This window comes from Lepus europaeus, chromosome 7 (assembly GCF_033115175.1).
Source record: "Lepus europaeus isolate LE1 chromosome 7, mLepTim1.pri, whole genome shotgun sequence".
Classification (NCBI taxonomy): Eukaryota; Metazoa; Chordata; class Mammalia; order Lagomorpha; family Leporidae; genus Lepus; species Lepus europaeus.
The window spans coordinates 25,807,625-25,951,803 of NC_084833.1; the positions used below are offsets into that span (position 1 = coordinate 25,807,625).

Consider the following 144,179-nt stretch of genomic DNA (forward strand, 5'->3'; position numbering starts at 1 on the left):
ACAGGGTCTGTATTAGCAAGAAACTAGAAACAGTGGCAAGAGCCACTTTTACAGTGTGGGACATGGGTAGCTTATTTGGACTCTTAACTGGTGAACTACATTCTTGTTCCTAAAGAGCCATATCCAGTCACTGATTCTACCAATAGTAGAAATTAGAAACAACATTTCATTCAAAAAATTTAGTTTCATTTTTACAGCTGAGACACCACAAATTTCACTTCCAGTAGACTTATCATAATTCAAGATGAACTAACATCTAATTGGAACACACCATCTGTTAAGTAGTGAGGAAATGCTTTGTGACACATCTATCAATGCCTTTGTCAGATTTTGGATGAGGAAAAACCACTAGTGCAATTCTAAATTCTCTTCTGTGGTTAACATCCAGTATAATTCACAGCAACACTGTCAGATGTCTCGTAGGTTTTAGCTCTGTTTCCTGCTTCCTTGAAGGCCAAATTCCCTTCATCTTACAGAGAAAAAAGATTCTCTCCACAAAATATGAAACACGACTGGTGTGGGAACGGTACAACCATTTTAAGAAATGTAATTGAACTGTGAAAAGGGAATTTTATATGGTTAACCCAAAAGGAATGCCATTTTGTGAGCTTGGAACGAGGCAAGGATCTAGTTCTGCTTCCAAGCTCCCTCAGATAGGAAAGACCTTTAATAGGACAACCCTTCTTCTGTCTTCCTGTTCGGATGAATGAAGGGCTTAAAATATTTATACTCAAGGATGTGCCTCTAAAAACCTAGCTTTAAAGAAATTAAAGTCTACTTTTCTAAATCTGGGAATAAAGATGCTATTCACATTCATTGTGTCTATCCCATAAGCTAGAGGTTGCTGCATGCATTTTGATTAGTACTTCTATACAAAATACCTTTTTCATATAAATATCAGTACAGGACTTCATAAAACACTAGTTTTCTTGGAAATTTGCAGATATATTTAATGTTAATATAGCCTTTGCTTTCTTGTGGTATCCTCATTTAAATTGATAAAAATAATTGAATGAATTTTAGTATTCAAGAGAGGTTTATTCACTAAGTAAATATGAAAGAAAGTTATCCTATAAATAAATATCAATTGCAATTGCCTGAATGTTTGCATACTTCCCAGATTCATATGTTGGAAACCTATCCCCCAGGTGATGGTACTAGGAAACGGAGGTTCTTGTAAAGTGTTGCAAGCCCTCATGATGGAGATTAGTGCCCTTGTAAAGAAACCACAGAGAGCACCTTACTCATTCCACACATGAGAACCCAGTGAGAAGCCGTGATCTATGAGGTACAAGCCCTCACCAAAAACCTATTTGTGCCTTGATTTTATTTCCAGTCTCCAGAACTATGAGAAGTAAATTTCTGTTTGTAATTTCTACCCGATTTGGGGGATGAAGAATTCAACTCTAGGAGGTATATATCAAGACTGCAAACTGTTATGTGGATATGCAAAGGAAGGGCATAAATTAATGGGCATTAAAAGATTAGGTTTCAGGAAGGGAAGGACTTTCTAGCAGACTATTTAAAAGAGGAAGTTCTGGGGCCAGCGCTGTGGCATAGCAGGTACAAGCCACGGCCTGCAGTGCCAGCATCCCATATGGGCTATGGTTTGAGTCCCAGCTGCTCCACTTCTGATCCAGCTCTCTAAAATGGACTGGGAAAGAAGTAGAAGATGACCCAAGTCCTTGGGCTGCTGCACCTGCATGGGAGACCCAGAAGAAGCTCCTGGCTCCTGGCTTCGGATTGGCACAACTCTGGCCATTGCAGCCAACTGGGGAGTGAATCAGAGGATGGAAGACCTCTCTCTCTCTCTCTCTCTCTCTCTCTCTCTCTCTCTCCCCATCTGCCTCTCCTTCTCTCTCTTTGTAACTCTTTCAGGTAAATAAATGAATAAAAAAAAAAAAGAGAGAGAGAGAGAGAGAGAGAGAGAGAAAGAAGTTCGTTCCAGAGCAAATTGTCCAGAGCATATTTTTCAGGTCATCGTTACCTATGTTAGTTTCCTTTCTCCATTTCCAACAGCTTCTAAAATTTGGAGAGTATCTATATGGTTACAAGAATACCGGCTACTTCTTCCATGTGAAAAACAAGTGATCAAGATTAAGCCAATCAATGCAAAATGATCTAAACTTCTCTGAGCAGAATGAGTCAGGATATTTTCTGAGATGGGTGGGCAATGTGCTCTCCTCCTTGATTAATATATACAGCAATTGGGAATAGGAAGCTAGTGCAATCACTCTTGCTGCTAGAGAGAGGGGGAAGTAATATGAAGAGGACACAGGCATGAAAAAAATACAAAAACAGAAACAAAAAGAATAACATGGAAAAGAAGCCGTGTTCCTGATGCCATGGGGCATCTCTGTCAGAGAATACCTGAAATAACACATGTGTTTGGAGTTAGTGACTATATGAATAAGTAAATTTCCAATGTATATTTAGTGAGTTTGAGTTAAATTTCATGGTCACTTAGATCCAAAAGCAAACTGATCAAACCTAACATGCCTTGTAGAAACATAAGATAGAACACACACAAACATATATATATATATATATATATATATATATATATATATATATATATTTAACATTGGCATCATAATAGGCTGTTGTATTGGAAGCAATTTGCAACATTTATAGTTTGGATTTCTAAAGTTTGGGAAGACTTCCTTGAAAATAAAAAAAAAGCACAGTTTTTATATAATATCATTAATTTGGTTGGAATTTTAATCATTGCCATGAAAAGAATTGCATTGAACTTTTCATTATCTCAGCTTTTGAGTTTGTTCTTTTGATACCTGTGAAAATTATTCATCATATCTTGCATGGAGAGATAACTGAAAATGAGTGCTTGGAAAGCCTGCTTCTAGAGAATGTCACTAAGAGGACAGACCTTTGAGCTCAAAGCAGGAGTCCTTGGGCAAGTAACTTCTAATGACCTTGCAGCTCCTGAGATTTGTGATTCTATGACTTCTGCACTTGCAACATAAGTCTCAGGAACGGTGTATTTTTACAGGTTTCATATACAATAACTTATTTTCATTCCTATTTCTCTTTCTATGGGGTTGGATTGCAGCATACAAATAGATTAAATAAAGTTATAAATTACAAGGATCATATTCTTCTCTACAGTGACACCTTAAGTTTCACTGACCATTTCATATGTTTTCTTTCCACTTATAAAATTTATACCATTATTCTACACTGTGCTCAGAGACAACCTCTAAGTACCAAAAATTATAATTTTTAGAGTACATAATGCAAGCAGCTTTATTTAACATTTCTTATAAATTACATAGACTTTATTGGATAAAGAACACTTGTAGAAGAATGGATTTCAGTATTGGGAAATGTTGAATCACTAAGAATAAACTGTGGAACTATACTTCAGGGCTATGTGAATTTAGTGTCTGGGTATGCGTGTGTTTTAGTAAGTGCAAGTAGAGTATTAGCAATGCATTTGAAAAAGATAACTCAAATTCTTTCATCATGCTAAACTTTTATTTATCCCTTACAAGGTAAAGCAAAAATGTTACACATCATTCTAAACAGGATTAACAAGGAGTTTAAGCATAACAATCAATTTGATAGCTGATATGATTGATGAAGGTGTAAAGATAGAATTGTATAAAAATTGTATCTTCAATTTGGAGAAGTAATAGTGCATGAGGTATGGAATACATTTGACCAATGTAAATACCTACAGAACAATTGGTATCATTATTCATCTGCTATTTGTTCACTCACACAACTTAATTATTAGTGACAGAGAAGTACGGTGGCTCCGACGATCTGACCTGCTCAGCATGCCTGGGTTATTTGCAGTCTGACTCTGTGACAACTAAAGGAGTACAGGAAGTTGATAGGGAGGAAGAAGTCCAGCTGAATAGTGAGGAAAGATTATAAATCTGGAATTGGGATTAAACTGAAAATGGAGTCAATAGAATCATTAAGGTTTTTGTTCTTTTTTTTTTTTTTTTTTTTTTTGACAGGCAGAGTGGACAGTGAGAGAGAGAGAGATAGAGAGAAAGGTCTTCCTTTGCAGTTGGTTCACTCCAATGGCCGCCGTGGCCAGCGCACTGTGGCCGGCGCACCACACTGATCCGAAGGCAGGAGCCAGGTGCTTCTCCTGGTCTCCCATGGGGTGCAGGGCCCAAGTACCTGGGCCATCCTCCACTGCACTCCCTGGCCACAGCAGAGAGCTGGCCTGGAAGAGGGGCAACCGGGAGAGTATTGGTGCCCCGACCGGGACCAGAACCTGGTGTGCCAGTGCTGCAGGCGGAGGATTAGCCTGTTGAGCCACGGCGCCGGCCTCATTAAGGTTAAGTATATCACACTAAAGAATTAGCATTTTTATGAAGTGATATGAGAGCAACTGAAGTATTCACGTCTTGAGAAAATTGTTAAATGAGACTTGTGTGGTCACAGCCAAGTTAAAACTGAGTGAGTTCTTGACTGATCAAACCGAATTCTGACACATTTTGTGATGTCTTTATGAATTAATAGCTAAGCCTAGTAAATACAATTAAAGGGTTTCTAGGTATCTTTAATACCATTCATTAAAGTTAACTCTGTGAAAGGACTGTACCTTGCCATTAAAATAATGCACAATATATGTTCTTTTCTTAAATTTCCACTTATTTTGTTACACACACTCAAAATCTCAAGTCTCCCGATGGACTGCTTATGGAGACATCAGTAGCAAACATTCATCTAATCCCTCAAATATTTAAAGTATCTAAAAGTCCCTTTTTCACTCCTGGAGAGCTGCTGCTGTTCAGCCTTGGCAGCACAGATGTTCTCCCTCTCCATGTTGTCATAATTAGAAATCCTCAGCCCTGCTGTAAGGAAGTAGAAGTGATAAGGAATCCTTTAGTCAGTAAATTGCTTTGAGGTATAAGTGTGTCTTACCTAATAGGGAATTCTGTCAATGAGGATGGCATTAAAAACAAAGAGTTACAAAAAAAAAAAAAAAGAAAATATTGTATTGATAGTTAAATAGTGAACTTTGTGGTGCTTTACATTATGGGAACAAAATTCAGATTCTCTCAAAATCTAAGAGAATTCTTATCATCATTTCTGCTTCTACATGTATTCAAAACATCATATGGGTCATTGCACAAAAGGTTTAAATGTGTCTTAAGAAACTTGACCTTACACCACTCAAATGTTTCCTTTTTTCTCTTTCTTCCTCCCTTCCTCCCTCCCTCCCTCCCTCCCTCCCTCCCTTCCCTCTCTCCCTCCCTCCTTTCTTTCTTTCTTTCTTTCTTTCTTTCTTTCTTTCTTTCTTTCTTTCTTTCTTTCTTTCTTTCTTTCTTCCTTCCTTCCTTCCTTCCTTCCTTCCTTCCTTCCTTCCTTCCTTTCTCTTTCTTTCTTCCTTTCTCTCTCTCTCTCTTTTTCTCTCTCTCTTTCCTTCTTTCTTTCATAAACAGTAATAACCAAATCTTTTGAGATGATTTAACTTAGCTCTGCTCCCCATACCCCCAGGATAAAATGTGAAGCTTAGCAAATTTTCTTCCTCAGACATTTATAAAACAAACATTAATTAACAAATAGATGATTACAGTCCTGAAATTGTCCTTCCTGGAACTTCACACCTCTGGCAGATACGAGAAATTTCTTTATGAGATGCTCTTTGACCTGCTGTTGGCTTCCAGCAGCCAGGAAACTCCCATAGCTGAACATCATGGCTATATAGAGATCAACCCTTGGGATCAATTTATGAAAGTAAACGATGGAGGATTCACTGGATCCTTACAGTATGCTTGTACAGTACTGGCTGATACCTCCAAAATATTTGAAGCCAATCTAAAATGAATAATTTTAATTGTGCCAAAGATACCCATTTGTAACAATTGTCATACCTAACAACAAGGTACCGTTTTTATGGATTCATTATCGAGCATTCATTCCATTTAGTAACAAAACATTAGATTTTAACTTATAAGTGGATGACAGAATTCCTGCGGATTACACTTTTCTTATAACATGTTAACCGACCTGTGTTTTCCCTTTACCTAAATCACACAGTTCAGTTTATGCAGTAATCCATATATTTCTAAATAAATGCAGACACATAAAAGTCTTTTCTAAATTTAAACTGACAAAGTGTGACTATTACAAAAGGCCCAAGAGAAAAGGACTTATTAGTTTCAAAATATAGAAGACTAAGAAACTTGAATTCTGGGTCTGGCGCTGTGGCACAATGGGTTAAACTGCTGCCTGCAGCACTTGTGTCCTATATGGATGCCGATCCAAATATCAGTTGCTCTACTTTGACTCCATCTCCATGCTAATGTGCCTGGGAAAGCAGCAGAAGATGGCCCAAGTGCTCGGTCCTATGTACACACTTGGGGGACAGGGATGAAACTCCTCACTCCTGGTTTTGGCCTGGCTCAGACTGGGCCATTGTGGCCATTTTGGGGATGAACTTGCAAATGGAAAACTTCTCTGCCTCTGTCTTTCCCTATCTGTAACTCTGAATTTCAAATAAAATAAATAAATATTTTAAAAAATAAGAACAAACATGAATTGTAAATTATATATCTCTAGGCTAATGATCACAGTGCAGAATTTTTAAAAGCATCAGAATTCTGAAATCAACTACTATTAACATGAGTTAAAATGACTGGAAAATTCACTAACTTCCAATCTCAGTTTCTTCATATATTAAATGGGTTCAAACTCTTACCTTGCAAGATTGCTGTGAGTATTAGGTATCAACAAGATGATATTTAACAAACTGCTAAGTTCCATAGTGCTTAATAAACAGGTTTCCCTTCCTTTTGACTAAACAATGCTGAAATAGCACCTGACATTTCAGAACACATAAAAAGTGTTGCTAAGAATGAAAAGCGCAAGAAGTGTTTCCAAGAAACTCATTAGGTGAACGTAACAGCAATACACAGCTAACATTTTGGCATATCAATTAAGGCACCACTTGGCATGCCCACATCATATTTCAGTGTTCCTGAGTCCAGCCTTTCTTTCTAATCCAGCTTGCTGCTAATGTGCACCTGGAAAGTACATGTGATTACTCAAGTATTTGGGGCTCTATGAGTCATGTGGGAGATCTGGATTCAGTATCCGGTCCTTGGCTCAGCTCTGGCTAGTGCACGCACGTGAGCAGTGAAGTAGGAGATGAGACATCTCTCCCTGTCTCTCTCTTTACTTATTTCTTTCTGGTCATGGTGTCTTCCAAATAAGTAAAATAAATATATTGTTAGAAGAAAAATAATACTTCTAAATAAAACACCACCAACTTGGAAATTCTATTTGGCTGAGTAAAAGCCATGATTTTTAAAATTTTAGGTCATCACACAAGTTAGAACAAACTCTACACAAGAACTTCATGTTTCAGTGAACTCTAATGGAAGAAGTAGTACATTTTAATCTGTTGGACTTTGACCTACATTGAATCATCCATTGTAATGTGGCTTAAATTTTGCTTGCTGAAAAGTTAATAATAATTGTATTTCATCTTGTATTTCATTTTCTTGGAATTACTTTCATAATGTAAGTCTAAGACAATTTCACTTTGGTTCCTTTTGCCCTTTCTATTTCTCAAATTATTTAAAGCAATGGAACCTGAAGAACTCTCTCACTGATTGTTAATTATTGACAGTAAAATGTTTGCACCTGCTTCTTTGAGCCGCTACATAGAAACTGTGAGTGATGATGCTGAAAATAACAGTCATTAGGTTGCGTGCATAGTTCTGAACTCTAAAGACCTTCTTTCGACTGCAACGGTAAGTGAACTAAAGCATTAGTCTTATCAAGAAATACTTTCTTCATATAAAAATTATTCTGTTTTCTTGAAGGAATCTTTAAAATCCAAGAAGGGATTTCTATTTGAAATGTATAAGGAGCCACTTAGACCTGTTCCGATTCTTTAGTAATTTACCCTTAAAATACACCTGAAATTAGAAGGTTTTGTTGGTTTTAGAAAAGTATATATTTGGGCTGGCTTTGTGGATTAAGCTGCTGTCTGCAGGGCCATATTGACATCAGTTCAAGACTCAGCTGCTCCCCTTTCAATCCAGCTCATTGCTAATGTGCCAGGGAAAGCATGGAAGATGGCCCAAGTACTTGGGCCCCTGCACCCATGTGGGAGACCTGGAAGAACCTCCTGACTCCTGGCTTCAGTCTGGCCCAGCCCTGGGAAGTGAACCAGTGGATGGGAGATTCACTCTCTCTCTCTTTTTCTGTCTCTCCTTGTCTCTCTGTAACTCCAACTTTCAAATAAATAAATAAATCCTTTTATAAAAATATATGCTTCTTTATATATAATTATTAAATAAAATTATATACTTTCTGTCCACAGATTTAAGAATCATTCTGAACTCTTAAAACTGATTTTTAATGAAAAATGTAGAAGATTAAAATGTTTATGATAGGTTAGAAAAATATGTAGATTATTTGACTTGGAGATTATTGCTAGAATTTGTTTGAGCTCAATTATATTCTGCCTTGGTTCTTCATAGTCTAAATTATAAAAAATAATAATATTCAATCGTTATTGAGATTGACTTGGTTTTAGGCATTTTTCTGAGTCATTTGCTTGGATCACCTCATTCAATCTTAATATTAGATTTAGGCAAGGATTATCATGAGTAATTGAGTTGTTGTTGCTTTTTTTTTTTTTTTTTTTACCATAGTGTATTGTTAATTGACTATGAATTGAAAATCTGCAACTTGAGCTTCTGTCCATTCTCCTTCATGGTTTTCAGTTTTTGAGGACATTGTGATTCATAATTTTGAAAACCAATTCTCCAGCCTGAGATTCTGAAAATATTACTCAAACTGTATTTCTCTCTTTAATTATATTCCATATATTGATGCGTTAATATTTTCTTCTTTTTTATTTATTTTGGATTTCTATGCTATCTCTTATTCCTTCTTCTTCCTCTTGTATTCTCTCTCTATCTGCTCCTACTGTTCTCTTCACCTTCTGTTTGTTCTCTTTTTATTGACTATATATTTTTAAAGATTAATTTTTATTTGAGAGGCAGAGTTACAGACAGAGGGAGGGGAGGCAAAGAAAGAAGTCTTTCATCTGCTGGTTCACTCCCCAAATGGTTGTTAATGGCCAGAGCTGAGCTGATCCAAAGCCAGGAGCCAGGAGCTTCTTCTGAGTCTCCCATGTGGGTAAGGGGGCCCACGCACTTGGTTCATCTTCTGCTGCTTTTCCAGGCATATTAGAAGGGAGAGGGATCAAAAGTGGGGCAGCTGGGACTCTAACCGGAGCCCATATGGGATGCTGGTGCTGCAGGTAGAGGCTTAACCTACTATGCCACAGCACTGCTCCCCCCCGCCCCATTTTTAATATATCTTTAAACTGTGTTTTTGCCCTTCATTTTTAATATGGTTTACTCTCATCTCACGTTTTTCTTAGCCATCAGCTTGTGTCTAAACCATTGCAACTTGTAAATTTTATTTGTGTTTATGCAGGCATTTCATGTCATGCTTATATTTTCTCTCTTTCTAGGAATATCTCATCTAATTCAAGGATGGAAAGTGGTAATTTTAATTAAATGATGCTTAGGTATTTTTGTCCCAGGTAAACCAAATGCAATTGTAGTGGTAGATTGAATCATTGAAAACTGACATTGACTTCTTTTTCTTTTAATTATAATGTCTATAAATAAAAATAAGGATATAATACTTGAGAGATGTAATTTCATTTTAAATATGAAAATTAAAATGAGAGAATAAAGAAAATTTTATATGTTGTTACTTTTCTGCTCATGTTTCTATTTAGTCTTGTTTGTTTCTGTTTAGTTTTTGTTTTTTTTTTCTGGTCTCAGGAGTGCCATGCTTCAAGAAATATGTTTGATTAACCTGATCACTATAGCTGGGAACACTAAGGTACACTCAAGCCCATTGGCTGGAAGGTTGGAACCCATTAATCTTGCTGTGATTCTCTGCTTCAGTATAAAATGGGAAGATTAATACCTTACCTGTTTGAAGGCCATTGGCTGTCTCATGATGGATAGTATACATGCCATCTAATTTATTCAACAATAACCTGATAAAGAGATGTTTAAAGTCTGACATAATTCAATAATGTAGCTTGCTAGATTTCTGACCCTAATAATTTAACAATACCAATGATTTGTGATTTGTTTTAACTGAAATGCTTATTAATAGATCAATATTGAGTTTGTAAGGGAAGTGTGTGTGAATCAAAGGTAGAGTTCAGCTGAGTTTCAATGGTAGAGTATTTTTACATATTATATTTCAATTTTCAGGAATGATTTTTCAACTCTTCTGGACTTACATTGCTTTATATTAATCATTTGTTCTTACATGTATTTTGTTTAATTTGCACAGTCCTTAAAAAACAACACATACAGCATATCAATGAAAACATTCTATTTCTTAGGCCCTTCTCTGAACTTGTAGAGAAGTCAAAATACCAATTATAATCCTGTAATTAACACATATTAATTTTCCTCTAAAGAAAATATGGTACTTCTATTTGCTATATAACAATTCTATAAAGGTTTGGACATTGTTGTAGTACATTTTTACTTCAATGAAGTTGAATAACAAAACTATTTGTGGTAACTTTTAATCAACATCAAAATGTTAAATAATTCTTATAATTAATGATCAGTGATTTTTCCCATATGTTTATATATATAAAAATATATATAAAAATCACTTGTCTCTAAAATCAACTCATCTAACTAAAACTACTTCTCAACTTCTCAGCAATCATATAAGATATACAGAGATAATATATAAATTCTATCCATTAACAGAGGTTGTTTTTTCCTTTTAGCTATTCACAATTCTAATATGATCTTTTGTTTATTTTTCACAAACCCTAATTGCGTCCTTAATTGTCTTGGACATGGGCCACTCATTTCACTCAGATCTTCCAGATCTTGATTATCTTCCTTGATCCCAGACTGGTATTTGTCTAAAACCTTGCTTTCTAGTGTTTCCTTATTATAGTTTGCCTGCCTTTCTGCAAGCATGTGGGGTCACCACACTATCTACTAATTTAATTACAGAAGATTACCATGGAACTGTTTTTTGATTCTTAAGCATGAGATTAAATTAATAAGCAAAGAATCATAGTAATTAAACATGCTAATCATTTCCTCCAAATTCTGGTCTTATTTATTTGTTCTATAATTCTAGAACCAAAAATATCTAATTTCCTAAAATTGGCAGAAATTAAATATAATAATCACTTTGTATAATAATAAGAAAAGCAATTGCATCACTATTAAAATTAACTTTTTGATATTTATTTATTTATTTATTTAAAAGGCAGAGTTACAGATAGGCAGAGACAGAGGGAGAGAGAGAGAAAGAGAGAGTGAGAGTGAGAGAGAGAGAGAGAGAGAGAGAGTTATCTTCCATCTTCTGGTTCACTCCCCAGATGGCCACAATGGCCGAATCTGTGCCAAATCAAAGCCAGGATCCAGTAGCTTGTTCTGGGTCTCCTATGTGGGTGTAGGAGCCCAAGGACTTGGGCCATCTTCTGCTTTCTTAGGCCATAGTAGAGAGCTGATCAGAAGTGGAGCAGCTAGGACTTGAACCTAAGCCCATATAGGATGCCGGCACTGCAGGTGGCAGCTATACCAGCCATGCTACAGTGCTGGCCCCACATGAGCATAAAATTAACTTTTGTTTCTCATGCTTTAATTCATGTTATTAACTTTATTTCATGATATTGTGTTATATTCTTCATAAGTCTTAAAAGAATGTAATTTCCTTGTGTTCTTTCTTTGCTATATATCTCTAAGTAAAGAAAATACCAGTTCTGTTCAAAGCTGCCATAACAGCTCAAGATTTTACTAAAAGACATAGCCTGTACCTTAGCCTGTACCTTATGGCACTACAGCTCATTGACAGAGCTGTAGAGTGTTGTTTTCGCCAAAAACTGGAAACAAGTGAGTACATCTATCAACCTTTCCCCATGAGCATCAGAGCCATGTGATCTTTGGCTCAAGAATGGGAATCATTTGAGTCAGGGAAGTTAAGTTAAATAACATTTTTAAAAATAGAATATTCCATAAGTTTAATAATTTGAGTATCTTATCTTCTTTTCAGATGGAAGCAGCAACACAGCTTCAGAAGGACCTCAGGCAGTTTACCATGGTAAAACAAGAATTCTTCTTTAGCTAACATCAACCAATTGCTTTTTCTGTGATGTGCTGAGTTTTTACATTATTCCTCTTTTTAAATTTAACTATAATTTAATGACAGTGATTCTTACCTTTTTACATACCAGAAATCTGAAGCTTATAAAGTTAATTAACTTATCTTAGAACGCTCAGATAATAAATAATAAAGCCAGGATGCCAACTTATGTGTTGTTGCTATTAAACCTCAAACTCTTAACTGTATTGCTATTCTATCTATCCAATAGCTCTTTACATCCATTAGTCAATATCCATCACCTCACATGAAGGTATTTGTGGATTTATGTTTTTCCTAGGTACATTGTTATGTGGATTCCTTGTAATTCACTTTGAAAGTACAGTAAATGAAGTAAAACATGAAACTAGAATCCAAGGTGGATTTGTAGGATTAGGAAGTAGATAGCTGGAAAATGTAACATTCACCCTGAACATCCTGGAAAGTTTACACAATTGAGGTGTAAATATTTTTTATATATATGTATATATATATGTATATATATAATATTGTTTTCTATAACTCAAATGAGAAACTGAAATTTTCCTTATTTTTGTTTATTTACATGACTACTTACACATATGTAGATTTGCAACTTTGCCAAATATTGTGTTGTGGTCAATCTTGTGTGTGGAACATGAAATCAAAGCCATCACTAAATGTTAATCATGTGCTTTAGTTTAGGAACATAAAACTTAACAGTCCCAAGTCAGTGACAATACATCATCTGAAATTTGGCATTCAACATTAATATATATGGAATTGGCTGATAGGAATAGTAACAGCTATTGTGGCATTCACCTTACAGCCCACTGTGATAATCTCTTGACCCCAACTGGACCGCAAGGCTTATTTGATGTATTATTCTTTAGGAAACTAAAACTTGAGGAAATAATTTAATATATTTCAAAACTTCTAAAAAAGGAAATCAACTTCCGCAAAATGCATTTTTGAGTGCCTCATTGTTACTTTTTTGCTTAACTTTTCCAATTCTATCATTAATTGATCGGCATCTAATTGGATAAAATGTACTTTATTGATGAATATATCAAAAATACTATAGATAAAGATATAGCCAATAATTCAAGCTAGGAAAATTTTCCAGTAACCCACATGGTTTATAAATGTTAAAAATGTTTTTGTCAGAGCTCAAAATTATTCTTCAAATCTCTAAAATGCTTTGAGTTATATAGCTGGTGTTAATTAAATTATTTCAAACAAGATATAATAGGATCAAGCAGGATGCTTTGATTTGCATCAGTTAATACTCTGAACTTCCTTCTCTTCAGCAGGACTCTGCTACCATATCCTGGGGAATTTTGCCTGACCCCTTCTTCTGCTCTCAATACTAAGAGTAAAACAATATGCACCTATATTGCTACCCTCTTCTTTTTCATGAATTAAATTAAACAGTTGTAAGAACTGACATCAGTTTGAAGCTTTGCTGCGTGGCCTTGGACAACTGCTCAGAATCTTCAAAACTTTATCTCATTTTCTAAAATGGGAATAATACCTTCAGGGCTGTTGTAATAGTTTTTCACACACAAAAAAACTTTTTTCAAAATAATAATCTCAACTGTGATGGAAGATTGAATTTAGATAGCACAAGGTTAGAAATATCTACAAACCCTATCTTAAGTTTGAGGTGTCAAAATTATGCTATTAAATATTCTGATATGCACTAAAGTATGCAAACCTGTTTGTATTTACTCAACATTTGCCAGAAGTTTTGATGACATAAATTGTATGCTTAATAATTATTACTAGCAACAGACACAGAATACGCTTTGGGAAATGATCTTTAAGGATTAAGAAATAGATCTGCAGCCTAGATCACTTTGCTAAATTGTAGCTAGCAACTGCATATATGCTATATACTCCCTTAGATGTCCACAAATCAAATAACGTGTTTGAAAACAAAATCCAGATCTTCTCCTTTCACCTGTGTCACATGCATTCTTAACTCAGTAAACTTCAAATCCATTCCTTACGTTAGACTAAAGACAGTGTGGGTGTTCTTGATGTTTTCTTTGTCTCCTACTCCACGTGATGCTTACAGGAAGCCCTTTGAAATTGCAAGCACACTGGCGAGTTCTCTCCAATCTACTCATCCTAGACTGGGCCAAAATCTCTCACTTATATTGTAGCAATTGTCTTTGTATTGATTTATGATCCTCTGTGCCCTTCTATGGATTTTCTCAATACACTAGTTAGAAGGTTCATTTTAAAACGAAAGTAACCTTGTGTCCCTCTCTGCTCAAAACTGTGTAATATTATTTTCACTTAGAGTAAAAGTCAAGATCTTTATAAATCCCTCTAAAAGTTTTTCAGGATCTGCCATCTTCCCTTAATTTAAAGACATCTTTTCCTATTCTTATCTTCCTTTCCTCTGTCTCTTCGAAGCACCATGCTATTTGGTGATTTTCAAACATGTTAGGCATATTTTACCTCTAGATATTTGCAGAGACGGTTCTCCCTGCCCCAAATGTTCCTCCACCAAATATCTGCATATGTTTGACTCTCACACTTCCCACAAATGAAAAATTGCCATTTGCAATGTCCTTTGGAAAATATTAGCCTCAATCTTTTCTACGGAAAAGCAAAACTCTTCAGTTACTCTTTACTAAAACAATTAAATACAATGCTCTCTGAATCCCTACAATATCTTTCCCCAACTTTGGGGTTAATTTTTCTCTTAAAGTCACACTATACCTTGTATTTATTTTTTATTCTTCTTAGATTAAATCACACTATATCTTTTATTTATTTACTATTTTTATCTGTTTCTTCTTGCTGTAAGCAACATGAGGTTCAATTTCTTATGCTCACTAATTAAGGTGTCATTTAATAAATAATGAACCATAACTATTTTAATATGATTGACAATATTGATTTTATTGTTTCCATTATACTCACAATTTTATTCCAATTGCTAATATCCCCAAAGAAAATCTAATATTTTAATGTAAGGTAGTTGTTTTTTTTTTTAATTTACAGGAGATAAATCTGAAAACCTGTGTACCTGTGTGCACATATGTTTATGTGTGAGATACACACATATACACACACATACACACAGAGAGATATTTTCTATCCCAAGGTTCACTCCTCAAATAGTTGTGACAGTTTGGGTTGGGACAAACTGAAGCAAGACATTAGGAACTCCATGCAGTGTTGAAGTGGGTTCATTCCTGAGATGAGGAGTGTGGTGGTGGCAAGAGGCGCGGAGTCACCACACAGACCCCGGGAGTCAGATGAAAGCCGGCCAGAGGGGAGCAGAACGCAAACTCATTTATTTCAGTTGGTACAACAGCTTATATAGCCAAGACAGCCAATCTGGTCAAGGGGTGGTTTATGCCCTAACCAATCACAGCCTGTTTCCAGGCAGGCTCCATTTGCCATGTGGTTTCCAAAACCATCCAATCACAACCTGTGGCCAGGCAGGCTCCGTTGCCAGGTGGGTTTCAAAGCCATTCCTGAGTAACCAACACTCGCTTGCCAGCAGCCATCTTGGCTTGGCCTTCTCATTCCACCACAATCCATGTTTCTCATGTGGATTGCAAGGACCAGAGCACTTGGGCCATTACCTTCTGCCTTCCCAGACACAATAGAGAGGGGGGATGGATAGAGAGAGAGTGAGAGAGAGAAAACAAGTACTTTGTTTTTATGGTCTGTGATAGAGAAGTCTAAAAAGAGTCTTATAGATCTAAAATCCAGGTGTCAGCAAGGACTCACACTTTTTTTAAGCTATCTTCTTCCAGACTAGAACAGTAAGCTCCCTCCCTACTCTACCATCTTCTATAATTCATAATTTATTTTCAAAGACAATTTGGGAGAAAATATTTACCATGATTATAACTAATCATAAATTAATATTCAGGCCAAATCAGAATCCCTACCAAAATAATGTCATTACTCCAAAGAGAAAAAAATCAAGTTAAAAATGCAGCCTGATATGGAGAAGGACCCAAGCATACCTGCATTTACACAGTGTTTGCTAGGTAAATTGGCTTAAACATTGGAGAGAAATGCAGCAATCTTATTACTGATATATTCACATAATCTCAATTAAGCAACATATATCACATATATTATATATACCATATATATATAGATATATATATGATATTTGTATGCTCAAACTACGAGAAAAAGGTTGATAGCCATAAAAAGGAAACCGGCTCAATAATATCAGGAACATTCTTGCAATTATACACATTATAACTAATATAATTAAATTTACACTGTACATTTCCATTTCTTGCTTGAGGTCATTAAAAACCCATTGCTGAAAAACAGTGAGTCATATTTGTTATATATATATTTATATTTATTATAATATGTTATATATATATATGTAAGACTATATATGTGAAGGATAATATACCATTAAGATATAATGAAACCATACAAACTAATTCATTCTAAGAAAATTATGAAGATTTGCAGAAAATGATATGCATCAAATTGAAGACTGTTAATCTCTGTGGGAGGTATGAGAAGAAAGTAATGAAGAAGGAGCAACACACAATGAAGCTTCCACTGTATTGAGAAAGGCATACAATTGCATATTGCCTGCAGCATTTTTCAAAATTCATAGGTGTTAGCTAGATAAAGGGAATCATGATTGGATGTAAGATAATTTTATTGGTTTATAGTGCTTTGAAGAAAAAACTCAAGGCTCTAACTGGAATGTATCATATTAAAAAATTAGAGATTTTATTATTTTAAATCTCTGGATTTAAGGAAAATAATGCATGATAATGGCTGGGTGGCCATCAAGCTGCCCTTTACAAAGTACTCTAAGAAGTTCATTATAAAAATTCTTAAAATATTTCTCTCATTCTATTGGCATTGATCCTTTATTTCTGGCATTTGGTAAGGCACTGATTTACAAGTTGCACTTATACTCTAGGGGCTAATTTTTGAGCTTCAGAACAAATTTAAAGATGTTGGAAGATTATGTAAGCTCATATGTTATATTTAAACAATCAAGAGACACTAAGGCAAAATGTCAACAGAATTTACAATACTTTGTAGGAAATTGGTTTTGTATAATAGAAAAAAATATAGCCTCAAACCCACATCCTATTAAAATGTAAATAGACAGGCATCCCAATATGTTTCTTCCAAATCTTTCCATAAAAATTGTGCTATATTTTATGCATGAGACTATAGCTAAAATTGTCTTGTTGCACATCTGCATTGTGATTACTGGAAGTTTTAGGATTTGATGCCAAAAAAGATGAAACTCATATCCAGAAATCCATATTGGGAAAAGTGAGGCTAAGCTTTTGTTCCTATAGTTGTGGACGGCTGAATCCTGGATCAGATGCAGAAAGTTAGCCTAAGCTTCAAACAACTTGGAAAATCTTTAAAAGATAGGGACCGATTATTTGTGTACTATAAGATACTATAGAGGAGGCTGGTGCCGTGGCTCACTTGGCTAATCTTCCGCCTGCTGCGCCGGCACCCCAGGTTCTAGTCCTGGTTGCTCCTCTTCCAGTATAGCTCTCTACTGTGGTCTGGGAGGGCAGCAGAGGATGGCCCAAGAACTTGGGTACCTGTACCCTCATGGGAGACCAGGAGGAATTACCTGGCTCCTGGCTTCGGATTGGTGCAGTGCCGGCCATAGCAGCCATTAGGGGAGTGAACCAACGGAAAGGAAGACCTCTCTCTCTGTCTAACTTGCCTGGCAAAAAAAAAAAAAAAAAGAAAGAAAGAAAGAAAGATACTATAAAGCAGACCACCTTACAATATTCTCAAGTGTATTTCAACCTGAAAGACAATTTATTATAATGAACTACCTGTATTGATTCATAGAAAGGTTGTGGATATCTTTATATTGTCTTTTTAAATTTGTTAACATTAATTTTTAATGTTTTTAACTGATTCAATGCAATTTGTAGATGCAGTTCTAAGAACGTAATAGTATTCATTTCCTCCCCTCCTCCCCTTCTCCCTCCTTCCCTTTCCCTGTCTCCCTCTTTTTTTCTTCTTTCTTTTCCTTTTTTTTGTTTTAGTTTTTGAGATAATATATTTTAAATTTACATTATAATAAAAAGGTTTAATGCTTCACCGAATAAGGAGTTTAACAAGTAAAAAGCATAAAGATCCTAGTGGGAATGTAAACAATGCTACAAACAATAGTTGAGTGGACACACCAATATACAGTAAATTTTAAAGTAATCACAGATCCTTTTTTATTTTTAAAGAGTTATTTATTTGAAAGGCAGAGGCAGAGTCAGAGAGAGAGAGAAATATCTTCCATCTACTGGATCACTCCCTGAATGGGCACAATGGCCAAGCCTGGGCCAGGCCAAAGCCAGGAGCCAGGACTTTCATCTGGGTCCCCACATGAGTGCAGCGGCCCAAGGACTTGGGCCATCTTCCTCTCCTTTCCCAGGAGCATTAGCAGGAAGCTGGATCAACAGTGAAGCATCTAGGACTAGACCCAGTGCTCATGTGGGATGCCAGCACTACAGGCTGCAGCTTAACCAGCTGCACTACAACGTCAGTCTCAAGTATAATATTCTTTCTTTTTTTGACAGGCAGAGTTAGACAGTGAGAGAGAGAGACAGAGAAGAGAGAAAGGTCTTCCTTCCATTGGTTCACCCAATTTTTAAAGAAATCACCACACTGTTTTCCACAGTGGCTTCAGTAATTTGCATTTTCACCAACAGTGAAGAAGTGTTCCACTTTGTTCACATTCTCACCAGAATTTGTTACTTTTTGAGACTTGGATTTTAGTCATTCTGACAGGGGTGAGGTGATATTGTGGCTTTGATGTGTATTTCCCTGATGGCTAGTGAGGTTGAGCATTTTTTCATATTTTTGTTGGTCATTTGTATTTCCTCTTTTGAGAACTGTCTATTGAAATTCTTTGTCCATTTCTCAATTGGATTAGTTTATTTTTGTTGTTGAGATTTTTAATTTGGTGATTTATTTATGATAATAATCCCTTGTCAGGTGCTTTGCTTATACTGTTTCTCATTCTATTGGCTTTCTCTTTAATCTATCAATCATATATTTTCCTACACAAAAGCTTCTAAGTTTGATGTAGTCCCATTTATTTAATTTTGCTTCTGTTGCTTATGTTTTGGGAGTCTTGTCCAAGAAGTTATCATCTACACCAATGTCTTGGAATATTTCCCCTGCATTTTCAACCAGCAACTTCATAGTCTCAGGTCGTAAATTTAAGCTTTTGATTCATCTTGAGTTGATTTTTGTATGTGGTGAGAAAAATGGTTCTAGTTTCATTATTCTACAAATGTATATTTAATTTCAACAGTACCATTTGTTGAAGAATTTATCCTTACTCCACTGTATTGTCTGATCATTTTCATCAAAATTCAGTTGCCTGTATCTATGTGGATGAATTTCTGGGCTCTTTATTCTGTTCCTGTTGATCTATGTATCAGTTGTTATGCCATTACCATTGAGTTTTAATAACTATAGCTTTGTAGTATGCTTTAAAGTCAGATATTGTGATACCTCCAGCTTGATTTTTCTTGTTCAGGATCGTTTTGGCGATTATAGGTCTTTTCTGATTCCATATGAGTTTTAGGATTACCTTTTCTAATTATATAAAAAATGTCATTGGTCAGATGTCCTAAATAGCACTCTGGCCTCAGAATCAGCCCTTAAGGCAATTGGATCTGGCTGAAGAACCTATGAGAGTATTTTAGGCATGGAAAGCCAAGACACGCTGGGGAAAAAAAAAATATGAAGAAGAAGAAGAAGACCTAAATGAAGGATCTCAGCGAGTGAGATCCCAGTGGAAAGAACGGGGCCATCAAAGTGGGAGGTGCCTTTCTCTGAAGGGAGGAGAGAACTTCCACTTTGACTATGGCCTTGTTGGAATGGGATCGAAGATGGCGAACCCTAAAGGCTTCCATAGCCTCGGCAACTCATGGCTAGAGCCTAGGGAGATTACTGACGCCATAAACAAGAGTGTTAAATTGTTAAAACAACATCAGGAGTCACTGTGTACTTACGTCCCATGTGGGATCTGCCCTTATTAGGTTGTCCAAGGTGAAGTAATGATATGGCTAGTACTGAAACAATATTCTTACACTTTGTGGTTATGTGTGGGTGCAAACTGATGAAATCTTTACTTAGTATATACTGAAGTGATCTCCGGTATATAAAGATAATTAAAAATGAAAAAAAAAAAAAAAAAAAAAAAAAAAAAAAAAAAAAAAAAAAAAAACCTTGGTTTTTTAAATTGGAAATTACGTAGAAAAATAATCAATCTTTTTTTTTTTAAATTATTTTGCAGAATCTCGGTCATTAATGTGATGTAAACTGTTATTTAATGCTATAACTACTACTCCAACGGTGTTTTTTTCACTTTGTGTTGCTATGGGAGGGCAAACTGTTGAAATCTCTCTCTCTCTCTCTCTCTCTCTCTCTATATATATATATATATATATATATATATATATATACTAAACTGATTTTCTGTGTGTGAAGAGAATTGAAAATGAATCTTGATGGGAATGGAGGGGGAGAGAGAGTGGGAAGGGGGAGGGTTGTGGTGGGGGGTTGTGGGGGGGGAGGCCTTTGTAATCCATAAGCTGTACTTTGGAAATTTATATTCACTAAATAAAAAAAAAAATTAAAAAGAAACCTAAAAAAAATGTCATTGGTATTTTGATAGGAATTTCATAAAATCTGTGGATTGCTTTAGGTAATATAGATATTTTATTTATATTGAGTCTTCTGATCCATAAGCATGGAATATCTTTCCATTTTTGGTGTCCTTAATGATTTATTTCATTAATCTTTGACAATTTTTTATATATAGATCTTTCTTTTTTTTTTTTTTTTGGTTAAATTTATTCCTAAATATTTTTTTTTTCTCCTGTCTATTGTGAAGGGCAAAGCCACCCTGAACTTGCCCAATCTTGTCTGATCTCAGAAGCTAAGCAGATTTGGGCCTGGTTACTACTTGGATGGATGATATCCTTATACTTTCTGAGAGTAAGATAATGTGTTGAGTTAGAATAGCAGCTTGAGAGTAACACAGCTTGAGTCAACCACAAGCTGCATGCATGACCAAGAGGTAAATTTCCTAACATTTGCAGATCCTTATCTAAAGTGGGAATATTATTTATAGCTACCTACCTTGATATGTTTATGCTGATCAAGTGATACAATGTATCTAGGGTGATATTGTAGACATACAATGGAGTGAAAAATGACAGTGAGTTTTCCAAGTGCCATGATTATTTCAAAATAGACCTAAAATTTAAGGAAATAAAAACCAAATAAGCTGAAGTTTAAATATTCATTGCTTATACATATTTACCAATATTGGAAAGAATGTTGTTTTGAAGTAATATTCAAGTGTGATCATATCTCCCAGCTCAGTGCAAACATCTTCCTGTATCCTCCCACTAATTCTGTAAAGAAATGGTCTTTTCTGTATTTCCAAAATGCTAACAATGGTATCTGAACTATCATCACATTTCCTCAAGTGAAGTGATCTTTCATCCACGGAACTTTGTATTTTGACTAGCAATTTAGTTAAGAAGTACACCTCTTAGGTGATCCACAGTATTCTTTCTTATAATAAACTTTGGTTTTTAGGTCATGATTTTATTATATTTCATCTTATTCTGATATGTTCTGTTCCATTCCAGTCTACTTAATTCTTTTTTCCCCATTCTATTCTACTGTGTTCTGTTCTAATTCAACATGATAACACCTAATCTATTATTTCCTATCACAGCCTATCTTACCCTATCCTATGTTATCCTGACCTCTATATTATCTTGTAACCTAGCATCCTAATCTATCCTATATTACTCAGTTTCATATTTTTAAAATGTTAAATTGACCGTATAAATTGTTATCATGTATAATAAAGCAATGATCACACTCATCACTCTCTCTAAACAAATTCCCTAATCTTCCCTTAGTTAGAATCAATATTAGATTTTTTTTTATTTTATTTTTTGACAGGCAGAGTGGACAGTGAGAGAGAGAGAGAGAGAGAGAGAGAGACAGAGAGAAAGGTCTTCTTTTGCCATTGGTTCACCCTCCAATGGCTGCTGTGGCCGGTGCACCATGCTGATCCGAAGCCAGGAGCCTGGTGCTTCTCCTGGTCTCCCATGGGGTGCAGGACCCAAGCACTTGGGCCATCCTCCACTGCACTCCCTGGCCACAGCAGAGAGCTAGCCTAGAAGAGGGGCAACCGGGACAGAATCCAGCGCCCCGACCGAGACTAGAACCCTGTGTGCCAGCGCCACAAGGTGGAGGATTAGCCAATTGAGCTGTGGCACCGGCCATAGATTTTTCTTAATCTTTCAAATGTGGTTAGCAGGATACCATCTATAGTATATACATATATATATATATATATATATATATATATATATTTTATTTTCATGGATATATCAAAGCTATTCAATTTTTTTAAAACTTTTATTTTAAATAAAAATTCCCAAAGTGCAGTTTATGGATTACAATGGCTTTTTCAACCCCATAACTTCCCTCCCACCCGCACCCCTCCCATCTCCAGCTCCCTCTCCCATTTCATTCACATCAAGATTCATTTAAATTATCTTTATATACAGAAGATCGATTTAGTATATATTAAGTAAAGATTTCATGGTTTTTATTCAATAAAATGCCTGATTGATTGGAATAGCTCTATTCTCAGGCTCACAGAATTTTGTTTGGAATACTTATCTATAAACAGGGAAGATTACCAAATCCAAATTATATAGAAACATATAGTTAAAGAAATACAGTTAATTGGAAAAACTTTGAAATATAATTAATAGTTACTTTGAAAAATATTTCAATTTTGCCAATGTTTGTGATGGTTGATTCTAAACATTAACATCTGTCAACTCTTGTTTCCCTCTTAAATCAAATTTTAAACAAATTGCTTTTTTTCATATTTCAATCATTTTTTGACAGACAGAGTTAGACAGTGTGAGAGAGACAGAAAGAAAGGTCTTCCTTCCGTTGGTTCACCCCCCAAATGGCCGCTATTGCCAGAGCAACACTGATCCGAAGCCATGAGCCAGGAGCCTCCTCCTGGTCTCCCAGGAATGCAGGGCGCAGGGACCCAAGCACTTGGGTCATCCTCCACTGCCTTCCCAGGCCACAGCAGAGCTGGACTGGAAGAGCAGCAACTGGGAATAGAACCCGGCACCCATGTGGGATGCCAGCGCCACAGGCAGAGGATTAACCGAGTGAGCCATGGTGCCGGCCCCAATCAATCAATTTTATCTGCTTGCAACAGAATAGATAACAGGTTATTACAATACTTAATTAAGGTAAAAATGTTTTATTATCTTTCTACAGAATACTTGGTTGAGAATGAGAGCAAGATGTTCACCAATTTTTTTTTTTTAAGATTCATTTATGTATTGGAAAGGCTAAGCTACAGAGAGGCAGAGAGAGAGAGAGAGAGAGAGAGAGAGAGAGAGAGAGAGAAAATGTATCTTCCATCCATCCACTGGTTCACTCTCCAAATGGCTGCAATGGCTAGAACTGGACTGATCAAATCCATGAGCCAGCAGCTTCTTCTAGGTCTCCCACACATGTTCAGGGTCCCAAGGTCTTTGGCTACCTTCTATTGCATTCCCAGGCCATAGCAGAGAGCTGGATAAGAAGTGGAATAGCCAGGACTCAAACCAGCACCCACATGTGATGTTGGAACTGCAGGTGGTAGCTTTATCCACTATGCAACAGTACCAGTCTCCAAGAATATAAACTATTTCCAGTGCCACGGCTCAATAGGCTAATCCTCCGCCTGTGGCACCAGCACACTGGGTTCTAGTCCCTGTCGGGGTGCCAGATTCTGTCCCGGTCACTCCTCTTCTTGTCCAGCTCTCTGCTGTGGCCTGGGAGTGCAGTGGAGGATGGCCCAAGTCCTTGGGCCCTGCACCCGCATGGGAGACCAGGAGAAGTACCTGGCTCCTGGTTTCGGATCTGTGTGGTGCGCCAGGTGTATTGCGCCAGCAGCAGCGGCCATTGGGGGGTGATCCAACGGAAAAGGAAGACCTTTCTCTCTGTCTTTCTGTCTCTCACTGTCCACTCTGCCTGTCAAAAAAAAAAAAAAAGAATATAAACTATTAAATCAAACTTTAAAGTAAAACATGGAATGGGTGTTAAGCCTAGTGTTTAAGAACACCAGTTATGACTATTGCACTCAATTTTGAATAACCGAGTTTGATACCAATCTCCTTCTCCTGACTCCAGTTTCTGTTATTGCCCTTGCAGAAACTGCAGTTTCTGTTATTGCCCTTACTAGGGGACAACAATTGTGGGTCAAGTGATTGTGATCCTGATACCCACATGGGAGAACTGTATTAACTTCCCAGCTCCTGGATCCTGCTCCTCACAGACCAAGCTGTTAGACATATTAGGTGAGTAAAATAGTTGATAGATACTCTCTATCATCTCTATGTATCTCTACCCCTCTAATATCTGTCTCTGTCTTTTTCTCTCATCTGTCTGTCAAATTTTTATAGAAAGCATAATTTCAATGACATTTCAAAACCAAGAAATATAGAATCAGAATAAATCCTATTGTTACATCAGCAATAGCTATTAGCTAAATCTCTTGGATGCATCTCTCATTTTCAGGTTTCCCATAGTCCAACATGTCCTGAAGAGAAACACAAGGATGGCCAGAGCTATTAGGTAAGAAATCCAAGGGACACAAATTGGAAAAGAGGAAGTCAAATTATCTTTGTCTGTAGATGACATGATTCCAAATACAGAGAAACCAAAAGACTCCACTAATAAATTATTGCAAAACTCATAAAAGAGGTTTGTAAAGTTGTAGGATATAAAATTAACATACAAAAGTCAATAGCCTTTGTATACACAAACAATGTCATGGCAGAAAAAGAACTTATAAGATAAGTACAATTCATAACAGCAGCCAAAAAATTAAATATCTTGAAATTAATTTAACTATGGAGGCAAAATATTTCTACAATTAAAATTATAAAACATTAAAGAAAGAAATGTAAGAAAATACAAAAAATGGAAAAAATCTTCCATGGTAGTGGATTGGGAGAATAACTAGCATCAAAATATCCATCCTACGCAAAGCCATGTGCAGATCCAATGTGATCCCAGTCAAAATTCCAATGACATTCTTCTCAAATTTAGCAAAAAAATTCATGTGAAAACACAAGACACCTCAAATAGTTAAGCAATCTTAAACAATAAAAACAAAGCTGGAAGAATCACAATATCAGATTTCAAGACATTCTACAGGGAAATTATACTCCAAACAGCCTGGTATCTGCATGAAAATAGACCTATCAACCAATGTATCAGAATGGAAAACCCAAAAAATTAATCCATGCATCTATAATCAACTAGTCTTTGACAAATGAACTAAAATAACTCACTGAAAAAGGATAGTCTTTTCAAGAAATGGTGTTGGGAAATTGTACATCCACATGCAGATCTATGAAACAAGACCCCCTACAATACATCCTATATGAAAATCAACATACAATGGATCAGGAATATAAATCTAAGACTTGAAACTATCAAATTACTAGAAGAAAACATTGGGGAAACACTACTAGACTGTGGTGTAAAATAAGACTTTTTTTTTTTTTTTTTTTGACAGGCAGAATGGACAGTGAGAGAGACAGAGAGAAAGGTCTTCCTTTTCGTTAGTTCACCCCGCAATGGCCGCTGCGCTGGCGCACTATGGCCGGTGCACCGTGCTGATCCAAAGCCAGGAGTCAGGTGCTTCTCCTGGTCTCCCATGTGGGTGTAGGGCCCAAGGACCTGGGCCGTCCTCCACTGCACTCCCGGGCCACAGCAGAGAGCTGGACTAGAAGAGGAGCAAACAGGACAGAATCTGGTGCCCCTTCTTGGATAAAAAACCCAGAAGCACAGGCAATAAAGGCAAAAGTAGACATATAGGATTACAGCAAGCTAAGAAGCTTCTGTATAACAAAGGAAATAATAAAGAGGCAACTGACAGACTGGGAGAATACCTTACAAATTATACATTTGATAAAGGATTAATATCAAGAATATATAAGAAGCTCAAGAAACTCAACATCGACAAAACAAGCAATACAGTTAAGAAATTGGCTAAGAATATGAACAAGAATTTTTTGAAGATGAAATACAAATTACAGAAAGACACATGAAAAGAAGCTCAGGATCACTTGTTAAAAGGAAATGAAGATCAAAACCACAATAAAATTTCAACTCATTCCAGTTAGAATAAATACCATAAAAATAAAAAATGCGAGGATGTAGGGAAAAATATATTTTAATACTTTGTTGGTCGGAATGTATACTTGTACAACAATTACGGAAAATGGTATAGATATTCCTCAGAAATATAAAAATAGATCTACCACATGACTTAGCCATTCCACTCCTGGGAAGGAACCCAAAGAAAATAAGATAATCATATGAAAGAGTTATCTGTATCCCCAAGGTTATAGAAGCTCAATCCAAAATAGCTAAGATATGGATTCAATACTGATGTCCATCAATTAATGACTGGATAAAGAATATACACGATGTAATATAGCTCATCCATTAAAATGAATGAAATTTTGTCTTTTGTAGCAGATAGATGCAACTGGAGACCATTAGGTTTATGGAAATAATCGTATTCCGAAAAGACAATTGCTATATATTTTCCTTAATTTGTGGTTGCTAGTATACAGATTACGAAAAATGTAATGTAATGAAATTGACATTTTGAGATTTATTAATGTTTAAAGCCCTTGTCTATATCCTTTAAGGAACAGTGTTTTTGTTTTTCTGTTTCCTACTTACTGCTTGTGCATGTGTGTATTTAGTGATTAAAAACGAAATTGAGCATGTTCCTAATTGTTCATTTCCTCCCTCTCTTTTTCCACTCTTAGATTTAACAGGGATCACTTTTCAGTTAAAATTTAAACACCTGAGAATAATTGTGTGTTAATTACTGAGTTCAACCAATAGTACTAGAACAACAACAACAACAACAAATACTAAAAAGGATAGAGTATTACATTGTACATCTAAAGTCAGGACAGGAGCTGATCAGTTCATTGTTGCTTATAGTGTCCATTTCACTTAACAGGTTTTCTCTTTGGCGCTCAGTTGTCACCGATCAGGGAAAACAAATGATATTTCTCTCTTTGGGACTGGCTCAATTCACTCAGCATGATGTTTTCCAGATTGCTCCATCTTGTTGCAAATGACTGGGTTTCATTGTTTCTTACTGCTGTATAGTATTCTATGGAGTACATGTCCCACAATTTCTTTATCCAGTCTACTGTTGATGGGCATTTGGGTTGGTTCCAGGTCTTAGCTATTGTGAATTGAGCTGCAATAAACATTAATGTGCAGATGGCTTTTTTATTTGCCAAATTAAATTCCTTTGGGTAAATTCCAAGGAGTGGGATGGCTGGGTTGTATGGTAGGGTTATGTTCAGGTTTCTGAGGAATCTCCAGACAGACTTCCATAGTGGCTTAACCAGTTTGCATTCCCACCAACAGTGGGTTAGTGTCCCTTTTTCCCCACATCCTCTCCAGCATCTGTTGTTGGTAGATTTCTGAATGTGAGCCATTCTCACCGGGGTGAGATGGAACCTCATTGTGGTTTTGATTTGCATTTCTCTGATTGCTAGTGATCTTGAACATTTTTTCATGTGTCTGTTGGCCATTTGGATTTCCTCTTTCGAAAAATGTCTATTGAGGTCCTTGGCCCATCTCTTAAGTGGGTTTTTAAGTTTGTTTTGTTGTTGTGAGTTTTCTTGATTTCTTTGTAGATTCTGGTTATCAATCCTTTATCTGTAGTATAGTTTGCGAATATTTTTTCCCATTCTGTTGGTTGCCTCTTCACTTTCCTGACTGTTTCTTTTGAAGTACAGAAACTTCTCAATTTGATGCAATCCCAAATGTTAATTTTGGTTTTGACTGCCTGTGCTGTTGGAGTATTTTCCAGGAAGTCTTTGCCTGTGCCTATATCTTGCAGGGTTTCTCCAATGCTCTCTAATAATTTGATGGTTTCGGGTCGTAGATTTAAGTCTTTAATCCATGTTGAGTGAATTTTTGTGTAAGGTGAAAGGTATGGGTCTTGCTTTAAGCTTCTGCACATGGAAATCCAATTTTCCCAGCACCATTTATTGAATAGACTGTCCTTATTCCAGGGATTAGATTTGGATCTTTGGTCAAATATAAGTTGGCTGTAGATGTTTGGATTGATTTCTGGTGTTTCTATTCTGTTCCATTGGTCTATCCATCTGTTTCTGTACCAGTACCATGCTGTTTTGATAACAACTGCCCTGTAGTATGTCCTGAAATCAGGTATTGTGATGCCTCCGGCTTTGTTTTTGTTGTACAGGATTGCTTTGGCTATTCGAGGTCTTCTGTGTCTCCATATGAATTTCAGCATCATTTTTTCTAGATCTGAGAAGAAGGTCTTCGGGATCTTGATGGGTATTGCATTGAATGTATAAATTGCTTTTGGGAGGATAGACATTTTGATGATATTGATTCTTCCAATCCATGAGCATGGAAGATTTCTCCATTTTTTGGTATCCTCTTCTATTTCTTTCTGTAAGGTTTTGTAGTTTTCATCATAGAGATCATTAACGTCCTTGGTTAAGTTTATTCCAAGGTATTTGATTGTTTTTGTAGCTATTGTGAATGGGATTGATTTTAGAAGTTCTTCCTCAGCCGTGGCATTGCCTGTGTATACAAAGGCTGTTGATTTTTGTGCATTGATTTTATATCCTGCTACTTTGCCAAACTCTTCGATGAGTTCCAGCAGTCTCTTAGTAGAGTTCTTTGGGTCCCCTAAATAAAGAATCATATCATCTGCAAAGAGGGATAGTTTGAGTTCGTCCTTCCCGATTTGTATCCCTTTAATTTCTTTTTCTTGCCTAATAGCTCTGGCCAAAACTTCCAGAACTATATTGAATAGCAGTGGTGAGAGTGGGCATCCCTGTCTGGTACCAGATTTCAGTGGAAATGCTTCCAACTTTTCCCCATTCAATAGGATGTTGGCCGTGGGTTTTTCATATATTGCTTTGATTGTATTAAGGAATGTTCCTTCCATACCCAGTTTGCTTAGAGTTTTCATCATGAAATGAACAAGTAGGAACATGCTCAATCGGACTGGCCGCAAATGGTGGAGTCAGAAATGTGCAGGGGATTCCAACACAATTCCATCAAGATGGCATGTACCAATGCCATCGCACTAGTCCAAGTAATCAATTTCAGCTCACAATTGATAGCTCCGATAGGTCTAAGAGTCAAAGAGATCACACAAACAAGACAAGTATCTGCTAATACTAACTGATAGAATCAAAAAGGGAGAGAAAGATCCAACATGGGAAGTGGGATACACAGCAGACTCATAGGATGGCAGATGTCCTAGACAGCACTCCGGCCTCAGAATCAGCCCTCAAGGCATTCAGATCTGGCTGAAGAGCCCATGAGAGTATAGCAGGCATGGAAAGCCAAGATATCATGGAAAAAAAAAAAAAAGACCTAAATGAATGATCTCTGTGAGTGAGATCCCAGTGGAAAGAACGGGGCCTTCAAAGAAGGAGGTACCCTTCTCCGAAGGGAGGAGAGAACCTCCACTTTGACTATGACCCTATCGGAACAATATCAAAGTCAGCGAACTCTAAAGGCTTCCATAGCCCTGGCAACTCATGACTAGAGCCCAGGGAGATTACTGACGCCATGAACAGGAGTGTCAAATTGTTAAGTCAGCAACAGGAGTCACTGTGTACTTACACCCCATGCGGGATCTGTCCCTAATGTGTCGTCTAAAGCCAAGTGATGCTAGGACTGGTACTGAAACAGTATTTTTATACTTTGCGTTTCTGTGTGGGCGCAGACTGATGAGGTCTTTGCTAATTATATACTGAAGTGATCTTCTGTATATAAAGAGAATTGGAAATGAAAAAAAAAAAAAACAAAACAACCTGGTGTTAAAATGGAAATGGCATAGAAAATTAATTATTTTGAAAAAAAAATTATGTAGGATCTCTGTCTTTAATGTGCTGTACATTGCTATTTAATGCTATAATTAGTAATCCAATGGTAGTTTTTTCACTTGATGTTGCTATATGGGCAAAATGTTGAAATCTTTACCTAGTATATACTAAACTGATCTTCTGTATACAAAGAGAAGTGAAAATGAATCTTTACATGAATGGAAGGGGAGAGGGAGCGGGAGGGGGGAGGGTTGCGGGCGGGAGGGAAGTTATGGGAGGGGGGAAGCCATTGTAACCCATAAGCTATACTTTGGAAATTTATATTCATTAAATAAAAGTTTTAAAAAAAAACGAAATTGAAAAGAAAAATAAGAAAAGAAAAAGGGAGAGTGGGAATGAGTCAGAGAGAAGGTAGGATAGGAAGTATCTTTGTGCTTTTATAACTGTATATATGAAATATATGAAATTTTCTCCCTTTCTATAAATTAAAAATTGACTGAAAAATACATTGTTTTATATGATAGAACTTGCAATGGAGAAAATAATTTGAGGGAGAATTAATATAAAAATTATTCATTGATGTTTAGTAAAAATCTAATTTCCTGATTTTATAATTAAATAATTTTATTTGATTAGCCAAGATTTTAATGTTGCCTGCTTTACTCAGATTTGAGGAGAAAAGAACAGAATGGAATTTAAAAAAAAAGAAATTAAATATATGGCAAAGAATAATTTATTAACGATATACTCTAAAATTATGTCAGCAAAGATGGACCTTTTCTTTAGTGTCTATGACTAGCACTTTAAACAGTACTCATAGCACATCTACATTTTTGATATTTGAAGCAAGGGAAAATGTATACATAACCCTAGAGATTGAAGAAATTGACTCAGTATTCAAGTTGGAGCAAAATACTGGGCATAGGTAATTCAAAATTCCAATTCCAATTTCAAAACATATCTTTCCACAAAGATGATGTTAGAAAGCAACACATAGAAATAAAATTATTTTGAGTTTATTTTCTAGGGTTTCATAATAAAATAATTAAGCAGTCTATTGAGTATAGATACCAGAATATATTTTTTAGAAATCACTTAAGTATTTTTTGTCAAAAATTTAAACTCAAAGGTCAGGACTGCTCCGATGTAATAATTTTTTTTAAATGCTTCTAGATTTTTGTCATATAATAACCAAAAAATTAATACCTTGCAGCATGAATTTTGTAACTGCTAATGTTGTTTTAGGGTTATGTGGAAATTCAGTCCTAAGAGAAGAGGGTGAAAAAAAAAAAGAAAGAAAAAACAACCTAGATTAAGCTCTTTTCTTTTCTCTGTGAATTACAATTATATGTAAAAGTTTAATGTGGATAAGATCATATTTGCTAAAAATAAGAGGTTATTTTGAATTTTATTTAGGTGCCAAACATCTGGTCAAAGCTGTGGACCATGAGAAATAATGCATAATGAAATGTGAGCTAAGGATTTATACTAATTTAGTTCTCACCAATGCCAAGGTCAGCTCTTCTGAGTATTGATGACAGACTATTAATCACACGTTGTCATCACAGGTGGCCTTGTTCTATGATGAGACTGTATTTCAGTGGACATTGATCATGACAGAAGGGCTAAAACTGAATTATATGGCAGGAAACAGTTGGCTTAATGTCTATATATAAAAAAAAAAACAAAGAAAAAATATCAAAGAAATGAATAAGCTCTTATATACTACTCAAAGAAATCTATCTTACTTCCAATTAGATCCAAAGATAATATCATTTCCTCACAAAATTTACTCTCAGTATGATAAATTTGAGTAGATTCCTGAAAAAAATATTTTTTTTTCAGAGACTACTTGTTGAGTTGCTATCTGTATTCATCTGAAATACCAAACTTGCATTCTTCTAGTCAGAAATTGATTAATGTACTCAGGAAAGAAAATTTTGTTTACTCTGGACAATGTATTCTAACAAAGAATATACTAAAGCATGAATGAATTGGTAAAAATTAGACCCTGCTGACTGTTAACAGAAGAAAATTAGAAAATGTTCCCGAGTATATATTACTTAAGCTAAATGATCTATTTTAAAAAAATAAGAAAAATGGAATATATGGAATTTTAATTGTTTTTACAAATATATTTTTATCTTTCAAGTTTCAGTTTTACAGCAAAAATAGAATAAGCTAAAATTTCATGTACATGCATCTGAATGTAAATAAATACAATTTCAAGAGACAGTCATAATAAACTTGTAATAAAATAATACAGTTTCAAAGCTAAAACTATCTTATTGTTATTTAACTCTGAAGAGGTCATCAAAAATTGTGGGTGTTCCTAGTCACTTAAAGGGATATTATGCTGTCTTACTTTCATGTTGATTGCCATTCTTAATTTTCCCAATCCTGCCTTAGCCTAACATTAACATAAGGGACATTCAAAATGTTCATTGAGAATACACATTATGGAAAACATGCACAAATTTCATTTTCTGCAGCAAAATGAACATCTTTTAATTCCATATTTACATGAACTCTTTGAAGTATCTGTATGGTTGCCTACTTTGGTGTAAATAAAGCCATCTAAGATTAGTGGTTGCATATTCAGAACCAATTTCCTGCTAGTTAACAGAGTCTAAAATTAGACTGGTACATGAGCATCATTTTTCTGTATCAGCCATCACAGATTCAATATTCCACTTTTTGTGATATATGTGTCATTCTTATTTAAAAGTCTTTCATCTAAATCAATTCAAATTATTTTATAGGAGACTATAAATATGAATATGAATATATCATTAATATCTTTCAATATATCTGTATTTTAAAGTCAGGAAGCTAGACTCTACCTACTCTATACCTCCAAGCACAAAGCATAACATTCAATATTTTATTATACCAGATAAATCAGGAAAAAGGAATTTCAGATATGACCAAAATCACATGATTAACTGATGGACTCTGAAGCTATGATACTGTCATCTTATTTTATATACTTTTCCATAAATGGTGTCTTTTGCATATTTTAAGAGTTATATAAGTGACATAAAGGGTAAATTATTCTTCACTTTCTGATGCATATATGAGAATTTACAAAATGTTGTTATTACTTTTCACTTCAACATATATTTATCTACTTAACTTCAACTTTTAGTTATTTCAATGTGGTTGCAAAATTAGCACATTTAACACATCTGGTTCTAACAATGAGCACTGTTCTATTTTCCACTTCTTGATCTGTGTGTGTTTAACCATTCTTGTATCACTGGTATCAGTTCTACTTGATCATGATGAGTGATCTTTTCCGTATTGTTGGATTCAGTTTTCTAGTATTGTGCTGATGTTTTGCATCTATGTTCATCAAGGATATTTGCTTGCAGTTTTCTTCTTTTGTTGTGTACAAATCTGGTCTGGATGCTGACCTCTTAGAATGAATAGAGACTCTAGAAGCAGACCCACACATCTACAATCAACTGATATTTAACAAAGTTTCAGGAAATATGCCTTGAAAAATGATACTCTTTTTTTTTAATAACTAGTGCTTTGTTAACTAGATATAGAGATGCGAAAGAATGGAATTAGTCCCTTCTCACCATCTACAAAACTTAACTCAAAATGGATTAAAGATGTATATGTGGTACCTAAAATTTTGAGAATATTAGGATATAGCAAAATATTTCAGGACATGGAAATGGGCAATGATTTTCTGGATAGCACCGCAATAGCACAGGTAATCAAAACAAACACCAAAATTGATTTCATCAAACTAAATAGCTTTTATACAAAAAAGGAAACAATCAGCCGAGTGAAAAAACAACCTATAGAAAGGATGAACTTATTTGCAAGATACACATCTGACAATTGGTTAATATGCAGCACATATAAAGAACTCAGTCAACTCAGTAGAAAATAAACCAAACAATCCGATTTAAAAATGGGCAACAGATCTAAACATACATTTCTAAAAGGTAGAGATTAATCAACAGGCACAGGAAAAAGTGCTCACAAAACCACAATGGGATACCACTTCACTCCAGTAAGTTTGGCTTTCTTGGAGGAAGGAGAGGATTATGTACATTTCAAAAGTGTTACATTCTGGGCTGGCGCTGTGGCTCACTTGGTTAATCCTCCACCTGCGACGCCAGCACCAGTTCTAGTCCCAGTTGCTCCTCTTCCAGTCCAGCTCTCTGCTGTGGTCCGGGGAGGCAGTGGAGGATGGCCCAGGTGCTTGGTTCCCTGCACCCTCATAGGAGACTAGGAGGAAGCACTTGGCTCCTGACTTCAGTGAGCTGGCCATAGCGATCATTTGGGGGGTGAACCAACAGAAGGAAGACCTTTCTCTAAAAAAAAAAAAAAAAAAAGTATTACATTCAAGAATTTAAAATCTGGCCATTTTTTAGAGTTGTCCAATAATACTGCTAATCCAGGTGAACTATTTAACCAGATTTAATAACTAATTGGCTAATAATAAAAATAGATTCCAAGTTAAGCATGTCACATATACATTAAAGATATCAGTACAGAAATGTATTATATATACATTTTTAAAAACAAAATGTTGATGGCACAATGGATACAGTGCTAATATAAACAGATTATTTAAGATAAATGCTTAACATAAACTGTCCATCCCTATAACAAACAAAGACTATTTAAGAGACATGAAATATCTCCTATAAAAATAATGCCATATGGTGTAGGTTACTTTATTTTGTGTATGTTAGGTGTTAGTCATATATTCCTTATTTTTCTTGTTGATTCAGTGAATATAACTTTATTGTGTTTCCACTTAATTTCATCCAAAGCTCAAGAAAATTTAACTTCTAGCTATCATTTAAAATGAGGAGAGATGAAAGCAGGAGCAGCAGCATTATGGGTACCTTCTTGGGCAATGTGTGTTTGCATGTGTCCCTCATTTGTGTTACCTGTTGCCTGAACGTGTGCTATCAGCTTACATCATGAGATAGATTTACTTACTTATTTACTTATTTATTTATTTAAAAGGCAGAGAGAAAGGGAGAGATAGAGAGCTCTTTCATGCCCTGGATCACTACCAAAAAACATAAAATCATCAGGGCCAGGCCAGTCCAGATCTAGAAACTCCATCTTGGCCTTTCATTTGAGATATAGGAATGCAAATACTTGAGCCACCATCTGCTGTCTTCCCAGGCACATTATCAGGAAGTTGGGTCAGAAGCACAGTAGCTGGGATTCACACCAACAATGCTAGGGGATGCAGACCTCCCAAAAGTTGACCCAGTCAGCTTCACCCAGTGTCTGGCAAAGAAATACAGAAAAGGGAAATCTTCCCCACTGTTGGTGGGAATGTAAATTAATACAGCCATGTGGAAAACAGCATGGAGGTTTCTTAAAAAACTAAAACAAAACAAAAGCAAAAGCAAAAACAAAAACAAAAAACTATCCTATGTTCCAGGAATCCTCTTAAATCCGTTGAAAAGACATCTGGAGTCCCCTATTTATTGGTGCAGTATTCACAATAGCCAGAAGTGGAAACTACCTAAGAGTTCATCATTTGATGAAAGCATAAAGAAAATATGCAATGAAATATTGCATAAAGAATGAAATCTTGGCATTTGCAACAACTGGAGATCATTATTATCAAATGAAATAAGCCAACCAACCACAAAAAACAAAACAAAACAAAACAAAACTATCACTTGATCTCAGTCTTACCTGGAGTCCAAAACATAGGTGATTTCATAGTGGTTAAAAATATAACTGTGGTTGGGGCCGGCACCGTGGCTCACTTGGTTAATTCTCCACCTGTGGTGCCCGGCATCCCATATGAGCACCAGGTTCTAGTCCCGGTTGCTCCTCTTCCAATCCAGCTCTCTGCTGTGGCCTGGGAGTGCAGTGGAGCATGGCCCAGGTGCTTGGGCCCCTGTACCAGCATGAGAGACCAGGAAGAAGCACCTGGCTCCTGGCTTTGGATCAGCGCAGCTCCGGCCGTTGCATCCATTTGTGGAGTGAACCAATGGAAGGAAGACCTTTCTCTCTGTCTCTCTCTCTCTCACTGTTTATAACTCTGTCAAATTATATATATATATATATATATATATATATATATATATATATATATAAAACTGTGGTTACCCCAACTGTCAGGAAGAAAGTAGAGAGGGTAGATTGGGAAAGTCTGGCTGATGGGCACCAGGTTATAGCTAGATAAAAGTTCTGTGGTTCAACGGCACGGTAGGATGAAGATAAATGATGTTAATTTACTGAATATATTCTCTATAAAAACATAGAAGATATAATTTAGAATTCTGAATGCTTTTTCTATATAAAATGCAAAAATCTTGAAGGGATGAATATATTTAAACTGACTAGAAATACACAATATATACATGTAACAAAACAACACATATTATCCCATAAATTCATGTGATTTTATGTTTGTTAATTAGTAAATTAAAAAATTAAGAATAAAAAACTAGAGGTGGAGAAAATCTCTCTAATAACTTCTTGAATTTTCTATTTAGAATTTAGGCGATAGCACCCTGTATTTCAAGCGGATGATGCATAACTATAATTGAAGTGCAGATTTAAAACTTAAAATATTTTTCAAAATTATAATTAACATGCAGATTTAGTTCCATGGCTAACTAGTTTTTGAAATCTTTATATGTGTTCCAGTAATTCTTAACTAAAACTTTCAGATTCCATTTTTATAGACTAGATGATAATCATTGTATTGTAGCCTAATCATGATATAGGAGTCTTATACTGTCTTTCAGTTTCCATATATTCTATTACTTGTTTTATTCTATATAGCATATAATAAATATATTTCAATGTTAAGCTTGCCAAACACTTACATCTAAGTTAATTCCTTGGATATCTGAGTTAAAAAAGGTGTTTTGCAAGCCATTCCTATCTACTCTATTTCTAATTTCTACTGACAAATTCAGAATTGATTTGCCAATAACATCACTGTATAACATTCAGCTGCCAAAGTTACTCTTTATTTTAGTGTACATTACAAGAGAGGGAAAGTAGGTATTAACTATATATCTAAAGAGCCAGGGGGTTGTAGTAGCTAGCTGACCTTACTCACCTGGTGCCTGAGAAATGGTGATTTTTTTGTGCTGGGATTCCTTCAAAAAAGGAGTAAATGATTCTTGCCTGGTGGAAATTTGATGAATAATTAAATGAAAATATACATATGGCAGATACCCAGATACCCAGTGATTGGTCGTGTAATATATAAGCATTTGTTTACCTCTTTTTTCTGGTTAAACCAAAACGAAAAGAATTTCATGTCAGTGGGCATATTTGAGAGTAACTGATCAAGTTTATACATGTTGAAGAGTGGTTATTTTTACTACGATATGTTACTAGGAAACTGATTTTAAAATGGCAGAAAGAATCCTTGATTGTGCCATTATATATTTGTGCATAGATTAATTTGTGTGTGTCTGTGTGTCTGTGTGTCTGTGTGTATGTGTGAGATAGGGACTATAGAATTGGATTTGTATTTACTTTAAAATCTGGCTCTGTGTAGAATAAGTAGAAACTTTGATTTATTTTTGTGATCCTATTGCTTTATTTTATGTAAAGACAAAATAATATAGGATACATAGAAGTTAATCTAAAATAATGATGATTTTTGCCAATTTGTGACATTAATAAAAACAAGGAAATGCTTTAAATGAAGTGAAATTAATAGAATGTCCATGCTAAGCAAGTGTTGGCTAAGAAAAAGATTTTCAAAAGGGAGAATTTCCATAAGAAAATTTTTTTATTAGGCAGCATAGACCCTTGCTGGAGTAAGAATTCATAGCTGGAAATTAAACCCAGGTATTCTGATATGGGATATTGGCATCTTGACCACTAATTAAAGGCCTGCCCCAATATGGTGATTATTGTTGCATAAGTTTATTTGAAAGTTGCTATGGTCTAACTGTTGGTATTCTCTAATAACTCATATTTGGAATTTAATACTGAATGTGATAGAATTAAATAGTGGGGGTCTATTGGGTAATGATTGATTCATGCGGGCTCTGACTTCATGAATAGGATCAGTGTTAAAAAAAAATTGAAGGAGACTGTGTCCTCCTTCTACCATGTGGGTTCATAGCAAAAAGACCCATCTAGGAGGCAGCAAAATAAGCCTTCACCATACAGATTTTGCTGATGTTTCATCTTGGAATTCCCATTCTCCAGAACTTTCAGTAATTAATTTTGATTATCCATTTTTTTTGACAGATAGAGTTAGATAATGGCTAAGAGAAAGACAGAGAGAAAGATCTTCCTTCCGTTGGTTCACTCCCCAAATGGCTGCTACAGCTGGAGCTACACCTGTCCAAAGCCATGAGCCAGGTGCTTCTCTCTGGTCTCCTAGCCCGTACAGGGGCCTAAGCACTTGGGCCATCCTCCACTGCCTTCTCGGGCCACAGCAGAGAGCTGGACTGGAAAAGGAGCAACCAGGACTAGCACCAGCGCCTATATGCAGGTGGAGGATTAACCTAGTGAGCCACAGCACCAGCCCCATTTTGATTATTCATTAATTACTCAGTCTGAGGTAAACTGTTCTAACAAGATAAATACACTAAAGCAATAAAACCCTAAATATGTATGCGTTTTACTCATTTTGCATTTTCTAAATCAGGAAACACCAAAATGTCCGTGCACTCATTTGCAAAGCTGTGAATGTTTTATTATGAGGAAGTATTTAAGTTTGAAAACTGTAAGGTCATTGTTATAATTCATTTCTCCTTAGTAACATCCTCTAAAATTTTTGTGCAATGTTTGTTTATGGTGGAAAAAGAGTCTCGTTCTTCAGTCACTAGAATGTATCAAATATTAAACTGCCAAGAATGACACATAAATTAAATCCTTCTTATAGACAGGAGATATTGACTTAATATGAAGCTACAGAATTCCAGTTAGGCTTGATGACAAGCAATGTCTTATGATGTCTATCACAGAGAAAATGAGAATAATGTTAGGTTATGGGCTTAGAGGTCAAGGAAAATGTATTCTACAACTTCTAATCATGAATAGTTCTAATTTTTAAACTATGTTACTTTACAACATATACTAGATATCATAGATAATATTTAGGATTGTCATAATTAAACTGCCTTGTGCAGTTTGGATACTGGATTAAAGTATTAAATGAAAACTAGTGATCAATTTTCTTTTTATCTTGAAGCTTAATGGTTCAGATTATATTAATCAGAATTTTGAATGAACAACCCACTATCATTATGGGAATATTCTTGACATTTATTCATCTATAAAAATAATACTTTTTAATCTAAGACCAAAATGCAAACTAGAATATCCCAAAATTTTCATCTACCCATTGGTACTGTACCTATTCTATTCCACTACTTCACATAAAATGAGTTGCTATGGTGACGTGTATTTTTGTTCAGTTTTTCTTGTATGAAATTTTAGAAACGAAGTTGTCCCCAGAATTATTTCCATCTTTATTTCTACCTTACACCTTATACAAAAATCCACTCAAAATGGATTAAAGTTGTAAATCTACGACCTGACACCATCAAATTATTAGAGAACATCAGAGAAATCCTACATGATATAGGCACAGGCAAAGACTTCATGGAAAATACTCCAGCAGCACAGGCAGTCAAAGTGAAAATTAACAATTGGGATTACATCATTGAGAAGTTTCTGTACTGCAAAAGAAACAGGAAAGTGAAGAGGCAACCAACAGAATGGGAAAAAATATTTGCAAACTATGCACCTGATAAAGGTTTAATAACCAGAATCTAGTAAGAGATAAAGAAACTCCACAACAACAGAACTAACAACCCACTTAAGAGATGGGCCAAGGACCTCAATAGACATTTTTCAAAAGAGGAAATCCAAATGGCCAACAGACACATGAAAAAATGTTCAAGATCACTAGCAATCAGGGAAATGCAAATCAAAACCACTGAGGTTTCACCTCACCCTGGTTAGAATGGCTCACATTCAGAAATCTATCAACAACAGATGCTGGCAAGGATGTGGGGGAAAAGGGACACTAACCCACTGTTGGTGGGAATGCAAACTGGTAAAGCCACTATGGAAGACAGTTTGGAGAGTCCTCAGAAACCTGAATATAGCCCCTACCACATGACCCAGCCATCACACTCCTTGGAATTTACCCAAATGGAATTAAATGGGAAAAAAAAGAGCTGTTTGCACCTCAATGTTTGTTGCAGCTCAATTCACAATAGCTAACACGTAAAATCAACCTAAATGCCCATCAACCGATGACTGGATAAAAAAAAAAAAATATGGGATATGCACTCTACTATACAGCAGTCAAAAACAATGAAACCTGGCCGGCGCCGCGGCTCAGTAGGCTAATCCTCTGCCTTGCGGCGCCAGCACACCGGGTTCTAGTCCCGGTCCTGTCCCGGTTGCCCCTCTTCCAGGCCAGCTCTCTGCTGTGGCCAGGGAGTGCAGTGGAGGATGGCCCAAGTTCCTGGGCCTTGCACCCTATGGGAGACCAGGAGAAGCACCTGGCTCCTGCCATTGGATCAGCGCGGTGTGCCGGCCGCAGCGCGCCTACCACGGCGACCATTGGAGGGTGAACCAACGGCAAAAAGGAAGACCTTTTTCTCTGTCTCCCTCTACTGTCCACTCTGCCTGTCAAAAACAAAACAAAACAAAACAAACAAACAAAAAAAAACAATGAAACCCGGTCATTTGCAACAAAATGGAGGAATCTGGAAAACATCATATGTTTTCCCTTATCGGTGACAACTTACTGAGCACCTAAAAGGAAACCTGTTGAAGTGAAGTGGATACCATGAGAAATAATGACTTGATCAGCGCTTGTCCTGACTGTTGAGGAATAACTTACTATATTCCTTTTAGTATTTTTTGTTCTACTTAATACCATTGGTTGAACTCTGTAATTAACACACAATTATTCTTAGGTGTTTAAATTTAACTGAAAAGTGATCCCCATTGAATATAAGAATGGGAATAAGAGAGGGAGGAGATGTACAGTTTGGGACATGCTCAATCGGACTTGCCCCAAATGGTAGAGTTAGAAACATGCCAGGGCATTCCAATTTATTTCTTAAATACTTCTTTAGTCTATCAGTTACTGGCCATGTCATTCTTACCATATATCAATGTTGGATATGGCAAAAGTATTTGAGGGATTTTAGTATGTTACATTGATCACCCAGTTTATTCCTCTATAAATATGTATTATTTTAATAAATTAATTATTGACCTCTTCCTTATCCTTATACACAAATGTATTCTAAATTCCTCATTCAATTCTGTTCCATGACAAATGTATTTTTACATTTATATGATACATTGATTGATTACATACTTTATTTTATATAACATAAATATCACATGGTAATTTTACCAAAAAAATATTCATTACTGTGAAAAATAAAAGTCATATTTAGGCACTACATAATTGGCCAGTATTTTACAGAACATCTGAGGGAAAGCGTATCTTTTAGATAAAATGCTAAATTCTGAGAACTTGAAATTTAGTTTGTAAAATTTCCGTAAAAGTTTTATTTATTTTGAAAAGTCAAAGTTACAGAGAAAAAGTGAGAGAGAGAGAGAGAGGAAGAGAAAGAGAGAGATCTTCCACTGCTGGTTCTCTCCCCAGATGTTCTCAATGGCAAGATTTAGGCCAAGCCAAACCCAGGATCAGGAGTTTTGTCTAGGTCTCAATCGTGAGTGGCAGGCAATGGCTCATATCCTTGTAACATCTTCTAATGCCTTTCTCAGGCCATTAACAAGGAGCTGGATTGGAGTGCAACTGCTGGGAAACAAACTGGTGCCATTTTGTGTATCAGTGTCACAGGTGTCAGCTTTACCTGCCATGTGACAACACAGACACTTGAAATATTTTATACAGAGAAATTTATTCAATTTAATGAGAAAATCATTACAATTTCGCCTCCTATGTTACTACAGCTTTTATTTGAACTATTGTTTTTTATAGGGAAAGTTGGGAAAATAAAAAACAAAACAAATAAAATTGGAAAATCACATGTATATGCAGGTTTCAAAGGCATCCAAAACAATGGGACCATAATCTCTGAAATGGGGCATTTACTGAGGTAATCCAACTATACCTCACTTTGCTCCTTGAAGCCCATTACATATCTTAAGTCACATATAACAAGAAGATAAAGAGCTTGGCAGAGGACTACCATGGTAGCCTGCGATATGATCCAGTAATGCTATTACTGGGCATATACCCACTGGCATGAACACAATGAATTAAACACATAGCTGCACCACAATGTTCATAGAAGCATTTTTCATTGTGGCCAAAATAAGGGACAAACCAGATGTTCATCATAAATGAATGGACAAAGAAAAATGAATGGGATATTATTCAGCTATAAAAAAGAATGAAATAGTATTATTTGTATCAAAATGATTGGAACTGGAGACCATCATGGTGAGAGAAATACATCAGATATAGAAAGACAAATAGTGCATATCACCCTTATATGTGGGAGCTAATGCATACATACATATATATATATATATATATAATTTTATTTTACATTTCATATAATTTTTTAAAATTTTATTTAGTAAATATAAATTTCCAAAGTACAGCTTTTGGTTTACAGTGGCTTTTCCCCACAATAACTTCCCTCCTACCCACAATCCTCACATCTCCCACTCTGTCTCCCATCCCATTCACATCAAGATTCATTTTCATTTATCTTTATATACAGAAGATCAATTTAGTATAGATTAAGGAAAGATTTCAACAGTTTGCACCCACACAGAAACACAAAGTTTAAAGTATTGTTTGAATACTTGTTATAGCATTGATTCACATAGTACAACACATTAAGGACAGAGATTCTACATGGGGAGTAAGGGCAAAGTGATTTCTGTTGTTGATTTAACAAATTGACACTCTTAATTATGGCATCAGTAATCACCTGAGGCTCTTGTCATGAATTGCCAAGGCTATGGAAGCCTCTTGAGTCACCAATTCTGATCTTATTTAGACAAGGTCATAGTCAAAGTGGAAGCTCTCTCCTCTCTTCAGAGAAAGGTACCTCCTTCTTTGATGTCCTGTTCTTTCCACTGGGGTCTTACTCATCAGTTCTGGGGCAGAGCCAAGATGGCAGAATAGTGAGGGCACACACCAATAGTCCGGAAAAGGATAGCTTAATGAAAGTGGAGTTACTGTAGCCTCAGGAAAAGGCTCAGGAAAAAACTGCAGAGGAAACTCTTCCAGATCTAGTGGATGTGACACGGAGGACCAACAGGGAGAGCAAGGTCACTCACTGCATAGAAGCCCAGCTGCCGAGTCTGCATGCCAGTGCTGGAAGGGGAGGTGAGACAAAAACCTCGGTAACATGAGACATTGGCAGGGAAAGGCAGAATGAGGCCTGAGGTCCCACTGGGGAAAGTTCACCAGGCTGACTGGAGGAGAGAAAAAAACGAATAAATAAGGGGAACCAGCACAGACACTAGCCTCTCTCTCCACTCACCTTACAAAGCCGAGGAAGACAAAGACCAGGTGCCATTTTATGTATGTAAAACAGCGCCCGCCATTAGCCAAGCAGAAAAACCTGACTCGTGGGGAGAAGTAACAGGAGGTTAGGATCTAGTGAAAGTGTGGAGCTAACGAACTGAGACTGTGAAAATCTGAGGGGGGGGGGGAGAACTCACCGAGTACACAAACTCGGTAACCTGGGCAACCCCGTGAGAGACTGCAGAGAAATTTGAGACCACACTGAGGGCTGCATAAACTCTTTGTATGGTCCCAGGGGTAGATCAGATGAATACCCACAGGGGCCAGATTTCATACATCAACTACCCTCAGTTCCACTCAGCTGTGCGGAATTACTTCCCAACTGAGTCAAAAAAAAAAGAGAGAGAGGGAGAGAGAGTGAGCGAGAGAACAATCTGGGTGAGTCACCTTTGGCACACCCTGAACCCTGAAGAACCAAACAGAGCTCTCTGGGCACACCCATCACAACCTCTAAGGATCCATCAAAAGCAGACAGTCCACTTAATCTAGAGTCATAGTATTATGAGAAAAAGCACCACAGTGAAGAAACCAAGGAATATCTCCAACATGCCAAACAACAAACACAGAAACTGAGGTAACAAGAACAAGGAAGACACTATGAAGACACTATGATGCCCCCAAATAAAAAAGACACCCCAATTCAAGATTATGAAGATGATGAGATAGAAGAAATGCAAGAAGTGGATCTCAAAAAATTGATAAGAACATTAAGAAGTTCTCAAAAACAAATTCTTGAACTACAGAAATCCTTAATGAAAAGATAGAAAATCTCTCTTGCGAAAATGAAATATTAAGGAGGAATCAAAATGAAATGAAGCAACTAGTAGAACATGAAACCGTGATAGTGACAAGAAATCATAATGAAATAAAGAATTCAATAGATCAAATGAAAAACACATTAGAGAACCTTAAAAACACAATGGGTGAAGCAGAAGAGAGAATATTGGACTTAGAAGACAGAGAACAGGAAAGGAAATAGTCAAACCAAAGAAAAGAAGAGGAAATTAGAAATCTAAAAAATATTGTCGAGAATCTACAGGATACTATTAAAAAACCCAACATTCAGGTTCTAGGAGTTCCTGAAGGCATGGAGGATTAGAAGAAAGGATTAGAAGGGCTTTTTAGTGAGATACTAGCAGAAAATTTCCCAGGTTTGGAGAAGGACAGAGACATCCTAGTACAGGAAGCTCATAGAAGCCCTAGTAACTGTGACCAAAAGATAACCTCACCATGACACATTGTAATCAAACTCACCACAGTGAAACACAAAGAAAAGATCCTAAAATGTGCAAGAGAGAAACATCAGCTTACTCTCAGAGGATCTCCAATTAGACTCACAGCTGACTTCTCTTCAGAAACCCTACTAGCTAGGAGGGATAGGCGAGATATAGCCCTGGAACTAAGAGAGAAAAACTGCCAGCCCAGAATATTATATCCTGCAAAGCTCTCATTTGTGAATGAAGGTGAAATAAAGACCTTTCACGGCAAACAGAAATTGAAAGAATTTGTTGCCACTCGTCCAGCCCTGCAAAAGATGCTTAAAGATGTGTTACATACAGAAACACAGAAACACGGTCACCAATATGAAAGAAGGTAAAGGAAGGAAACCTCACAGCAAAAGATACCAGGAAGTTCAAAACATATATTACAAAATATCTTTGGCTAATGGCAGGGCAAAGTTACTCCTTATCAATAGTCACATTGAACGTTAATGGCCTGAACTGTCCAGTTAAAAGACACAGATTGGCTGATTGGGTTAAGGAACAAAACCCATCTTTTTGCTGCTTACAAGAAACACATCTTTCCAACAAAGATACATAGAGACAGAAAGTGAAAGGCTGGAAAAAGATATACCATGCCAACAGAAATGAAAAAAAGAGCAGGTGTAGCCATCTTAATATCAGACAACATAAACTTTACCACAAAAACTGTTAGGAGAGACAAAGAGGGGCACTATATAATGATCAAGGGATCCATTCAACGGGAAGATATAACGATTATCTATGTATATGCACCTAATTACAGGGCATCAGTTTATTTTAAAAAATTCTTAAGGGACTTAAAGGGAGACTTAGACCCCAATACAATAGTACTGGGGGACTTCAGTACTCCACTCTCAGAAATAGATCAACAGGACAAAGGATCAACAAGGAGAGTAGATTTAAATGACACTGTAGCCCAGATGGATCTAACAGATATCTACAGAACTTTTCATCATACATATAAAGCATTTACATTCTTCTCAGCAGTACATGGAACCTTCTCTAGGATTGACCACATACTAGGCCATAAAGCAAGTCTCAGCAAATTCAAAAGAATTAGAACCATACCATGCAGTTTCTCAGACCATAAAGGAATGAAGTTGGAAATTAGCAACTCAGGAATCCCTAGAGCATATGCAAACACATGGAGATTGAACAACATGCTCCTGAATGAACAATGGGTCATAGAAGAAATTAAAAGAGAAATCAAAAATTTTCTGGAAGTAAATGAGGATAACAGCACAACATACCAAAACTTATGGGATACAGCAAAAGCAGTGTTAAGAGGAAAGTTTATATCAATAGGTGTCTACATCAAGAAATTGGTAAGGCACCAAATAGATGAGCTTTCAATGCATCTCAATGATCTAGAAAATCTGCAGCAAATCAGACTCACAGAGATTTTTCATTTAGGTCTTTTGTTTGTTTGTTTGTTTGCCAGAGTATCTTGGCTTTCCATGCCTAAAATACTCTCATGGGTTCTTCAGGTGGATCTGAATGCCTTAAGGGCTGATTCTGAGGCCAGAGTGCTGTTTAGGACATCTGCCATTCTATGAGTCTGCTGTGTATCCCGCTTCCCATGTTGGATCATTCTTTCCCTTTTTATTCTATCGGTTAGTATTGGCAGACACTAGTCTTGTTTATATGATCTCTTTGACTCTTAGACCTATCATTATGATCAATTGTGAACAGAAATTGATTGCTTGGACTAGTGAGATGTCATTGGTACATGCCACCTTGATGGTATTGAATTGGAATTCCCTGGCACGTTTCTAACTATTATTTGGGACAAGTCTGATTGAGCATGTCCCAAATTATACTTCTTCTCCCTCTCTTATCCTCACTCTTATATTTAATAGAGATCAGTTTTCAATACCTGTTGAAGTGAAATGGACACTATGAAAAGCAGCGACTTGATCAGCCCTTGTCCTGACTGTTGATGAACAACGTAATATTTTATCCTTTTTAGTATTTTTTTGTTCTACTTAATACTATTGGTTGAACTCTGTAATTAACACACAGTTATTCTTAGGTGTTGAAATTTAACTGCAAAGTGATCTCTGTTACATTTCATATCATTTAATAACTTGGGGACTATTTTAAAATTTCTATCAGTGAAGTTGAACATCTTTTCATTTGATTGTATTTTATAGTCTTTGCCCATTTTCCTGTGGAACTACAATTCTAATTTGTTGAACTCTTAATTTAGTGGAGCATTCAGGCTTTGACTATAATGCAAATAAAAATGTTCATTTAGCATGAATATAGGAATTTGGTAAACATAAAAAAAATAAAATACAAGTTATGCTAAACAATATTCTTTACACAGAAGCAAAATAAATGAAATAGAATCATTGAAATATAGACAGGAAAAGAAGGTAATGGTAACAATGCCGACTCATGGATAAATCTAAATGACTGTTGGTTTGTAGAAAATAATAACTATAATGAGATATAGAGGCCAAGGCAAATGTAGAAATAAAATATGTAAACATAATAACACTAAAGGAAAGAGAAAGTAAAAGAAGATAATGTGTTCTGAGTTTATAAAATTTTATGTTAAATGATAATAACAGGCCGGCGCCGCGGCTCACTAGGCTAATCCTCCGCCTTGCGGCGCCGGCACACCGGGTTCTAGTCCCGGTCGGGACACTGATCCTGTCCCGGTTGCCCCTCTTCCAGGCCAGCTCTCTGCTGTGGCCAGGGAGTGCAGTGGAGGATGGCCCAAGTGCTTGGGCTCTGCACCCCATGGGAGACCAGGATAAGCACCTGGCTCCTGCCATTGGATCAGCGTGGTGCACCGGCCGCAGCGCGCCAGCCGCAGCGGCCATTGGAGGGTGAACCAATGGCAAAAAAGGAAGACCTTTCTCTCTATCTCTCTCTCACTGTCCACTCTGCGTTTCAAAAAAAAAAAAATGATAATAACAGAACTTTTCCATTCTGATAAGGGTGAATCTATACATGAAAACTTTAAATCCATTGCAAAATATGTTATAGTAAATAATATAAAAATGAAAAAGTAGAAAATAATTATACTCGTTAATGAAAAGGGAAAACAACATATATGTGAAAAATAAAGTATAATTAGTGCTAAATATAAATTCAGATATTTCAATTTTCAACCAACATAAACAGACTAAGAAGTCCATTTCTTTTCTTTTTTTACTAGAGAGGAATTGTTACGGACAGAGAGAGGGAGAGACAGAGAGGTCTTTCTACTATGCCACAGTGCTGCCCCCTAACAAGTCCATTTTAATGCCAATTATGATAAAGCTGTTTTTTTCAAACAAAAGTATTTTTTTGTACTAAAATCTGCGAGATGAAGTAATGACGATACTGTATCATAATTTAATGCTTCCATGAATGTAACTTGGTCTTTTTTTTTTTTTTTTTTTTTTTACAAATTAGAATACCCCCACCACAGCTTAAAATATCTTTTATTTATTTTCAGGAGTCTGTGTGTAAACTGGGATTACCTAGAAAGTTTTCACTTGTGGCTTCCTGTGCAGGTGTGGGCAGCATTGACTAAGTTTGTAGCTCAATTTGAGCTCTAAGTCAGATGGTTCAATAACATGGCTGTCTATGGGTTGGCACCATTGTCTGGGAACACATATGGACTGTGGAACAGCACACCTGGTTCTCCTCCATGTTGTTTCTCTGCTAGGCTTGAGATTTCTGAGGCTCAGTAGCTGGAATTCAAAAGTAAGAAATTTAAGCGTGATTCTTGTGCCAATTCTTAATGTAACTTTTTCAACTTTCTGTATGAATAACAGTGTAGTTCTCATTTATGAGCTCAGTAATCTTCAAGAAACACATTATTATTTTTATTTCTGAAAATTCTGGAATTAAGAACTGTAATGATACAGAGAAATTATCTACTGAAGTCAATGATATGAAGCAGAGAAATCAAATCCCAATAATTCACTTATGCTTAGTGTTTATGTTCAGATATGTGACTAAAACCACATCTCTTCTCAAAGACAGAAGAGGCAAAAAAAGAATCCCTGTTAGCATTGGATTTCTTGGATTTCAGAATACATAGTCATACACAATTACATAAATAATTATCTTTTCCTAATGCATCTTAAAATCTTCATTTTGCTTCTGTACAGTAGCCATATTTTAGGGGTGTTCAGGAAAATAAATAAATAAATATATATATATTATATTATATTATATATATTATATTATATATTATATATTATATATTATATAATATATATTATATTATATTATATATTATATATAATATATATATTATATATATACTTATATATATATATATAAGTATATATATATATATATTAGCTTGAGTGGCTTAAAACTGGATACACCTTAAAAGCAGAATACATTTTATTACATGAATGTTGACGGGTGTGATACGGGTTGTGAGAATAGGACAAGAAAAAGCAATGTTAGGGTGTGGAATTTCCTTTACTTTCTTAATGTGAGTACTTAAAAAAAACCTGACATTTCCTCTCTTCCACATATTTAAATTAAGAAGAAAATTAAGTTACAGTCTTAATAGCAAAGGAGAAAAGGTTTTCTTCTTGATAAATATACCTGATATATTTCTTTAATCCACATGTAATATCAGAGTGCTTTATTTTGTCTTCTCTGTCCTCTTATTTACAAATGGCCTCACTTTATTTTTCCTAAGAGAAAGCTCCAGAGAAGAGAATACAAACTTATTATCAAGTTAATCATGAAGTTATTTGAAAATGATTCTTTTAACTAAAATTTAAGATTAAAAAAAAAAAAAACTGATGTTTGTCTGACTTTGGCTGCCCAACCTTCAGTGATAATTTGAAACCTTAACATTTAAGTTTGCTTCAGTTACTACCGACCTGCACATGTAGTCACTCTAAACTGTCATCAAATGCATTTAACTTTCAATGACAGGGCGCTTTTTTATGCTGTATGATATATATTCTGAATGAATTGTAGGACTAAAGTAACAGTGGTTCCTTTCCTTGAAATCAGATTTTCATTATAAAGTTGACCTTTAAATGTCCCATTTTGTTAGGCAAACAGCATTATTTGAAATTAGTTATAGGTTTCTTATTTTGTGCAAGCAAAGCTTGATTACAAGCCTTTATAAAAGCTTCTATTCAGTTTAATAATTCATACTTCTGTGCTTATCAGCTTTAGAATTCTAAAGGAGACCCTTGCCTATAAATCTTACCCACTGCTGCATTTTATTTTAATGCACAGCAACAGAACACTAACATAATTGGTGCAATCTGTTATTTACAGATATGCAGTGAGACGCAGGTGGCAATGTCATTTTTAGTGTAGTAAGAAAAAGTGAGAGCTTCTTCACAACTTGAGTTATGTGAATAAAAATTGTTACAGGGTTAGGATAGCAGCCATTGTCACTATGGCTGTTCTCTAATTTCTGCAGTAAGTCTTTTCCGTATGGAATCTTTTCAGGTACACTTTATACTGAATGCATACTGTGTTAAGAACATTGATCATTGAAAAAGTGGTCTCATTAAGGAACATTATTAGGTTTTATATGTAAAATACTTAACAAATGACCTAAGTAAATTGAGTTGTGATTTGGTTCTAATAAAAACTTCCATAAATATTTTATAAAATGTAAAACAAACTGGGCCAGTGCTGTAGCATAGTTTATTAAGCCTCCTCCTGTGGCGCCAGCATCCCAAATGGGTACCAGTTCAAGTCCCAGCTGCTCCACTTCAGAACCAGTTTCCTGCTGATGGCCTGCAAAACTAGTGTAAAATGTCCCAAGTCCTTGGGCTCCTGCACTCATACAGGAGACTCATAGGAAGCTCCTGGCTCTTGGTTCAGATAGACCTAGCTCTGGCCATTCTGGCCATTTGGGGGAGTGAACTAGTAGACGGAACACCTCTCTCAGTTTCTCACTCTCTCTGTCAGTACTCTGCCACATAAATTAATAAAAAAAACTTTTTAAAAATGTAAAACAAACATATACTTTTAGTGCCTCTATCATAACCTCTAGATTTGAAAATTTCAAAATTAAATTAAGACAGCTGTTTCTTTTTGCACACAAAACTTTGACACATTTATAAGCATTGTTCCAATGAGCATTCTAATATTTTTATAAAAAACAGATTTATAGGAATGAATTAAGTTGATGTCTACATAATTCAAGTCCACATTCAATTATTTTCTTTTCAACTTTTATTTAATAAATATAAATTTCCAAAGTACAACTTTTGAATTATAGCAGCTTTTCCCCCATAACATCCCTCCCACCCACAACCATCACATCTAGCACTCCCTCTCCCATCCCATTCTTCATCTTGATTCACTTTCAATTATCTTTATATACAGAAGATCAACTTGGTATATACCAAAGTATAGTGCACTGTTTGAGTAGTAGTTTCACCATTAATTCTCATAGTACAACACACTAAGGGCAGAGGTCCTACATGGGGAGCAGGTGCACAGTGACTCCCGCTGTTGATTTAGCAATTGACACTCTTATTTATGACATCAGTATCACCAAGGCTCTTGTCATGAGCTGCCAAGGCCATGGAAGCCTCTTGAGTTCACCAACTCTGATTTTATTTAGACAAGGCCATATTCAAAGTGGAAGTTCTCTCCTTCCTTCAGAGAAAGGTACTGCCTTCTTTTATGGTCCATTCTTTCAGCTGGGTTCTCACTCACAGAGGCCTTTCATTTAGATAATTTTTATTTATTTATTTATTTATTTTTTGCCACAACATCTTGGCTTTCCATGCCTGCGAAACTCTCATGGACTTTTTAGCCAGATACAAATACCTTAAGGGCTGATTCTGAGGCCAGAGTGCTATTCAGGGCTTTTGCCATTCAATTAGCTATAGTCCTTGAGGCTAGATAAAATTTGGGATTCAGAACCTCTTACATTTTATATAAGCAATTTAGTAATATATTAAATATTGTGTATGACTCCAGCACTCTGTATTGTGGAATAAATAATTATTCAAAGAAACTCATGAAAATATTTTATTAGGATTACACTAATCATCTGTATTTTGAAGTTTGTGGTTTGTAAATTTTAGATAAAAGATTAGATTATTTTTAAAGATTATTTTATTTATTTGAAAGGTGAAGCTAAGACAGGGAAAGGGAGAGACACAGAGAAAGGTCTTCCATCCATTGGTTCACTTCCCAAAATGGCCACAATGGTCAAATCTGGGCTGATCCAAAGTTAGGAGCCAGCAGCATTCTTCTGGATCTCCCATGCAGGTGCAGAGGCCCAACCAATTGAACTATGTTCTACTGCTTCCCCAGGCCATAGCCAAGAGCTGGATTAGAAGTGGAGTATCAGCCGGCACCGTGGATCAATAGGCTAATCCTCCGCCTTGTGGCGCCGGCACACCGGGTTCTAGTCCCTGTCGGGGCACCGGATTCTGTCCCGGTTGCCCCTCTTCCAGGCCAGCTCTCTGCTATGGCCCGGGAAGGCAGTGGAGGATGGCCCAAGTGCTTGGGCCCTGCACCCCATGGGAGACCAGGAGAAGCGCGTGGCTCCTGCCTTGGGATCAGCGCAGTGCGCCAGCCGCAGTGTGCCGGCTGTGGCAGCCATTGGAGGGTGAACCAACGGCAAAGGAAGACCTTTCTCTCTGTCTCTCTCTCTTACTGGCCACTCTACCAGTCCAAAAAAAAAAAAAAAAAAAAGTGGAGCTGGGACTTGAACCAGTGCCCATGGGAATTACTATGCCACAATGCTGGTCCCTAAGATTAGATTCTTTAACTTGAAAATGTTGCTGAAACTCTAAAAATCCCAAATGGATGTTTCTGCTATTTTTACTGTTGTTCAGTAATGTTTCTCAAGCATCTAGAACAATGAATAGAAGATACACATACTCAAAATATGTTTTTATTGGGCCAAATAAACATATTGGAGATGTTTATGATTTCATTTAACTATCATTTATTCAGTAGAAAGCATTATTCAGAAGTCCATTTTAATTATTATATTACATATAATTATGCAATATTTAAAGATATTTAAATATTTAAATATTGATATTTACGTGGTGCCAATGCCTTTCATGTGTTGTGAAATTCTCAAAAGGTATTTGGGATATGGTTACTGATAGTAACCTGAATCTCAGTAAGAATAAAATGTTTGTCAATGATATCACAAACTTTAATAATAAAACTGGGAGTTTGGGGGCAGATGTGGTGGTGCAGTAGGTTAATCCTCCACGTGCGGCGTCAGCATCCCATATGGGCGCTGGTTCTGGTCCCAGCTGCTCCTCTTCCCATCCAGGTCTCTGCTGTGGCCTAGGAAAGCAGTAGAAGATGGCCCAAGTCCTTGAACCCCTGCACCCATGTGGGAGACTGGAAGAAGCTCCTGGCTTTGGATCAGCTCAGCTCCAGCTGCTGCGGCCATTTGGGGAGTGAACCAACAGAAGGAAGGCCTTTCTCTCTGTCTCTCCCTCTCATTGTCTGTAACTCTATCTCTTAAATAAATATAATCTTAAAAAAAAGTCAAGGAATAGAAGTATTAAAAAAACTGGAAGTTTGAATGTAGTTTATTTTACTTTCAATCCCATGAATCATGGGTTTAGATAGAGTGAACATTCAAATGTAGGTGATAATAAAATGTTATGTGCATTAAATATAAAAAAGCAGAAGTGAACTACAAAAATTGTCTTCACAGAAAAATTATAGCAGTTAGAATGATGAAAGAGGGCTTCACTGAGGTGTCAAGAAAATGTAATTTTGAGTATATTTACATTGAATTTAGAGAGGTTTTGTATTGAGAGAAATTACCGCATAAGCATGAGGTCCAGAGTGAGCACTTTGTAAGAATGCTAACATGTGTAAAACAAACAAGAACCCTTGTATTTGTACTGTTGAAGAAGGAAAATCCAGTTTCAGGACAAGTATTGTGGTGCAGTGAGTTAAGTTGCTGCTTGGGACACTGGCATCCCATAAGAGAGCACAGGTTTGAGCCCTGGCTGTTCCTGGGAAAACAGCAGAAGAAGGCCCAAAGACTTGCATACCTGCCACCCACATGGGTGTCTAGGAAGGAGTTTTGAGCTCTCTGCTTTGCTTGGCCCAGCCCCTTGTGTTGTGACAATTTTGGGGTATGAAGCAGCAGATTGTATCTTTCTTTCTCTCTCTCTTTGCCTGTCAAATAAATAAATTAATTAAAATATATATTCATATAATTATATATATATACATATATATATATATAAAATCTGCTTTCTAGCAAGTCCTACATTTAGGAAAACATAATCTCAGGAAACACAAGTCAATAAAGCATCTTTCTTGGCCCATGTCCTTTCATAACTACAGCTTCATTTAGATGTTTTTCTATGTATAAAATTTCTTAACATAATACTAATACTTCCTGTATTTATTTTAATTCCTTCACATTTGATTCTATTTCAAAAACATTGCCACATCACTCACTATTTTCAAAGTCATCAGTAATGACTATATGTCCAGTCCATGGATCAATTCTTGGTCCTCATATTATTGTATACCTTGAGAGTATTTGTAAATTTGATGACATCTGTATCAAAATGGGTTTTACTTGGACTTATTATATGCATCACGCTGATACATTTTTCTCCTGTTCTCTTTGCTACTCCTTCATTCCATTCCCTTCCCAGCCCTCTCCTCCCCTCCCCTTGTTTTTCCTGCTAAACTCTTGTTCCTAAACACTAGGGTGGATAATGTGAATATTTTCCATTTTTTTCTTTCTTCAATTTTCTCTATCTATTTTTACCTTCCTTCTTACAAGCCCACCCAGGATTACTTACACACAGTTAACCTCAAGATTTATAGCCTAATGTCACTGAGCTCAAGAATCTTATAACCAAATACCTCTTGACATTTCCATGAAAAGGTCTTAACATATCAAAATCCTGACTTTCCTCTAAATGAACTCACACTCTAGCCTTTTCTAACCTACTGTTCTCCATTCATCCAGATGCTTAAGTCATCTTTGAATCACTCTCACCTGGGAGCTAAGCCATACACATTGGTAACTCTACTTTATTTCAATTAAATTTTAATTGACAAAATTTCACACATTTGTGGTGTACAGTGTGTTGCTTTGTAGAATGGTAAGATCAAGCTAGTTTATATATACATTTCCTCAATACTTAAATAAATTTTGTTGTGAGATACACAATCTACTCTCTCAATGATTTTCAAGTATATAATACATTGTTATTAACTATAATCATAATATTGTACAGTGGATCTCTTGAACTTATTCTTCTTCACCAGATGATACTTTGTGTCCTTTAATCAACATTTCTTAAACCTTTCTATCATTCTTCTTTACACTTCTATGAATTCACATATTTAGATTCCATCTATAAGTGAAATCATGCAATATTTCTCTTGCTGTACCTGGTTTATTTAACTTATCATAGTGTCTTCCAAGTCCAACCATATTATCCTGAATGATAAGATTTCTTGTTTTTAAAAAGCTGAATAGTATTCCATCCTATATATACATATAGATATAGGTAAACATACACTATTTTCTTTATCCATTAATAGATAGATGCTTAAGTTGATTGTATAGCTTGGAAATTGTGAATAATACTGCAATGGATAAGAGAGTGCAGAAATCTCTGCAATATACTGATTTCATTTGCTTTGGACACATTTGTATGTACAAATCGAATTTGGAAAGATCTCTTAAATCTAACCACTTGTTATTGTTGTTACCACCACCACCCAAGTCAAAGCTGCCATCATCTCTGACCTGATCTACTTCGATGGCAACCTTTGTAGTTTGTTTACTTCTAATTTATTCAAGTTACCATGGAGACATCAGAATAACCTTTTGAAATGTTAAATAAGATCATATAAATCTCAAATTCAAAACTTTCAGTGGTTTGCATGACATTTAAAAGGACATCTAACTTCCCAACACAGGCTGTAAGTCCTAACATCATTCAGTTTCCGACCTAAACTCTTTCTTGCTTCAGCTCTGCCTCCTGTGTTGGTCCCACGAGCTTTCCTGCAATTTGTCACACACACCAGGTTACTTCCTTTTTTGAAGATTTGAACTTTTGTTTCCTACACCTGAATATCCTTCTGCCTCACGTGACACCTTTCTCTTCCTCTCATCATTTGGAACTTAACAAATACCACCTCTACAGAGATATCTTATGCCTTCCTGAAAACCTTGTCCAAAAAAGAAAACCCACCAAATTCTGCTCATTCTCTATTTCCTTACCAGGTTTTATTTTTTCCAGGGCAATGGCCACTACATTAAATTAGCCAGCACATACTTCCTGATTCATCCAGGAGGCATTCATTCATTCATTCATTCATCCAGATGCATTTGCCACACATAAAGAAGGATGATCACATTTAAATGATAAAATTTTGGAAATATTTTGAAATATTTACCATCAAAATTACTATTTGTTTTATATGAGTGGCAGAGGGAGAGGGAGAGAGAGAGAACACATGTGTGCTCTCATTTGGTGGTTCACTCCCAAATGCTCACAACAGCTGAGGCTGGTCCATGCGATTATCAGACACCAGAACACAATTCTGGTCTCCCATATCTTTGGCAGAGACCCAAATACTTAATCCATCACTACTGTTGTCCCATTATGTGCATGAGCAGGAAGTGAATCAAGAGCAGAGTCAGTGACCAGAAAACAGACACTCCACTCTGAGAAACTTTAGTCCTGAGCAGCATCTTAACAGCTAGATAAAGCATTGCTTCCATCATTAAAACTATCTTATTGATGCAACCAGCTATACTTTCCCAACGTATATGATAAAGTAAGGTTTCAGGACATTTTTTATTTTTAGTAGCAATTGAGGTATTGACATAAATTGCAGCACTAATAATGTTTTGCACTTTTAAGTACATTTTCTAATTATTTTCTCAATGCTCATAGAGCTTCTATTTTCCCTATATTAAGTTATTATGATGAAAGACATGAGGGTGTGAGGAGTTAGATGGGCTAATAGGCAAGTATATCTGCATATAGAGTTCATTGAAAATAGATTTTAGTGTTGGCGCCGTGGCTCACTAGGCTAATCCTCCGCCTGTGGCACCTGCACCCCGGGTTCTAGTCCCGGTTGGGGCACTGGATTCTGTCCTAGTTGCTCCTTTTCCAGTCCAGCTCTCTGCTGTGGCCCAGGAAGGCAGTGGAGGATGGCCCACGTGCTTGGGCCCTGCACCCACATGGGAGACCAGGAGGAAGCACTGGCTCCTGGCTTTGGGTGGGTGTAGCACACTGGCTGTAGCAGCCATTTGAGGGGTGAACAAACGGGAGGAAGACCTTTCTCTCTGTCTCTCTTTCTGTCTAACTCTGCCTGTCAAAAAAAATAGTTTTTAGTAAAAAATAAAAATGAAAATAGGAGAGGGATGAGGAAGAAGGGTGGAAATGCAAGTGGGAGGACAAGTACAGTGGGAAGAATTACGATGTTCCTAAACTTTTATTTATGAAATGCATGGTATTTGTATATCTTAAATAAAAGATTTCTAGGAAAAAAAGACATATCTGGGTATGTCTGGAAAATTGAGGGAGTACATCTAATTCACATCAACTTCATAATATGAAAACACTTGCTAAAGGGAAACTAATGACTAAAACTAGTCGCGTGTTTAATAATTCTACTTCAATTTAAATGCTGCATATGGAAAGAGAACAAAACAGTGGAAACCAGGGGTGGGATGGGAGGCAGTGACATAAGGAGATGTAGGTCAAAGGACACAAATAAACACATATATATAAGATGGCCTAGTCTAGTGGTTAAATGTAGAATGCATGAATGACAAGCTATAAAATTGTATTATGTGTGGAATTCATAAGCCGTACTTTTCACATGGAATTCATAAACTGTACTTTTCATAACATCAAAAATAGTTAACTATGGAAGATAATAGAAAGGTTAATGTGACTCACAATAGTAATTTTTACCATTTATATATACCCCCAAAACATTATGTTGTGTAGTTTAAATATGCACAATAAATTTTATCTTAGAAATAAATTTTTTTCTCTTCATACTATTTATTGAACTCTTTTACTTAGAATAGGGTTAACTATACAATCATTAAGTAAATTGAAAATAGATTTTGTAAAAAGTAAAAGTGAGAATGCAAGAGAGAGGAGTGGAAATGCTGGAGCATGGGTGGGCAGGAGGGTAGGGGGGAAAGTGTCATAATGTTCCTCAATCTGTATATATGAAGTATATGAACTTTGTATAATAAATAAAATTTAAAAAATTGAAAGTTTGTATAAAACAAATGGACATTATAATCACCTAAGTAAACTGATTTCCATTTTTATTTGATAACAAAGAATGTGTATGTTGTGTATATGACAAAATAAATGATTATAGATTTTGGTTTTTTATTAAACACTAAAATAAATAAATAAATCCTACTCATATACACGATGGCCAATTTAATCCTGTATGCCTCTACAGTTGGTAATATTTTAATATTTTTTGTAGTATATCTTTTCTATAACTGAATTTTAGCAGTTTTATTCAAATACAGTTGATATACAAAATCAATACCTATTTAATGCATGCAGTTAAATATGTTTGATACCATTGTAATATTGATTTTTCATAAATAGAATGTGAGGCCCTGAAAGAGAGAAATTCGCCAATGGTCATTTGAATAATTAGCTGTGGTGTTAATATTCAAGCATAGCTAACTAGACTTAGACCCTTCACTTGTAAAGACAATTTTTTTTAAATTTATTTATTTACTTGAAAGTCAGAGTTACAAAGATAGAGAAGAAGAGGAAAAGGAAGAGAGATCTTCCATCCTCTGGTTCACTCCCCAATTGGTGGCAATGGCCAGAGAGGTGCCGATCCAAAGCCAGGAGCGGGGAGCTTCCTCTGAGTCTCCAATGTGGGCACAGGGGCCCACTTGGGGCCATCTTCTACTGATTTCCTAGGCCAGACCAGAAAGCGGGATCGGAAGTAGAACAGCCTGTACTTGCGTCTACATGGAATGCTAGCAGTTCAGGTGGTGGCTTTACCTACTATGCCACAGTGCTGGCCCAGAGCCTTCACTCTTTTTTTTTATTTATTTATTTTTTATTTTTTTATTTTTTATTTTATTTGAGAGTTAGAGTTACAGACAGTGAGAGGGAGAGATAGAGAGAAAGGTCCTCCCTCCACTGTTTCACTCCCAAAATGGCTGCTAAGGCCTGAACTGCGCCAATCTGAAGCCAGGAGCCAGGCACTTCTCCCTGGTTTCCGACGTGGGTGCAGGGGCCCAAGGACTCTATTGCTTTCCCGGGACATAGCAGAGATATAGACTGGAAGAGGGGCAGCTGGGACTAGGAGCCCATATGGGATGCTGGCGCTGCAGGAGGATTAACCTACTGCACCACGGTGCCGGCCCCCAAACACTTAATTAACACTCTACAACCAATTTTGAACTCAGAACAAGGTAGTATGATAGAAGATTTTAAAAAGATTGTGTAGAAAGTTGTTAATCCACTAATTTTATTTACTATCAGTTTTCTCTTGACTTCTGATGAGTTTGCATGTGATAGGGAGTATGAGTAAAATCAAGGATTTTTTTTTTTTTTCCTAAACACTTTGCAAGTCTGAGATTCAAGAAGCAATTCTCCATTATCCATTTAAGGGAGCATATGAAATATATGAAAGGGGTATTATACTCCCACATTATCTCAGATTATCACACAACCTTGGAATCTGAGAGGCTTCCTTTGATGTAGTGTTTTGCTGGAGAGAAAAGTACTGGGAAAAAGAGCTACAGTGCTCAATATAGAGGGTACTGCTCCAGATAGAAGTACTATTTCCCAGGCACAGTGGCAAAATTGTCAGAAAACAATAGTATCAGTAGTAATGTGAGAAAATGTTATGGTATCCGTATACACGATGGTAGACACAGACAAGGGAAGAAAGCCAAAGAAGCAAGCAATAAACAAATTAGGCCTCATGGTAACTGTAATGAGCCAGAAGTGTTAACAAGCTCATATGTATCATCCAAAGGATTCTCAGGAGTACTTGTGGGATTATTTTAATAGGCAATATTAGAAGCACTGAAATATGGATAATGATTCTGATTATGATGCTGATTCTACTTACATCATGGTGTAGCCTTGCAAAACTCAAACTATTGTTAATTTAGGCATTGTCTTTACCCTCAGGAAATCTATGATGTGTTAGCTGAGACAGACATGCGAATATTTGCTTAAAATATGGCTCTATAATTAAGTTTTACACAAGGTTGAGTTGTAACACAGTTGGTGATGAGGATGATTAACTTGCTGCTCTCAACAACCCACCTTGTTTTAAAACCTCTCTCCTAAAACTTTCTTTTTATTGCTCTGATTACTACTAGTGCAATTGGGTTACATGAATTAAGCCTGTAACTTAATTAAATGGCAAATTTCCTCTAGGTTACATGTATTTGATTGTGTTTTATTCTGTCATTCAGGAACACAAAACAGAACAAGAGAAATAAGTGCACTTGATTATTTTCATTTTTGGTAGTTTTATTCTATAACATTAAGAATTTGCAAACATGGAATCACAGCTACTAGGGGAAATACAGGATTAGGTTCCAATGAGCCACTAGTAACAACACTTTCATCGAGTGATCAATACACAACCTTGGTTAACATGTATTCCTATGTGAAGACCCTAATTAAATGTATATGGTAGATGCATTATCTTTGCACTCACTGTAGTGCTGCAACACATCTGCAAATGAAGTTTGTCAAACACATATCACTATAAGGCATGTCACAACCTTCTTTAGATTAGAATACAAGACAGCATTTCATATATATATATATATATATATATATATATATACATATTTGAAAGAGTTACAGAGAGAGAGGGCGAGATAGCGATCTTCCATCTTTTGGTTCATTCCCCAGATGGCCACAATGGCTAGGGCTGGGCCAGGCTGAAGCCAGGAGATTCTTTAAGGTCACCCATGTAAGTGGTAGAGGACCAGGCACTTAGACTATCTTCTAGTTTTCCTAGGTGGTTAGCAGGGAGCTAGATCAGAAGTGGAACAGCTGGGGCACACCATCAGTGCCCATAAGGGATACTGGCATTGTGATGAGTTTACCCACTATGCCACAATGCTGGCCTCAAGACAACATTTCTACACTAAGCTTGAGGGCCACTTTGCAGAGCAAAATAATCAACATAAGATACAAAAATAGAAATAACGCAATGCTAAATCATGAAAATGTCACTTGTTCAGTTTTTTGACAGCTCAAGCAAGAAAGTAAAGTGCTCGGATGCCTGCTTATTTAACTTCAGCTTAGAATATGTGTGTGTTGCCACAAATATTGAGTCACTAGGGATGTGTGCAAATTATTATGAAAGCACAGCATGTATGGATTTTATGATTACAAACAAAAAATAGCAAATGAGCGAGTTTGCAAATATAGAATCCTCAGGCAATGAAGGCTGACGGATTGGGGCAAATAACACATGTAAATGATTTTCAGTGAGTTGTTTCCACCAAATGTATTTTTTTTTCTGTGAACACATTATGACGTATCATGTTCATCAAGTGTGTTTTAAGCTACTACTTTGGGCACAATTAATTATAGCAAGGGTTTTTTGTGAGTCAAAGGCAACTTAGCTAGACAGATCAAAATAACAGCCAGTACTGGCTTTGAAGTAATTTGTAACAAACCTCTTTCAAATTGGGATTATTGCCTGGTGATAAATATATCAAGTTAGGTGATATATCTTAACAATATTAAGTTCACATGGGGAGTATGAAATACATTGCCAGTTTAATTTCATATGAAGTTTAATTACTGTTTTATTTCTTCATTAGCCACACAATTCTAGTTTTTGAAACTCCAGAATACATGGTATTATAAAATTGAAAATATTGTTTCCCACACATCTTTGTAATAAGCTCCCTTCATCAAAGGCCCACTAAATCTGTACTGACAATAGGAACCTCACAGATTAAGACCAAATAGTAGATTTTCAAATACTTTGAGTGAATTGGCTAAAGTTACAGTCAGAGGTGACACTAGCCACAAATCCTACTGACTTCAGGTCTTGTGCCCATACACATACATAAAATAACAGCTTTTTATTTTGTTAATACTACTACTATACAAGAGCAAAATATTGGTAGACACTCTTCATGGCTTCAGTGAATGAGTCAAATACATTCTATGCTCAAATACTGCTGTGGAAACGAAGTCAATATTACCACTACACATTGATACTGGGTGTAAATTGTTTTTATCTTTATCTATAATTTCATCAGACTTAATCTTGATTACCTTTTTCATGAAAGAAATTTGACTTATTGTAATTCTTTTATTGGGGAAAAAGACCCTCCATCTATAAATGGAAGATAAAATAACCACAGGCAAAAGGAAAACACATCTTTAACCTCAGGCTTACTAAGTGAAATCTTACAAGGACAAAACGCTTGACTTGGTATTAATCAAGAACCAGCCCCCATAGGTAGGAAAGACCTGAACAGGTTGGACTCATGATGTGCTGCTTGTGAAGTGCCTGGAAATATTGTCACCCCTGCTGAGAATCCTGATGCTGCCATTCCTAACGCCAAACCTGCTGCTCTCTCTGTTATTCTCTTGTTCATGCTACTTTATGATCCTGTCCAATGAGCCAAGGAACACATTCAAAATCTGCCAGTTCCAGGTGAAATGAAAGGATTTTTAGAAACCAAATTACAAACTGCTTGGACTAAAGATTAGTAACCATGATTGATTACACTCTAGCTCTTGGTTCTAGAAAACATGGTCCAAAGGAAACAGATAGCCAAAAGGCAGTCATTTCCAAAAGGTTAGGTCAGAACCCTTAATAGTTTAGGTATTTTGTAAAATTCAATATTAGCATAATGTTCAAGTGTTGTTCATCATGACAATTGCCAAAAGAATGTAAAAATGAGCCAGAATGTAATAATTAGAAGCAGTTTAGTATAACACATTTTTAAACTAGAGTAAGTGAGATATGGAAAAGCACTTTTTATTTCAGGTACTGATGTTCAGGTCAGCATATATTCAATTTTTAAAACTTTTTTATATAGATAAAGGTTTTTGATACTCAATTTTTATACTTCAATTTTATTGTCATAAAATCAATATAACAAGATAAGCTGTGCCATTGAGTTGCTGCAGAGGTAAAATAAGAAAAATATGAATTTTTAGATATTGTACTCAGAAAATTAATTATGGTAGGATGAACACCCAGTCTGATTATATACAGTTTTAAAGTTGTTAAAAGTCCGTTATTTGGATGGGTTTATGAATAAGGTTCCACATCTCTATTATTGCCACATGATCTTTCCCAAACTTATATTTCCATCACTTTTAGTGCTTATACCACACCACATTTCTTCCATTTTCTAAAATACAGCAAGGGTCCTACTATTAACCAGGATTCAAGACAAATCCTCTGAATTGGTATGCAGGCATCCCAAGCATCAATGCAAATTTCGGCACTACAAGGCCTGCATCCAAATTTCTATTTTTAAAGGTATTAATTGAATATCTAACATATTCTTTTACATGTGTCCCTTTAACAACTTTAACAATTTCTTTTACATGTGTCACTTTAATATTTAACTACACAACAGAAATAATTATTGTTTTCTTTTGTAAAGTGGTAGTGAAAACAGGTAACTCAAGCAAATTATATAACTTCATGCACATGGTAAGGACAGGTTAGACATTTTGAGGCTTTGGTATTCATTAGCATGCTATTACACACAAAGAATTTTTTAAAACTTTTATTTAGTAAATATAAATTTCCAAAGTACAGTTTATGGATTACAATAGCATTTTCCCCCCATAACGTCCCTCCCACCCGCACCCCTCCCATTGCCCGCTCCCTCTCCCATTCCGTTCACATCAAGATTCATTTTCAATTATCTTTTGAAATATTTATGTATAGATGTACTGTGCCAAGTTATTGTGTTTTTCTCTTTTTAAAATTTTAATAATATGAAGAGAACAGACTTCCTGTTATTCTTGGGTACAGTATGATGACCATATTTCGCTTTACCTGGAGTAGGACTCTCCCATTCTGTCATCGTGCTGACATCACATCTGAATGATCTAGGTCTCTTCTATTTTCCTCGAGCATGAGCATTCTTTTGTCAGAATTGTCAACACATTGTTCATCCAGGAAATTACTCATTTTTGTATCAGAAAGAGCACCTAGTAAGCACTAAAGAATTTAGCAAGTGAATGAGTGAATGAATAAGCTTTTAAATGTGTAAATTGGAGCATACATTACATCATGGATAGTGAAATTACTTTGAGGAATTTTCAAAAATCATTGAGACATTCAAAAATATTTTCAATTATATTCTTTAAAGACTATTTGTGCTTACTAGTGAGTTTTCTATTTTATGTAAAAATTTATTTTTAAATAAGATATCACCACAATGATCTGCAAATATATTAATTTTTAAAAGGGAACTTAACATTATGTTAAAGAAATAAAGTTCAGGCCGGCGCCGTGGCTCCACAGGCTAATCCTCTGACTTTTGGCGCCGGCACACCAGGTTCTAGTCCCGATCGGGGTGCCGGATTCTGTCCCGGTTGCCCCTCTTCCAGGCCAGCTCTCTGCTGTGGCCCGGGAGTGCAGTGGAGGATGGCTCAAGTCCTTGGGCCCTGCACCCCATGGGAGACCAGGAGAAGCACCTGGCTCCTGGCTTTGGATCAGCGCGGTGCAACGGCCACAGCATGCCGGCCATGGCGGCTATTGGAGGGTGAACCAACGGCAAAAGGAAAACCTTTCTCTCTGTTTCTCTCTCTCTCACTGTCCACTCTGCCTGTCAAAAAAATAAATTAATTAATTAAATTAAGTTTAAAAAAAGAAATAAAGTTCTATAATTTAAGTACAATTATTATATCCTTGCATGATCATAATTTTTAACTAAACAGGCATAGATAAATCCTCAATTTAAAATTGACTAGCTTAATTAGCTTTGCAAGTTTATGTTAACCCTACAAAAATTATAATGTTGCAATATTGTGTCTTTCTTTCATAGACACAAATTTAGAAAGTAGCAATCTAGGGGAGGTGTTTGGCACATACCCACGTCCCATATCAGAGTACTTGGCTTTCAGTGTCATTTCTGCTCTTGATTCCAAGTTCTTGCTAATGGAAAACCTGGGAGGCAGCAAGTGATGGATCAAGTAATTGGGTCCCTATCACCCACACAGGAGACCTGGATTGGGTTCCTGGCTCATGGCTTGACTTTGCCCAGCTCCACCTGTTGCAGGCATGTAGGCAATGTAATAGTGGATATAGTCGATAGGAAGTGTGTCTTTCTCTTTTTCCCTCTCCCTTTCTGCTCTCCCTCAAATTAACTAATCATTTGTTTTATAAAAACAAAATATTCCATATCCATAACTTGAAGCAAATCTTTCATTGGTGATTTTCTTATATTTTATAATTTCTAAAATAGTAAAAGTTGATAATTTGAGTAATATATTACTATATGGCTCTTATGTTACATCTGTTTTGATAAAAGCTATCAGCTAATTGTCTAGACCCAGATCAACCAACGATTCTTTTGTCACTGAGCAGAATCATTTAAGCATCTTATGAGGATATGCCAGCCATTACCTTTTAAGGGGAGAAACAGGAAGCATCTATGATGGAGACGAAGACCAGGGCAGGTTGTCTTCTATGCCTTTACCCATACCTAACTCATCAGTCCACTTATGGGTGCTTCAACATTTAATTCAGCTTATAGCTCAGTTCAGCTTTCAAAAAGTATAAAAATAGATCATTTGTATAAATATTGCCTCTCTGGAACTATGACCAACTTTATCCTATACTAAAGACTCATTGAATGGAGTGATTTTTGCTTAAGAAAGATACATTAAAAGTGATATACTGAAATTAATATATTTTATTGTGTTATTAAAATCCAGTCCTTTTTGTTCTCATGTCTCCTCCAATTTTGGACCTCTCCTTTTACAAACTGAATACCAGATGTCTTTTGTATTATATAGCAATAGTATCTATGTTGATGGAAGACCATTGCTATATTCTGGCTACCAAAAGGCCACTTTATAATTAATTGTACAATTTAACATTTGCATTGACAGGAGGAGTAGAAAAGACTTTACCTGCATGGCTGGTACTGTGGCTTAGTGGGTAAAGCCACTGCCTGTAGTGCTGGCATCCCACATGGCCACTGGTTCGAGTTCCAGCTGCTCCACTTCCCATCAAGCTCTCTACTTTGGCCTGGGAAAGCAGTGGAAGATGGCTCAAATCCTTGGGCCCTTGCACCCATGTGGAAGACCAGAAGAAGCTCCTGGATCCTTGCTTCAGATTGGCCCAGCTCCATCTGTCGAGGCCAATTGAGGAGTGAACCAGTGGGTGGAAGACCTCTCTCATGTGAGCTCTCTCTCTCTCTCTCTCTCTTTCTCTCTCCTCCTCTCCCTCCCTGCTCCTTCTTCTCCCTCCTCCCCCACTATCCCCCTCCCCTCCTCCTCTCCCTTTCCCTCTCCTTCTCTCTCTGTGTAACTCTGACTTTCAAATAAATAAATAAATCTTAAAAAAAAAAAAAAAACAACTTTACCTTGGGCAGTAGTATAATTAACTCTTAATGCAATTATGTAAAACAGAAAGATAAAGAGATGACCATGATATATATTACATTTACTCTATTAAAAACCTACGATTTAGTCTTAATATTTTATAGAATTTTAAAATTAATTCTATTCAAGCTAATACAATTTTATTTATATCAGATAGGCTACAGGATGCATACAAAATGCAAAAATGTTGAGTATTGTCTTTTCCATGAGCCTTTAGAGTAAAGTGTGATTACATAAGAGTCCCTATATTATTTTTTTCTTATTATTCCAGACTATTGCCATGATGATGACAGTAAATTATCTTATTGCAAGTCTCCTGGGCTCAATGAGGTAGTATAATGAAGAACTAACTCTGTTATAAAAAAAAAAAAAACTTTCAACTAAATCCAAGAGAACAATATTCCTTAGCTGAACATATAATTATGTTTTTCTTTCCTTGTAAGCAGTCAATGGTTTCTTATAGCCACCAAAATTCACCTGGCTAAGTATAGGATATATCTTTCTAGGTTTCAGGCTCAATTTCCAAAAGCTTGTGGCTTCTACTTGAATCCATTAGCCCACAAAAAAAGCAAACTGCTTCTTGCCCTATCAATTCAGTTATGTAAAACATGTTCTTTGTGTCTTGGTATATTCCAACAGACAGCCTTCCAAATTAACTCTTTTAATTTTTTTCCTTGAAGTTTCCATTACATTATTTGTGCAGCCAAAACTTTAAACATTCAAATACTTTTTCCTGGGCTTATAACTGATTTTATCATTGTAGTTAGTATGTTCCATTGAACATATATATATATATATATATATATATATATATACACACACACACACACACATAATACAATGTGTAAATGTTAATTTAAATGTTTTCTCCTATTACATGGAATAAATCTTTTTTCATGTTATTCCATCTATCTTCTTAGCATTTACTCATATCTTAATGAAACAGATTGCTTTTAGTGTACATTGAGATAGTAATTAGTAAGAATATATTGATAGTTAACATTTATCGAGAATTTATTTCATAATGAAAATCTTCCAAACTCTTTATTGCTGTTATAGTTTTACATGCATATATTATATGTATCCCTCTCACCTAGATTATTTCTGATTAAAATTAATAACGCTACCATTTTAAAATATCTTTCCTCACATATTAACACCTTTCTAACCACATTCAGAGTCTCCCCTCTCTTTAACAATCTTTTGACAATTAATATACTTGATTTTCAAATTCCTCACCTAAATTAAATCCTCAATCTATTCCATAATGTCCTTTCCCTTTTCATTGAAAATGTTCAGCAGGTTATCACTAATATTTATCAAACATCAAATTCAAAGGTAATTTAAATTATCTTTTTTCTAAACTTGGCTTCTAACATCATCGAATTTTACCACAACTGTTGTGTTTCTTCCTTTATCTCTGGTTACTAATTTTTTTTTATTTTATTTTACTTCTTTTGCTGGCTTCTTTTTGTTTTACCAACTTTGAATTATTTAAGTCTTTTAAGAATCTTTTGAGTTCTTTACTCAACCAAAACATGTTCTCCTGGAAAATTTCACGCAAACTCTTGGATTTTTTTTTTTTTTGGTGACTTTCAAATTTATGTTGGGTACTATGACTTCTTTCTTTGAGTGAGTTCTTGATGTTAGCATACATAGAAAAGACATCTCTTCTTGTATAACACAGTGATAATAACAGATAATAATAGTGTAGGTTCTGAGCTGTAATTTAGCTTCTGCTTCTCACAAACTGTGCAATTTGAGCAAAATGTATGACCATTCTGTCCCAGTAGTAACTTTATCTGTAAAATTGAGATAATAAAAATAATTATGTCATGGCTTATCATAAGGTTTCAATGAAATAATACATGGAATGTTAGAACAATTATCAGCTTATGGTAGGTACTCAGTAAATGTTAGCTATAATTATCTGCCTAGCCCCCGCAGAACTTTCATGGTATTTTATGTGTTCTCTTTGGAAATGTAAGCATAACTGAAATCTTGCACTTAAGTTACATAATTCTGCAAATTATTTCTACATCACTTCAATGAGAGTGGCAGCCGCAACTGTTTTAACCAATATTATATCCTTAACAAGTAGCCACACAATGCTTATGCATTACTCTGGTCTAAAGGAAATCATCAATAATCTTCCATAGTGAAGAAAGTTTGTATCTACTTGTTTATGATCACATGTTATTGCTGAATGCACATTCAAATACACCCATTATAGGGTTCTATGTTTAGCACCTTTTTATTTTATTAAAATCACATATACTCCATGTTGAATTAAGACATATTTGGATTCATTTATGAAGTAGTGAGATTCAACAAATTTTATCTGATGACCTAAATTCCATATTCATTGCCAGTTCTACTGTGTGAAATCTCAGGGACAGTGTCATGCCAATCACAACTCTCAATTATTTCATGTTGTTTTGAATTTCACTCACTATGAGTCTTTTATGAACAGATTTCAAATATATGTTATAACTGGTCTGTCTTCCTGCCACTTTTTAATGTTCCTAACTGAAATGATCATTTAAAATATGTGATACTATGAATGGTTAAATGAAGAATACTACAAAATAGGAAATTAAGGAAATATCCCCCCAAATTTAATTACTTTTCACTATTGAACTATTCACTGTATTGGGAGATGGGTCTATGGTTGTTCACATCTTTACAAACCAAAATTCAATCAAGTATTAGTTCAGCAAGAAAATAAATTGGTTTCTGAGAAGCAGGAGATTTTATGTAATAAATTAATAACTCATAGGTTAGAAAAGTGACAAGCTAGATGAGCTTCTGAAATATATTGAGGAACAATATCTTCTCTATGGGACATTGCTCCACCAATAGGTTCCCCAAAGGCATAAAAGTGCCAACATTTGCCATCACTCACAACACCTTTCCCCACCCAATAGAGGGAAAGATAGAGAGAGAGGGGGAGGGAAGGAGAGAAACTTGGGCTGATTTCAACATCTTGATTTTATTTTGATTACTGAAGGTAGAGAAGTACAAAATTTCACCACATGGTCATTGAAAATCTCCTGTGCCCAGGTGATCCTCAATATCATACTTACAGTTCTTACTAGAGATGCTGCTCCAGTTGTGATGTACGACATTTAATTGCTGCTAAAACTGTTTACTAATGTTCAGAATATTTAAATAAAAATTGAAATGTGCCAAACATGATTGTTGGTAATAATTTTTGCTTGTTACTTTTGTTTGATTTTTCCATTTGCACTTTTTTCATGTTTTCATTCTATTTCAGTTTACTTGCTTTCGTTGCAATCAATTATTATATTGCTTTTTTTAAAGGGACTTGAAATCAAGTGGTTTTGGTAAAAAGGAGAGACAGCCTGTGGCAACAATGTCACAACTATGAAAACATCACATTACCTATGTTACTTAGTTTCTCATTAGGCTGATATAATCAGTTGGCTTGATTTTGTTTCTCCCACATCTGAAACATCTGTGTGAATCCATAGTGTCTCAGAAGCATAGCTCTACAATAAACAAAGATCAATTATTTCATCCTCAGCTTGTAGATGAAAAAAATCATTCCTAAAAGAATAAAATTGTCATTTTCATAGTCTCATAGTATCATGTAAGGTTACAATCAGGTCTAAAAATAACCAGTCAAAAACTAAAATAGAAAAAAAAATATTCTAATCTCAGCCTTTAAATTCATATTTAAATTCTAACACATGTTTACATTATTAGCAATAGAAGCAATTTTCAGTAAAAAAGTTAAGGTCTCTCTACCACAAAGTAACTTGCTAAAAAAATGAAAAAATGCAGGGGTTGGTTTTGTCTCATTGTGGTGCAGCACGTCATGCCACTTGGGAGGTCGCATATTGCCTTTCCTGGGATCAGGTCTCACTCCTATTTCTCAACCATATTCCTGCTAATGCACTGGGAAGCAGCAGATGATGGTCCAAGTTCCTCGATTCATGCCACTCATTTGGCAAACCCAGGTAGATTTCCTGGCTCCTGAGTTCTGTATGGTCCAGTCCTGGTTGTTATGGGCATTTAGGGAATGAATCAGTTGATGGAAAGTCTTCTCCCACGCTACTCCCATGTTTCAAATAAATACATAAACAAATGAAAAATTCAAATAGTAATTCACTTTTTGTTTCTAATTGTTGCCAAATCATAAGACCCACATATCTTATTCAATCTTTTGTAGAAAAGTATCCTAAGCAATATGCCTAAAGAGTCTAAAATATATCATTAAGTCATTAAAGAGTATAGAGTCACATATTTATATGAAAAATACAATGTGAATTTAAAATAGACTGATAATTGTATCACCCCTAATTTATCATAGTTTTAAAATATTATACTTTATGTATAATAAAGGGCTTCATATTATTTAAACCACAAAAACTTTTATGGACACTTAATTGACGATTTTGGCTTAATCTTATATTTTAATAATCCCTAACTTTGTTAATTCTACAGCAAATTGGTCTTTGTAAAATGAGGATTGAAAGATTTTGGTGGCCGGCGCTATGGCTCACTTGGCTAATCCTCCGTCTGCAGCGCCGGCACACCAGGTTCTAGTCCTGGTTGGGGAGCCGGGTACTAGTCCAGGTTACTCCTCTTCCAGTCCAGCTCTCTGCTGTGGCCCGGGAAGGCAGTGGAGGATGGCCCAAGTGCTTGGGCCCTGCACCTGCATGGGAGACCAGGAGGAAACACTTGGCTCCTGGCTTCGGATCGGCACAGTACGCCGGCAGTAGCGGCCATTTAGGGGTAAACCAACGGAAGGAAGACTTTTCTCTCTCTCTCACTCTCTAACTCTGCCTGTCCAAAAAAAAAAAAATGAAATAAAGACTTTGGGATTGTGCATAAATGGCCAGTAAAGATGGAAGAGATGCATGTTTATTTATTCCATTGATTGTTTAACAAAGTGATGCTTGAAATCCACTTATAGGCATTTATATCATTTTGAAAATCACTATTGTACATAGATGTCAATCTACTCTTAATTTTTTCCTATTAGTGTCACGTTTTCCCTAACCTCACCAAATGTTTAATAAAACTGATCCCACAATTAAGATCTAGGCTATGCAAAATTATAAAGGTGAGAGTTACTTTTATTTTTTAAAGATATATTTATTTACTTATTTGAAGGACAGAGTTACAGAAAGGCAGAGGCAGAGAGAGAGAGAGAGACAGAGAGAGAGAGAGAGAGGGACAGAGAGGGACAGAGAGGGAGAGAGAGGCCTTCCATCCACTGGTTCACTTCCCAAATGGCTGCAAGGGCTGGAATTGAGCCAATTCAAAACCAAGAGCCTGGAGCTTCTTCTGGGTTTCTCACGTGGGTCCAGGGGCTCCAGGACTTGAGCGATCCTTCACTGCTTTCCCAGGCAGAGAGCTGGGTCAGAAGTGTAGCAGCCAGGACTTGAACCAGCACTCACATGAGATGCTGGCACTGCAGGCACCGGCTTTACCTACTACACCACAACGCCGGCCCAGGAAGCTACTTAAAAATTAGTTTTACAAGCCTATGGTTAGATAGATACAAACTATTAGGTTTATCAAATCCCATCATCACTGTTTTGGTTTAGAAACTAAGTTTTTGGAGAAGGAGGGTTTGGCCATGTGGTTAAAGTGTCAGTTAAGATCCCAGTGTCCCATAACAAAATATCTGAGTATGGAAATGGTTTTCAATTCTAGCTGTCTGCCAGTTCAGATCTGCGAAGCAGCAGTTCATGGAGCTGCTTCCATGATACCCAGGCAGGAGAGCTGTATTGAGTGCCTGTTTCCTGACTCTAGATTCAGCACAGCCCTATCCTAACATTAGACTTGGCAGGCATTTTGAGAATAAATGAATCCTTGAAAATCCCTCTCTCCCTCTCCCGGACATATAAGGAAGAAATGGAGGATTTTTTTTTTTTTTTTGACAGGCAGAGTGGACAGTGAGAGAGAGAGACAGAGAGAAAGGTCTTCCTTTTGCCGTTGGTTCACCTTCCAATGGCCGCCGCGGCTGGGACTAGAACCCGGTGTGCCGGCGCCGCAAGGTAGAGGATTAGCCTAGTGAGCCGCGGCGCCGGCCTTTTTTTTTTTTTTTTTTTTAACTAGAATAATGAGCAACCAGGTAAGTGCATGAAGGTGCTTAGATCTATAAAAAAATCATTGATATATTTTATGATGTCACTTATTCATTGATAAATGTTTTTAAAAGATGGCTATTTTTCCTATATTGTTCCATTTTCAATGTTTCCACATATGTAGCATATGAATTTAATTAATACTTTCTACCTAAAATCCAATGTGGATGAATGACTTGTATGTTACCATGAACAAAACTCAAGCAAATTTGGGAGGTGTGCTTATGGCAATTGAGGAATTAATACTCATAGTTGTCCATGTTTCTTTTTGTGTTTATTAGATAAGAGATATTCACCTATGCCCATATATATATAAAATATAGGCCACAATCTGTATTATGTATTTTGCATATATGACCATATTTAATTATTAAAAATTGTGAAGCAGTTATGATTTAGCCAATTTTATAGCTAATGAAAATCAGACTTATAAAGTTTCAGTCACATATTCAATACATGGCAGAGTTAAAATTCAAAGCTAATCTTATTTCAGAGTTTATGCTTTTACCCATGACATAACATTTTCTCACTACAGTTTATGGAAAAATTGCACCAAGAATTTTGATGGGCTTACTAAATAAAAGATAAGTTCTATGCCTGCTAACGCCAAACCTCAGGAGTTTTTATAGGATGAAAATCTAGTGCCATAGCTCTCTCCTACAGTGGTTTCTACAACAATAACAAAAAAGCATGTCAAAGATAAACACATCAAAATATAATACATTTAATTCAGTTTAAGCACTAACAGCTTATAAGACAGTGGCAGAAAGGAGCTGAAAGCTTACAGCCATAGTTCAAATAGCAGTGTTTGATCCCATTCTGCCCTGCCATTCAACTCTTTGACCTTCTCTTTGGTGCTTCGGTTTACTCCCCTACTGAGGCTTGATGATTAGGGTTATATTTTCAGTTTCTGATTTTGTGCACTCACTCCTGCAACATTAACCAATTTCCGATTCTTACCACTTTTAACCATCTTTCAATAAACGTTACAACTAACTGTGATCCAGAATTTCAGAGTACATCCTCTGGCCATTGTGCTGACCCAACCTGTGTGATAAAGAAGCCCCAATGCATTCTGTGTCTCTTCTATGAAAATTATTCATGTAATTAATGAAACCCCCCTAGGTAAGATGTATTTATAGAACTCAAAGGGAATGTGAATAAATTTTTTACATAAAAATGCGAAAGAATTAGAATTTTCTGTTCACACATTCAACAAATTCAACTGATGCAATGATATCTAATTATTTCACACTTAGAAGAAACATATCCTTCTGAACACATTTATTTTGTTTCAAGATCACTCTAGGTATATCTTTCTTGAAATTATTTATTCTTTTCATTTTACTTGAAAGAGAGGGAGGGAGAGGAGAGAGAGAGAGAGAGAGAGAGAGAGAGAGAGAGACTGAGAGAAATTGTTCATCTGCTGGTTTACTCCCTCGAAACTTCCCAAATTGAGGGTTTGGTGAGACTGAACCAGCAGCTGAGAACTCAGTCCGCGTCACCCACATGGATGGCCATCACCTGCTGCCCCACAGGGCAGGCAGGAAACTATAATCAGGAGCAGTGACAAGACTTGAATCCAGGTACTCTGGTATGAGATACAGCTATCTTAAAGGGCAACTGGACTTCTGCTCCAAACATACTTCCCCTTTTCATATGGCTAAAATAAACTTGCCAAAACATTATTTCACCAGTGGTCTTCTGTGAGCTCCCTCATTAATTTCTTTGCTAGTCCATGCATAAGGGAGATAAAATCATTGTCAGTGTCATATTTGATAGCCAGAAGCTTATGTACCTTGACCTTGCTGCATTATCACTCACAGGTGTTTGTAAGGGGGAAAACAAACAGTGCCCAAACACTGTTCATTAGCATTGGCAGGACCCCAAAATGAAGGAAGAAGACATTCTCCTTTCATTCCCCTATTTGGTTTTCCTGAAACATCAGCTTTCTCTTGTGTGTCATTCCCTTTTATTGCCTCTTAATTTATTCTCATAATTTTATATGATATCATTACCTTACACATTTAACAATTCTTAAGGTAGAAATAAATTGCACATTTAGGAAATAAAACATAAACAATGATGTCATCTCTGTGTTGTCATCATTACCTCATCATTAAACACCAAAATAAAAATATATTCCTGCTAAAAATGACTGTCTTTCTGGACAGAGAAAACAAATCTTTAAACAAAGTCATGAACTTCTATATTGTTTAGTTTACTAAATACTCCTATTTTTAACTTTCAAACAACACTGAGTGAAAAAAAAAGAGTAACTCAGTTACACATACTGATGTAGGAATAAAATATCCTTTTAAAGATATTGTTTTAACTTGCAACATTAAGTATTTACATTCTGTTTATTATTTAATCTTTGATCAGATTTAATTAAAACTCTGCAGGACTGAGACAATCATGATTGTATTTTATTTCGATTTTTCTGAACAAGATGCTCACTGATTATTTAACAATATTTACAAATGCATTGATAGACAGTAAATATTGTCAAATATACTGTCTCTTGAGCTGCACTCCTTCCTGAGTGGTACTTTCAGTCTGCATGTAAACAAACCTTGTTTCTCTGCTATCCTTTACCAGTGTCTCTTCCTCAAACCTTTTGTTGCATTGGAGACAAGAGATTGCACCCAGTCATCCACAATACAATCAACCAAATATTAATATCTGAAAACAACAAAAATTGCTCTCTTCATGGTTCTGTGGGTTAGCAAGTTCGGGCTGGTCTCAGGTAGTTCTTATAACTTATTTTTTGCATTGGCTCACTCATTCACCTGGGATGAGGTGGTGGGTTAGGTCAGGCTGACTGGCCTAAGGGGATTTCATCTGGGATGGCCTTTTTCTGTTCAACATGATGTTTCTTACATCAGCCAGCAGGCCATCACACATATGCATATTTAGCATTTTGGTTCCAATGAAAATCTAAAACAGAAACTGTATGATATAAAAATCAAATGTCTAAGAAGTGACATTGGGCAAGTTCAGAACTTGACTAAGCAAGCCATAGAGAGTTAGATACTGCTTAATGTGCTTAGCCATAATGCATTGCAGGCAATTTGTATATGTTCCCAACAGTATTAAGATAGTGTTATTCACGTGAAATGTCATCGTAATTCAATGTTGTTATATAAGTTGAAAAGTTTCAGATTTTTTGTGCACTTGACTTTTGTGGGGAAAGTATAGGGAGAATACAGTTCCAGCTGAAGTGGATTTGCAGTAATAAATGATTGCTTCTTGAAAGGTTGTCATGTTATTCTTATCTAACCAAAACAAGGCCAAGCTTCAAATCTTTGTCTGTTCTGTATAATTTATGTGAATTTTATTCATTATTTGGAAGCCCTCAAAATGTTTTATTTTGATTAATTTTAATCAACTGAAGTAAAGTATTCTAAAAAATTCAGAGAAGATGAAAAATTATAACCAATGACCAGAAAATTAGAGTTTTGAGAAGAAATACTAGTACCACATTGAATTCAGTAAAGGTGGTTGTCTCCAAATTATAAAGTATATGGAGAACAAATAGATACAAACAGCTGGACATTGTCCCAAGTATTTCTTACTGCATAACAAATTATCTAAATTTAATGGCTGAAAGCAAAAAAATTAGTACTCCTTTTCCCTTGTCTTTAAGAGGACTAGACTCAACTGGATGGTTCCTGGCTTTTATACATGGCGGTGAGTGGAAGAAATGGCTCTGGTTGATCTTATCTGAAGACTTAAGGCTGATTTCGTAGTTGCATGGAACACTCTAGATATTCTTTTGCTGTAACTTTTCTTGAAACATTGTTTTTGTTTTTTCTCTCATTAACTCTCTCCCTCTGCTCCAACTCCAAGATCTCATTCTGTCCACACAACTTGGGTTTCTCAGACATGGATGGCCCAATTGTCATACTTTTTGCAAAGTAGCTGATTCCCAATAGACACAAAGGAGAAATTGCCAGGTCAATGTGATGGCGCAACTTAGGGAGGGCTGTTTGTCCCAGCAGTTATAGGGCCTACCTAGACATTTTCTCCCACTTCTGCTTTTAAAAGACTGGTAAGTTTACAATGGAAAGAATCTGTGGTCCAGGACTTATTGTTGTAGCCACCTCTAGAAAATAAATGCGTAAATTATCATCATTTTATTGATAAAGATAATAAGTCTCAGAGGGATTAAATAAATTTCCCATTATACTACAATTAGTGGGAGACAATATTGCAACTCTAACCCAGCTCTCTTCTGCTGATTCATGATCCATGGCACTCGGGTTGGATTTTCCATGTGAGTAGCAGGGACACAAATACTGGAGCTATCACCTAAGGCCTCTAGTATGCTCATTGGAAAACAGCTGGAATCAAAAGCATAGCTTGGAGCCGGCTCCGTGGCTCAATAGGCTAATCCTCTGCCTGCAGCTCTGGCACACGGGGTTCTAGTCCCGGTCGGGGTGCCTGATTCTGTCCTGGTTGCCCCTCTTCCACGCCAGCTCTCTGCTATAGCCTGGGAGTGCAGTGGAGGATGGCCCAAGTCCTTGGGCCCTGCACTTGCATGGGAGACCAGGAGAAGCACCTGGCTCCTGGCTTTGGATCAGCACGATTCGCCAGCCACAGCACGCTGGCTGAGGCGGCCATTGGAGGGTGAACCAACGGCAAGGGAAGACCTTTCTCTCTGTCTCTCTCTCACTGTCCACTCTGCCTGATGGGATCTTAATCACTAGGCCAAGTATCTGCCTGATCACTCCATCATTCAAAAATCCTTTTATATTTTGCTTTAGAGGAATTAGGTTCAATCTCTCCTCAATGGCTGTATTCTTGTAATATATGAATGAATTTTTATAGATCATATGTGAAATGACCTTAATACACATCTTTTCCAATGTAATTCCTTCTGGTGTAATGTTTCTGACATTGAAAAAAACTTTCTATTAGACATGCATTCAATTCAACATTTTTTTCTGGCTTCCTTTCGGCATCTACAATTAGAATCCCAGGAGCTTGATGTTAGCATTCCTCTTTGATTCCAAATACAAACAATTTTTATATTTTAAAAAAGGTGATATTCTAACAGAAAATGTCAAAATGTTTTCTTAAGATGGATAGCTCAGGTTTTGTAAGAAAGAAGCAAGAATGAAGCGGAGAGCTTGGGTCTTTATGTTGGCTGGGGGTTGGTGACTGAGACTGGGAAGAGTCAACATGTGTGGTGGGGTTTTTTCATTGTCCCTAATGATGACTGGTGCACAGTGTCTCTATTTCCTTGGTCATCCCATGTAGATAGGTCAGGAAGGATAGTTGGGGTGAAGTCTACTTTATTACATGAATAGATGTAGAAATTCTGTAATCATTTAGAAGTAGTGATCAAATGAGAAAGGGATAAGATAAGCAATGTAAGACTTAAATTCCAGAGCAAGACACAGGTCTCTGGATGTGAGAACATTCATTATAAGGCTCAGAACTTTGCCAAGGACTGAACACTGTCTTAGGGGAACACATATTGGTGCGTGGAGTAGCCACACACTGGACTGGGATAAATGAAGACTTTGTGAAAAAGAATTTATTTTATTTTATTTTTTGAGATGCATTTTATTTATTTTAAATTAAGAGTCACAAAAAGAGAGGGAGGGACAGACAGAGAGGTCTTCCATCCACTGGATCACTTCCCAAATGTCCGCAAAGCCAGAACTGGGCCAGGGCAAAGCCAGGAGCAGAAGATCTCCCACCTGGGTTCGTGGGCCCCAGGACTTGGATTATCTTCTGCTGTTTCCAAGGCACATTAACAGGGAGCTGGATCAGAAGTGGAACAGCTGGGATCAGCATCCCTATGGGAAGCCAATGCTGTAGGTGGTAGCTTAACCTATTGTACCACGATGCCGCCCTAAAAGAGGGAATGTGAAGGCATTTTTAAAAATTTTTTTTAAAATATTTATTTTATTTACTTAAGAGTCAGAAACAGAGTGGGAGGGAAATAAGGACATCTTTCCTCCAGTGGTTCACTCCCCAGGGCTGGGCTTGGCTGAAGCCAGGAGCCAGAAGCTTCATGCTTGACTCCCTCATGGGTGACAGGGGCACAATCACTTGGGCCTTCATAGGCTGTTTTCCTGGGGGCACTAACAGGCAGCTGGATTGACAGCAGAACAACCAGGACTTGACCATCTCTGAGATATGGGATGCTGACATCACATTCTACAACTAAACACAGCATAGGTCTTACATTTTCCTCTTAACTATTCATATTCACAATTCAAGAACAATGTTTATTATGCTTAAAAATATTTTATGACCCTTTCGGAATAAGATTGAAGTCGGTGAACCCTAAAGGCTTCCATAGCCTTGGCAACTCATGACTAGAGCCTAGGGAGATTATTGATGCCATAAACAAGAGTGTCAAATTGTTAAATCAACAACAGGAGTCACTGTGTACTTATGTCTCATGTGGGATCTGTCCTTAATGTGTTGTCCAATGTGAAGTAATGCTATAACTAGTACTGAAACAGTATTTTTATACTTTGTGTTTTTGTGTGCGTGCAAAGTGATGAAATATTTACTTAGTATTTACTGAATTGATCTTCTGTGTATAAAGATAATTGAAAATGAAAAAAAAACTTGGTGTTAAATTGGAAATTGCATAGAAAATTAATCAATTTTTAAAAAATATAATGTAGGATCTCTGTCCTTAATGTGCTATACATTGTGATTTAATGCTATAACTAGTACTCCAACAGTATTTTTCACTTTGTGTTGCTATGTGGGGACAAACTGTTGAAATCTTTACTTAATATATACTAAACTGATCTGTATATAAAGAGAATTGAAAATGAATCTTGATGTAAATGGAAGGGGAGAGGGAGCTGGAAGGGAAGGGTTGCAGGTGGGAGGGAAGTTATGGGGGGGGGAATTGGGAAAGCCATTGTAATCCATAAGCTGTACTTTGGAAATTTATATTCATTAAATAAAAGTCTAAAAAAGTATTTTATTGAAATATAGTACATAGACAAAGAAATGGACATCAGCATACAGATGAATGAATTTTTGGTCATCTAATCACATTCATTACCTACACTCAAATTAAGAACAAAACATTACTGATATTGCCAAGAGTCTGTGTTATCCCCCATATCTTTTTTTAAACTGGGAATAAAGAGTATATTGTCATTTGTGTGGTATGGTTCATTCAAGCAATATTTATAACTATATACCAAATTGTATGACACCTACATAATTTGCATATTTTCTTTATAATTACTACGACAAGTAAGTGAAAATTTAATATTTCTCTTTCTGAATCTGGTTTATTACACTTAGCATAATGATCTCCTGTTGCATCCATTTTGTTGCAAATGTCAGGATTTCATTGCTTTTTATGGCTAAATAATATGCCATCATGAGTCTACATCACAGTTAATCCAATCATCAGTTGACAGACATCTAGGTTGATTCCATATTTTAGCTATTGATAATTCAGCTACCATAAAACATGGGAGTGCAGGTAACTTTGATATGTTGCTTTCATTTCCTTTGGAAATATTCCCAGAAGAGGAGTATCTAGGTCATATAGTAGATCTATTTTTCTAAGTAATATCTATACTGTTTTTCATAATGGCTATATAAGTTTAAATTCACACCACCAGTGTATTAGAGCAGCTTTTTATCCACATGCATTCTTCAACTTCTGTGAAGTAATATATCATTGCGGTTTTATTCACATTTCCCTGATGGTTCGTAATCCTGAGTATTTTTTTGTACGTCTGTTGGCCATTTGTCTATCAGCCTTTGAAAAATGCCTGCTCATACCCTTTGTCCATTTCTTAGTTGAATTGTTTGTTTTATCATTGTTGAGTTTCTTCAGCTCTTTATATATTATGGATATTAATCCTTTATTAGAGGCATAGTTTGAAAATAGTTTCTGTCATTCTGGTGGTTGCCTCTTTTTTAATTGTTTCCACTTCTAGGCTGAAGCTTTTTAGTGTGATTTTATCTGTTTGTCTACTTTTATTTTTATGAGTCTTTTTTTTTTTTTGGTTAGTTGGGCCAATGGTTTATTAATTTTGTTTGTTTTCCCAAATAACCTGTTTTGCATGTCACTGAACTTTTGTATAGTTTTAATTTAATTTCTCTTTTGTATATTTCTTCTCCATTTTTTTTGTTTTTCTATGTCCTAGAGATGCATTGTTGTATCACATATTATATACTTATCCAATTTTTTATGTGGACACTTCTTGCAATAAACTCTCCTCTTAACACTGCTTTTGCTGTATCCCATATGTTTTAATATTTTATGTTTTCATTTCCATTCATCTCAAGGAATTTTATTTTCCTTTTGATTTATTCTATTACCTACTGTTCATTCAGAAGTATGCATTTCAGTTTCCAAGTGTTTTTGTATTTTCTTGACATACCTGCTATTAATTTCCATCTTTGTTCTTTCTGGTCAGAAAAGATACATGATTATGATTTTATGTTTTTGAATTTGTTGAGACTTGTTTTCCAATGTATTGTATTGTCTTATAGTCTTTCCTAGAGAAAGTTCCATGCACTGATGAAAGGAACACGAGTTATGCAGCTGTGAAATGAAATGTTCTGTAGATATCTACTACATCCCTATAGTCCATAGAGTAGCTTAGCTGTTTCTGTTGATTTTTTGTTTGCTTGATTTGTCCATTGATGAAAGTGGGATTTTGAGGCCTCCAATTATTATTATATTGGGGTTTATGTCTCCCTTTAGATCCATTAAGATCTGTTTTATAAAACCTGGTGCCCTAAAATTGGGTGAAAATACATTTATTATAATCACATCTTTTTGTTCAATTGATTTCTCACTCATAAACTAATTACCTCGTTTGTCTCTTTTAACACTTTTTTTTTCTAAATTCTTATCTGTATAACTCTCTGCATTTTTAATTTGTTTTTGTTTTTTATATTCCATTTGAATAACTTTCCAACCTTTCACGTTCAGTCTGTATCTTTATTGGTGAAATGTGTTTCTTCTAGGCAGCATTCATGAGTCTTATTTTCCATTCAAGTAGTCTCCATCTTTAAATTGGAGATTTTGTCCATTTACATTCAAGGTTATTATTTATAAATTTTGACTTGGTCCTGCCATATTTCTATGAAAACTTGTATTGTTTGTTTTGAATCCCCTTTGTTTTTCTGCTGGGGAGATTTCTGAATCCACCTTCTTTCATAATAGTGCATGTACATGTATCAGCCTTACGGCTGACCAGGTGGTGATAATTTTGTCAATTTTTATATTTCTGGAAAGATCTTCATTTCATCTTCAATGATGAATGGTAGATTCAATGGGTAAAATATTGAGAGTTGGTAGTTTTTCTTTTTATTTTTTTTAGGACTCAGATCTACATCTATCCATTATGTCCTGGCCTGTGGGGGTTCTGTTGAAAAATCTGCTATCAAATGGTAGTTCTTTTAAATATGATCTAGTTTTTCCCTCTGGTAAACTTTAGGACATTCTCTTTAAGTTTTGAAAGATTGAGTGTAATTTGTCATGGTGACAATCTTATCTGACCATTTCTATTTGGGGTTCTATATACTTCCTGTGTTAGGATGTGCATGTCTTTCTCCATGGGAGAAAAATTTAGGGAATTTTTAGAATTTAGAAAAATTTGGGAATTTTTCTACTATTACTTCTCTTAACAGATTTTTAAGCCATTCTTTTTTTCCATTCATTCAGAAACTCCTAAGACTTGAGTATTTCTTCATTTGATAGTGTTCCACAGACCTGGACACTGTTGGTCTTTTCAATTTTTTTTAATCTCCTTTTTTGTTTTAAATTCTAAGATTCTTCAAATTGCCCATCATGTAGCCTGGGTCATCTTTCTTCTGTCTTACCAAGACTATTGTTGAGGCCTTTCATGGTAGTTTTATGTGACTTACTGAATACTTCATTTCTAACAGTTTAGCTTGGTTTTTCTTCAATATTTCTGTCTTTGCAAAATTTCTCATCTACTAATCTACACAACTACTAATCTACACACAATTTACTAATATTCTTATTTTTATTTAACTATTACTCTGCTTCTGAGAAACCTTATGGTGATTCTTCTGAATTCTTTTCCAGCCATTTTGACAATTTTCTTTTCACAGTCAAATCTTAATATGCTATTATGTTCCTTTTAGGGGGTCATGTTGCCGTCTTTGTTCATTTTTTATGTTTCTACTTTCATTTATACATATCTGTAGGATCTTTTTCTTTTTAATTTTTTTATTTTTGACAGGCAGAGTGGACAGTGAGAGAGAGAGACAGAGAGAAAGGTCTTCCTTTTGCCGTTGGTTCACCCTCCAATGGCCGCCGCGGTAGCACGCTGCGGCCGGCGCACCGCGCTGATCCCAAGGCAGGAGCCAGGTGCTTCTCCTGGTTTCCCATGGGGTGCAGGGCCCAAGCACTTGGGCCATCCTCCACTGCCTTCCAGGGCCACAGCAGAGAGCTGGCCTGGAAGAGGGGCAACCGGGAGAGGATCGGTGCCCCGACCGGGACTAGAACCTGGTGTGCCGGCGCCGCAAGGCGGAGGATTAGCCTAGTGAGCCGTGGCACCGGCCTTTAGGATCTTTTGTTACTACCACCCTACCACCTCTAGAGGATTTTTTTTTTTTTTTGAGTGTGGTGTAGGCTTTATTCCTTGAAACACATTTATGGCTTCATGGAATGCCTAAGCCTTACACTTGAGATCAAGGGGTGTGTGCTAAGCTTGTGCAGGAATCTCTAGCTACTGTTTGTGTTTGGGGAAAGGGTTTAGAGTGAAACCATAGTGGTGGAATACCTCTGGCCACAGTAAGTGGTGTGGTGGTGTATTTTGGAGCCAGCTAATATGTTACAGTCCCCACCCACTCCTTTCTAAACCAGGGTCAACCTGTTGATTCACAGCCTAGAGTGAGATCATGGTTCTAGTGCGCCCTGCCCACCCTGGCATTACATCATCTGGAACACCAACCACTGGAACACCAACCACCTCTGTAATGTGCCCCATGATTCCTCTGTGAGCGCTTTCCTCAGCATACAGGAGCTCTGCAGTCAAATCGGGCTGGTGCGTGGGAATACAATCATATCTTTTTTTTTTTTTTTTTAAATTTGACAGGTAGAGTTATAGACAGTGAGAGAGACAGAGAGAAAGGTCTTCCTTCCCTTGGTTCACTCCCCAAATGGCCACCATGGCTGGTGCTGTGCTGATCTGAAGCCAGGAGCCAGGTGTTTCTTCCTGGTCTCCCACATGGGTGCAGGGGCCCAAGTGCTGTGGCCATGCTCCACTGCCTTCCCGGGCCACAACAGAGAGCTGGACTGGAAGAGGAGCAACTGGGACTAGAACCGGCACCCAAATGGGATGCTGGCGCCACAGGTGGAGGATTAACCAAGTGAGCCACAGCGCCAGCACCCACAATCATATCTTCTGACCCTCTCAGCCACATGGCTAATATCTCCGAGTCACAGGGTGCAGAGGGTCTGCTCTCCATCTTGAAAGCTGCCTCATCCTCGTCTCCGGCAGCCACTGGCAGCAGCAGGACTACCCGAGTTCTGCTGTGTCTCTACCACAGCAGAATGAGTCTGTCACTTTGTTTGGGGTAGGATAAGGATGTAACTTGGCCTCCTTTCATGGAGCTAGTAGTCACCCATGTCCCTGACAGCCACCTAGGCCAGTGTGGGACATGGAATTCTCCCTCAGTGGTGAGGGATGTGGCAGCCTCCCTCACTTTACTCTGGTATCATGGCATTTCCTAACTGGGAGCCAACTGTGTAGAAGTAGGAGTGTCTGGCAGAACAACCAATGGCAAGATGTCTATTGTCTTTCTACACTGCCTCACAGAGTCTGATTCTGTGCTGTTAGTTCTCCAATGAAAGTTTCTCTCCATCAGTCCCCTGGGAACATGGCCCTTCCTTTGTTTTTCTGGTATCTTTCTATTGCTGAAAGCATTGGGCTTCTCACTCTTCATTCACCTTAGAACTATACCCAAGAACAAATTGGATTTCCACAAATATGGAAATAGTGGTCTAAGTATTTCAATACTGATAGTTTATATTAGATAAGGAAAACTTTTGAAATTTTTATTTATTAGAAAGGTGTGTGTGTGGGAGAGAGAGAGAGAGAGAATCTTTCATGCACTGGTTCACTCCCTACTGCTCACAATAGCCGATTCTGGGGCAGGCTGAATGCAAGAGCCTAAACTCAATATGAATCTACCACATGAGTGACAGGGACCGAAACACTTAAGCCATAAATTTCTTCTTTCTTGGGTGCACATTAGCAGGAAACTGGGTTGAAATCAGAGCCATAATTGAAACCCAGGAACTCCAATATTGCTTGTTGGCAACTGAAACTTTGACTCCACTGCTGAACCAAATGCCTGCCCCTAGCTAAGAAAGATATTAAGGAATATTTATATAAAGCAGAAACCATAAAATAAACATGTCATGCTCTTGGCCCAAAAGGACAATACTTTTCATTATTTATACTAGGATTTCAGACAGATAACAAGCAAGCATGAAATGTGTTGAACTCATGGCAAATTGATACTGCTACATCAATGCACTAGTATGAAAAGATCACCATGGTTCTATTTATCAAAATTGTTTATTATTTTTGAAGAAAATGCAGAAAAAAGCTACCTTATTAAACAATATTTGAGAAATACACTTAAAGTCAAAGCAAGTAGATAATTTTGAGATTGTCAGTAATGGTATGATTGAAAAGAAACTTAAATGTTTTCTTTTCAATTCTTGTTTAATAAAAATTGATTGTGCTTATTACAGTCTCATGCATTACTCTACTATAGGAGCTGAGGAGGCATCTCTTGCTAAGTCCTATTTGCAGCTAGTTACAGCCATCAAAAACACATCGGCTTGAAATTCATCATCATTTTTCTCCTCATTCCTAAATGAGGATTTTCTCTGGAAATTTGCTGAAATCCCATTTTCTATTTTTTGAGTTACTGAAGCAATAAAATTAAATATTTTTCACCTGTATGCTATTTCAGGTACAATTTGGAGTATTTTTCTGATGAAGGTCATTGAAGAAAGCTTTGGGATAAGTGTAGAACCAAAAGTAGAACAGCTTTTTAATACTATTTTTAATATGGAACTTTCACTATAGTTAAAATGAAATGAACCAACCAGAAAATATCCATTCAATTTCTGTTCATTTATCTGCATTTGTCAATTGCCATATCCTGTCACTTTTCTAGGTCTTGTTATATTGCATTTGCACCTCATGTTTTTCATGTTCTCTCTTTTTTTTTTGGTATGCAATATTCAAAAAAGAACTTGATTCAATTATATTTTCCATTATAATCTAAGATAACACATGCTTTGACACTGCATTGAACAGTATTTAAGTTGTCTTAAAAGTGATATTACATGTTACATATTATTATGTTTTGCTTAATTTTTTGTAACTTTTGGCAAATGAGTTTGTTAATTCTCCAATAAAATCACATAATTTCATCTGGTGTTCATACCAGTTCTATTAGCCAGTAGTTTTGAATCATGAATATAAAGTATATGCTGGAAGGTAAAATGTTCTTATTATTTTCATGTTGAAATTGCAGAAGTTAAGACATTCCTTTCTATACTTAAGTATCTTGATTAGATTCCTGTCTCTGCCTACATGTTAATGCGAACCTTGGGAAGTAGCCAGAGTTGGTTCAAGTAGTTAGAACTTTGTCACCCATATGTAAGAGCAAGATAGTATGTCTGGGTTCATGTGTTCAGCTCTGGCCTCTGCAAACACTTGAGGACTGAAATAGGAGATAGGAATTCTCTCTCACATGTGCTTTCTCTCTTTCTCAACTACAATTTTAATTATCAAATAGAAATGAGTAACTATTAAATAAGAATAGAGAAATAATTAGTAATATATAAAACATACAGGAAGCATTTCAGATGTTCGAATTCAGCAATTTTTAATCAGATCTTAAAATCACAGAAAACAAAAGCAAAAATAGACAAATGGGATTTCATCAAACTAAAGAACTTCTCACAATAAAAGAAACTATAGAATGAAAACACAAATATAGAATGGAAGAAAATATTTGTAATCTATACATATGATAAGAAGTTAATATCTAGTCTATATAAGGAATCAAAAAAACTCAATGGCAAAAAGTCCCTAAGAATTCTAATTAAAGAATGGGCAGTACATCTAAGAGCATATTTCACAAATGAAGGTATACAAACTGTTAACAGGTACATGAAAAAATGCTCCACATCACTCATTATCAGGGAAGTGTAATTCAAAAAGTGTTATGAGATATCATCTCACTCCACTTAGATGGCTTTCATCAAAGAGGCAAGCTAACAAGTTTTAGCAAGAATGTGGCAAAAAGAGAATACTGGCACATTGATGGTGGGAATGTAAATTAGTATAGCCATTGTGAAAAACAGTATGGACATTCCTCAAAACAGCAAAAATAGCATTTCACATGATCCGAGAATCTTGCTAAATTTAGTATATCTCCAAGGGAAATGGAATCAGTGTGTTAAGGAGACATCTCCATATCCATGTTTATTGCAGCAGTATTAACCACGTAAGTGTCTATACACTGATTAATGAATATAGAAAATGTGGAATATATATATATATATATATATATATATACAGTAGAATATTACTAAACCATAAAATTGGATGAAATATTTAGGGGTTTGGGACCCTGAACCCATGTGGGAGAACCCACTAAGTTATAGCTAAGTAGTACTAAGTTGCACTCTTACAAAACTTCATGACTAATGTGCTATATATTTCTCTATAAAAAATAAAAATAGGATTTTTGACTTTTTCCCCAAAAAGAAATGTTAAATTTTTATAGAGATAGATATGTTTACCCTGAGTGGTCATAGTGGTCATAGTGGTCATAGTGTATACATGTATCAACACATCAGAAACACGTATAATTCCTATGTCTGTGAAATTTTTAATTAAATATTTTTTTAAAAAAATAAACTTTCCCAAGTCTTGACACCTAAGCATGACAAATATTTTGCAGGATCTTCCACAAGTATATGCACACACACACACACATGCACATATACAAAATTGTCTGCTGAAATCTTCAGAGGATTTGTTCAAGGAACAATGTCTACAGATGCTCAAGTATCTTCTTCTATTTTAATTACTGTGGTATATTCTTATAATCTGTGCTTATCCTCTCATATACTTCAAAGCATCTCTAGATTACTTGTGATACCTAGTATAAAGTAAATGTTTTGTAGGTAGTAGTTATATTGTGTGGCTTGGGGAATAATAACAAGAAAAAGTGTCTGCACATGTTCAGAATTGATGTAACAACTATGTCAGGTCTAAGTGTATAGTTTAGGATACAAGGTTGGTCAAGTCCATGAATATGTAAATTGAGGGCTGTCAATATAAATATACATGTGATCATTTGTAGTAGGCTGAAAAAAAAAAGAAATATTCACATCTTAAACTCTGGAGCTTCTGAGGGTTAGTCTATATGGCAAAATAAAGGAATTTCCAAGTGTGCTTACGGATCTTGAGATGAGATCATCTTCAGTTACCCATGTCATCTTAAATCTAATCACATGTTCATCATATAAGAGAGGAACAGGAAGAAATTTGGCACACACTAAGGTGACAGCTTTGAGATATAGAGAGAGAAGGAGAGAGATTAGAGCCATAAGGCCACAAGCTTAAGAACTGTGGCAATCATCAGAAACTGCAAAAGCCAAGAGACAAATTCCATGCTAGGGCCTATTGAGGGGATGTGGCCCTGCAGCCATCTGGACTTCGATCTGCTGACACTGATTTTGATCTTCTGGCCTTCAGAACCGTGAGTAAGGTTTTCTGTTGTTTTTAGCCACTTGTTTCTCACAGTCAAAACTGGTTGCACTTTTGTTTTCACCTGTTATCATCATATGTATTAGTTTATGCTCAAATAATGGTTTTCATCCCATGTTAGAGAACATTTTGTAAAAGTTTATATTATTTATTTATATATTTTATTTTTAATATATCTGAATTTAATTGAATTCTTTATTAGGAATTGTTGACAGTCTTTTTAGCTCATCTGGCAAAGGTGCAATTTGGAGACAATGATATCTAAGATCATTTTTAAAATTTGTACTTATTTATGGCTGCCCCACAAGTGATAGGAAAGCATGGAAGCTAAGATGTAAAAAAAAAATAGTAGAGAAAACTTCATCATCATAAACATGGCAATTCCACATTTATGTATTCTTTTTTAAAATTCTGGAGTTAGGCATTGTAAGTTGGTAGAAAGAGTCCTAGGGAGGAGTAGAAGTTTTTGCTGTTTTCCCAAAGCACATTGATCATGTACAAAAATTACAATTTATTTCTCAAATTTTTCTTGCTGAAGTACCTGTATTAGAATATCTGGGGGCTGGCTTTGTGGCATAGTGGGTTAAGCAGCCACCTGCGATGCCAGCATCCCATATGGGCATTGGTTTGAAACCCAGATGCCCCACTTCTGATCTAGCTCTCTGTTAGCAGCAGAGGATGGCCTAAGTGCTTTGGCCCCAGCTCCCATTTGGGAGACCTGGACAAAGCTCCAGGCTCCTGGCATTGGCCTAGCATTTGTAGCCATTTGGGGGAGTATGCCAGTGTATGGAAGATCTCTTTCTCTGAATCTCCTTCTCTCTCTGTAACTCTGTCTTTCAAATAAAAACAAAATAAATCTCTCTGACTCTTCCTATGAGTTCTGCTAATTAATCCATTGATAACTTTTCATTAATCCTTGATTCAAGGTGATGTACAAGTAGTGACTTTGTGGCTGAGTCTTAGAAAACAGGAATTACTGAATTTTTAAAAAACTAATATTCCCTTAAACAATTGAGTATTATCACAGGAATGAATCTGGACTCATTTTTTTTAAAAGAATAACCTCTTTTCCTCTTAGAGAAAAAAAAAGATGTTATAAAAATATCAAGAAAAAATTTAAAACATTATTAAGAAGAATGAAAATATTTCAACTACCTTTGTGTCAATGCAGTTATGAACACACTATGGAGCTATGTTTTTGTGCTACACGTAGAATCAATAAATAGTTTACAGAGATGATAAACTATCCAACAATAGAGAAGGCAATGAATGATTCTCTCCTCTAGCTTTGGTGATATGATTGTTCATTTTATTTATGTATAAACTACATGCTCTGCTATATGAAACCTCCCTGCTTGTCTCAGTTTATAGGTGCAATTTATTATTTTTTTTTGTGATTACACATGTTAATCAATGAAACTAGTGTCCAGTGACTTTTGCCATTAAAAAGATTTCTTTAACACCTAGTAAACCAAATTGATTTATTCTTTGGTGAGGCTTCCTCTCTTTTGTTACTTTGGGTTTTGGCACCATAAACATCATTTCACTCTTCTGAAAGAAGTAGCATAATTCTCAACTCTTCGATTTCTTCTACTTGCATATATGTGTGTGTGGGGGGGTATAGATACATAGGGGAAATGACGAAGGCTTACCTATTGATACCTGAAGAGTCTGTAGCATGTAACAGCAATTACTCAGTTTTCTCTAAAATATGTTGTATTTAAATTATCAATTTATATGGTATTATATATTTGTAATATCAACGTAGTTACATTTAACTTCACAGTTTGTATCATCAGTGAACTTCATTTACAACTGTTACGAAGTCACAATTTTATTTGGACTGGGAATTTAAGAACAAGAAAAAAATGGTTCATAGGAACTTTATTCTCTAGGCTGCCACTTAACATAGTACAACAAATTCAACAGCTTAAGCAACAGAAATTTATTGTATCACAGTTCTGGAGGCTGAAAGTTTTAGATTAAGGTGACAGCCAGGTTGGTTATTTCTGAGGACTGGGAGAGAGAATCTGCACCATGTTCTATCCCAACTTGTGGTTCTCTACAAATCTTTAGCATTCTATGCATTCAAAATGAAATAGCATTTTCTTTGTGAATGTATTTATTTTCAAATTCCCTTCTTTTACACTGACATCAATATTACTGGATTAAGGAATCACTCTGCTCTCATGTGACTTCATCTTAACTAGTTAACTCTGCAACATTTTTTTTTTTTCCAAATAAGGTTGTATTCTGATATGCTGGAGTTAGGACTTCTGCTTACACATTACATGGGAATACAATTGAACCCATGACAGGAAATATTCTGCTTCTATTTACACTGTTTCTGAAGCTCCAGTGTGGGTAGACTTCATGGAGATAGAGCAGAATATATCAGTAACAAAATAGTTGTTTATGAGAAGTAGCAATTAGCAACACTTACTAGTGATTGTGGAGATTTTTCCTGTTACTCTAGGGTGATTTTCTTTTCTAACATTTTTATATTACTCAAGCCATTTTGTAAATACTCCATGAGAAATAAACAATGCTAACATATATTAATTAAATAAAGGGGTAACTTGGGGGCTGGCACTGTGGTTCACTTGGTTAATCCTCCGCCTGCGGCACCGGCATCCCATATGTGTGCCGGTTCTATGGTCCTGGTTGCTCCTCTTTCAGTCCAGCTCTCTGCTGTGGCCCGGTAGGGCAGTGGAGCGTGGCCCAAGTGCTTGGGCTCCTGCAACCGCGTGGGAGACCAGGAGGAAGCACCTGGTTCCTGGCTTCAGACCAGCACAGCACCGGCCTTGGCGGCCATTTGGGGATGTACCAAGGGAAGGAAGACCTTTCTCTCTGTCTCTCTCTCACTGTCTAACTCTGTCAAATAAATAAATAAAAAATAAATAAATTAAAAAGAGGGTAACTTGATTTATTCTTACTATTTTTAAAGCAGTTTGTGTATAGACACTGATTCCATTATTATGACATTCTGATTTCTACTTTGTTCATTTACATAGGTGGTAGGGCCAGCGCTGTGGCATAGCGGGTGAAGCCGCCACCTGCAGTGCTGGCATCCTATATGGACACTGGTTTGAGTTCCGGCTGCTCCACTTCCAATCCAGCTCTGTGCTATGGCCTGGGAAAGCAGTAGAAGATGGTCCAAGTCCTTGGACCCCTGCAGCCACATGGAAGACCTGGAAGAAGCTCCTGGCTCCTGGCTTCGGATCAGCACAGCTCCGGCTGTTGTGGCCATCTGGGGAGTGAAGCAGAGGATGGAAGACCTCTCTGTTTTTACCTCTCTCTGTAACTCTGTCTTTCAAATAAATAAAATAAATCTTAAAAAGGGTTATATAGGTGGCTGATATCTGTCCATTTTATTTCATTGGAGTACAATTTTTTTATGTATTTAATTTATTTATTTGAGAGGTAGAGTTACAGAGATAGAGAGAGAGAGACAGACACACACACACACAGAAAGACAGAGAGAGAGAGGTCTTCCATCTGTTGGTTCACTTCTCAAATGGCTGCAACTGCAGGAGTTAGGCCAATCCGAAGCTAGGAGCCAGGAGCATCTTCTGGGTCTCCCACACTGATACAAAGGACCCAAGCACTTGAGCCATCTTCTACTGCTTTCCCATGCCATAGCAGAGCTGTATCAGAAGAGGAGCAACCGGGACAATTATCAGTGTCCATAGGGAATGATGGCACCTCAGGCAGAGGCTTAGCAAACTATAGTACAGAATTGACCTCGTGGAGCACAATTTAATAAATGCAATTTAAAATTGTAATACGACCTAAATGGAACTGTAAAACAGAAAGAAATAGTGTAAGTAATCCAGAGAAGTTCAAAAAGAGTGCAAAATGAAAAGAACAGGAAAAGGGAGAATGGAAGGGAAATAAATGAAAAATCAAAGACATCACACTGTCTGAACACTTTTTCTTTTAAATACTATATGGTTCGACTAATATGATCAGATAGGAATCTGTATTCAAAAAGTATTTCATCTTTTTCATTCAGAGCCACTATATTCATAGAAATGAGTAGACATTATAATTGCTCTCATTAAAAAATTATATCAAAATATGTTTTAAATTTTGGCAGTCTGAAAATCTTTCTGTAGATATGTGGGAGTAAAAATAAGAACTATTTTGTTAGCTATAATTTCCATGTCTATGCTTTCTACACCTATTTCCCCGGGTAATTAGTATTATGGAACACTGCCGTGTTGGCATGTTACCCTTCCTCAGCACTCCAGGTAATAATTGAAATTCAGGAAAAGCACTCTATTACAAAGCTTCTCCTCCCCCCTCCCCTCCCCTCCCCTCCCCTCCCCTCCCCTCCCCTCCCCTCCCCTCCTCTCCTCTCCTCTCCCCTCCCCTCCCCTCCTCTCCTCTCTTCTCCCCTCCCCTCCTCTCCTCTCTTCTCCTCTCCTCTCCTCTCCCCCCTCCCCTCCCCCCCTCTCCTCTCCTCTCCCCTCCCCTCCCCTCCTCTCCTCTCCTCTCTTTTTCTGTTTTTTAAATTGTGAAGCCTTTTGTTTCTATGTTTCTTAAAATGATTATTAACCCACATATCTTGTTTCTTCTGAAAATCGAGATTCTCATTTAGTGAAATCCCCGAAGAAAAGAGAACTTCTCACTTTTCTTTGAGCTCTCTGATCTACTTCTTCTTCTGAGGTGATCTCTTCTCATAATTTGATGCAAGCAAGAGTAGCATAATAATAAATGACTCTATTGCCAATAAAAATTGCCATTAATAAAATTTTATTATACTTGTGGAAAATTTTCCTAAAGGAAATTTTCAAAATTCTTTTCTTTGATATTTTTGTTGACTTATTTTTAAAGACTTATTTGTTTATTTTTAAAGTAAGAGAGAAAAAGAGAGAGAGAGAGAGAGAGAGAGAGAGGGTCTGATCAAAATAGCCTGGGGGGAGAGAGAGAGAGAGAGAGAGAGAGAGAGAAAGAGAGAGAGAGAGAGAGAGAGATCGTCTGATCATAATAGCCCGGGCTGCACCAGGCTGAAGCCAAGAGCTGAGAGCTCCATCTGTGTCTCCCACATGGGTGGCATGGCCCAAACACTTGGGTCATCTTCCTCTGCTTGTCTCGGGCAATTAGCCAGGAGCTGGGTTGGAAGTGAATCGTCCAGTGTCAAGGGAGGAGATTTACCTGCTATGCCATAAGGCTGCCCACCCCAGTGGTATTTATTTTTTCCATTCATGACCATAACATTTTTTATGTGGTTTACTACAGAATTAGATTAAATGAGGGTGGTATGTTTGTTTTGAAGACTCGATTTAATACATTTTAAAATTTTTTCTCTTTCCTCCTCTGAAACTAAATATTGTCATTTTGTCAAATTGTTATTTATCAAAGCTTTAATTCAACTCCATTTTATGTATTTTCTCTGACATAAAATTATTACTTGGAACACCACTTATATCTAGGAATGTATTTCTTTAGACATAAAATTGAGCAACGCTGAAGATGATTTAGTTGTTTTATTTGAGGTAGATACAGAGCAAAAAATCTTATTTATCTGTTCACTGTGCATTTCTTCATATCTGTACTGTATTTCAAAAATGTTTAAAAAATGCACAGCCCTTCAGATACTTACAGGTCTGTGTATTTGATATTTTATTTATAAAACCACATTTTTTAAATATAAAATAAGAATATTTAATAGTTACAAAGTTTTTTCCCTATATACATTTGACTGCATTTTTTAAACAAGATTTAAAAAAAAATCCAATTACGTTTCCATAAAAATATTTATCCCAGTGACTAGCAGTCATCATAGCAACAACTTTCCATTTTCTAAATAACTTCACATGTGTCTTCTATAAAAAATCCCAAACTGGGGCAGGAGCTGTGACACTGTGGATTGTGTGCCGCTTGCCCCCACCTGCATCCCAGATGGAAGTGCCCTTTCAGTCCTGGCTACCGCAAGCTTGTCATTCAGCTTCCTGCTGACGTGTGTGGGAGCCAGGGGATAACGGCTGAAGAGCTGAGTCCCTGCCAGCCTTAGTCGTGACTTGCAGGGTATCCTAGCTACTGGCTTTGGCCTGGCCTAGCCCCCATTGTTGTGGACCTTTGAAGTATGAACCACTGGATACAGAATTCTCTTTCTCTGTCTTTTCCTCTCTTTTTGTTGCTCCCTACCTCTGTCACAATTTCAAATGAATAAATAAATCTTTAAAAAAAAACACATTTTTCCTGTCTCTTATTGAATTAAATTTAACTTCTGGATTCTTCAAAATATCACTTTCCATCAATCAGTACATTCCCAGATCTGGGGAGCAGCTCTTTTAGATGTGTAACATTTAGGGATTTTCCTAGGGTCCTGAGATGAGCTGGGTATATCTGATTTATAACTCCAATACAATTAGATGATCTATGGAAGTAAATTATCAGGGCCAGTGCTGTGGCTCAGTAGGTTAGTACTCTGCCTGCAGCACTGGTATTCCATATGGGCCCCTGTTCTAGTCCCAGCTGCTCCTCTTCCAATCCAGCTCTCTGCCATGGCCAGGGAAAGCACTAGAAGATGACCCAGATGCTTGGGCCCCTGTACTCACATGGGAGACTCAGAGGAGGCTCGTGGTTCCTGGCTTCAAATTGGTGCAGCTCCTGCCGTTGCGGCCATTTGGGAAGTGAACCAGTGGATGGAAGACCTTTCTCTGTAACTCTATTTCTCAAATAAATATGTATATAAATAAATAACTAAATAAATGCTAAAAGAAGTAAATTGTCACACAGGGATTATATCTTCTGGTAAAAGTCAAGCACAAGGGACCAGCACTGTGGCATGGCCAGTAAAGCCGCTGCCTGTAATGCCAGCATTACATATAGGCACCAGTTTGAGACCTGTCTGTTCCACTTCCAATTCAGATCCCTGTTAATGTGCCCCAGAGGGCAGCAGAGGATGGCCCAATTCCTTAGGCCCCTGCACCCTCATGGGAAACCTGGAGAAAGCTTTGGCTCCTGGCTTCAGCTTGGCTCAGCCCTGGCTGTTGTGGCCATTTGGGGAGTGAGCCAAGGGATGGCAGACCTCTCTCTCTCTCTCTCTGCCTCTGTCTCTTTCTCTCTGTGTGGTTCTTTCTTTCAAATAAATAAATCTTTTTAAAACAGGTCAAACACAGGGAGATTACTGACTCCATAAACATGAGTGTCAATTTGTTAAGTCAACAACAGGAGTCACTGTGTACTTACTCCTCATGTAGGATCTCTGTCCTTAATGTGTTGTTCAGTGTGAATTAATGCTATAACTAGTACTCAAACAGTATTATAAACTTTATGTTCTGTGTGAGTGCAAACTGTTGAATCTTTACTTAATATATACTAAATTGATCTTCTTTATATAAAGATAATTAAAAATGAATCTTGAGGTGAATGGAATGGGAGAGGGGGCAGGAGTTGGGAGGGTTGCGGGTGGGAGGGAAGTTATGGAGGGGGGAAGCCATTGTAATCCATAAACTGTACTTTAGAAATTTATATTTACTAAATAAAAATTAACAAAAAGGTCAAGCACAGAACAGACTATATATATATATATATATATATATATATATATATATACACACACATATATATGTATCTATACACACGTATGTATGTCTATATAAATGAATGTGTATAAATATGTAAATATATATATGTGTATGTATGAGGGAATACAGACAGTCCAACCTGAGAAAGATAATCATGTTGGCTATATTAACTCATGTATCAAAACACATGATTTCCTAGCTGAGTTTAAGATCACTCATTTTTTTAATATAAAATTATCTAAATCCAACGCAAGAACATGAGTCAAAAGCAAATGTGAAGTTGTTTCAATTGGCAGGGATTCAGGAAATGGATGCCAGTGTTTCTTAACCTTGATTTTAATGAAAGAGATAAATACTCACACAAAACTTTTTAACAGAAGGAGTAACATATTGTATAAGCCCAATCCTTATGGCAGCAACTACAATTATTTGCCAAAATCATTAACTTTGAAGATCAAGTCTTAAGATTACACAGAATGATTAGTGAGCTTCCTGTAATACATTTTTGGCAGAACCTACCCAATATAAAGTGCATACTATGCTCACAAAATGAAGGAACGTTGTTTTGGGTAAAATATCAGAATAAATACAGGCTAGAAATGTGACTAAGTTTTTTTAAAGATTTATTTGAAAGGCAGAGTTATAGAGAGACAGAGGCATAGAAAGAGAAAGAGAGAGAGAGGTCTTCCATCCGCTGGTTCACTCCCCAAATGTCCATAATTGCCAAATCTGCATTGATCTGAAGTCAGGAGATTGGAGCTTCTTCTGGGTCCCCCACGTGTATGCAGGGGCCCAAGGACTTAGGCCATGGCAGAGAGCTGTATCAGAAGTGGAACAGCTGGAACTTAAAATGGTGCCCATATGGGATGTGGGCAATATAGGCAGCAGCTTTACCTGCTATGCCACAGTGTTAGACCCTAAAATTTAATTTTCCAGTTTTTCAACTAGTCACCCACATAGTTCATCTGGCAACACAGGAAAAAATGCCTGAATACCCAAATTCCATTGACAATCAGTGTTAATATTTTGATAACAATTCACTAGAGTTTTAAATTTATCACACACTATGTAAAATTTATTTCTTAATTTTCTTTTACAATTCTAGGCAGTATTTTATTTTTAAAAGCATTATGAGCACATATGTTTCTTTAAAATAATGGCTTTTATATTAATCATGTTTAATGTGTTTCTGTATAATAATTTTTAAAAACTAATTTCCTAACCATATTATTCAACAAATAAAAGGTAGAAAGACCACAATTCCACAGGAATATGAACAAGGGCTAAAAATGACAATGAAATCACAAGATGTCTGTTTTGTTCCTATACTTTTCTGGGGGGAGTGAACCAGCAGATGGAAGCCTCTTTCTCTCTCTCTATCTCTCCCTCTCTCTGTAACTCTGACTTTCAAACAACTAAATAAATATTTAAAGATAAAAGTAACTGTTTATTATAAAAATTTGTATGGTAATAATTATTGTTCTGTTAAATTACGTTTCAAACTTTTCCTCATAATTTCTTATAAATTCAAGCTTGCTTTTTTTAGAGATATCACAACTACTCAAATAGGTGCTTAAAGTATTTAATAGGCATTTTTTCTCAAATTAGAAAAGAAAAATGTCCAATTTTTAGTTATATCAAGAGAGCAGATTTTGTGTATGTCATATGTACAATTTGAGCCAATAATGACACCTCCCACCCACCCCCTCCTGTTCATCTATATGGGTGATTTCATGACTTGTAATAAAAGGTTAACTTTAAAAATAACTGTCAAGGGTAGGTGTTATGATGTAATGTGTTAAGCCACCCTTTGTAACACCAGCATCCCTTATTGGAGTGCTGGTTCTGAGCCCTCACTACTCTACTTCTGATCCAGCTCCCTGCTCACATGCCTGAGAAAGAAGCAGATAATGGCCCAGGTACTTGGGTACTAGCAACCCATGGGGGAGACTTGGATGGAATTCTGGGCTCTTGGACTTGGCCTAGGCCCACACCAACCATTGGTGCATTTGGGGAGTGAATCAGCAAATTGAGGACATTTCTCTCTGTGTCTCTACCTCTCTTGTATATCACTCTGCCCGTGAAATAAATAAAATTTAAAAACCCCGTTGGTTGAATACTACTTTTATAATTTATTGAAATGATTTATTATTCTAGCACTCCAAGTTACTTCTGTCTGTTCTGGGGTGATCTCTCTATTGTCAGTTAAAATGAAGCTAGCTGCGACAACTCACTTCATTTCCTCAGTGGGTGATATTGCATTCTTCTTCATATTTACTGCAGTCAAATACTTTTCAACAAGCAATATGTGACATGTTATAATTGCATTTTGGTACTACAATTAAATAGTAGGGCTAATTTTTCCAGAAAACATGAAGTAGAATGTGATATTGTTTGGCAGTTGAGATATAAACATCTCTCTGGGTTTAATCCTAAACTTATACTTTAGGGTAAATGCTTTGTGAAATGTGTCTCATTAGAAGATAAACATGTGGGGCGCTTAGTAAAAGCTAGTCAGTATAAGTAGAGAGAAGATGACAGGAAGTGAGAGGAAGAAAATCCCTGAGCAGTTCCTGTTAACTTAATGCAGACTCATTTCTTCCCAGTTTAAAAGTATACTAACCAGCTTTGTTGATTTTGAAGTAATTCACATATAGATGTCAAACGTCAGGTCTTTGACATTCTTTAAATAATAGATCTGCTGTATCATTGTGCCATTCAACTATTGTTTGCTTACATTTGCATCATTTTTTAAAACTTTACTTTTTCACATTTTACTTACTTATTTGAGATACGGAGAGACAGACAGAGATAGTTAGCATCCCTCTGTTGGTTCATTTCCTCAATGCCTTCACATAGCTGGGGCTGTGCCTACTTGAAACCAGGAGTCAAACTTTATCAGGGTTTCCCATGTGACAGGCTGTAACCCAATTATTCGAGCCATCACTACTGCCTTCCTGAGTCTGCATTTAGTAGAAAACTAGAGTTAAAAGTAGGAGCCAAGAAAACGCACGTATTCCAGTGTGGGGCATGGACATCCTAACCAGCAGCTTAAGTGGTAGACCAGATGCTCACCAACTGTATCACCTTTTACCTCATTTTCCCTAATTGCAATTATGCTTTAAACTCAGAATGTGGTCATAAACTATAGAAAATTGATGTTTTTCTTAAAAGATGCAAATGAGGCTGGCGCTGTGGCTTAACAGGCTAATCCTCCGCCTTGCGGCGCCGGCACACCGGGTTCTAGTCCCGATTGGGGCGCAGGATTCTACCCCGGTTGCCCCTCTTCCAGGACAGCTCTCTGCTATGGCCCGGGAGTGCAGTGGAGGATGGCCCAAGTCCTTGGGTCCTGCACCCCATGGGAGACCAGGAGAAGCACCTGGCTCCTGGCTTCGGATCAACAAGATGTGCCAGCCGCAGCGGCCATTGGAGGGTGAATGGCAAAAAGGAAGACCTTTCTCTCTATCTCTCTCCCTCACTAACCACTCTGCCTGTCAAAACAAAACAAAACAACAACAACAACAACAACAACAAAAAGATGCAAATGTATTTGTGTTCTTGCTGTATTCTTAAATCATTAAACACTTTTAGTCATACAGAGCACTGAATTTGGATACTGGATTTTTCAGAATGGTTCTAATAATTGTTTACTTGAAAATTCAAAATTGAAGCCTGTTATAAAATCAGTGCTGTGGCCCGGGAGTGCAGTGGAGGATGGCCCAAGTGCTTGGGCCCTGCACCCCATGGGAGACCAGGAGAAGCACCTGGCTCCTGCCTTTGGATCAGTGCGGTGCACCGGCCGCAGCGCACTCTCCGCGGCGGCCATTGGAGGGTGAACCAACGGCAAAAAGGAAGACCTTTCTCTCTCTCTCTCTCTCTCTCTCTCACTGTTCACTCTGCCTGTCAAAAATAAAAAAAAAAAAATTAAAAGAAAAAAATCAATGCAATACTATTTGGTTCACTTTGTATCAGTGCAGGAAACTTATGGTTCTAAAAAAAATGATAGAAATTTTTCCAAAGTTCACAGGCTCCTAGTAAAGCTATCCATGTGTAGTTTAGGAAAGGAGACATCACAAAAAAGTGAAAAACATAGACACTGGAGCTGGAACAATGAGAGAGAACACTGTTTAGGGAACCCCTGTGAATTTGAGGAAATACCCAAGGATTCCAAGGGCATAGGTTTACTGCCAACTTTCATTCTGGAGTTCCAAGTTAAAATTCCTGTATATCTGTTTCAATTAGAAATTCATAGCCAGACATTTGGTAGCAAAGGAGAGATATAGATTATTTGGGAATGAAGAAATGATTGAATAACATTCAAAAACATTGACAAAACATTCATAAAATATATATCAGATAGTGGGGCAAAACAAACAAAAAAACTCAATAAAAATAAATAAAAAGGCAGGGTATGGAGATATGTGGAGAAACCAGGATAGAAAAAAGTTATCAATACCTATATGTCAGGGACACACATCCTTTATATTATAGCAGAACCCGGAAGTCGAATTTGGAAGCTATTAAAATGATTACAATGCAATCAAGATTGTAGTGCTGAATGACTGACAGTGCAGCAGGTATTCACAAATATATGAAATGAAATTACAAACAGAATGGAGGAAAAATGGATAAAAAGTGAGTTAGCATGATGCATACATTTTACATTTGCTTAATTCAGGGGCCATACCTAAAATATGATACTTAAAGCCTGATTCATGGAGACTGTACCATGTATAACAGCATTTAGATAGATCTTTCCGATCGTACAAATCTGTGTATTTTCCAATACTTAGAAGGGATTTGAGATGAAATCAATTTTAAACTTACTAAGAAACAGTTCTGTTTTGTTTAAACTTTACTTAGGTTTACAAACAGCATGATCCTTTCATTGTGAGAGTCAGTTTGTGAGCCCTCATCTTTGATTGGGGTAATACATATTACATTGCCCATGTCCACAAGAAGCTGACCATTCAGCAAATATTTACACATAAAAATAACAATTCTTTCTTACTATGAATCTAACATTAGCTAGGCATTGAAGGCTAAATTAGGAAAAGAGAAAAAATTATGTATTCTCCATGCTTACACAGTTACAGTTATTGAGTAACAAATAATTTGAAAGGGCTTCCATTGTAGTGTAGAGGGTTGAGCCACTGCTTGCAGAACTGGCATCCCATATTGAAGCGTCAGTTTGTGTCCTGGCTACTCAATTTCTGATCCATCGTCCTGCTAATGAACCTGAATAGGCCATGGATAATGCCCAAGTGCTTAGGCCCCTGAAACCAAAGTGGGAGACCAAGATGGAATTCCCAGCTCTTGGCTTTGGTCCAACTCAGCTCTGGATGTTTTGGTTATCTGAGGAGAGAACCAACAGATGGAAGATGGATCTCTCTCTCTCTCTCTCTCTCTCTCTGGGTGTCTCTCACTGTCTTTCAAATAAATCAAGCAATCTTTTATAAAAAAGAATAATTATTTGAAGAAACAATCCTGAAGATTAGGGTAATTTATTGAAGTCATAATACAATTACAAAAGGATAATACACAGGGCTAATTTTGTGCAGAGCAAGTGTGTCTGGGATGTGGGCCAGGGCTGAGTTTGGATACCAGAAGAAAGATACGCTGAGGAATAGATCTTGATGCCACGTCAGAAGGAAAGAAGGAATCTCTATCAGAGTGGGGAAGAAGAGCTGGATGACGGTGATTGAAGGAGGAAAAGCAAAAAAAGGGTTCATGTTAGACTGGGATAGAAACAAGGTACCTTACAGAATGTCAAGAAACCAATGGGCGTTATCTGTTAGAGTGAAAGGGAAGAGGATGTGTGCAGAGGCTAGAATAGATGATGTAAATTAAAAATGCATTATCTCAAAATTAAACAGAGAAAGGAAGATAAAAATGAAGAGGAAAATATTATAAGAATTGTATGTATCTTACTATATTGATTCTTTTTGTATTAATATACTAATATTAGAATTAATGAGAATTTTATTGCAGTAATTATTATAGATTTGCTGTAATCCTAAGAATCTATTTCTTAATAAACTCCTTGAAAATAATAGTTAGGTACAGATCCTGAAGGTTTTGATGGGCCACAGATAAGGACATGTGTAAATTATATTGCAGGATTATAAAGACTATTCACAGAGACATTAGTAGATTCCTCTGGAAAGACTCTGCAAGGAGAAATAATCCTTACTGATGGTAAATGAAGGTTTCATGAAGGAGTCACAATGTGTAGGGCTTTGAAACTGAGTGGTATTTAACTTGGATAATTGAGATGAGACACAGCTGAGAAAGCAGAGTTGTTATGAAAGCATAGAAGAGGAAATGACTCAGATTGCATACAAAAAGTCTATCTCAAAGAATATAGCTGGAAACAAGGCTGATATCATGCACTTGAGCCAGTTCACTGAGCAACAACAGTGCTCACATGAAAACTTTTTATTTTATTGTATTTTATTTTTAAAAAAGGGAGGAATTCCATACTTTGGTGCGTGAGCTTTGGGTCTGGTTCCCAGCTATCCATTTACCAGCTGTATAAATTTAGCATTTTACTTCAAATTTATTCACATATTTTCTTCTTTTTTTTTAAGGATTTATTTATTTCTGTGAAAGTCAGGGTTACACAGAAGGAGAGGCAGAGACAGAGAGGTCTTCCCTCCACTGGCTCACTCCCCAGGTGGCTGCAAGGGCTGGAGCTACGCCGATCAGAAGCCAGGAGCTTCTTTCAGGTCTCCCACGCGGGTGCAGAGGCAGAAGGACTTGGGCCATCTTGTACTACTTTCCCAAGCCACAGCAGAGAGCTGGATCGGAAGTGGTGCAGCCGGGACTCTAACTGGCGCCTATATGGGATGCTGGCACTGCAGGCGGCGGCTTTACCTGCCACAGCTCCAGTCCCAACATATTTTCTTCTTCTAGCCATTCCATCTGGATGCTCTAAGGATTAAATACATATTCAATAAAATGAGCAATATAAATATTTAGCTCAAAGATTTACATACGAAAGTTTAATGTAGGGGTCCGCAATGTGGCATAGTAAGCTAAGCCTCTGCCTGTGATGCTGGCATCCCATTTGGGCACCAGATAAATGTCCCTGCTGCCCCTCTTCTGATCTAGCTCTCTGATAATGGCCTGGGAAGGCAGTAGAAGATGGGTCAGGTGCCTGGGCCCCTGTAACCATGTGGGAGACCCAGAGGAAACTCCTGACTCCTGGTTTCAGATCTGCCCAGCTCCGGCCATTTTTGCCATTTGGAGAATGAACTAGCAGATGGAAAACCTTTCTCTCTATTTCTCCCTCTGTCTGTCTGCAGCTCTCTCAACAAATAAATCTTTATAAAATAAAGATAAAATCTTAATGAATGGCAAATATTAATGATATTAATAAAATAATTCACATCAGCATGTAGGATGTTTATATAGAAACATAGAGAACTTTTAGTAAGGGATTGAGGCCATTGTAGAAAATAAGAAATGAAACACTCTCATAGCATAGGCAGCTCATGTCACTGACGTCATACATAAGAATGTTAATTGTTAAATGAACAACAGAAGTCACTGTGCACTAACTCCCCATGCAGGACCCCTGTCCTCAATGAGTTTTATTATTAGACATAACTGGGGTACTTGTTCTCAGTTTATTTTGTGTATGTGTGTGTGGAAATTGTTGACATCTTTACTTAGTAAAGAGTTGGTCTTCTGTGTACAAAATTAATTGAAAGTGAATCTTAATGGAGAATGGTACTGGGAAGGGGAGAGGGGAGAGGAGGAGGGATGGGAGTGTGGGTAAGAGGGATAGTAGGTGGGAAGAATAATTATATTCCTAAAGTTGTACATATGAAATTTGTATTCCTTAAAAAATAAACCAATCAATTAATTAAAGATAAAAGTAAATTAAAAAAGAAATGAAGCAATGGGCCGGCGCCGTGGCTTAACAGGCTAATCCTCCGCCTTGTGGCGCCGGCACACCAGGTTTTATTCCCGGTTGGGGCGCCGGATTCTACCCCGGTTGCCCCTCTTCCAGGCCAGCTCTCTGCTATGGCCCGGGAAGGCAGTGGAAGATGGCTCAAGTGCTTGGGCCCTGCACCCGCATGGGAGACCAGGAGAAGCACCTGGCTCCTGGCTTCGGATCAGTGAGATATGCCGGCCGCAGCGGCCATTGGAGGGTGAACCAATGGCAAAAAGGAAGACCTTTCTCTCTGTCTCTATCTCTCACTGTCCACTCTGCCTGTCAAAAAAAAAAAAAAAAAAAAAAAAAAGAAAGAAAGAAAAGAAAAAAAGAAATGAAGCAATGAAAACTTGAGCTAATGATGGCAAATGGAGTGGAAAACAGGGCAGTGATATCACACAAAAACTTGAAGGCAAATAAGCTATAAATCTGAGGGTGGGCATATGGCTTAGCCCTTAAGGTATTGGTTAGGGCACCCACATCACATGTCAAAGAACCTATGTTCAAGTCCTGGATCTGCTCCAAATTCAGCTTCCTGCATATTTGCTCCCTTTGAGGTGGGAGATAATGGCTCAAGTAGTTGAGTCCCTGCCACCCATGTGAGACATCAAGATGCTGTTACATGGTCCCAAGTTTAGACTGGCCCCTCACTGGAGGCTGAGGGCATTTAAAGAGTGAACTATCAGATGGAAGATCTCTATCTCCCCGTCTCTGCTTTTGAAATAAATAATTTCTTTTTTTATAAAAATACAAATTTGGGTCATTTAACAGTGGCAAGAAACCATTAGAAGGCATTAGAGTTTAGGCAGATGAAGATTATGACCATTGTATTTGGTCATTAATTGAAATCAGAAATCAAGGGAAGAAATCTTTGGGAAGGTTAGGGTTTGGTGAACATGAATAGCATTTTCTGATTGCTGAAATTAACTGATAAAAAGGGATGCATATTATTCACAATTATAATTCATTTTGCTTACTTCTTAATGTCTGGAATAAATTCACGGTGGTTGAAATTAATGACATGATTTATTTATTTATTTATTTTTTTTTTTTTTTTGACAGGCAGAGTGGATAGTGAGAGAGAGAGACGGAGAGAAAGGTCTTCCTTTTTGCCATTGGTTCACCCTCCAATGGCCGCTGCGGCCGGTGCATCTCGCTGATCCGAAGCCAGGAGCCAGGTGCTTCTCCTGGTCTCCCATGGGGTGCAGGGCCCAAGCACTTGAGCCATCCTCCACTGCCTTCCCGGGCCACAGCAGAGAGCTGGCCTGGAAGAGGGGCAACCGGGATAGAATCCGGAGCCCCAACCGGGACTAGAACCCAGTGTGTTGGCGCCACAAGGCGGAGGATTAGCCTGTGAGCCATGGTGCTGGCCATGATTTATTTTTTTTTAACTTAAAAAAAAAAGCTATTCTATTTTATTTATTTGAAGAGTGGGAGGTTGGAGAGAGAGAGAGAGAGAGAGAGAGAGAGAGAGAGAGAGAGAGAGATAAAGAAATTCATCTGCTATTTGACTCTACAAATGTCTGCCTAGGCAGGTGCTGAGTCAGCACATGTTGGTGGCAGGCTCCTTGAGCCATCACTGTTGTCTCCCAGAGTGTACATTATTAAAAAGGATGAGTCAGAAATGGTGGATTTGGATATCCTAAGAAGCCTCTTAACTTCTGTGTCAATTGCCTTACCTGATGAGATGATTTCTTGTAACCTGTTGCCTGTGAAATACAGATACACACTATGCGACACACACACAAACAATTTTTGTGTAAATGGAATGGGTCATTTTCTAAATATCTTTTTATTTTTGTGAAATAAAAAAGATACCAAAATATGTAAAATATAGAGCTTGATAAATTATTATAATGAGAACACTTATGTCATCATATAGAAGAAAAAGAACATCAAAACCTCAGAAGCCTACTCCATGCCTTTTCTCAGTCAGCTCTCCTTCCTGCATTTATTCAGTTGTATATTAATTACTCTTCTGTTTTCTTCCCAAATTTATCACCTAACTATCCTTAAATATTCTTTTAGTTTTGCCAATTTTGACAATTTATGCAAATGATATAAAACACTAATAATTCTCTTTTGCATGATTCTCTTTTTGTTGGAAGCCCTTGTTTCTACAGCAAGACAGAAGTAATAAATTCTAGTGTTCCATCACACAGTGGGGAGACCATGGTTCAGGATGATGCATTGAGTACTATGTCAAGAACTGGAAAACAGGGACTAATAGATTCCACAGAAAGAAATGAAAAGGAAGTGTTAGCTGCCTGCTTTGATTGGTTTACATTGTATATATATATATGTATGTTGAGATATTGCATGGTGGCCCATAAAAATGTAAAAGTATTTCATATTAATAAAATATTTTACATTTTAAAATTTTAATAAGAAACATTTTATTTTTAAGATTTCCCCTCTGAATTTCTTGCACTTTTAGCTAATCATTTTTATATCTATCCACAGTGTATTGGCACTTGTATATTCAATGAGTTTACCAAAATTTATTAGCTATATTGTTTATAGGTATTAGAATTGTTTTATTAAGAGGTCTTTATAAAGTTTATGATTTTCCCATTTTTGTTTACATCTCATGGTACAAAAATGTGTTCATTTGTTTGGAAAAGCATAATACAGCAGAGTAGGAACATGATAGCAAAAATGAATCTTCAGTTTTAACAGATAATAGCAAGTTGTTTTCCAAAATGATTCAGATGATTATAAACCCTTTAGCCCATGGCTGCCATAGATGAAGGTTTCTGTTATACACATAGCCCTCATTTGTCATTGCCAGTTGTTTTATCAGTTTTACATAAACGTGTGATACTGTACTGTGACTTATTTTATGAGAAAGTTTTGTCTGATTTATTGGTTTTATTTTTTTTCTAGCTTTCTTAGTATTTGTTGTCATGAAAAGGTGTAAGACTGTTTTTAAAGATTTATTTATTTATTTATTCAATTTGAAAGACAAAATATAGAGAGCGAGAGACTGAGAGATCTTTCATATGCTGGTTCACTTCCTAAATAGCCATAACAGCCAGAGCTGAGCCAGGCCAAAGCTAAGAGTCAGGAAATCCATCTGCGTCTCCCATATTGCTGAAAGGGTCCCAAATACTTGGGTCATCATCTCCTATCATCCCAGGAGCAATGGACGAAAACTGGATCAGAAACAGGGCAGCTGTGACTCGAACTGGCACTCCAATATGGGATGCAGGAGTCATAAGGAACAGTTTAGGCCACTGTGCCAAAATACTGGCACCATAAAGCTAATTCATGAAAACTAGTATTTCTTTTATCTATTTTGGTAAGTTCTATTTTTCTATAGGTTGGCCATTATGTGTAATATTTCATATCCATTAAATATTGTTCTAATAATACTGTACATATATTTTAATTGTATAGATATGTTATTACGTTTTATTTTTTAGTTCTGATTCTGTCAATTTTTTTTCTTTACTATTCATCTGCTTATTCTTATCAGACATTACAAACCATACGATGCTTTTAAAATATTTTTTCAATTTATTTCTATGGTCCTCCAAAATTATAATCTTTTCTACTATGTTAATTTTTGTTCCTTACTTTCTTCTTTGTATTTAATTTATTTTACTTGTGTCTTCCTAACTCCTAATTAATCTCAAACTTTCTATTTTTTACATATGCATGTGATGGTATATTTCTCTCTATAAACATCATTACAGATACGTTTTCAAAGTTTTGGGAATATTTGGTTTTGCTTTGCCATGGAGTTATGATTTCACTGCCATAATTATCAGAAAATATTTTCCATATTATATATTAATACTTTGAAATTATTAGAAACTAGTTTTACGCACCAACATTTTTCTCTTATATTAGAAACTCTCTTATATTAGAACTGCATGTCCATTAAGCACTATTTGATTGCAGTGAATGGATAATAGATAAATAGATAGAAAGATAGATATAGATGGATGGATAGATAGATAGATAGATAGACTCGCACAGATACATATAAATTTGTAGACAGATAGATATATAGCATTTCTTCTGATAATACCTATAATACTAATCTTGTATGCACCCCTTTTTAATATATTGAATTTTAGAAAAACTTTGCATTCACAGAAAATTATGAACATAATACGGTTTTCACATGTCTCCCTCAGTTTCCACCATTAGTACCATATATTTGTCTTTATTTTATGTTATTTTAAATGGTAAGAATACTTAACATGAGATCTTCCTTTTAACAAAATTTTACATATATAATATATTATTATGGACTATAGATACAATATCATGTAGCAGATCTCTAGTGTTTATTCATGTTGCTTGACTGAAGTTTTATGCCCATTGATTGATATGTTCAAATTTCCTCTCCTCTAACTCCTGGACATTTGTGTGTCTTCATAGGATTAAAGTCTATTTAGGTCATAAACATTTTTTATAATCATGTTATTGTGTTTATCATTATTGAGTTGTAACAGTTCCTTACATATTTTGGATATAAACCCTTTATCAGATTTACAGTTTGTGAAAAAACATTCTCACACTCCTTGTTATATCATACACAAAAATAAGTAAGAAGGACTAAATTAAACTGAAAAGTTTCTGAACAAGAAAGAAACCAAACAACGGAGTGAAAAACTACCTACGGCATGGGTGAATATTTGAAAACAAAATTATTAAGAATTTTGGGGTCAGCTCTGTGGTGCAGCGGGTAAAGCCATTGCCGGCAGTGCCAGCATCCCATGTGTTCAAACCTGGCTGCTCCACTTCCCATCATGCTTTCTGCTATGGCCTGGGAAAGCAGTAGAAGATTGCCCAAGTTGTTGGACACCTGCACTCACGTGGGAGACCTGGAAGAAGCTCTTGGTTCCTGGCTTTGGATCAGTGAATCTCCAGCTGAGCCTCACAGCTACTTTGGGAATAAAGAGATCTCTCTCTCTCTCTCTCTCTCTCTCTCTCTCTGCCTCTTTGTAACTCTGCATTTCAAATAAATAAATAAATAAATAAATCTTTTTTAAAAAGGAATTTATATTACTGGGGCTGGTGCTATGCTGTAGTGGGCTAGACCTCCACCTGTGGCACCCACATTCCATATGGGCTACGATTCGAGACTCAGCTACTCCACTTCTGCTCCAGCTCCCTGCTAATGTGCCTGGGAAAGCAGTGGAAGATGTCTCAAGTCATTGGGGCCCCTGAAACCACGTGGGAGACCCAAATGAAGCTCCTGGCTCCTGACTTCATATTGGCCCAGCTCCAAAGTTGTGGCCATTTGAGGAGTGAACCATCTATAATGGAATACTCTCTTTCTCAACTCTGCATTTCAAATAAATAAATAAATAAATAAATAAATAAATCTTAAAAAAAACCCAAGTATCTAGAATCTAGAATCCTAACTATACATAACAGTCTCTAAGTCCATAATATTTTATAAAAGTAGGATTCATTTAGATTTATACACATATTTATGTTTTCATTATATTTCATTCTTTACTCACCTATAAATATCATTTCCTTTAGCTTTAAGGATATTTTTAAGAGTTACACTTCATTTACTTCTACTGGTAGTGAATCCTCTGTTTTCTGCTTTCCTGAACAATGTCTCTTTAACATGCTGTATGAGTGATAGCTTTCCTTGGCACAGATTTTCTATGTTCAGCTGTTTTCTTTCAGTAAAAAGGAAGTATTATATTACTATGTTCTGATTTCCACTACTGTTGAAAAATTACCCATCAATCTAAATACAGTCATGCACTGCTTAATTATGGTGTGTGTTATGAAAAATGTGTCCCTAGACAAGTCTGTTAATGTACAGATATTATCCTGAACTCTCTCACAAGACTGGATGATAGAGTATACTAAACACTGAAGCCACATAGTACATTCTATTGATGCAAGGCTACAAACCTGTGCAGTATATGACTGTACTGACTCCTTTTGGCAATCATAGCACAGCAGTCGGTATTTGTGTATCCCAATGCATCTAGACTTAGGGAAGGTACAATAAAAGTACAAGGCTAAAGAATTTTTTGTTCCATTATAATCATATGGGACTACTGTTGTATATGTGATCCAGCATTTATTGCAAAGTTATGTGGTCCATGACTGTATTTCTGCTTTGAAAACAATAGCTCCTTTTCACTTGGCTTTGGTTATCTCTAGTTTGTGTATAGAATTTATATTCACTATATTTAACATCATAAAAACTATTGAAAATGAGCCAAATAATATTCATGCGTTTTGGAATGCATAAGGTACCTCTTTCATTACTTCTGTGTATTTAATATGCTATGCATTTATGAGGTTCTTTTAAACATAATCTGGAACTTCTCCTATGTATTGTTTCTTTCCATTCTCCTATCTAAACATTTCTAAACTTGTGTCTCTAGATGCTTCATCTTGCTTTGCTTTCTGGCCAAGCTTCCAATTCATTATTTCTCCTCTACTATATTTAATATGCTATTGAGTATGTCCATTGAGTCATTGCTTTAAATTATTGTATTATTCACTGCAATAAATTCAATGAAGCTGTTTCTTCAGTATGTTAAGCCCTTTTTTATTGCTTCTGGTATTTTTCCTGATTGTTGAAGCTTACGTTTTATCTCCTTGAATATAGAAATAAACATTTTCATCTTCAGTGTGTTTCTAATAATTCTAATACTTTTATAAGTTTCTATGTAGTTCTCTTTAGCCTCATCTCAGAAATTTTATAATAAATTGTTATTTCACCTTGGTTATGTTTGATTGTATGTGCAGCATATCATCATTTTGCATAAGTAATTTGAAAATTAGGATTATATTACCTATGGTAGGATTTTCATCTGGAAAATGCTTGTCATTTCAATTTTCTTTTGTAAACATTTTTTTTTTTATTTGAAAAGCAGAGTTAGAGGGAGAGAAGGAAAGGCAGAGACACAGATCGATCTTCCATCTGCTGGTTCACTCCCTCAGTGGTCTCAGCAGCTAAGGCTGAGCCAGGCCAAAGCCAGGAGCCTGGGACTCCATTTCAATTCTCTTGCTTGTGTGCAGGGATCCAAGCACTCAGACCATCTGCTGCTGCTTCCCTGGGCACATTAGCAAGGAGCTGGATTAGAAGTGCATCAGCCAGACTCAAAGGATGTTGCAGGCAAAGTTTAACCTAATACTCCACAATCCTGGCCCTAGGATAAACAATGTTTAAAAAATGTAATAAATTACCCAAGAAAAAGAAATAATTAATAAGTAAAATTAAAAAAGAAAACCCTTCCTGTTTTACCCTGAACTCTTTGTTCTTTGTATAATTTCATCATAAAGTGTTAGACAATTCGATATTAAAGATAATTGCAGTTGCTACTGAGTAAACCGGAGCACATTGATGAACATAAATTATATTGGAATAATTATGTCTGATTTTTTAAAAGATTGCCATATTTCAACATCAGTTTCTGTCTTTTCTACAAAATGCTGATAATATTGCTATTTTTTAAGTTAAATGGTAGTCATGATATTGTTAAGAAATATTTGTACAGCCGGCGCCATGGCTCACTTGGTTAATCCTCCACCTGTGACGCTGGCATCCCATATGGACGCCTAGTTCTAGTCCTGGTTGCTCCTCTTCCAGTCCTCCTCTCCAGGGAGAGGATTAGCCAAGTGAGTTGTGGTGCCAGCCATGAATTAATACTATTAAGAAACGATATGTTGAGTAGAACAACAAAAAATGTGAATTTTTTTTCTCAGAGTCAGAATTTGAGTCTTGATTTTATTTGAAATTAGAAATTATCATTTGGTAGATATAAAATAATAAAAATATAAAAGATGACATTATTTAATTGCCTATCTCTACATTAATTTCTAAGCTTATTTACATGAAGTATGACAATTAAATCTGCAACTGACTATTTTGTTTCACAACACAACTCATGGATATTTTTAAAATTACCTAGGGTCACTAAACCAATTTTAACATTCTCTAACTCTACTATTATGTGTATATTATATAGTCTCCAACTTGTCCATATAGGAAAAATAGAAATACTATCTAGTCTGGTGCAGCCACAATTTTTATTTGCTGCATCCCCTTGATTAATATCATTTACCCCACACATCAAGATTTTTCTCATCTCCTTAGCAACTCCTTTAAATAAGTATTATATGATTATCTAATAGGTATATTTATTTTGTTTTAAATAAAACTGTTTTGAAGATATGAAATTATTTAAGGAAGTTTGTAGCTATTTACAAAAGCAATAATTAAAATTAAGATCTCTAAAATCTATGTTCTCTTCCTACTAATAGACCTGGTTAATTAAGAGCAGTTTGATACTTGTTCTAACTTTGAACCATGCATAATGGATATGGATTATATCCAACTTGGCTGTCTTCAACCATAAAATAACTCCTTCGTATAAAATGCACTTCAATATTAAGCAGATGAAATTATAATCCTCAAACATGCTCAATCGGACTGGCCGCAAATGGTGGAGTTAGAAATGTGCCAGGGGATTCCAACACAATCCCATCAAGATGGCATGTACCAATGCCATCGCACTAGTCCAATTGATCAATTTCAGCTCACAATTGATAGCTCTGATAGGTCTAAGAGTCAAAGAGATCACACAAACAAGACAAGTATCTGCTAATACTAACTGATGGAATCAAAAAGGGAGAGAAAGATCCAACATGGGAAGCGGGATACACAGCAGACTCATAGAATGGCAGATGTCCTAAACAACACTCTGGCCTCAGAATTAGCCCTCAAGGCATTCGGATCTGGCGGAAGAGCCCATGAGAGCATAGCAGGCATGGAAAGCCAAGATATCATGGAAAAAAAAAAAAAAAGACCTAAATGAAAGATCTCTGTGAGTGAGATCCAAGTGGAAAGAACGGGGCCATCAAAGAAGGAGGTACCTTTCTCTGAAGGGAGGAGAGAACTTCCACTTTGACTATGACCCTACCGGAATAAGATCAAAGTCAGCGACCCTAAAGGCTTCCATAGCCCTGGCAACTCATGACTAGAGCCTAGGGAGATTACTGACGCCATGAACAGGAGTGTCAAATTGTTAAATCAGCAACAGGAGTCACTGTGTACTTACACCCCATGTGGGATCTGTCCCTAATGTGTCGTCTAAAGCCAAGTGATGCTATAACTAGTACTGAAACAGTATTTTTATACTTTGCGTTTCTGTGTGGGCACAAACTGATGAGGTCTTTACTAATTATATACTGAATTGATCTTCTGTATATAAAGAGAATTGGAAATGAAAATAAACAACCTGGTGTTAAAATGGAAATGGCATAGAAAATTAATTAATTTGAAAAAAAATTATGTAGGATCGCTGTCTTTAATGTGCTGTGCATTGCTATTTAATGCTATAACTAGTAATCCAATGGTAGTTTTTTCACTTCATGTTGCTATATGGGCAAAATGTTGAAATCTTTACCTAATATATACTAAACTGATCTTCTGTATATAAAGAGAATTGAAAATGAATCTTTACATGAATGGAAGGGGAAAGGGAGCGGGAAAGGGGAGGGTTGCGGGCGGGAGGGAAGTTATGGGAGGGGGGAAGCCATTGTAACCCATAAGCTATACTTTGGAAATTTATATTCATTAAATAAAAGTTTAATAAAAAAAAAGAAAGAAATTATAATCCTCAAGAAATACCTCTTTCACCTACTGATGAAATCACCCTTTTAGGTTGCTAAGAGAAAAGCATGTTTAGCATTTATTCTACATCATTGGAAAAAATGTTTTGCCTAAATGACTAAGCAAGCACAACTTCCTCTTGAGTGTCAGATTAATTTCACTTACTGTGAAAGGATATATTCTCTTCAATGTTTGCATCTCACAAGGAGTCAGCCAGGCTTAGAGAAAAGTACAATGCTGCTGAACAAATACTTACCTTTTGCTAAGTGTTACGTACAAGATAACATGCTGTATTGGATGCAATCTCTGTCTCTTAGTATATGTTAAACTGTTGAAAAGGTTTTCATTATTTAAAATTTCTAATAAGGATGGTAATTTTTCTTTCTTATAATAAGACTTTATTTTATTAAGCAAATGTGAAGTGATGCTAGGGAATATTTTAATTATCTTCTCAGCTTTCATTTCCCAAACCTAAACATTAAAATAGTATAGCAAAAGCACATATACGGTAGAATTAATGATACTAAATTACATAGTAGAGTAATAACTGAGAACACTGGCTAGGATTTAAGAGGCTTGTGCTTTTGCTGTAGCTATGGTGTAAAGGGCTCTGTGATTGTGGAGAAACATTGCATGTTGTTCCACAACTACAAATTTACTGCAAAACAATTACTCCCTTAAAAATTACTATGAATGGTGGGAGTTTGACCCACTGAATAGAATATTAAATGGGAAGAACTCTTTCCAGAGTGTACCTGGGCTCAAGTCCTGGCTTTGCCCCTGATTCTAGCTTTCTGTAAATGGGTACCATGGGAGGCTGAAGGTGATGGTGTAAGTATTTGGGTATCTGCCATCCACATGGGAAAACTTGATTGAATTCCTAGCTGCCAGCATTCGTCTAATATAGCTCCTATTGTGGGCATTTGGGGAGAAATCAGTAGATAGAAATGAGATCGCTCTTCCTGGCTCTCTTTCTCTGTCTTTCTCTCCTTCTGTCTATATCTCCCTGCCTCTCTCTCTCTCTCTCTCTCTTTTTTTTTTTTAAGTTGACAGGTAGTGTTATAGACCATGAGAGAGAAAGAGACAGAGAGAAAGGTTTTCCCTCTGTTGGTTCACTCCCCAAATGGCCACAACGGCCGGCTCTGCACTGATCTGAAGCCAGGAGCCAGGTGCTTCTTCCTGGTCTCCCATGCGGGTGCAGGGGCCCAAGAACTTGGACCATCCTCCACTGCCCTCCTGGGAAACAGCAGAGAGCCGAACTGGAAGAGGAGCAACCGGGACTAGAACCCGGCATCCATATGGGATGCTGGCTCTGCAAGCAGAGGATTAATCAAGTGAGCCATGGCGCCAGCCCCTCCCTGCCTCTTAAACAAAGAAATAAATATATTTGTTAAAAAAATTTGCTAGTAATTCAAGTTTTAGTTATAAAAAAGTATTATCCAATTTTTTAAAATATTAATCAATATCTAAATTCTGCCTAATTATGGTGCATATTCTATGCTATTTCCCCAAATAAGTTACATTTTACAGAAGATAACATTTCAAATGCTTTTTTGCAATATAATTGGGCTATTTTCCTGACATAAATACAAATAACTTCTTCATAAAAAAAAACTAGAAGTACTTGCAAATGACACTAGAAATTACATTTTCTATTTCTTATAATCATTACTGAAAAATTACTTCTCACTGATTGTAAGGATAACACATTCTATTTCTGACCTAAACAATTTGTAGAATTTATTGACATGGGGAAAATGTATTTTTACCTGTGCATATACACGTATGTGTGGATGTGTATTTATACAAGACAGTGTATACCTATTTCTATTTACTGAGTAAAAATCTAAGTTGAACAACTTACTAAAAATATAAATTGCACATCAGAAAAAAACAGTATTCGGAAGCACAAAATTTCTTTGCAAGGATAGCACTGACATAACATACTTGGAAACATTAAGTTCTTTTTGAGTTCTTTATTATGTGTGTATGCTGAATGCTAAGTTTGAGTAAATATAATAAAATTTAATAAATGCTTTCTTAACGTTGTTGGCAAAACTAAGCAATATGTTATTATTTTCAAATACTAGATCAAAGTAAGAGTATAGTATCCCTGAATTGATGGGCTAAAAATGCATGAGATAAACAGCAGCAATGGAAATATAAGACAATCTGTGTTTCTTTGTGCGAAATAGAGACAGAGGTTATTAGATAACTAATAGAATTTGATAGCTATGATTGCTAAAAACTACTTTTATTTCACATAGAATATAGAATTAATCCCATAGGCCCACATGAAATCAAATATAAATTTCATACCATCTTAATCAATATTAACAACTATGCTTTAATAGTAATTACTATGTGTAAGGTCACATTTATGGGGATTGACCTGCCTTGAAACTATACTGAGCAGATATTACAATTCCCATCTTATATGGGGACGTTTCAGTTTGAAGAATTATTAGTTGCTTTTAAAAATATTATGATTAAGAAAGATTTAAATAAATTGAATATTTCTAAATATGTTTCTCATAGCAAGATAATCATTCAATAATATATTACTACAATTAGTATAAGCAGTATTTTATAATTAAGGTTAATACTTACTTTTACAATAACATTGTATCTTCCACCGTAAGCAACTTTGCAAGGTTAAATGTATAATATCCCTATAATGCTTCTATTATCAAGCTCTGAAAGTACTTTTTTGTTTCAAAAAATGATTTTCAATTTCAATATTGCTTCTTCAAAATACCTTCACAAGTTTTAATTTTCCTTAGAAAGTGTTTAGTTTTCCATAGAGTGTCAATATTATATCATAAATATTTTCAGGTAAGCAATACAGAATTATTTATAAACTAGTTGTTCTCTTTGATTTGAACAGCACATGAGAAATTGGAACAAGCATAAATCTAAAATTTATTTTGCTAGTATTAATTCAACTGAAATGTAATTTTCATCCTCTACACAAACATGAAATTCATATTTAAGAGATATTATAAAGCTAATATACAGTTACCTCCTTAAGAAACTGAGGTAGGTTGTGTCCATTGATTTAGATCTCTGCCCCCTCTCTCTCATATGTTTGGAGAAGAGATTATTTTAGTCTCAAGATATATTGGAAAAATTAAATAAAACAGAAGGGAAGGGAAATATATAAAACATTAATGCCCATTTCCTTTTAAAAACAAACTTAGGATTATTGTCCAAGTTTTCAATGTAGTGCCATCAGTTGCATATATGTGTGTGTACATATATATATATATATATATATATATATAATCAGAATTAATAGCATCACAACACAGGCCCTGAGACCCTGTGTCTAATATAATGCTTTTACCTAAAGAGATATGCACTTAAGATAAGTGAGGGTATCAATCTCTGCTGAGTTGATAATATTGTGGAATAAAATAGATTTTATTCATGTCAGTATTTGAACTCTCTTTGGTATTCACAGATTTGTACTTGTATTAAGGCAATAATAAGGGGCTATTGCTGTGGTGCAGGGGATTAAAGCTCCAGCCTGCAGCACTGGCATCCCATATGGGTGCTGCTCCATTTCCTATCCATTTCCCTGCTAATGTGACTGGGAAAGCAGAGGAGGATGTCCCAAGTCCATGGGTCCCTGGCTCCTGGCTTCAGATAGGCTCAGCTTTGGCCGTTGCGGCCATTTGAGGAGTGACCCAGCGGACCCAGAGGTAGTGACTCTCTGTCGCTACCTCTCTCCATAACAGTCTTGAAATAAATAAAATAAATGTTTAAAAAAAAAGTAATAATAAGATTTGAATTTGAAGAGAAGACTCATGTTCTGTTTTTTGTTTTGTTTTGTTTTCTTTTCTTTTGAGTAACAAGGAAGGTTATTGTTTAAGAAGAGATGGGAAATAAGACTGAAAATTATACCTCACTTCAGGAACAGTCTCAGGAAGATTGCTTTCAGTAAGCAGTGCTTGTTAAAGGTTTTGGAAAATTCATCTCTTAAGAATTCTTATGTCTACGTGCTCCTTAGCCAATCTTATTCTCCCTACTTTACACAGTACTGAATTACAAATTACTGAATCAGTGGGTGAGTTCAGAAACCCCCTTCATAAAATAGAAACTAGGCAACAACTGAGTCCTATGAAAACTTTTGGAATCACAGGGAGGGAGAGAGGTGATATGGATCAGAATACGAAGAAGCCTCCAGACTATAGAAGGAAACACAAGAGTCAGGTGTCCTAGAATCTGAGTGAAAGAACCCCTTTGGAGGAAGTCCTTAACTGTGTCAAATGCTGCTCAGAATTTGAGTACAATAGGGTTTATAGTTGATCAGCGGTGTTCAAAATATGGATAGAGACAACGACAAAAAAACTTTCAGGGAGTGGAACAAGCAGCCTTGTGATACACTGGGTTAAACCACTGTTTACTATTCCAGCATTCCAAATAAGAGTGCCAGTTTAATGCCGGGCTGCTCCACTTCTGATCCAACGTGTTACAATGCTGCTGGGAAAACAGTGGAAGATAGCCCAAGTGTTTGGGTTCCTCCCACCCCCATAGAAGACCCAGATTGAATTTCAGGATACTGGCTTCCACCTGGTCTAGCCTTAGCCTTTGTAGCAATTTGGGGAGTGGACCGGCAGATGGAAAACCTTTGTCTTTTTTTCTCTATCATTCTGCCTTTCAAACAAGTGAAATAACATCGTTTAAAAAGAGAAATGTTTCGGGGAAACTGTCATAATGGTCTACTTGCAATGAGCTCAAGAAAGAATGAAGAATAGATGAAGACAGGGGTAACTCTAGGCAAATTTCTTAAGAGTATTGTTACACAGATTGCATCAAAGTTGAACAGTAGGTTGGGATTAGAAAAATGTTTTGAAGTATTTTTAAGATTCTAAATGTATAGCAGGTTTGTAATCAGATGGTTATGTTAAATAAATAAGCTGATGATGACAAAAAGACAACAAAAATTGAGCAAGTTGTCATTTTATTGACACAAGGAAGAATCTAGTGTGGGTACATGGATACTCCAATCTAGTATAAGAGGATGTTTACAGAGAGTGTAGGCACAGTTACAGAAGATGAAGTGGTGTTTGGTAAGAGCTTATGCATATTCTTTTTTGGCTTGCCTCAATGCTATCATAGGCTGGATCATCAGATGAGAAGAAAGATAATGGACGGATTATTGAAAATTTAAGGAGAGTCTCTGAAATTCCAACGGAGTTTTAAGTGACTGGTAGAATGGCCTTACTCATGCCACTGTGCATTTTCTCCAGTTGGTCCTGGTTACAAGTACAAGGTACTGTGTTTGATGTTAGTATAGTTTATTTTTTGCCTGTATAATACAATGTAGAAGAATGCAGTGAGCAGGATAAGGCAATAATTGAAATAATAAAGCACAAAAAATGGAAATATTCAGGCAATGATGAATGGAAAAAATTTTAAGGTCAATGTATATAAAGCAGCATCCTATGTTACAATAAATGCTGAAGGGAGCTGCTAGAACAGATGAGCCAGAAACTTATATGTCAATGACCATAGAGTGAGATATTTGCATTTTAGATTTGAAAGTGGAGTAACTTTGAGTTGTTGAGGAGGGAGGTGTCAAAGCACATACAAACACATGCACACACAATCTACTTGAAGAGTAGATCATCTATACTTTGTATTGATCTATAGCCCTGCAGGAACAGTGGTTGGATTGCTGAAATTGGAAGCAGAGTAAGTAAAGAGCTTAATATGGACGAAGTAATGTTAATGGGAGAACAGTAGATGGTAATTTAGAAACAATAATCGAATGATCTGGACGCTTTGTAAGGAAGAACAAAGAGAGTCTAAAACATGAGTGAACAAACTGCGAGGCAAAAATCAGACAGCAGTCGTATGCTCTCAGTGAGCTAAAAATGTGTTCTTATATAAAGTATTGTAAAATTAAACAGAAGAAGCAAAAGGAGAAGGAGGCAGTGATAGTGACACATCCCATGCATTGCCTGCAAAGCCTAAATCATTTTGCTCTATTCCTTTGCAGTGAGTTTGCCATCCTCTAATCTAGAAGCTGCAATGAGGAATTCATCTCTAAATCTGGTTGGGTTTGAAGATGGGAGTTAAGGAGGGAGTTTGAAAGCTGCCAATTTGAATGATGTGTAGCTAATGAGATTTCCTCCAGTTATAACCAGTTTCATCTAGTAATGAATATACTTAGAAGAAAATTTGGAAATAAATCAGTAAAAACAATATAATGATAAAAATTCAAATGTTCCAGAGTCATACTGGAATGTTTTTGGGGAGCAGAAAATTGGGAGAGGCTTGGAGCAAATTAACAGATGTACTTCAATACATAGGAAAAAAGCTATATAAAGATACATGCGTATTTTGACACTGATTTATCATTGACATGTAGTTGTATCAGAAATCCCTGAGTTTCTTCACTTTTTGTCTTTTCATACAAATATAGGATATTTGAAGTCTTTGTCCACACTCTATGGGTTCCTTTTTGGGGCCACATTTAAGAAACTATTTAAGAAACTTGCAAGCTCAATATAATTTATATAATATGGTAATTTCTTTTTTTTAATTTTTATTATTTTTATTTTTTATTTTTTTGACAGGCAGAGTGGACAGTGAGAGAGAGAGACAGAGAGAAAGGTCTTACTTTGCCGTTGGTTCACCCTCCAATGGCCGCCGAGGCCGGCGCGCTGCGGCCAACGCACCGCGCTGATCCGATGGCAGGAGCCAGGTGCTTCTCCTGGTCTCCCATGGGGTGCAGGGCCCAAGAACTTGGGCCATCCTCCACTGCACTCCCGGGCCACAGCAGAGAGCTGGCCTGGAAGAGGGGCAACCAGGACAGAATCTGGCACCCCGACCGGGACTAGAACCCGGTGTGCCGGCGCCGCAAGGCGGAGGATTAGCCTGTTGAGCCATGGCGCCAGCATAATATGGTAATTTCTGTATGTGCCTACACTATTCAAGAATCTATTAGGCCTGAGTAAAGGAGATTTTGTTATTCTTCAGAGTTTTTCCTACTCAATCAAAATGTAGTGATTGAACTGAATGAACTTCCCATACATTTAAAAGATATGTGAAAAGTACTATTACATTTTATTAAAAAAAATTAAACCTCTGGGGCCAGTATTGTAGCATAGAAGATTAAGCTGCCTCTGTAATACCAGCACCAAATATGGGCACCAGTTTGAGTCTCAGCTGTTCTACTTGCAATCCAGGTCTCTATTGATAGCCTAGCAAGGCAATGGGGAAATGGCCCAAGTGTCCCTACTCTCACATGGGAGACCTGGAGCAGCTCATGGCTCCTGGCTTCAGTTTGCCCCAGCCCTGGCTCTTATGGCCATGTATGGGGGTGAATCAGCACGTGTCTCTTCCTTTCTTCTGTAACTCTGCCTTACAAAAAAAAATAAATATTTAAAAAATAAGCCTAAATTAATTTTAAGAGCACTGCAATGAACATTTATATCTGTATCCTCTTTTTTTCCCTCTCTTTTCTTGGCCCCCTCTCTTTTTACCTTTCTCTTTTTCTCCCTCTCTCCCTGCACGAGCCCTTTATAATAAGTGTGTATATGTTATGTGTGTATACACACAGTTTACATTGTAAACATTATAGTTCATGATGGAGCCTGACTTCTTGATTAGCAAGTGTTTTCTCTAATATATGCTGATTTGGGCATCTATTCGGCTGTGGATCCTCTAGACTTCACCGTTGGCAGTGAAGACGATGATGTTGTCTGTGGAGTACAAGAGGTCCTGCAGGACCACAAATCCCTCCAGGTCATCATTGCCATTCTGAGTATGGCTGAACTTCCTGGGGAAGACAATTTGACCGTGTTCTGTGCACAGAAAATACAGCACTTCCTGTCTCAGCCATTCCAGGTCGCAGATTGTCATGGGTCATATGGGGAAGCTGGTTCCCTTGAAGGAGGTTGTTGAAGGATTCCTGAAGATTTTGGAAGGTGCATATGACCATCTTCCAGAAGCTTCCATGTGGTGGGGCCCATGGAAGAAGCTGTGGCAAAAGCTGTGGTGCTGGCAGAAGAGCATTCACCCTGAAGGGTCTTTCTGACAAACTGCAAGCACTCATCCTCTGTGCTGGCCCTCTACTTGCCCCTCCAAAGCATTTCAGTTTTCTGTGTAGGCCTTGCAAGAAAGAAAATAGAAAACATTATGTTCTGTTTGAAAAAATATTTAAGATTTTAGATAAAATATAACCCCTTAGGGAAAAAAGACTAAATAATTAACACAATGAGTAATCTATACATAATTGCAATACTTTTATTTAATAATATAACAAATTATTATTTCCTCTGTCTTCTTAATTATATTTATTCTAAATGTTTTCTTTTCTTTTTTTAACAGATTTTATTTATTTATTTAGGAGGTAGATTTAGAGACAGAGAGAAGGTGAGACAGAGAAAAAGGTCTTCCATGCACTGGTTCATTCCTCAAATGGCCATGTAGGCCGGAGCTGGGTCTATCCAAAGCCAGGAGCATGGGAGCTTCTTCTGAGTCTCCCACATGGCTTCAGGCTCTCAGGGACTGGGTCATTTTCTACTGCTTTACCAGCACATAAGCAGAAAGCCTGATCAGAACAGTGGGGACACCAACCAGCACCAATATGGGATGTTGAAGCTTAGTCTACTACCCCGCAGTGCCAGCCGATACATATTTTCTTTCAGACAGGATTTAGTCTAGAAACATTCCTTAATTTTGGCCATCAAGAATTTGATAAACCTTTAATCTTCTAGAATTTCCCCAATGATTTCTTTACCATCCAGGACATTAAAGCCTTGCGAAAGCAAGCACTCAACTGAAGCTTAGAATCCATTTTTGCACAGTAGACTTTTTCATTTGTTTCTTGTTTCTTTCCTGTAAATGGGAATGTATATGTAAATTTAGCATATAAATTAGAATGATAAAAGCTAGTTCTTTCAAGTTTAGTGTCCAATTCTGGAGGATAACTACATTAAAAATAATAGCACTGGGAGTTTTTTTTTTTTTTCTAAGAAAACTCATTTGTGTTGTATAATATAGTTTACTGAAATGTAAAAGGTAATATAGAGAGTGATATTTAAAGAGAAAACATAAACTCTTAATCACACACTCTGTCTCCATTACTAACTTTAACACAAAAACAAAGCCAGTTGCTTTAATTAGAAAAGCAATAAAGGTTTTGCTTAAAAGCAATTTCCCTGCCATATATAAATGCTGAGAACTGATTACTGTGATTTATTGTTTGCTTTTCTCAAATACAATGAAATATAATTATTCATCTTTCTGTACTGTGGCTTGTATGCAGAATTTGTCATGCAATTACCTATCCTGTAATTTCATGGTGTTACAATGTTATTACTCAATGATGACTTAGCAATTACTCTATAATTACCCTATCACTTAATAGTAATTATCATATAATTAAAGGATCAATTTCCAAGATTGGAAAAATAGGATAATTTGGGCCTTATAAACAGTGATTTGAATGTAAATGCATTTATCAGATTATTACTTCTATATAAAATAACCTCAATATGAATAATTTAAAATCTTACAACTACATTATAAGAATGATGATGATGAAATGTACTAGAAACAAATAGTGTACTTATATTAATGAAGCACTTATTTAATCCTCATTAAAAACCTATTTGTAAAACATTATTTATTATAAGTAACAATTCAGATGATTAAAACAGTTGGAATGAGGAATTAATAAGTGACTATCTTTATTGGTGGGAAAACAATAAATGAGTACAGCTGGAGAAAATTCATCCCATATGTCATTATACAAAATCATTCACAAGCAGTAAATATGGTAACAATTTGAATAAAAATAACTCTATTTAACAGAAAATAATTTGGGTTTCATTGTCCTTGTTGGGTTGCTTGTGTACAGGCAGCTAATATATATTTGGTGATATAATTACTCTATAAACCAAAGTCTTAAAGAAAACCAACTTTTAGATCAGGTAAAATACTACAGATCCTCAGATAAATTATTTTATTTTATTTTATTTTATTTTTTTATTTGACAGATAGAGTTAGACAGTGAAAGAGACAGAAAGAAAGATCTTCCTTCCATTGATTCACCCCTCAAATGGCAGCTAAGGCCAGAGCTATGCCGATACGAAGCCACGAGCCCGGTGCCTCTTCCTGGTCTCCCATGCGGGTGTAGGGGCCCGAGCACTTGGGCCATCCTCCACTGCCTTCCCACAGTAGAGAGCTGGACTGGAAGAAGAGCAACTGGGACTAGAACCCGGTGCCCATATGGGATGCCCGCGTGGTAGGTGGAGGATTAACCTGTGCAGCTCAGGCCATTGTGGCCAATTGGGGAGTGAACTAGCAGGTCTCTCTCTTTCCCTCTGCCTCTCCTCTCTCTCTGTGTAACTCTGACTTACAAAAAAATAAATAAATCTTTAAGAAAAATAAAAATACACAGAATTTGCATGAGAAATGATACAAATGTTTTGGGAATGAATATAGATCAATGTTGCACAACTGTGTAAATATTTTTAATAATACAGAATTGTAACAAAAAACCTTACATAATAGGAATCCAAAATGGCTGAATAGGGAAAAGATGTGCTAATTTTGACAATTGGAAGAAAATAGAAAAAAAAGGTGGGGGGGGGATGCATACCCAGGTGATAGCTGGAGATATTTGCAGCGGAAATTCTACAGAAAGAAGAGAGATGCCATGGAGCAGTGCGGATGGTACAATAACACAGCACCGGGCTGGACACTAGCAGGTACGCTGTAGCTAGCGGCTGGACAAGAAAATGTTTTCCTGGAGCAAGGTGTGAGGACCATGCAGCAGCCTGTGATATTGCCAGAGGGAGAACCTCATGCACCCCACTGAATTTAAGTCTGGCCTGGAGCCTAGCTGGGCCAGGGTGACTAGCAGGAAGGAACTTCCATGTTAATAAAGCCAGTAAAGGCTCTACGGCTCCCAGCGACTGTGTGATTTAATCAGAGGGATTAATACACAGTTCCCACTGACTTTGAGTCTAGCCTGGAGAGTTGGTGTGCATGGGGTATCCACTTAGCTTGTGAAGCGTTCCCCTCCCCTACTGTATCATGGCACCTAGCTTTGATTTGCCAAGGTGAAGCATTAAGCAACTTCCATTGGGCAGACAGCTGGCCCATGCTGCCTCTCTTCATGGACAGGGGAAGCTTGCAGGGATGAGAGTAGATCTGCTGCTCCCTGTGACTGTGGAAGCCCTGTGCACAATGACTGGGAATTCTATGACAGTATGATAGAAATTGGTGTGGCTGGGTCTTTGGGCAATCACTTTGGCTTCAGAGGCTCATAGTTCCCTGGGTGCCTGGGGTGAGTCATCACAGAGGGTCCATATTACAGGAGTGCACATATCTTTTGTGCTTTTTGTGTTCCTGTGTGGGTGGGGTGTGTAGCCACAATATCCTTGGTTTCAGAATATATAATGACTTCTTATAACTCAGTGATAACATGATAACTAAACTGATTAAATACTGGGAGGCAAAACCTCTGGTAAGCACAGATTTGTTTCAGAAGTGCACATACGCCCTACATAGGAATAATTCCCTATCCCTATTTTACTTGATAATGGAAAATGTTTGTAGCAAGTCTAGGCCATCATGAAAGATGTCTTAGCATCTTATCCAGCAGGCCCAATAATACTCTTGTTTATCTAAACCTGTCTTGGGACCAGAATGAATGAATTGGTTTAGCATGACTCCCATAACAGGCAATATGTTTGACAGTATTTCCCATTAGGTTGGCTGAAATTTGTTCACGTTCTCATTTTAGTATACAGTGATCCTTGCCAAACTCTACTCTTTTTATTCTTTAACAAATTTTGGTTTAGCAATGAAGTCTGAAACATTCTCCTGTATAATCTACCATTCTCCCTCCTTTTATATTTCACAGATGTTACTTCTCCATAAATCCTTTCCAGTCTTAATTATTTCTTAACCTTCACTTAGTGCACTGCTCAAATTGCCAACCAAATCCATACAAGATTTGTACATTGGTATTCACAGCATATTCATACTTAATAGCGCCAAACAAGCACACACTTAAACAAAAAAACTAATATGTCCTTTACTGCTAAAAAGGATAAACAAAAGTGTGATGTTGATACAGTAAGCTACTATTAAGTAATAAAAAGTACTGAAATACATATGTGTACACAAAACTTTCATAAATTTCACTAACACTGTATGGTTTGAAAGAAAGCAGATCAGAAGAGTGGATATTATTTTATTCCATTTATTTGAATTTCTAAAAGGCAAGCTACGATCTGAAGACACCAGAGCAGTAGTTGTTACACACCAGACATAGAGTAGAAAATAATTTAGAAGGGCCACAGGGGATTTTTCTGAATTAATAAGCATATGCTATTGATTATGGTGATAGATGAGTACACATATTTTAAAACTCATTAAGATGTTCATGTAGAAAGGGAGCTTTTTATGATAAGTATATTACACCAAAATTTCTTTGCAGCCTAGTCTTTCTTTTTAAAGAATGCATGTCAAGACAGATTATAGTTCACAGTGACAAGTAAATATATTTATGTAAACATATTTGTAAACAAAAATACTGGACATATATAAATGAACTGTCTCCTCCAAATTTCTCCAATAACATATATTATTCACATAAATATGGTTCTGTGATTATAGGTTTGGACACACCTACTTTATGTGGGGCAATGTCCCAAGAACAGAAATTACATTGACATAGAAAAGATATCAATTGGAATGTTTTAAGAACAGTAAAGAATTCAATTAGTTTATATTAATAAGGGAGGGATATATGAAATGAAAGAAATGTTGACCAACAGCATGATTATGTTAGTCATATCAGTCTGTGGAAAGTAATTTAGTTTTTATTTATTCAACAAAGGGAATCATTTGCTTATTTACTCCCTTAATTCCTGCAAGGGCTGGGATTAGGGTCTAGGCTGAACCTGGGGGCCAAGTACACAATCTGGGTCTCCTACATGGGTGGCAATTATCCAACTAACTGAAATATTACTGCTACCTCCCAGAGTGTGCATTACCAGGAAACTGGAACTGGAGCCAGAGTTGGCAAACAAATGCAAGTACTCTGATATGGGACACAGGTGTTTTATTCAGGTCTTATCTGCTAGGTCAAATACCCTCCATTGAAAATATTTTAGATCATGCATGTAATAACCATGATTCCTGGAACCTTAGATTTCCACTGAGATTTTTAAAAACCATCTGAAGGTCAAAAATGAAATGAACAAGTTAAAATTTTCTCCCACATACTTCCTCCTATTTTCCAGAAGACATTTACTTTTACTCTGCATTCAGAAATTTGAGACATTTCATTGAATTCAAAAATGACAAAACATGACAGATAAATTTAGATTTTTGTGAAATATATACAAAGTACAAATCAGTGTCCTAGATTCTTTATTCTATGACCTTAGCAAGTATTTGGGGTAAAAAGATATCATCCACATCTTCTAAATGAAGAAGCTTCAGCTCAGACAGCCTAAGTCATATATTGAAGCTCACATAACCTTCCTCTGCTCTGGCAGGAAGGATTCAAATCTGGGTCAGCCAGACTTCAAGTCTATATTTGCTGTGTTGCAACCACAGTGTGACTATTTTCCTGCAACAATCTACTTATAAAACATGGCCAAGGCAGTCACTGTGTTCTGTGCAGTAGTGGCCACTACTAGAATGTTTCATGCTTTTAGTTAGGAAGATAGATAATCACCATCATAATACAATTACTGTACGACCTGGAAATACACAAGTCTTTCAATGGCTAGTAAAAATTCTTCTTTTCAAAGAAAATATTGTCTATAATTGTAATAGAGATTTAAGAATAAATGAATTTCAAGTTTGTGTCAAAATATAGAATTCAGAAAGAATTGGCTTTTCATTTTTGTTGATCTAGCAGGGAAGGAATGAATGTACATTTGTCATCATTTCTATATACAAAATAAATTGCAGTGCAGAACATTTGTCCTAGTAATTATAAAACCAATTGGGATGCCCACATTCCATATTAGAGTGCCTATATTTGAGTTCTGGCTCTAATCTCAATTCCAATTTTTTCCTAAAGCAGACCTGGAGAGGCCACATTTTTTTTTTTTTTCTATTTGACAGGTAGAGTTATAGACAGAGAGAGAGAGAGACAGAGAGAAAGGTCTTCCTTCCATTGGCTCACTCCCCAAATGGCCGCTAGGGCCGGAGCTATGCTGATTGGAAGCCAGGAGCCAGGTGTTTCTTCCCTGTCTCCCTTGTGGGTGCAGGGGCCCAAGGACTTGGGCCATCATCTGCTGCTCTCCCGGGCCACAGCAGAGAGCTGGACTGGAAGAGGATCAACTGGGACTAGAACTTGGAGCCCATATGGGATGCCGGTGCCACAGGCGGAGGATTAACCAAGTGAGCCACGGTGCTGGCCCTGAGAGGCCACAATTTATAGCTGGAGTAGTTCGGTCTCTATTACACATTAGAAACCTGGACTGAATTCTTGACTCCTGGGAGATTGTTGGCAGTTGCAGAGAGAATCAGTAGTTGACTGGGAGAATAACAAGAATAAACTTTAAATATATGAAAAAATAAAGTAAATGCTTACAAGTATCATTGTAAAAGGTCTATTAATCACCGCAAGAACTTGTTTTGCTATATCTGCCTTTCAGTTTTTTGGGAATCATCAGGGGACAACTCCAGTGATCAAGGAAAAAAATATTCAAATAACCAATATCTCTCACAGATATTACAGCAGCCTTAAAAACCTGAGGCTTATTGATTTTGCTCAAAGATGATGGGTATCAGAAACTTCATTAATTCTTGAGAGGCCAGGGAATAATGTATTGTCGCTTTCAGGTACACAGGAGCTAAAAGTGTTCAACTACCAATCACTTTCAGAATATATATCAAGATAAAATCAATGTCTTTCAGGTTAATATCAATTGTGCATTTATAGTGAGTGCTTTCCTAAGTGTGCACCCAAACCTTCCAAATCAAACTTAAACACATTATATTCAGTATGGTCAGGTCTTTCATAAGATTTAAATTACCATCTATGTTGAATTCAGCTCTGAAATAAGAGCACCAAAATTGATTAAAGGGCTACTTTAGCAGTAAACAATAAATGAAATAAGTATGTACAGCTAAACTGAAGGGGAATAAGCCACGATGTACAAATATGTGAAGAAAACTAATGTCAGAGTAAGAGAAATTATTTATTTTCATATAAGTTATTATGCATCTGGGAGTTTGGGGATGAAATACAGAAAAGGAGAAAATAGTGAAATTTGAACTATAATGTTGTAAGAGAGCAGTGAAATTAAAATGGACTAACCTATTTTGAAGAAATGTGTCTACTTTACTCATGGTTTGGGCAGAAACCAGATGATGTATTAAACATTCAACCTCTACTATTCTCACAATTTTTGGGGGAAAGAGGTAGCTAAGGGATTTGACAAAATACTGAGGATCTGTTCATTCTGGATTTCAAGAACCCATGAACAAAACAATATTGTTAATAGGTTAAATATGGAAGATATACTATGAAAATGATTATAAAACTGCATTAATTAAACTGCATCAAAAACTTCAGTATAAAGAATCCTAAAACCCACATATCAATAAATTTCAAAATCTGTGCTCTGCATTCCTTAAAAGAGAACAGAAACAAAGAATAAAAACATCCACATAATCCCCGAATGGAAACTATAATAACAGAAAGTAATTTCAATACTAATATGTCCAGGAGTGAGCCAAGGATGTGAAATGTTAGCTGGTATATCCTCTTGAATCTCATTTTATGCAATTTCACAAAATGAGCATCGTGTTGCCCTGTGTGTTACTCTAGAGTTTAAAATAAAGGATTTTCAGGTAATATAATTTGTGAACACAAAATAGACTATATCTGATACTTGATTGAAGAAACAGAGATCTCTCCCTACATTGGAAGCAAAAGACGTTGTCTTACACAAATGTATATGCTTCAAGAATTTGGTAGAGTACTTTTGTTCTACAATTACACACCTTAAATATTGTATAGGATCCACTTCCATTGCATTTTAATCAACTCCTTTGATCTCACATCATGAAGTACACACTTTCATTGACCCTATCTAGACATAGGAAATTAAGGACTACAGAAATGATGTAATTTTCCTAAAACTAATTAAGCAATCCAGTAAGTATTATTCAAATCCAATCCTGTCTGATGTATTTTTATTCACTTCCCTACACAGATGGTCGTTGACTTATGATCACATCAAAAAGATATGTATTTAGTAGAAATCATATTTCAAATTTCACATTTTGAACTTTTTGTAGATTAGCTACATACAGTATTATGACACTGTGTGATGTTGGTCTGTGACAATAACCTGCAGCTCCCATTGGTGGTCGATTCCAAGGTAAACAACTGATATTCAATAGTGTAATATATGGTTGCTAAACTATGAGGTTCAGTAGCTGCTAAGGGATATTAAGTTCATTTTTGACATAGTATTTTCAACTTTACAATGGTTTAACAAAATGTAACCCTATTGTAAGAAAATGGATATTTGTGTATGTACCTGTTTCTAATTAAATAATTTAATTGAATATTTTAATTTTTCATCAAATTTTAGGATATTACATACAACTTTAAACTAGTGAAGGTAAAATCTGTAAAGTTTTATTACTAATGTGAGAAAAATAATCTTTAAGTGAGAGGTTTAATCTGTTTTTCTTTAAAAAAAGTTTATTTTTCATTTACTTGAAGGCAGAGAAACACGTACACACACACACAGAGAGAGAGAGAGAGAGAGAGAGAGAGAGAGAGAATTATAGATATTTAAAACCTAAAATATGTACTGTAATTTCATTGAATCCTGTCTTCTGTGAATTAGAGCCACCACATTATCTGAGCATGGGGAGGGGGCAACATTGTATACAAAGGCAGTAAACAATAATCTTGCAAACACAATGGACCTACAGGATATTTTTTTAGTTAAAAACATTATTTGAATTGATCCCAGAAGATGGTTTGCATATTTTTTTTGGTAAAAAATGGTTATTTATCTGAAAGACTGAGTTATGGAGACACACGAACAGAGAGAGAGAGATTGTCTATACGCTGGTTCACTCCCCAGTAGACCTCAATGGCCAGAGCTGGGCCAGGTAAAAGCCAGGATCCAGGAAGTTCATTGAGATCTCCACTGTGGATTCAGCAGCCCAAGTACCTGAACCATCTTCAACTGCTTTTCCAGGTGCATTAGCAGGGAGCTGAATTAGAAATGAAGTAACTGGGATTACTACTGACATCTATATGGGATGCTGGTATTGCAGGCAGTGGTTTAACCCACTTTGTCACAATGCCAATCCCTGTATATTTGTTAAAACTGTAAACAATAAACATATATTCAACATTTAAACTTGTCCTTTTCAGAGCATTGATATAATGCTTAGCACATACTTTCAAGTATTTATGCTTATTTTTAAATGATTAATATGGTCTTAGAGATTAACTCATTAGGACACTGGAATTATACTCTAGTTTGGGATATGTATAGACATACTGATGATTTGCTTACTTCTTGATTAGTAGGTTTTCAAGTTGTTAAATGACTCACTCCATTCAGGATCAAAGGCGTCCCTGGGGAACTTGATGAAATAAATCATGATGGAAGAGAATATTATTATATTCTTAGAACTGTGGGGCCTGCACCGTGTCTCACTAGGTTAATCCTCCGCCTGTGGCACCGGCATACTGTATGGTTGCCAGTTCTAGTCATGGTTGCTCCTCTTCCAGTCCAGCTCTCTACTGTGGCCTGGGAAAGCAGTAGAGAGGGCCCAAGTCCTTGTACCCCTGCACCCACTTGGGAGACCAGGAAGAAGCACCTGGCTCCTGGCTTCCGGATCGGCACAGCTCTGGCAGTTGGGGCCACTTGGGGATTGAACCAACAGAAGGAAGACCTTTCTCTCTGTCTCTCTCTTTCACTGTCTGTAACTCTACCTGTCAAATAAATAAATAAAATCTTAAAAAAAGAATTGCATCTATGAACTACATTGATTCTATTATATTAATAATATTACATCAACATGAAAAAATAAAGTATCAGGAAAAAAAAAACTTCACGGCTAGACCTTGTTCAGCAATTCTGTTGTGAATTCTACCAATCAGCTTCATTGAAAAGCATCATAAAATGGTTAAGCTTCATTTTGTAACAAGGGATGGAAAAAATATCTTAGCTTTTAGTTCCAAATGTGCAACTTGGTACCAGTTGGCAAGGAAGGCAGAGGCATCACTTTTTGGCTCTAAATATTTTCATTGCTGGCTACTGTGAAAGAAGTATGTTTCCAACAGGAAGAAATTGACAGGGATGCATGAGCTGTTTGGAGAACCTTTTTTTTTTTTCTTTTCATTTTTTTTTCTTCTCCAGCTGATGTACCAAGATGATGAAAGGCAACATTTTTTTTTCTTTCCATCTTTTAAAGTCAATTAAGATATAGGAAAAATTATAAAAATAATTCAAAGAGAAACAAGGGCTAAAAGGAATAACAGAGAGAATTCTAATAATTTTGAAGAAACATAATTTCAATGTGATGTAGTGGAAACAATAGCCCGTTTTTTAATTGCTTACTATATGCTACATTTTTGTCAGGGAAAATGTTGAATAACAAGGGCAAGAATTTTACTTTCAGTTAATATGTCGCTTGGGAGCCCTCATGCCATAGCAATGTGGCTGGGCTCAAGGTCCTGCTTTGCTCTCAATTCTAGCTTCCTACTCACCTTTGGAGGGAGCAAGTGATTGCTCAGGTATTTAAGTTGGATTCCTGCCACCAATGTGAGAATATTAAACTGAGTTCCCAAATCAGTGGTCTGGACAAGCTTCTGTTGTACATATCTTGGGAGAGAACCAGAATATAGGAGCGGTCTCTGCTCTCTGTCTCTATCTACCTCTCTCTTTCTATTTCCCTATCTTTTTTCTCTCTCTGACTCTGAAATAATTTCACGAAAAAATTGAATAAACATCCTTTGTTCTAATGAAGATACATGAAATACTAACAATGCTTAGTATGATGAATTGTGCAGTCATAGTATGAACAAAAAAATTATGGCTATGTATGATCTGGTCAGTTTCTAAGCTTATCCTACATGTTGTGTGACATTGGGCATGACATTCAACTCTCCAGAACTAATTTTCTGTTCTGTGGATCAGTGAATGATGATGACTAGAAGAAAATTCAAAATCTCTCATTTAAAGTTCATTCACATCATGCTGAGTGAAATAAGCCGGTCCCAAAGGGACAAATATATGCTCTCCCGGATCAGTGACAACTAACTGAGCACCTAAAAGGAAGCCTGTTGAAGTGAAATGGACACTATGAGAAACAATGACTTGATCAGCCCTTGTCCTGACTGTTGAAGAACAACTTACTATTTTATTCTCTTAGTACTTTTTTGTTCTACTTAATATCATTGGTTGAACTCTTTAATTAACACACAATTATTCTTAGGTGTTTAAAATTAACTGAAAAGTTATCCCTACTAAATATAAGAGTGGGAATAAGAGAGGGAGGAGATGTACAGTTTGGCACATGCTCACTCAGACTTAACCCTAATGGTAGAGCTAGAAACATGCCAGGGGATTCCAATTCAATCCCATCAAGGTGGCATTTACCAATGCCATCTTACTAGTAAAAGTGATCAGTTTAAGTTCATAGTTGATCATAATGATAGAATTAAATGTCAAAGGGATCACATAAATAATACAAATGTCTGCTAATAATAAATGATAGAATTAAAAAGAGAACAATCCAATGTGGGAAGTGGGATACACAGCAGACTCATAGAATGGCAGATGTCCTAAACAGCACTCTGGCCTCAGAATCAGCCACCCTAAAACATTTGGATCTGGCTAAAAAGCCAATGAGACGGCTGGTGCTTTGGCTTAACAGGCTAATCCTCCGCCTTGTGGCGCCGGCACACCAGGTTTTATTCCCGGCTGGGGCGCCGGATTCTATCCCGGTTTCCCCTCTTCCAAGCCAGCTCTCTGCTATGGCCCAGGAAGGCAGTGGAGGATGGCCCAAGTGCTTGGGCCCTGCACCCGCATGGAAGACCAGGAGAAGCACCTGGCTCCTGGCTTCAGATCAGCGAGATGCACCGGCCGCAGTGGCCATTGGAGGGTGAACCAAAGGCAAAAAGGAAGACCTTTCTCTCTCTCTCTCTCTCTCTCTCTCTCACTATCCACTCTGCCTGTCAAAAAAAAAAAAAAAAAAAAGCCATTGAGAATACTTTAGGCATGGAAAGTCAAGAAATTATGGCCAAAAAAAATGACCTAAATGAAAGATCTCTGTGAGTGAGATCCCAGAAGAAAGAACTGGTCATCAAAGAAGGAGGTACCTTTCTCTGAAGGGAGGAGAGAACTTCTACTTTGACTATAGCCTTGTCTAAATAAGATCAGAGTTGGTGAACTCAAGAGGCTTCTATGACCTTAGCAGCTCATGACAAGAGCTTCAGGTGATTACTGATGTCATAAATAAGAGTGCCAATTGTTAAATCAACAATGGGAGACACTGTGCATCTACTCCCCATGTAGGATCTCTGTCCTTAATGTGTTGTACTATGCAAATTAACAGTAATCTATACTTTGTGTGTCTGTGTGGGTGCAGTCTGTTGAAATCTTTACTTAGTACATACTAAGTTGATCTTCTGTATATAAAGATAATTGAAAATGAATCTTAATGAAGAATGGGATGGGAGAGGGAGTGGGAGATGGGATGGTTTGCGATGGGAGGGTGGTTATGGGGGGAAGAAACCACTATAATCCAAAAGTTGTACTTTCAAAATTTACATTTATTAAATAAAAGTTTTCTGAAAAAACAGGTGCTTATAAACCTTGGTTCAAGAATATAAACTAAAAATTTACAAATAACTTTCTTGGCAATATTTCATATTGCAGTCAGTTATTCAAAAGAACTTGTTCAGCATATTGGCTTCCAATATCTGAAGAGCTGCCAAACTCACCATATTTAATTTATATGGAAGAAAATAATTTTTATTACATTTCTCCTCCTCTGTTACCATGTCTGAGATACTAAAGTATCAATAGTTTCAAATTTATTGACTTACTAGTATCCAGATATGTTTTTCTTTCCAAGCTAGTGATTGGCATTAGTTATTAAAAGGAAAACAAATAAATTATATTAATTAAGAATCAAAACTAATTTAATGGGTGCACAATTATGTGAAATGCAATGTCACAGCAAATACAGAGTTTCAATTTAATTAAAGAATAAAAGTCGGCCAGCGCTGCGGCTCCATAGGCTAATCCTCCGCTTGTGGCGCTGGTACCCCGCAGCACGCCAGCCGCAGCAGCCGTTGGGGGGTGAACCAAAGGAAAAAAGGAAGACCTTTCTCTCTGTTTCTCTTTCTCACTGTCCATTCTGCCTGTTAAAAGAGAGAGAGAGAGAGAATAAAAGTCGACAAATGAACAAGCTCTGCATACCAATTCCTTTGTTCCATCTCCACTACTGCCCTCTGGTCCATCTGTCATCATCTCTCACCTGAACTATGTTAACAGCCACCTAAATAGTGTGCATTCTGCCTGTCTTGTTCTTAAGTGATCCATTCTCTACATTGCTATCTCTGCTTGTTGGAGCCAAACTGTCTTTCCACTGTTTAAACTTGCAAAGCTCCTTTGGTGTAAACTGTGCTGTTCCTCATTGGGCTATCCCTCCACCAAACACTGCCTTCTTGCCAATATTATATATCCTCACCACTTCTGTAAAGATTTCCAAATAACTCCATTTAAATGTGCACTCAATCCAACTCACACTGTCTCATAATACCTTAACTATAGATTTCATCACATGCAGTTTTTTAAATTCTATTTTTACTTTAGAGAATAGAAGCTCCAAAAGAGCTTGGAAGGACTTCCCTGTCTATTTACTTAAAATATTTCCAGTATCTAAAAAATAGTTTCTGGCACATAGCAGACATTCAAAAATGTCTGCTAAATAAAGGAATAAACTTATTGAGGAAAATCCTAAAAAAAATGGCTAATTTTGTGATTTAATAATTTAGTATATTATTTTCAATCTTTTTGTTTGCTTAGAAAAGACAAAGCACTAATGTAAGTAACTTTTGCCAATTCTTTTGAGGTTTAGAAATGTAGATGCATAAAAATATTAAAACATATTTATGATTAAAGCATATGAATAACTGAATTGGAATGTTATTAATAAATTCAAATCAGATTTAAATGATTATTTTAAAGTTTTAGGTACTTCTGTGTGTATGTAATGTCCTAATCTTCCAGAAGAGTAAAATATTGTCATTCTTCAATTTTTTTTCTAATTTCTGCTTGATACATAAAACTCCACTTTGCCTATGATGTGCACGTTTAGTTTTACTTGGCTATATGGCACAGGGACATTTCTTCATCTGATTACATATTTCTACTTTAGCTCTTTTAGAAAATTAATTTTAAATTGAGATTCTATAATACAATTAATCTAATATACATTTAATTGGTTAAAGAAATAGTTTGCAGGCAATTTTCTGAGAATATCTCTACTCTTTCTTTTCTTTTATTTCTGATCCATATTGGAAACTTTGTTTAAAAATGAACAGTGAGTGGATATTTTTAAAAAGGTATTCATACATATGTAAATATATATAGAATACATGGCAACTGTTCTTATGTTAATAAAAAGTGAATATTAAAAAGAAGAATTCCACAGTTATATAATATGTTTCTTTAGTAAGGTTTGGAAGATGCAAGACTCATTTTTTCCTTCAAATGTCATTCAATTAGGGTATTTAAATAAAGATACCTGAAGGTGTCAAAAGGTATCTGTAGGTTTTGTAGTTCTTTCCATTACTAATTAAATTTCCATTATTAATTAAAATTAATTCATCTACCCTGTGATGAAATATTTCAAAGTGTTTCCAGAGTATCAAATGTTTAAATGAAAATTATTTGAATTTTTCATGATATTTTTAAAATATTTATTTACTTAGTTAAAAGACAAAGTCACAGAGAGAGAGAGAAAGAGAGAGAGAGATGGTCCATCAGCTAAGGGACTCCCCAGATGGTTGCAATTGCCAGGGCTGAGCCAGGCTGAAGCCAGGAGCTTCTGGGTCTCTTGTGTAGGTGCAGCATCTTGAGCACTTGTGCCATCTGCTGATGCTTGCCCAGGTGCATTAGCAGGGAGCTGGATTTGAAGTGGAGCAGCCAGGCCTCAAACAGATGTCCACATGGGTGATAGAGATCAGAAGGGAAGTAGGAGATAACACAATAAACTATGTTCATCTCTCCATTTTTTTCAGAAACGTAAATATTTTTGGAGAAGCCCTCAAATAGGTCATTCTTCAGTTCCAGTAGGCTGAGCAATTTTCAAGCTGCAAGAATATCTGGAAAGAGAAACATTTGGCATTTTCAGTAGGTGAAGTTGAAGAAGACAGGCTTTGTTGGCAAACAACTTGGAGAGAAATAGCTTTGGCTAGGTACTCAGCAATGCCTTTCATGTGGGCTTTGAACTAAGCACAAATGCTTTGAAGCTACTGCATAGTAAATTGGTAACTTTTTTTTTCTTAATTTTAGAATAGCCTGACTAAACTAGAAGAGTAGATCAGAGATGAGCTAGTTTGGGTGCCAGGAATCCAGTTAGGAGGCAATTTGCATAATGTAAGAAACATGATGATGTATAATGATGGCCTGGGATTGATTGACTGTGAGAGCTGAGGGTAATAGAGAGGAGGCATCAAATGTGATGCTCACACAAGATTTCTAGAATGCACAAATTGGTAGATTATGTTACCATAATTGAAATTTGTGTTTTATTTCAAATCTAAGTTGAAGCCAAAAACTACTGGGTTTAGCCTGTGAGTATAAAGAAAATTGAAAATATGTCATTGAAAAAATTAAAAGAAATAAAAAGAGAGAGTGTAAGAGTGACAGAGGGAGAAAGGGTATGGTGGGAAGTATCACTACGCACTTAAAACTGTGTATATGAAATACATGAAATTTGTTCTTTTTATACAAATAAAATTTTTTATGTTGAAAGAAAAATCTAAGTAATAATGCACAGTAATCAGAGTTTGAAGCACAGGAAAATATCAAAGCATAAGACAGATTTTAGAGCTATCTACATAAAAGTGATTATGTCCAAGTATAAAATATTGAGTCCAGAAAGAATGAAATTGAATCAAGATGATATTTTGAAGAAGTACTTTCACCTTCTATCATAATCCAATACAAATAAGAGATGGGAGACAGGCAAATGAAAGATGAAAAGAGGTTCAAAAATTAAACAGTGAGAAAAGGACATTAGCAATGAACTAAAACATTTAATTTCAGAATACAAAAAGCATGCACTATGCAATATTAAGCAACTGAGAAGTAAGCACAACCTCAAAACACATATGAGGGACTGGTGCTGTGGCATAGCATGTGAAGCCACCGCCTACAATGTTGGCATCTCATATAGGCTCTGCTTCGAGTCCTGGTTGCTCCACTTTCAATCCAGCTCTCTGATATGGCCTAGGAAAGCATTAGAAGGCCCAAATGCTTGGTCCCCTGCACTTGTATGAGGGACACGGAAGAAGCTTCTGTCTCCTGGCTGCAGTTCGGCCCTGCTCCAGACATTGCTGACATTTGGGGAGTGAATCAGTGGATGGAAGAACTCTCTCTCTCTTCGCCTTGCCTCTCTGTAACTCTGCCTTTCAAATAAATAAATAAAATCTTAACAAACAAAAACAAACAAAACAAAAACACATATGAGCAGGGCCAGGCACTGTGGTGCAGTGTGTTAAGTCGCTGTCCCCAGTGCTGGCATACTGTATGTTTGCTGGTCCTGATTGCAACACTTCCAATCCAGCTTTCTGCTAATGTTCCTAAGAAAACAGAGGAAGATAACCTGAGGTCTTGGGTCCCTTCACCAACCTGGGAGACTCACATGAGGCTCCTGGCTCCTGGCTTCAGCCTGGCTCATTCTTGTACTTTGTGGCCATTTGGAAAGTGAACCAGCAAATGGAAGATCTCTCTCTCTCTCTCTCTCTCTCTCCCTCCCTCCCTCCCTTTTTCTGTATTTATGACTTTCAAATAAATCTTTAACACACACACACACACAACACACATGAGGAAAGAATTCAAGAAAGTTAGCCCTGGAATTTATTTCTACTTAAAAGGGGAAAGTGTAGAATTATTGTCTCAGATATAGGAAAAGTAAAATGTCAACAAAGCAAATATTATTGATAGGCCCTTTTGAGCATACATGCCAAATTAATAGTCATAAATTTAAAAGGAGGCAAGTCAGCATGTTTCCCTTTTTTTTTTTCAAATTAGGTGGAGTTTTGAGTTTAGTCTTAGTAATTATATTAATGCCAGTATTAACACAGATTAACAGTATATTATGTTCTTTTGTTGTATGAAGGAAGAAATGATGGTAAAGACCAAGGAACGCAAACTGTATACAAAATACACTGTAGAACTGAGAATGGTGGCAGACACGCTCCAAATGATCTAGGGAAATGAAGACCTTGTTCATATGTGTGCAAAGGAAATGAACTGACATTTTAGGAGGTGGTATTAAGTGTGTGTGCTTTACATGAAAATTTAGGATGTCATATATTTATTGGTAGTAAAAATGTCTAGGTAAAGACCTTGAGATGGTTTGGCTAGATGGAATAGAGCAAAAGCATTTCGATTGAAAATGTCAAACATCTGAAATTTCAAGCAGTGAGGATTTTCTAGATAGTAGATGTTGAAGATCATGACAAAAAAACAATTATTAGTAGCAAAGGGAAGTAGGATGGTTCAAGTTTTAAATATTAAATTAATGTTTTATACTGGCTGTAAAATTTAGAAATAAGTGTAACAGAACCAATTGATGTTAATTTCAGAAGAGGTTAGAGTTTTAAGACAGTCATGGAGAAAATATTTGGATCCAGCTATTGGCAGCAAGTAAAATACTTCTTCACCCACAGATTTAAGCCCATGGTAGATACATGGTGTGAGAGAAATAAATCTCACTCTCGTAAACTATAATGACTCTCAATTTTACGAAACAGAACAAAAACTAATGTGAAAGGAGACATGCAGAAGAGATTATTTAAGGTTTAGGGAATTGGGATGAAAGAGCATGTGGATAAGTGGGTATGTTGTAAAGGTTTGAAAAATTTGGGGTGACTGAGATGGCATGTCGGAGGTGGGAATTGATCAAAATAGGTCAATAAGGCAAGGGCATCTTGTTTCTTTCATTTAAGACAACTGATTCCAATTTTAGCTGATTTAACTGATTCTAATTTTAGCCTCCTGCATATTGATTTCAATGCAGTGGCTTCTGGTGGCACAGGTAGCTGAAGTGCCACCTCTAACAAACTCTGTTTTCCTTTATATCACTGGGTGTGGTGACACATTTGGAAAATGAGTAGATATGCCACAGTGTAAAGAACACCATGGTTTCACATAATCCTAGAAAATCTGGGAATTTGCAGTCTGCCTTTATATATGTGTTTGAGTAATATTTTTCTTTTTTTTAAACCTAGAAATTTATTTAAGTCATACAAACTTCATGCAGTTCATATATACAAATTTAGGAACATTGTGATTCTTCCCACTCTACCCTCTTTCCCACCCACACTCTCACTTTTCTTCCTCCTCTCTCTCCTGTTCCTATTCTTATTTTTTGCAAAAATCTATTTTCAGTTAACTTTGTTCTCATAAAATTAACTCTACATGAAGAGTTCAACAAATAGTGTGAAGGAAAAAATATAGCATTGTTCCTCAACAGTAGAGACAAGGGCTGTTCAAAATCATCGCATCTCAAAGTGTCTACTTCACTTCTATAGATATCATTTTAGGCACTCCACTAGTTACCACAGATCAGGCAAAACATGGTATTTGTCTTTTGGGGACTGGCTTATTTCACTAAATATAATGGTTTCCACTTGTATACATTTTATTGCAAATGACAGGATTTCATTTTTCTATTTCGGGCTGACATTTAGCTGCTAATGATTATCTTCAATGCATATGTGTTTCCCCCTTGCCTCAACACTCCTATTAATAAAGTGGTATATTTAAGCCACTCGTGTGACACAGTGGGTTAAGCTGCCACCTAAATTCCATGTGAGGGCTGGTTTGAGTCCCAATTACTGCACTTCTGACCCAGTTCCTTGTTAATGCTCCTAGGAAAGCAGTGGATGGTGACTCAAGTACTTGGGCCTCTGACACCCACCTGGAAGAGCCAGGCAGAGTTCTTGATTTCTGGCTTTGGCCTCTCCCAGCCCCTACTATTGCAACCATTAGGAGAGTTAATTGGCAGATGGAAGTTTCTCTCTCTCTCTCTCCCTCTGTCTGTAATTCTGCCTATCAAACAAATAAAAGAATTTTAAAAAGTGGTATTTTATTGTGATAAAATTTTCTATGACATTAATTTTTGTTCTCATAACTGCCTGAGTGTTATAAATTTTGGAAAATATAGGGGCCAGCACGGTGGCTTACTTGGTTAATCCTCCCATATGGGCGCTGGGTTCTAGTCCCGGTTGCTCCTCTTCCAGTCCAGCTCTCTGCTGTGGCCTGGGAGGGCAGTGGAAGAGGGACTATATAAAAAATAAAAGAATGCAAATTTATGATCTACAAAAATATCAACTAACAGTTGCTGAGTTAATATTGTTAGGTATATTGTCATACTTAATACCCATGAATGATAATATAATACAAATTAAGTTCTGTTATGTTTTCTAAGCAAGGACAACAGGGCACAAGAAAGTTAAAGAATTCACACATTGGGGCTAACATTTTGGTATAGTGGGTAATACCATCGCCAGCAAGGCCAGCATCCAATTTGGGCACCAACTCGAGTCCTAGCTGCTCCATTTCAGATCCAGTTCCCAGCTAATGGCCTAAGAAAAGCAAAAGAAGATGGCCCATATGTTTGGGCCTCTGCCACCCTTGTAGGAGACCCAGCTGAAGCTCCTAGTTCCTGTCTTTAGCCTGGTCCAGCCCTGGCCTTTGGTTATCTGGGGAATGAATCAGTAGATGAAAGATCTCTCTCTCTCTCTCAATCTCTCTCTCTATTTATCTCTACCTCTTTGTCTTTTCCTTTCTCTGTAACTCTTTCTAAATAAATAAAGAATTTTTGGTTTATAGTAAATAAATAAAGAAATAAATAGATCTTCAACAAAACAAAAAGTAATTGGAACTCAAACCAGCCCCCATATGGAATTCAACACTTGCAAATTGTAGAGAAGCCATGATTGATATCTTAACTCCAGACTCACCACTTTTAACTACTATGTGATCCTGTTTCTCATTCCACATATAGCATAGAGTTTTATTTATTTTTTTTTAATTTATTTTATTTTTTGGACAGGCAGAGTTAGACAGTGAGAGATAGAGACAGAGAGAAAGGTCTTCCTTTCCGTTGGTTCACCCCCCAGATGCTGCTATGGCCGGCACCGCGCTGATCCAAAGCCGGGAGCCAGGTGCTTCCTCCTGGTCTCCCATGCGGGTGCAGGGCCTAAGCACTTGGGCCATCCTCCCACTGCCTTCCCAGACCACAGCAGAGAGCTGGACTGGAAGAGGAGCAACCGAGAGAGAATCCGGCACCCCAAATGGGACCAGAACCCGGGGTGCCTGCGCCGCAGGTGGAGGATTAGCAAAGTGAGCCACAGCGCCAGCCAGCATAGAGTTTTATACTTAAATCATTATATCAGAAAGTAGTGATTTAAGGAGAGAAAACAGAAAATTTCCATGGACACGAGCATATATTGAAATACATGATAAAATATCAACATATTTTTGTGAAGGTCTATAGATTTGCCATTCACTCATAACTTTACTCACAATTTATTGCTATGACACTTATGGCTATGTGTTCATGATAATGTCAAACTTTTTGAGATCATGAATTACAGATCAATAATATACATATTTATGCATGACTAATATGTAATTGTCACAAACCTCTGTGTATGCTAATATGTTCTTTGTTATCTGGAAGAATTTAAGAATAAAGACAGTTCAAGAAATTTGATGATCTCTTCCTACAGTAGGAATAATTAACAAGAAAAATTAAATACCAGGGAGAGTTTAGATGAGCTATGGAATGGATAAAAATGGGAATTCTAAGTAAAAGTCCAAGCATGCAACCATCAAACAAGCATGTATTTACAGAATAGAAAGCAGCTTGATTTAGCTTGAGAGCTGATGTATATGAAATAGGAGTAACAGTTATTAGAAATGTAAAGATAGGGCCGGCGCCGCGGCTCAATAGGCTAATCCTCCGCCTTGCGACGCCGGCACACCGGGTTCTAGTCCCGGTCGGGGCACCGATCCTGTCCCGGTTGCCCCTCTTCCAGGCCAGCTCTCTGCTGTGGCCCGGGAGTGCAGTGGAGGATGGCCCAAGTCCTTGGGCCCTGCACCCCATGGGAGACCAGGAGAAGCACCTGGCTCCTGCCATCGGATCAGCACGGTGCGCCGGCTGCAGTGCGCCAACCGCGGCGGCCATTGGAGAGTGAACCAACCAACGGCAAAAAGGAAGACCTTTCTCTCTATCTCTCTCTCTCAATGTCCACTCTGCCTGTCAAAAAGAAAAAAAAAAAGGAAAAAAAAAAAAGAAATGTAAAGATAAACTTTAGAGAGGCTACATTACTGAAGCTGTGGATTTATGCAGTTTTTTACAATCTCCTTAATATACAGTGGGAAAATCTGAAAATAATTGATCAGATAACTCTGTTGATAAAGATAACTGTATTTAGGAAAGATTAATCTGAAAGAGGATAATAATGTAAATCAGCACCAGAATTTCTCAATGGTAAAATCAATATGAAGATGTTTGCCACCAATCAGGGGAAAAGTAGGGAGCTCTTTATAGACTGTTCCATAGCTTCAGCAGTCACTTCTGTTAGCTTTAATTTTGTAGCTATATAACTTTAGAAAAAAAAAAATCCAATCTTTAAAACTCTTATTTCTGAAAGCAATTAAATAAATAAAAATAAATTGGAAGTGATCTTAAATTTTAATGCACTAAATAAATTGTTCAAAATATATTCCTCAATTCAATTCCCTGTTCCCTATATACATATTTTCTTTCTGAGTGTGTGTGTTTGTGTCTGCACTCCACGAGGGCAATGATTGTGATAGATTTCACTTTGCCTGTGTTCTGAAAGGAAGGAAGCAATGGTTAGGGTAAGGATGAGGGACTCAATATGTCTCTTTTCCCCTCATCACTTCACCCATGTACTTAGTGAGGTGTTTAGCAAATCAAAAATAATATGAATAAAGAGTGTGTTCTGCAAAGGCAGGTAAAGATTTCCATCCAAATTTGGCCAGATGAGGACAACTTTGCCACATCTACATCCACTCATAATATTTAGAAATTTTAATTGAATCCTCACCTTTTCATAAAATGAATGATTAACATGCAGGGAACCAGATCAATTCGCATAATTCAAAGAACTGTCAAATGAATGGATATTCATGATACAAAGATACATTCCATCAGTAATCTTATAGATGTGGTTGTATTATGTTTTAGGAAACTCAGCATCTGCTGATTGCTGATTGACCTCAAGGAAAAGAAATGAATCCATTTCAAAATCCTTCAAAGTTAGGAATTAATAACAGCATGAAAACAACTGCAAGTAAAGTCACTTTTCCTAAAGGAACTTAAACTCACTGTAGGTCAGCAGTACTGAATATTTCTTTCTCTCATTAGTGAGAGAGCTTTTATCTTTGGTCCATTTATTATGTACAAACTTTTGCAGATTTTTC

The 144,179-nt window shown here is 36.5% G+C and overlaps 1 pseudogene; it reads left to right on the forward strand.

Annotated features, from left to right (window-relative positions):
* The first annotated feature begins 5,550 nt into the window (after positions 1–5,550).
* Positions 5,551–121,479, forward strand: LOC133763702 (ATP synthase subunit beta, mitochondrial-like; annotated as a pseudogene).
* Positions 121,480–144,179: the final 22,700 nt, after the last annotated feature.